The sequence below is a fragment of the Gallinula chloropus genome (assembly GCF_964237585.1).
Source record: "Gallinula chloropus genome assembly, chromosome: 29".
Lineage (NCBI taxonomy): Eukaryota > Metazoa > Chordata > Aves > Gruiformes > Rallidae > Gallinula > Gallinula chloropus.
The window spans coordinates 1,686,213-1,827,484 of record NC_140114.1 but is presented as its reverse complement, the minus strand read 5'-3'; the positions used below and the strand labels follow the sequence as shown (position 1 = coordinate 1,827,484).

At 46.9% G+C, this 141,272-nt stretch overlaps 18 protein-coding genes across 18 annotated transcripts; 10 read left to right on the top strand and 8 right to left on the bottom strand.

Annotated features, from left to right (window-relative positions):
- Positions 1–2,165: 2,165 nt before the first annotated feature.
- On the top strand, positions 2,166–3,443 carry LOC311202122 (uncharacterized protein; the record flags this gene model as incomplete). Its single annotated transcript, XM_084276667.1, has 1 exon — positions 2,166–3,443. The coding sequence occupies one exon, from the start codon at positions 2,166–2,168 to the stop codon at positions 3,441–3,443; it is 1,278 nt and encodes a 425-aa protein (XP_084132793.1).
- Positions 3,444–8,971: 5,528 nt separating this feature from the next.
- LOC311202211 (uncharacterized protein) lies at positions 8,972–9,937 on the top strand (the record flags this gene model as incomplete). Its single annotated transcript, XM_084276747.1, has 1 exon — positions 8,972–9,937. One exon carries the CDS (start codon positions 8,972–8,974, stop codon positions 9,935–9,937), a length of 966 nt encoding a protein of 321 aa, XP_084132873.1.
- Positions 9,938–24,363: 14,426 nt separating this feature from the next.
- LOC311202278 (uncharacterized protein) lies at positions 24,364–24,918 on the top strand (the record flags this gene model as incomplete). The annotated part of the gene is made up of 1 exon (XM_084276827.1): positions 24,364–24,918. The coding sequence occupies one exon, from the start codon at positions 24,364–24,366 to the stop codon at positions 24,916–24,918; it is 555 nt and encodes a 184-aa protein (XP_084132953.1).
- A 32,459-nt stretch (positions 24,919–57,377) lies between these two features.
- On the bottom strand, positions 57,378–57,731 carry LOC311202121 (feather keratin 4-like; the record flags this gene model as incomplete). The annotated part of the gene is made up of 1 exon (XM_084276666.1): positions 57,378–57,731. One exon carries the CDS (start codon positions 57,729–57,731, stop codon positions 57,378–57,380), a length of 354 nt encoding a protein of 117 aa, XP_084132792.1.
- Positions 57,732–74,418: 16,687 nt separating this feature from the next.
- Positions 74,419–74,775, top strand: LOC311202120 (feather keratin B-4-like; the record flags this gene model as incomplete). Its single annotated transcript, XM_084276665.1, has 1 exon — positions 74,419–74,775. One exon carries the CDS (start codon positions 74,419–74,421, stop codon positions 74,773–74,775), a length of 357 nt encoding a protein of 118 aa, XP_084132791.1.
- A 4,656-nt stretch (positions 74,776–79,431) lies between these two features.
- LOC311202361 (scale keratin-like) lies at positions 79,432–79,827 on the bottom strand (the record flags this gene model as incomplete). Its single annotated transcript, XM_084276954.1, has 1 exon — positions 79,432–79,827. One exon carries the CDS (start codon positions 79,825–79,827, stop codon positions 79,432–79,434), a length of 396 nt encoding a protein of 131 aa, XP_084133080.1.
- A 6,967-nt stretch (positions 79,828–86,794) lies between these two features.
- LOC311202351 (scale keratin-like) lies at positions 86,795–87,253 on the bottom strand (the record flags this gene model as incomplete). The annotated part of the gene is made up of 1 exon (XM_084276944.1): positions 86,795–87,253. One exon carries the CDS (start codon positions 87,251–87,253, stop codon positions 86,795–86,797), a length of 459 nt encoding a protein of 152 aa, XP_084133070.1.
- A 5,140-nt stretch (positions 87,254–92,393) lies between these two features.
- On the top strand, positions 92,394–92,852 carry LOC311202350 (scale keratin-like; the record flags this gene model as incomplete). Its single annotated transcript, XM_084276943.1, has 1 exon — positions 92,394–92,852. One exon carries the CDS (start codon positions 92,394–92,396, stop codon positions 92,850–92,852), a length of 459 nt encoding a protein of 152 aa, XP_084133069.1.
- A 1,935-nt stretch (positions 92,853–94,787) lies between these two features.
- On the bottom strand, positions 94,788–95,318 carry LOC311202347 (scale keratin-like; the record flags this gene model as incomplete). The annotated part of the gene is made up of 1 exon (XM_084276940.1): positions 94,788–95,318. The coding sequence occupies one exon, from the start codon at positions 95,316–95,318 to the stop codon at positions 94,788–94,790; it is 531 nt and encodes a 176-aa protein (XP_084133066.1).
- A 5,408-nt stretch (positions 95,319–100,726) lies between these two features.
- On the top strand, positions 100,727–101,257 carry LOC311202346 (scale keratin-like; the record flags this gene model as incomplete). Its single annotated transcript, XM_084276939.1, has 1 exon — positions 100,727–101,257. The coding sequence occupies one exon, from the start codon at positions 100,727–100,729 to the stop codon at positions 101,255–101,257; it is 531 nt and encodes a 176-aa protein (XP_084133065.1).
- Positions 101,258–104,566: 3,309 nt separating this feature from the next.
- LOC311202363 (feather keratin 4-like) lies at positions 104,567–104,959 on the bottom strand (the record flags this gene model as incomplete). The annotated part of the gene is made up of 1 exon (XM_084276956.1): positions 104,567–104,959. The coding sequence occupies one exon, from the start codon at positions 104,957–104,959 to the stop codon at positions 104,567–104,569; it is 393 nt and encodes a 130-aa protein (XP_084133082.1).
- Positions 104,960–106,500: 1,541 nt separating this feature from the next.
- On the top strand, positions 106,501–106,890 carry LOC311202365 (feather keratin 4-like; the record flags this gene model as incomplete). Its single annotated transcript, XM_084276958.1, has 1 exon — positions 106,501–106,890. The coding sequence occupies one exon, from the start codon at positions 106,501–106,503 to the stop codon at positions 106,888–106,890; it is 390 nt and encodes a 129-aa protein (XP_084133084.1).
- A 1,514-nt stretch (positions 106,891–108,404) lies between these two features.
- On the bottom strand, positions 108,405–108,794 carry LOC311202364 (feather keratin 4-like; the record flags this gene model as incomplete). The annotated part of the gene is made up of 1 exon (XM_084276957.1): positions 108,405–108,794. One exon carries the CDS (start codon positions 108,792–108,794, stop codon positions 108,405–108,407), a length of 390 nt encoding a protein of 129 aa, XP_084133083.1.
- Positions 108,795–110,336: 1,542 nt separating this feature from the next.
- On the top strand, positions 110,337–110,729 carry LOC311202051 (feather keratin 4-like; the record flags this gene model as incomplete). The annotated part of the gene is made up of 1 exon (XM_084276577.1): positions 110,337–110,729. The coding sequence occupies one exon, from the start codon at positions 110,337–110,339 to the stop codon at positions 110,727–110,729; it is 393 nt and encodes a 130-aa protein (XP_084132703.1).
- A 4,758-nt stretch (positions 110,730–115,487) lies between these two features.
- LOC311202362 (feather keratin 4-like) lies at positions 115,488–115,880 on the top strand (the record flags this gene model as incomplete). The annotated part of the gene is made up of 1 exon (XM_084276955.1): positions 115,488–115,880. The coding sequence occupies one exon, from the start codon at positions 115,488–115,490 to the stop codon at positions 115,878–115,880; it is 393 nt and encodes a 130-aa protein (XP_084133081.1).
- Positions 115,881–116,711: 831 nt separating this feature from the next.
- Positions 116,712–117,368, bottom strand: LOC311202345 (uncharacterized protein; the record flags this gene model as incomplete). Its single annotated transcript, XM_084276938.1, has 1 exon — positions 116,712–117,368. One exon carries the CDS (start codon positions 117,366–117,368, stop codon positions 116,712–116,714), a length of 657 nt encoding a protein of 218 aa, XP_084133064.1.
- A 4,507-nt stretch (positions 117,369–121,875) lies between these two features.
- LOC311202344 (uncharacterized protein) lies at positions 121,876–122,550 on the top strand (the record flags this gene model as incomplete). The annotated part of the gene is made up of 1 exon (XM_084276937.1): positions 121,876–122,550. One exon carries the CDS (start codon positions 121,876–121,878, stop codon positions 122,548–122,550), a length of 675 nt encoding a protein of 224 aa, XP_084133063.1.
- Positions 122,551–131,439: 8,889 nt separating this feature from the next.
- LOC311202366 (feather keratin 1-like) lies at positions 131,440–131,790 on the bottom strand (the record flags this gene model as incomplete). The annotated part of the gene is made up of 1 exon (XM_084276959.1): positions 131,440–131,790. The coding sequence occupies one exon, from the start codon at positions 131,788–131,790 to the stop codon at positions 131,440–131,442; it is 351 nt and encodes a 116-aa protein (XP_084133085.1).
- Positions 131,791–141,272: the final 9,482 nt, after the last annotated feature.

Below are 141,272 nucleotides of genomic sequence, written 5' to 3'. Positions count from 1 at the left end.
TTCAGTTTCCTTACAAAATGATGCATGAAACTTTTTCTTCACCTCAAAAGCCATTTCTCAAGCCCTTGAGGGACCACAGTTCATAGTAAACATGCCCAGGAACTCCTTTCATCTCATCCAGGGCTGGATGTTGGTGGGGGCAGAGCACTCCCCCACGCTGCTCTTCCCTCTCCTTGGAGTCAGCAAGGAGAAGTTGTCACTTTTGGGGGACATTTCATGTGGCAACGTCCACATGAAAGGATTCATTAGATGTTCAGTGACTTCAAAAAAGCCCCTCATCTCCTGGTTTTCTAACTGGTTTCTTTAATCTTGGGCGCAGGGTGAGATAAGGAGTTGACTCACTGGGAAAGTCACCTGTGGGACTGGAGGAAGTTTATCTGCTCCTGGTGCTTTTTGTGACCCTGGTCACAGCTTTGCCAGCTGACCTTGTGCAAGAGCTGCAATCAAAGGTGACTGTAGCTAATCTGAGAGTCACTGGATGGTGTATTCCCATTGCTCTGAGAACAGGTGATGCTGTGTTGGCATCACGGGAAGATCGGGTGCTCTGTGGAGCTATGTGAGCTGGAAGTGAAGCTCTCTATGGATGATGAGCTGTGCCCACCCAATCCTGGTATAGGATATAGGTTGTGTGTATGGGATCCTGGTTTTCCTTAGAGGGGCTGGTGGGCTGTGCCCAGCCTGTGTGCTGGGAGCTATAGGGCAGGGAAGAAGCGCTGCCACCTCTACCCAGGGACTAAAGGTAGAGGAGGACACAGAGGGCTCAGTGAAGCTCATGTGGCACAGAGCCAATGCCATCTGTGTGTGGAAAAAGGCCAGGCAATGGGATGTCCTCCCTTCTGGAGACCACCAGGACATTCTCAGGAACTGTGAGACCGCTGGATAAGCCACAACAGTCTGTGTTTGGGGGCATCTCTGCCTTCCAAAAACCCCTGAGGCGGGGGATGCCGCTGCTGCCCGCCTCCCCAAATACCATTCAGTCTTACCATGCCAGGGAAGATTATTACCAAGGGTAATTACACTTACTACGGGGAGCTGACATCCAACTACTCATCCTCAGGGATGAGTACATTGATGCTAGTCACTGCAAGTCTTGCACACAGGCCAGCTTTTGCATAGGAGCTAATAGGGTATGTCGTGGGTACCTCATCCCTTCGAGGCACGTTTAGTAGCTATATAAAAGCTCTCCTCCTATTAGGGCTCACTGGTCACATCACAAAGCTGTTCTCACCAGGGAGCTGGGTAAGTCTGGTTTGCGCTGAACCTCTGTAGCTGCTGAGATGAAAGTTTATTTCTGCTTTATAGAATATTTTTAAAAAGCCCAAAACTATGGGAAAGGGTTTTTTTTTTAAAGCTAGTCAGTTTGAACTGCTGTGTTGGAGTGGGAGCATTCCCTCTTCCAGGGTCTCTTCCAGCTGGGCATCTGCATCCAAGAGACACTCCTGAGAAACTCAAGGAAAGGTTGTTAGTGGTAATTGGGGTGCTGCTATTGTTGGCTGCTTTTGAGGGTGTCTGACATTAGGTGGAACATAAGGCTAGAAGGGCTGTAAGCAGATTTGTGTTCAGTTGTGGTATCGCTGCCCTTTAATTGGCTTTGGTTCCCTAATGAGCGTGAGCTTTGTGATGCTGGGACTGAGCTGTGAACCTCTGCCTGCCTGCGGTGCGATGGGATCACCGAGCAACGGTGCCTTGGATGCTCTTTGCCTCTCCTGCTGTGGCAGATGTGGCCAGAGGTTCAGAGCTTGCTTCTGGGGTGGGGTTTTTAGCTTCACTAAGAGGTCAGGGGCAGTTGCCAACCAGAAACAGGAGGGGGAAAGTGAATTCAATGAATGAAAGGCAGCTCTGAGATCAGCCTGCTGATGTTTGAGGTCAGTTCTCCCCTGTGGAGGTCCAGGTGATGGGTGGGAGTTGCACTACTGGGTGGTATTTAGTGCTCTGTGCCTCTGAATTTCCCTGCTGTCTGACTTAGTGCTGAGTTAAAGACGATGGGTTGGGTCTTTGCTGCTGATGTTGTGGTTGTGAGACGGAGGCACAGGTGGGATGTGTCTCTGGCAGCCTGTGAAGCCAGAGCATGGGCAGCAGCGGGACTGTGTGAAGCTCAGCCAGGTGCCCATCTAAAGTCTCTGCTGCCTCACGTTGTCTTTCCAGTCCTGCCAAACCTCACCCAGATGTCGTGCTACCTGCAGCAGTGCCACCCTCCAGTCTACCAGGACCACGTCCCCATCAAGTGCCCACCCATGTGTGCTTCCCGCCCCCTGCCAGTGCCCACCTGGCACTCGACGCTGTGCATCCCGCAGTATGTGACCCCCTGTGTCCCTCGGCAGCAGATCATGTCCTCCAGCTTCTCCCAGCAGCAGTGTGTGACCAGGTGCATGCCACAGCAGCACTGTGTGACCAAGTGTGTGCCACCACCACCGCAGCAGTGCGTGACCCAGCGCATCCTCCAGCAGCCACTCGCACCGCGGTGTGTGACAACCTGCGTGCCGGAGCAGCCGTGCGCCACCAAGGGCGTGTCACAGCAGCATTGTGTGACCAAGTGTGTGCCACAGCAGCCGTGTGCCACCAAGTACATCCCCCAGCAGCCGTGTGTGACCCAGTGCATCCCCCAGCAGCCGTGCGTGAGCAGGTGCGTGACCACGTGCGTGCCGCAGCAGCGGTACGTCACCAAGGGCATCCCGCAGCAGCAGTGTGCGACCAAGTGCATCCCTCAGCAGTGTGTGACCACCTACCACCCCCAGCAGCAGTGTGCAGCCAGGTGTGTCACCACCTGCGTCCCGCAGCAACGCGCGACCAAGTGTGTCTCGCACCAGCTCGTCACCTCTTGTGCCCCGCAGCCGTGCGCCACCACCTACGTCCCTCATCCCTGTGCAACCAGGTGTGTGACCAAGTGTATCCCACAGCAGTGTGGCACTCAGTGTGCTACTATTTGTGTCCCACAGCAGTGTGAGACAGCTTGTGTGCCGCCGCAGCAGTGTGTCACCAAGTGTGTCCCACAGCAGCAGTGTGTTACTAAGTGTGTCCCACAGCAGCAGTGTGCCACCAAGTGTGCCCCACAGCAGCAGTGTGCCACTAAGTGTGCCACCAAGTGTGCCCCACAGCAGCAGTGTGCCACCAAGTGTGTCCCACAGCAGCAGTGTGCCACTAAGTGTGCCACCAAGTGTGCCCCACAGCAGCAGTGTGCCACTAAGTGTGCCACCAAGTGTGTCCCCCAGCAGCAGTGTGCCACTAAGTGTGCCACAAAATGTGTCCCACCGCAGCAGTGTGCCACCAAGTGTGTCCCCCAGCAGCAGTGTGCCACTAAGTGTGCCACAAAATGTGTCCCACAGCAGCAGTGTGCCACCAAATGTGCCACCAAGTGTGTCCCCCAGCAGCAGTGTCAGTCAGGTGGAGTGAAAATCTCGAGCCACTCCAAGAAGTACTGCTCTGCATCCAAATGGCCCTGGTAAGGAGGAGTGGGGCACAGGAAGGTCTGTGGACAGAAGGCGAGGTGCAGCTATGGGGCAGCAGCAACTTCCCTGTGCCCCTGCCCATGAGTTCCTGCTCCTTGGGTCTGCTTTTTTTCCCTGCTTTCCAGTACTTCCCCTGCAGCTCAGCTCTATCCTGGGCCAGGGTGTGATATTCTATTTCCATGGCTGTGCTCCGGGTGCCTGTGGCTCGTGCTGTAACCTGCTACAAGGCATCGTTTAGTGGGATGCTATTAAGCTCTCAGCTGATTGAAATTAATCTCTTAAATTTAAAAAAAGGAAAAAAAAAAAAAGAAAGGAAAGAAATAGAAATGTCCAAGGAGTCCAGATTGCAACAGCATCAAGAAAAGTGGTGGTCCAGCTTTAGTCCTGGCCTGGTGAGACAGACAATGTCCAGCTTAACTTAAACCCCAGGAGGCTGTGATTTCTCCAAAACAGCTATTTTCACCCACAGATTTGGAAACCAAGATTTGCTAAGAAAACTCAATGCAAATCTTCTTCCCTATGCCCTTAGTTTGGGAAGGAGGACCAGAAATCACTGCCCCTGACTCTGCACCAGCGTCCCCAGCCAGGGCAGGATTTCTGGCTGGGAGAAGCTGGTCCTTGAGGTGGTTTTATACAGGAAAGTTTGTACCCACTTGGTTGCTTTAATTAACACTGAAAATGCCTTGAAATGAAAGAAACTATGTGAAACAACACTGCAAGCTGTAGCACGACTGTTTCAGAGGTGTCTGAACTAGAAAAGTGATTAACTGTATATTCTTTATGCTTCCTGAAGATGTGTGCTCTGCCACTGTACTGAAAACAAACCTTATATATATATGTATATACTTATATTATACATATATATATCCTTAAATAAATGTACTTGTCTACCTCAGACTAAATATCTTGTCTTTTTGCCCTCTGGTGGTTCTTTGTTGTTAAATATAGTGAAGTCCTGCCTGAAAAACACACATCCCCTCCCCCTGTAAAGTGCCCTCTCATTAGGAAAATGAGCAGTAGCTCACACTAAGAAGCTGGTGTGTTTTGGAGGGTAAAAACAAGTGTTGCAAGATGCTGAGGAGGGTGTGACTGGGGCTGGGACGCTGCCCTGCATCCTGCCCTGCTCCACCCTGGCTCGGTCACCCTCTGAAGACAAGGAGGTGTCTGAGCATCGAGTAATGTCAAGGTGACACCTGGTTGCTTCCCTGGGTGAGCAGGACATGCTCATACCTCCTCCTGAGTGCCCAGTGACGATCCTCCAGCCTGGAGATGCAGCGTGCACGAGCAGCAGCAACCACAGGCCTCCTTCCCCCTTGCAGAGCCACTGACGTTCTCATAACCCAACATTTTCTGTCCCCCTTTAGAGAGAAGGAATGAGCATCCATGTGGCTTTCTGAAGAGCTGTCACATCCTGTGGCTTCCCCACAGGAGCCAGAGCCCAGGGGATCATTAGCAAAGCCTTCCTGGGTGGTGCAGGACCTCAGGACCTCATCTCACAGGGGTGGAGAGGCTGCTGGAGCAAGGGGCTTGTTTGGGAGGTGGTTGAGATGGAGCCTGGTTCTGACCCTGGCTCTGACTCACCCTGTGCCGTCAAGTGACCGCAGTGCAACGTGCCTCAGTTTCCCCTGTGCTTAATGGGGAGTAATAACAGCCCCCACAACAATGTCCCATGCAGCACCGTGCTTCCCTCTGAGATGAAAGGACTTTACAGATGCTAATTAAGGACATTTGGATGACAGGGTGTGATGTTATCATCGGGTTAATATTTTGCTCCCCACACTGAACACACTAAACTGGGTATTAGCATTACTTGAAGGCTGCTTGACCTACAGCTTGGCCAGGACCTGGATTTATGGATCTTATAAAAGTTGTATTAACCTGCTTACCTGCTCTATGATGCTAACTTGGGTCCTAAAATCTTGGGTAGGATCGTTTAAGATTAAAAAAGGGTGTTGCAGTTGAACCACAATGCAAGTTAGAGAAATTCAGGTTAGATCCAGGGCTTTTTGTCTTCAGCTGCAGGGAAGAAGATAAGTCTAAAAAAAGCATCCTTCCCTTCAGTTTTTGTAGCTCTTGAGATGTTGGCATCAGCTGGGAAAATATGATACTGAGGGAGATAACAAACCTACCTTCAGGCTGCTGGATTTTCAGGTGAAAACAGAAATAGAAGATTCACTCAGCAGTTCTTAAGCCAGAGATCAATGTTCTGCTTCAAATCATAGGATCCTAGAATTATTCAGGTCAGAAAAGACCCTCAGAAGATCATAAGTCCAATATAACACTGCCAAGCCCACCACCAAACCAAGTGCCACATCCACAAGTCTTTTAAATACCCTCAGGGATGGCAACCCAGCAGCATCCTCAGTGCTTCATATCAGGGGTGGCGTTTTCCACCTACCCTGTAAGAAGTTAACCTATTTCACCTCTTTTTGTTTCAAAACATGGAACCCCACCTAAATTCCCAACGTGCTGGAACCTGATTCAGAGGTGCCAGGTTTACATTAAAGGAAATCACATCAATAAATGCCAGGGCCTTCCCTTAATGCAGGTATGACTATGTGAAAATGCATTCCCTGCCTGCACTTATGGTCACCCCACTGTTAATTTTCCCTTGGGTTTATCCCTGGTGTAAACAGGGAACAAAGGGAGGGATGACTGGTGTGGAGGATGCACAGCAGAGCAGGAAAGGTGATTTGTGTTTGCAGGACACACAACCCCCATTTGATGCAGCCGCCTTTCCCCAGGCTGCCCTGGTTCTCCTGCTCATCCCTCCCATTTTGGTGTCCTGGAAAAGCATCACCTCTTTCAACAGGTTATTCACTCCACTGCAAGTTCTTTTTGCCTTTAGCCCAAGGCTTTCTCAGCCCCAAATCATCCATCCCTCCCCTGGGTTCCCTGTGTAAGTGAAGGAAGCCTGCATGCCAGAGTAATTATGGTCTGTGAAGAGTTGCCACGAGTCCTTCCTGGATGGTGTTTTCAAAAGCACCGAAGGGACTCTTCCTCCCATGGAAATCAGGTGTCCCTGGAGCAGCCCCTTCGGTGGTCTCACCTGTAATTGTCTTTTTCTGGGTGGAAAGGTGTGTTTTACCTGGCCTGGATTTGCACCAGCTGGGCAGGGATGCTGCAGGGGGTCCATGGCCTGCCAGGGGCTTCACCAGTTCTATGATGGATCCAGAAGGTCCCCAGCTCAAAGATAAGCCAGACATGGTGGTGATGGCAGAGCAAGAAGGGCCATTCCCGCCGGCACGAAGCCACACGTGGCTCAGCCAGGGCTGGCAGGCAATTAGAGCATCACCCAGCCAAACCACCTCACCCCCCTAAGGGCACTTATTCACTGTATAAAAGCTCTGCCATCGCGGGGCTCTTCTAGGCACTTCTCTCCGGTTGTTCTCACTGATGAAGTGGGTAAGTCTGGCTTTTAATGGACCTCCTGACATGCTGTTTTATTCCTGGGTGGCCGGAGCGGGCAGAGGTCCTGCCTGTGTGCTCGTGGAGAAGCATCCTCTGAGGGATGCTGCCTGCAGCACCGGCGTGCGCGGCTCGGACAGCTGAAGCATCTCCTCCTCCCTGCTAAACTGAAGAATATTGGGGAAGCAATTCCAGCTGGACTGTGGAGTCAGGAGTAGGATTTGGGGGGCTTTTCTACGTTTTCTGTTAGTTCTAGTCCCAAGGAGACTATTGACTACATCAAGGGCTCCATGCTGGCAGGAGTCAGAGCCGAGCTTGCAGGTGAAAAGGTGATGCCTCCAGTGCTGCTGTCATATGGGATTTAAATGAAGAAACTTTCCAGACAATAGTAAGAAGCTAACCAACTTCAGTGCCAATGAGAGACTCTCTAGAGACTCACTCACCAGCCAAGTCTGAATATATTGAAAAAAAAGCCTTCTATCTAGGCTGAGAATGATAAAAACAATCTGAGACGCCAACAACCCCATGGAAGCAAATAATCCTCCCTAATTTAGAAGCTTCTTTTATCTTGATGAGGGTCACCAGATACTTCAGTGTTGTAAAAGCAGGAGTAGCAATTGCTCTCATTGTTTTTCAGTGGGTTGGTTTTATTAGTTGATGATTATTATAATTGGGGTGATAATAAGCTTTCTTCATGATAGCAACACGCAGCATTGTTCTTGCTAATAGTCACCCAGTGATAGGCTTTTGGATGATAAAATGCCTTGCTGTGATTATAGGCAGAAGTAGGGCTGTTCAGAAAATGCAGTTTCTTTGCAGTCATTTAATTATATGCCTTAATCTCCAAAGAATATTGAAATAACAAAGAAAACCTCATTTTTGATCGAAGTACCTTTCACGTTTGTGGTTCCAGTACCTGTCCTGTTAAAATAATCCTGTTAAAAACTCAGAGAACTCCCTGAAATGGGCGTTTTCTGCAGTGGGGAATGAAGTGGGTTGTTTTCTCCTATGGCTGAGGGAAAAGGAGAAGCTTCACAGTGGTTTCAGGAGGAAAGCTCAGACCTGGTGCCACCTGGTCCCTTCCCCAGGGATGTGGTCTTGACTCGAGTCCCCTTCCTGCTGCTTGCAGAGGGGCTGTTAGGATGAGGCTTCACCATCAGAGCTGCTGTGCCAGGCATTTTGACACCGTGTCTTTGGTTTCCTATAACAAAACCCAGATGCTACAGCTCAGTGTGACTGTGGTGCAGGACAGGAGGCTGCTTGAGATGGGTGCGAGTCTCTCAACTCCACGTGACCGGTTAACAGCAGCTGAGATTGGGCCTTGATAACTTCTCCTTTCCTGCTGTTGTTTCATCAGACACTTAGAAACAACCCTGTAGTGTTTCCTCTTTTCTCTTTTCTTGAAGATGCCTACCCAGCGCTGGGAGGCTGGGACTGCAAGGCTTGTGGAGCAGTGGAGCTGCTGCTGTGGTACCAAGCTCAGAGCCTGTAATTGCACACTGCCAGCCCAGAAGACCCCCCCCATGGGTCTGTGAATGGGCAGGCAGGTTGTACGTGCTAAGCTCTGTGCTGCTACAAACCTATCCTTACCCTCATCCAGCTAATTTAACCTCAGCTTGGGTTTGCCCACGTGAGCTGCAGCCACACCTGAGTGTTACAGCACGGACACACCTTTAATTTTGGCTTGCCTTTCATCACCCTTACCAGGGAGCTGCAGGACTTGAAAGGACATCCCGGTCAGGATACAGGAGGTTTCCAGGAAGGAAGGGTCATAATGTCAATTCTCCTTGGTGAAATGCTTTGCTGGACACCAAGCTGGTGTTTGAAGGGCAGCATGAGAACTCCCCAGTTTCCCTGGCTCTGATCCCTGATTGTTTCTGAGCTCTTAGGAGAGGGTGTGAGGGCACAAGCTGAGAGCAAACCCTCCTCTCCTGGGTAACCACAGCCTGGGCTTGAATCACTGAGAACCTCTGACCTTCAGGAGAGCCAGGGTGAGGGTTGGCACCTTGAGATGCCCGTGGGGAAACTCACATGCCAAAAAGCATCCGATGCTCATGTGAAATGTCTGTCTGTCTGTCTTTTCCCCCTGCTTTCAGGCATAAGCACCTCACGTTGCCATGCACTACTACGGGGAGCGGTATAAACACCTGTACCTGCCAGGATCAGCCTACGTCACCCAAAGCATCCAGCAGTGCTCACCACAGGCTGATATGTGCAGCACCACATGCCACCCGGTGAGCGTGATCAAGAGCCCGATGCCCAGATGGCAGAGCTACACACAGCCTTTCACTTATGTGTGCCCGCAGCCAAGCGTGCCCCAGGCCTCCCTGCTGGCCTGCCAGCCCTACGTACAGCAGTGTGTGGTGCTGTACCCCGAATCTTGTGAGACCACACGCCTTCTGCCCTGCAGGAAGCCCAGCCTGAAGCTGAGCACCATGCAGAGTTTCCAGACCTGTGAGACCAGCCGCCCTGAGAAGAAGCGCGTGGCCAAGAGCCTCCCACCGTGTGCACCCAGGTGCCCAGAGCCAGGAAGACTCAAGTTCCCACCGTGTGGGATCAAGTATTCCTCCTCATGCAAGGAGGAATGCAGGTCGCAGAAGATAGCCAAGTGCTCGTCGCAGCGGTACGGCGCAGAGCTCCGGTCCCTGCCAGGGATGACCAGTGGCTATTCCCCACCCCTGAGGGGGGTGACCGAGTGCCCCCCGCAGCAGTACACCACGCGGTCCTTCCTGAAGGAGTACGTGAGCGGGTTCCCCCAGCAGAAGTGCATGAAGGGCTACCCCACGCAGGAGTGCATCACCACCTACTCCTCCCAGCAGTGCGTAAACAAGTGCCCGCCGCCGCAGCCCCAGGTGCCCAAGTGTCCCCCCAGGCAGGGAATAAAGGAGTGCTCCTCACAACAACACATAGCCAAGTGCTCCCTGCCACGGGAGGGGACCAAGCACAAGAGCTCCTCCACACAACACCTAAGCAAGTCCAAGTGCCTCTACCCACGGACCACCCAGCACTCAACCCACCGTCACACCGGGAAACGTTCCAGCCATACCAAGAAGAGTCGCTGTGCTTCGAAGTGGCTGTGGTGAAGGAGATGAAGAAGCAGTTGTGAGAACAGCAAGCTATGTAGCCAAGCTCTGAGGTTATTATTCCCCCCTTGCTCCCAATTCCTCACCCCCCAAAGAAGCTGTGGCCACACTTTACCCCTCACTGTACCCATGTTAAATCCATTGCCTTTCTTTTTTTGGCCACACTTCAGTTATTCCTGCAACAGAAAAGGTGTTAGAAGTTAAGTAGCTCTGAGCACACGCTCAGGCTTTGAACTTCAAACAAATTCAGTGTTCACACCCTGAGAGGTTTTCACTGTTACTGGATCAATTGTACTCACCAGTCGTACCAGTCATATTAAATCCAGCTGGATCAGTGCTCTCTGTCTGGTTTATTTTCCACTTTAAAACCCAGTTTCTAATACCTACTACTGGACAAAGTTACTCCCTGTTGTTATACCATCCTTTGTGTAAAATAATGGCAGCAATGATGCTTTTAGGTCTGGATTCACCATCTGTAGGAGCAGATCTTGGTGTTGTAGAGTTACCCAGAGATATAATAAAACCAGCAGTGTGGGGTGGCACTTAGAAGGCTTGACTAAAGCCATGGAACTCACTGACAGCCCTGAAACAGGAGCTTACTGGCCATCCAGATGTGGGGCCTGCAATACAAGAAAGATGAATTATTGGAGAGGGTTCAGAGGGCTGAAGCAGCTCCTCTAAGGAGAGAGGCTGAGGTCAGCCTGGAGAAGAGAAGGCTGTGGGGGGACCTCATTGCAGCCCCCCAGTCCCTGAAGGGAGCAGAGGAACAGGAGGGGAATCAGCTTGTTAAAGGGTGGATAATGGCAGGACAAGGGGGATGGGGTGAAGCTGGAGGAGGGAAGGGGGAGAGGAGAGATTGGGGGGAAGTTCTGTGCAGAGAGAGTGGTGAGGGGCTGGAAGGGGCTGCCCAGAGAGGGGGTGGGTGCCCCGTCCCTGGGGGTGTTCAAGGCCAGGTTGGCTGGGGCCCTGGGCAACCTTGTGTAGCTCCAGGGCTGGAGGTTGGTGTCCCTGCCTGTGGCAGGGGGTTGGAACTCTGTGATCCTTGGGGTCCCTTCCAACCCAGACCAGCCTATGATTCTATAATCCAGGAATAGCAGGGGAGCAGGTCCCATGGGAAAGCTTTCAGTCCTGCACCCTGGGACTGGGGTGAGCTTCTTCCAGATGTCCCCCTGCTCTGCAACTTTGCCCCCTGACAACAGCAGATGAGCCCCGGGGTGTGTGGGATGGTCCCTGGCACCCCAGGGGGAAGAGGACACTGCAGGAGGTCTCTTGGGCTGCTGGGACCCTGACCTGGCCCCATCTGCATTGGATTGGGAGTAGTGTGATGTGACAAAACTGCAGCCAGAGGGAAAGGTAACTTCCAATTCCAGCTGTTCCTTGACAATAACATTTCTGTGGGTAGCAGGGAACAGTTACTGTGCTCCATCAATATCTTGATTTCCTAGTTTGTGTATACATATAAAAATATAATAGATGAATATATATATAAATAAATATATATAGTAAAAAATAATATATGTATGCAAGAAGACAAAGCCCAGAACACAGGTCCCTGCACCCCGGGCTCCCCGGGGCAGCAGCAGCTCTCTACCACCATCTAAAGGTGCCTCCTGGCTTCTTTGAGCTGCTCAGCCAACTCCAGAGCAAGGCTCAGCAGAAAACGTCTCCTCCTCCTGGCTCCCGGCTTCCTCTCAGCAGCCCGACCAGCCCAAGCAGGATTTCTACAGGCTCCGATTTCTAATAAAATGATAGATTTGCCCGCAAAAAGAGACCGGTGCTACCAGCAGAGATGCTGCTGGAGTCATCTTGCTCCCCGTGGGGAGAGAATTCACTTTAACTCCTGGTAAATCACTAAACCTGGGGATTTACATGAAAAAAAAAGAGACCTGAGCAAATAGGTCCCTCCTGCTTACCTCACACAGCAGCAATCCCTTCCTTGTAAAACCTGGCTGCTCACCCTGGGCACCAGGATGCTCCGGGCTGGAGTGGTCGTGGTGGGGGGCTGGAGGTCTCCAGTCTTTAGAGGGAGATGGAGGTTCATAACTAAGGCACCAGGGTGGCCCAGCCCAGCCCTGGGAGAAGCTCTGTCACCTGCAGTTACCCCATTTGCATGGTTTAAAAGGTTTTGCTGCTCTCAGTTGCTTTTCATCCCGAAAGGATCCTGATCCCCCTTCAAGTTCACCCGGGGAAGATGGAATGGGGCTTCCTTCTATGTCCTGGCAGTAGAACCTACTCTCCCTCATCAAATGGATTAGTAGCTGGGATCTGCTCCCTGGAGAGGTCATCCCTGCGAGGCAGTGCTGCATCCTTGTGGCAGGGAAAGCCAACAGCAGGCTGGGCTTCCCCAGCCAGGAGGACCAGGGCAGGAGAGCAGTGGTGATCCTCTCTGGCTGGCATTCAGGAGGCCACATCCACACCAACATCTCTGGCTCTGAGTGCTCAGCACAAGAGCTGTGGACAGAGAGGAGTGATTCTGATGATGGGTGCAAGAGGAGAGAGGCTGGGAGAGCTGGGAATGTTTGTCCTGGAGAAAAGGACACTGAGGGGACATTTTATTGCTGCCTTCACCCAGCAGTTGAGCATTTGGAGCAAAGACAGGCTCCACTCCAAGGTGCACAGTGACAGGGTGGGCATCATAGCTTCCAGAAATTAAATGGCAACTTTACTGTGACCCTTGGGGTCCCTTCCAACCCAGACCAGTCTGGGATTCTATGAAATATGATTCACATTGCCAGCAGTTTCCAGTATCAGAGCTCACTGGGGTTAACCTCTGTCATGAGCTATGAATTCAGGGGCTTGGCTTTTCAGTGACTTTTATGAAATCATGGGGAAAATAATCCCAATAGATAGAGACCTGTCAGGTTGCCACACAACTCAGAAGGTCAAAACATTTCCAAAACATTCATTACTGGTTTATGCATGCAAAGTGTTTTATCATTATGATATTAATCATGTGTTATCTGAGACAAACACCTCAGGGCCAAGAGCAACTTTAGAATATGCATTTTTTGATGGAATGTCTTAGTCCTTCTCACAAACAGGATGTTGTTTTCCAGCCCTGACAACTCAAGGCTTCTTGCATTTTCATTAAGCAGCACTTTTCCATTTGCATTGGTTATTAAGTGGGCTAAAAGGTGGCTTGGGCTCAGCCTGAGAGCTGAACATGTGTCTCAGCTTGGAGAAACCCACCTGAACCCCTGGGAAATCAGTGAGGCTCCACAAAATTCAGCAACTCCTGCACATCAGTACTCAAATGATTAAAAATTGTTCTTAAATTACATCAATTCCCTCAATGCACTTTTAGCCTGTGACATCTCCTGTCCCCATCAGGTGTAAATGGCATCTAAATTCTCCCACCTTTTATCTGCAGGAATTCTTACCTCATCTCCTTCTAGTCTTCTGTGAGTGAGCATCCTTAGGATGAGGGCATGTTTCTTAGCCTTCTGATCACACACAGCAGTTGCAACCAGACACTGGGCAGCTGATCAGTCAGTAGAGTGGGAACAGGGATCTCCATGCAGAACAATATCCCTCAGCTGAAAAAGTCAATCAAAGTGCAGGAAGCAAATAACCAAATTGGTTTAATTGTGAGCAAGCCTGGGGTACATGTAGCCTACAAAATCCTGTTCTCCACTCCCCCATCCATATAGAGGGATGAACCCCATGGTGCCTCCAACTAAATGCTTCAGTGGATTTCAGGGAATGAATTACAGTATCACAAGGTTGGAAAAAGACCTTTAAGCTCATGGAGTCCAACCATTCCCATCCTGTGCTGAACCAAATCCCTGAGCACCTCATCTCCCCTCTGTTAAACACCCCCAGGGAAGGGGACTCAGCCCCTCCCTGGGCAGCCTGTGCCACAGCCCCACAACTCTGCCAGGGAAGAACTTTCCCCTCCCATCTGCTCTGACCCTGCTCTGGGGCAGCTTGAGCCCATTGCCCCTTGTCCCATCTCCTGTCCCCTGGCTGCAGAGACCATCGCCCACCTCTCTGCACCCTCCTGGCAGGGCAGGGGAGGTGGGGAGAAGGGCTCCCCTCAGCCTCCTCTTCTCCAGGCTGAACACCCCCAGCTCCCTCAGCTGCTCCTCAAAGGATTTGCCCTCCAGCCCCTTCCCCAGCCTGGTTGCCCTTCTCTGCACTCGCTCCAGGACCTCAATGTCCTTCTGATGCTGAGGAGCCCAGAACTGGACCCAGCACTCAAGGAGCAGCCTCACCCCCACACCTAGCAGTAGATATAGCAAATATGCCTGGAGTTCATCAGTTGCTGTCTGCAAAGTTTAAGTCAAAACTGGACATCCCCATGCTGATGCAGACAGAAGTGGTAGAATCTCATCAGCAATTAATTTAGACCGTAAAGATTATAATATGCAGAGGACCCTGCAGCATGTAACAGTATGTACCATGGAAAATAGAATAATGCTGGTAAACAATGTTAAAATAATTATAGTAATTAGAAGTGTTACACATGTGGGAAACATTGTTTGGGAAGTAATTAAGACCTCATGCACAAAGGTTGTCTCATCTTCCTGGAAGTTCAAGAAAGGATATAAAACTCAAAGGGTTGAGGGCTCCTCTAGCCATTTCTCTGGACTTCTTCCTGGACAGCTGGTAAGTCCCCTTCACCTCAATGTAATTATATTGATTAAAACATTGCTTTAACAGGGGCTGAGGTTTAACTGCAAACAACCCTGCAGTTTCTGAAAGTATTAATGAGATTCTTCCTCAAAATAGTCTGCTAGAAAATATTTTGTTGTATATTGGGACCATGTTCAGCCTCAAAATATCTCTATGGGGCTGATATTCTTATTTTTAAAACATAGTAGTTTTATAATAACATATATATTTATAATATAATAAAATAGCAATTTTATTATTCTCAATTAACTGTGTACAGTTACATAAGAGACACTTTAAGCTCTGTTCAGGTAGAGTTTGGATAACATTACCATAGAATAGTTTGGGTTGGCCTCTAAAGTTCTTCCAGTCCAACTCTACAAGGACAATTGCTTTACATACTCAATGACTTCAGGGTTTTTCTGATGAGAGCATCTGATGCTGAGCACTGACAGACACAAACAGCTAGATGAGTAATGGGAACCCCCTTAACCTTTCCATCACAATCCATGGGCAGAAACAGGTTTTTCATATGACTATTACAGCACTTACCTCTGAAGAAGCTTGGCTGCACTCTGAAAGTGCCTGTTTTTTCTCCAGGGACAGAATAGTGGCTACTTTACAGGTAATCATCTACATCACACAGGGTTTAACTGTGGCAGATACATCCCACACTGTACTTTTGTAATTAATTCCAGCTGAATCACCTCAAAGTTGGATTCAATCTCTAGGCAAAGAAATAGGCACAATAAAAATCTCAGTGCAGGTCTTGGCTCTGCCACAAGCAGTCCCTCCAAGCCATCTCTAGGTACCTGGAGGGAAGATCTTCCTAGGAGCTCAGGGGCTGGCATGCAGAGTGGCACGGAATTGGGGTCCTTCCACCTCCCACACAGCTTGCAGAGCTGGGATAATGGGCTTTCCTCCCAGCTCTGCCCAGCATGGACTCAGTAGCCTCTGTGGACAGAGCCTCTTTGAAGCTTTGCACCAATCTAGTGCCCAGCTCAATCTCAGTGGAGGCACAGGAATCCTACTATGCATGATTGCTGAGCTGGGCGTGCTCTATCACAGAGACAAACAAGTAATCCCAGGCAAGGGTATTATTCAGTAGAGGGCTATAAAATACCCATTCCTGTACGACCAGTAACCTCACAGCACCAGCAGTTTTTATGCTGGAGCCCCTGATGAGAGCTGATGTCCTTGCTGGAGGCCCAGACAGGATCTGTAAGTGGCAGAGAGAGAAGACACACTGCACAGGGACAGAGGAAGACAGGCCCTGTGGGCAAGTAGATGGCATTAATGAAATGGGATGGGGGGTGCTGGTCAAACCTGGAGGCCTAAGGGTCCTTTTTGGGAGGGTGGAAGCAGCATGAGAAGGAGCGATGGGGATGGGGTGAGTGGAGCAAGGGGACAAGCACGGACTGACCTGGGAGCTTGGTTTCCTGAAGTCCCAGGCTCATGTTGTCTCTGCTACAGCACCTCTGTTACCTGCAACAGCCCCTGTAACTAAAATACTTGAGCTGAACTCTTTGCACCTTCTCCTCCACCCCACTTTCCCTGCAAGGAGGGCAGGGGAAGAGCCAGAGTCCTCTCAGAGGGTGAAGGGCAGAGCGTGGGTTGCGAATGCTTTGAGAACCCCTCTGTGGTCTCTGTTGTGTGCTGCAGGTTCACCACCAACCATTTCTCCCAGATGTCCTTCGATGGGGAGTGGGACACGGGACAGTGTTTCTACTCCTGCAACGTGCAGTGCCCACAGCCTCTTGCTACCAGCTGCAATGAGCCATGTGTTGTATCCTGCAGCACCTCCAGAGTCATCATATACCCCCCTCCCGTCGTGGTGACCTTCCCAGGGCCCATCCTCAGCACATGCCCACAGGAGACAGTAGTGGGAAGTTCTTCAGTCCTGGATGGAGGTGCACCAGCCCCACTGACATCTTTGAGGGCAGAAGTCCTACGCTCAGAGCCACCTGCAGAGAGATCTGTCCCAAAACACACCCCTCAGCGTGCACCACGCTGCTCCTACATCTTCTCTTCCCAGTGGGTGCATCCTTGCAGTAGACCCAGCTACAGCCACCCCCAAGCACCTGAGAGTGAGAAGGAAGAGCATGATCTGGAGAAAGAGAGGCCAGAAACTGAAAATACAGACACAGCAAACGAGGACAAAGAGAATTCAGAAGAATAACACAGCAGCTGCTTGAAGAAAACCACCAAGTGTGGTCAGCTGAGACAAAACGAGCCCTTTCACTGCTGAAGCTAATTGCACTGTTCTCAGCATTTAATTAATTAGTCACCAGGAAATTCACTCTTCCTTTTAAGATATATTTACACACACACACACAATCACACCTAATGTGTTTCTGGCTTTCAGTTTCACTGCAGAAAAGACACATGGGGGAAAAGAAAGTATTTGATTGAGTGTATCACATGGAGAAGTTACTGCAGTGTGTGAGTGATGGAATCTGCACCTTTAGGCTGTGATTTATCCTAGAAGTCTTGTTCTGCCCTTTCCCTTCCCATTAAAATGATCCTGCATTATCACAGTGGTTTTCTTGTTTTTCTTTCTCTTCTGCTCTTGATTTTTCAGGTACAAACATCCAATCTGCCACTCCTGTTCACCCATAAAGGGAGAAAATAAGTCATCTCCCTCCTGCACTCCTCAACCCTGTTCACATGCCTCTGCATAAGACTCTTTCATTTTCATTTTCACCTCTCAGCTTTCACTTTTTCTTCATCTTGTTAAGTACAGCTCCTGGTTTGGAGGGTCCATGGCTTGATGTGTGTGCTGAAAAGCAATAAACAGAATAAAAAGGGATTAACACCCTGAGAAACTTTCCTTATTATTTACTTTGATTCAGGAAAAAGCCTCTGCTATTCTTCTCCCTCCTCTCTCCCTCTCCTCCTTCCTTTTCCCCAACTTCTCCCAAGTTTTCCACACATTTCCAGGGCAAGCATTGTCCTTTTGGCCCCAAGATGAATATCACTGTGGTCATGATCAGGCACCTCTGCCAGTCTCTGCAAAATAAAAGCCCAATTTAACAAAAAATTAATAAATGTCATCATTAAACTTGTCCCTAAAATTGCAATAGGAAAGCTGGCTGAGCTCTAACTCCCCATTGATGGGCTGGGGAGTTTTGAGAGCTGCTATTTAACAATTTGCCCTCACCTCTGGTTGCAGATGCTCGTGAACTTGAGGGTGTGCACCTCACCCTGCAAGCTGCAGCCCATGCAACCCCAGCCAGATGCAGCTGTTTTCCCAGAGGCTTCTTCAAAGGGAAAAGGGATTGCAGAAAACTCTACAGCTATGAAGAAAACATGCTAAGCAGCCTGGATTCCTGCCAGTCTCCCTCTTTACCCTGCCCTGTCTCCCTGGGCAGCTGCCAGGCTCTGAGAAGTCAGTTTGCCCATTCATCAGCTGTAGCTTCTTGGCTTTCACCCTGAGATCTGCTGTCTGCCCAGCTCACCCAGACATCTTCCTGGGACAGTACACATACCCCATGTCCCCTGTAAATCTGCTCTAAAACAAACCCCTCAAGTATTTATTATTTTTATATTGATATCATTTGTTATATATTTAAATTTCCCCCCCCTTTACAGGATGGGGGTTTAAATCTGCTTGTTTCTCTTGCAGGCATTAGCATGTGCCCTACTTTATTGATCCCAGATGAAGATGTAATTACTCTATCTGGGCAGATTAGCTCGTGAACTGTGTCTCCATGTCACGCCCCAGATAAGCTGGGAGGCAGGGCAGAGAGATTTGTTGATTGCCTGGCTCACGCAAAAAAGGGGTGTGAAAAATGCAACAATTGGGTCATCAGCAGGGTGGAACTCCCAGGAACCTCCAGACCAAAAGACCCGCTCTTGACTCATTATCTCTACCCCATCCAATCCAGCAGGACCAGGAGTTGAACAATAAGCTAGTTGCACAAGGGGGTGCAGGAGGTGGTTTGCACCTGGTGAAGATGGTTTGGAAATTATTCCTTTTCTCTTTTCCCCTCTAAAAAACACCTGAAAATTGCCAACTTGGTTATTCTTGAGAACAAAGCATACAAAATATATATAAGCATACATATAAGCATGTATTATATATATACATATATTATATTGTATATATAATCCCTGCATCACAGTGTCCAGTATGGATATTATACACAAACCTCTCCAAAAGGGATCAAGTTTGAAGTTCCTGGGCTGAACATGTTTCATCAAGGCTTTGGGAGGCTGGGATATTTATATATATAAAAATGTATATATGTGTATATACATATAAGCATGTGTATATGTATATATATATATATGATACTTATATATACAGTAAATAAGTACTTATAAATATTGTGTATAACATACACAATATTTATATATAAGCTTTTATATTGTATATATATAACATACAATATATGTTGAATATATTATTATACACACAAGCTTATATTTATTATTATATATTATACACATACATACCTATATGTATATATACATGCTTATATGTATAAATATATATACTGTAATATATTGTGTATATAATATATATTATATTTATACAATATATTATATTTATTTTATATACATTTTTATATATACACTTATATATATGCTTATATGTATCTATACGTATACACATTTTTGTATACATACATATATATATATATAAAAATAGCCCATCCTCCCAAAGCCTTGATGAAACATCTTAGGGGCTGAACTAACCGTTCAGCCCAGGAACTTCAAACTTGATCCCCTTTGGAGAGGTTTGTCCCTGGCCTTGAACACCTCCAGGGACAGACGTTTCTCTTACTCTGCTTGTTTCCATGCTTTCCACCCATAGAGCTTCTCCTGCAAGAGCCCAACTGTTCCTCTACCTTCCTCAGCTGCTTCAGTTGTTATAAAGGATCCCACGTTTTATTGTCATTGTAACACCCCACATCACCTTCTCACTGCTTCTTGTAAACCTTCTTTCTCTTTGCATCCATATAGCACAGGCAATTATCATCTTATTATGGGATAACTGATGCCCAAAAGCTACCTAACCTGTCTAAGGAAACTCTATACGTAAGGGTGGATCTAAGAGTTAGACACACCTAATTATTATTAGCCTTAATACTTATAACCAGCAATTATCATTTCAATATTGCACACTAGACAAATTTACAATGGGGCCAGAGAGTCCAAGGCATGGGACACAGATGTAGGGGCAAAACCCATCCTTCATGGGATGCCCAGAAAAGTGCTGGTAGGGGGGGCGGTTCTTGTACTGTCTAAGTCCCTTTAAAGATATTTTCTCTGCATAGCAGAGCTCTGTTTTCCCTCTTCCTTCTGTGAAAGGGAGACTTCTCTGTCTCTAAGATCAACTACAAATTCATTTAACTGGTTTCTGTGCCACCAGACCAGCACCCTTAGTCTAATGGTCTTGAAGGAACTGAAAGGCAGCTGCCAGTTTTTCTTGCTGAGATTAACAGGTTTAATTAGGTAATGAACCAGAATGAAGATTTAATTAATAGCTTTAGAATTAATAGATTATTAAATTGGATGTTAGCACCACACCTCTGTGAGCCATGAGGTGATACAGGAATATGAACCCACTCTGGCAGCATCAGCACATACCATGAGCACTAACAAAGTATTAAAAATGGATTGTTTGCAGGGGTGGGACTTCCAAGGTACTCCTCTCTAAATAACCCAAAACTCAGGCTCATAAACACCACCCTGCTAAGAAACACACCTATACACATCTCCACCATGTGTATAGCAAAGGAAGGTCCAGCTAACCCCATCCCCTTCATCGCAGGACCAAAGTGCCATCCCTGGCTGTCTTTGAATGCACAATTGCCACCCCAATAAGCACACATCACTTACATCCTCCACAAGCCTTTTGGTTCCTACTGAGGTCCTTCACCTCTTTGCAGTAACTCAGACACAGAGAGAAAAACACAAAACACCTCACTTCTCCTCTTCAGAGCCTGGGTCTTGTGAGGTAGGGCAGGGCTGAGCTGATTGATGGAGCAAGACATCAGCCTTATCAATGCTGCTGCATCAGCATTTCCCACAGCTGGGCACTTCAGATGACCCAGTAGCCCTCAGAGTCATACAGCCCTGTTACTGGTCAGGCTCTGACCTGGAAAACATGCCTGAGTGATGGGTATGTTGTATGCAGCTTGAGAGGAATATATACCAGCCTGGACCTACCCAGGGCCCCATCCAACCTGGCCTTGAACACCCCCAGGGATGGGGCACCCACCCCCTCTCTGGGCAGCCCCTTCCAGCCCCTCACCACTCTCTCTGGACAGAACTTCCCCCCAATCTCTCCTCTCACCCTGCCCTCCTCCAGCTTCACCCCATCCCCCTTGTCCTGCCATTATCCACCCTTGAACAAGCTGATTCCCCTCCTGTTCCTCTGCTCCCTTCAGGGACTGGGGGGCTGCAATGAGGTCCCCCCACAGCCTTCTCTTCTCCAGGCTGACCCAGCCCAGCTCCCTCAGCCTCTCTCCATGGGGAGCTGCTCCAGCCCTCTGAGCATCCCCGGGGCTCCTCTGACCCCTCTCCAACAGCCCCACATCTTCCTTGTGTTGGGCCCCAGCCCTGGACACAAGACTCCAGCTGGAGCCTCCAGAGGGCAGAGCAGAGAGGGACAATCCCCTCCCTGTCCCTGCTGCCACCCCTCTGCTGATGGAGCCCAGGATCCCATCGCCCTTCCGAGCTGCAGGAGCCACTGCTGCTCATGTTGAGTTCCTCATCCACCCTGACACCCAGGTCCTTCTCAGCAGGGCTGCTCTCCAGGAGCTCCTCTCCCAGGTTGTATCTGTGTTTGTGATTCCTCTGGCCCAAGTGCAACACCTGACCCTTCACAGTGTTAATATCATTAGCTTCACACCATCTTTTTTGCTGTGTGCTGCTGTTATTCCCTTACAAACCCTCTCTGCCTGGAATTTCTATGATAAACCCTGCCAAAAATGAAGGTTAAGGATAATGTTTCAGTACAATCTGTGATAATAACATGGGCTATTTCCTTTCAGACCAATTTAGAAAATTACAGCCTGGGAGAGGTGAGAGCAATAGCAATTAAACCAGCTTCCTCTTCAAGATTTAATCTTCCTATGCAAAGTAGCTGCGTGAGGATCAGAGCATAGTATTGGCATTTCTGAAACCAGAAAGTCAATAATGCCAACAACAACAACAACAACGTGCTAGGAAAAAAAACACACAACCCAACAAAACAAGATGAGGAATCTTTTCTTTTCTCTTTATATGAGGTGAGTTGAAATCTAAACCTGTAAGCACCAAGTCTGGGAGTCCTCAACCTGGCCAAACTGCTGGTTTCTATAAGTGTGGTGCTCTCTCTATATAAAGCTGGTTTATATAAGTTTGATGCTCTGTACATGAAGCTGGTTTATAGAAGTTTGGTGCTCTGTATATGAAGCAACAACCTCTTCAGGGGAAAATACAAAATCCCTGTTATTTGAGGGGCTTTTATTTCACATTTTCAGATGTATTGAGCTTCCACCTGCTGAGGCAGGAGATCTATTTCTCTGTCTTTAAAGGAATTCTTTGATGTGAGGCAGACGAGGTTCAGGTGAAAAGAGATGTTGAGCTATTGCCAATTAGTCTTTTTTTTTGGCATTTTGTGGCTTATATTTCTAAAAAGATATCTATAGAGTAGGAGGGCTGACTGGAGTTGGTATTGAAAGGCTGTATCTGCTCTTAGGGCTTTATACTTTGTATTAAACCTGATTTCCCTTTGCTTAAGCTGCCAGGTAAAAGCATCAGTTACAGAAAGCAAACTGGCTGGTGAAGCCAGGGTGATTTTCTGCAGTATTAATAAGCTGTGTTTTGAACAAGTTTTCTATACTTTGAAAAAAACCTCAAAAACAATGAGGTCCTTATTAGCTTCTATAAAATATTCGGTTTGGTAACTGCTTTAATTGCTTCAAGCTGCCAATTGCTCTAATTATTAGTTGCTTCTCATTCCCACAAATTATGTGAGTCACATTATTCTGTGCAGCTTGCTGTCATATCTCTATTGGCTGCCTGCATTCCATGGTCAGGAAATGTAAATAAAATTAAGCTGTAGTTTTTATAGCTTCAGTTTTAATAATTTTCCAGAAGAACATAGCTAAGAGGGTGAGTTTTGTGAATGTGTATGTAAATATGTAAAAAGGAATGTAAATATGATTACATAAATCACAGCCTCAGCATTTGTCAGGGCTTGTGAATTTATTTTAGCTGTGGTTATGGGCCTCTACTTCAGGTAAGGTTTCCTCTGGATCCTCTAGTCCCATAGGTAATGTGTATTGCTCCTCTCCTCATACTGGCCTCCAACAAGCATGTTCAGAAAGGAAAATTAGACTTCTTCATAGTTATTTATATTTTTGTGCTTATTCTAAATAGCATCTTGAAAGGGGTTGACTCCTTGAGATGAGGAATGGATGACCAATTGTAAAAGCTTGGACAGGTGCCTCTCCTGGGCTGAATTTCTAATTGAATTATCATGCCTGATCCTGGTGCTCACAGGAGAGCCTGTGAACTGCTTTGGTACCCCTTACTTTCTACTTCTTTGGGACATGGTGTAGTCACATAGGAGAACATCTGTCCAAAGGACCGTCCCAAGTCCCTGGAGTGGGTGCACCATGGCCACTAATGGCTTTTAGCATCCATGGATTTGGGAAACTAGATTTCCTACCCTTAAAAAGGAAAATCCCATAAGGCATTGGAGGTGACATTTGAGATGTCATTGGCATTGAGATCACAATTAATAAACTGGAATCTTGGGCTTCCTAGCAGCATGTAGTTCTCCCTTCTCAGAGCTACCTTCACAAGTATTGCCAAGTGTTTAAGAGAAAAAAGAACCTCACCTTATTGTGAGATTTTCAGCAAAAAGACATGTGAAGCACGAGCATCAGGCTGTGTGGGATTGGAAGTTATCTAACAATCATAAGCTGTTATCAAAACAGTTGCAGCAAAGGAAGGCATCATCAGGGGAAAATGTTCTGTTTCACAAGATGTAGACAACGGGTTGCGTAAAGGTATCTCCCAATTTCTACTCTCTATGACAGCATATAAAAGTCCCTCGTAACTCAGATCTCCTTAGCTGCCTCTGATGACTTATTCTTGGTGACTGGGTAAGTCGGATTTAACTGAATCAGCTCATAATTATAGATGTGGATTTATAGGTAGCAGTAATATGAGGTTATGTATCCAACCCTATTTTAGGGTAGGATTTTACTCTCTAAAGATTTTGACTTGGAAACTGTTTGATTGCAAATAGGGTGGATATAGGTGTTGGCATGAATGGGGGAAAATGGGAGTTTCAAGAATGTGGAGGGTAGAAGTTCCTAGAAATTGAGCATCTATCCACAGAGACAGGGTCACTCCAAAAGCATGATCAGGATAGGACTGACTGACAGACAAAAAACCACTGCAAAAGCAACCATGTGAGAAAAGGACAAAGATCCTTTTTTCCAGAACTGATCTTGGGAATAGGCTTTAGGGCAATGGAGCAGTAGAGAGTAGACTTAGAAGCCTCTACCCAGCCATTCATCTTGCTTGCTTGCTTGGTGGGATGTGTCACACATAAATCTATTTTAGGGTAGAATTGATTGTGCATTAGAAATGGTGATTAATTTTTATTAATTTTCTTTTTAATCCTTAACTCTAAAGTTTAGTCTAGACAACCTGGACATCTGTTCAGGTGAATAGCAGTCAACTCACCTACTCAACCCACGCTGCTATAACAGTTCATTCTTTCACTCCTCTGGCTGTCAGGGCTCTAACTTTACCAGGTCAGTGCACTCTCTGCCTTTCAGGTTGACTTGCCTTCTGGAACGATGTCTACCTATGGACAGATGCTTAGCTCCCGCTGTTCTGCACCATGTGAAGTGACATGCTCACAACCCTATATCAACGCTTGGAGTGAACCATGTGTCAGCTCATGTGGCGATTCAAGAGCCATCGTGTACGCACCACCCGTCGTTGTGACTTTCCCAGGACCCATTATCAGCTCATGCCCTCAAGAATGTATTGTGGGAACTGCCATTCCTGAAATAGAGGGTCAGATGGGCTCTGGAGGTGGAGGAATGGGATCCGGAGGTGGAGGAATGGGATCTGGAGGTGGAGGAATGGGCTCTGGAGGTGGAGGAATGGGTTCTGGTGGTTCCTGTGGTGGAGGCAGCTCCTATGGAATGGGTTCCCATGGTTCAGGCAGTTCTTGTGGTGGTATGGGAGGGGGCTCATGGGGTGGGGAGAGCTCATGTGGTGGTGGATTCTCCCGCTTCGGAAGCATCTACCGAAACTCATATTTTTCAGGATTTGGTAGAAATTATTCCCCCTTTTATTCCAGAGGGTACTATAGGTATCGCTATGGGAACTGTGGGCCATTTTAAATCTTTGAGAGAGTCATGACTGGAGGAACAAGATGATACAAACTAGTAGTTGACCTATAGACCTGGAAATCAGACATGCCAAGCAGCCTCTGCTCCCCCTAATGTCAGGAGGAGCTGGGGTTGCTTGGGATCTCTTTGCGCTATGTTTTATCTAAGGCTTATGATCCCAATGTTCCCTCACTTTGTCATTTGCTCATGTTGTGTTTTGTTCTTTCTGAACCTGAAGAGGGTAAAACAAGTAATGGAACTTGACCCGTGAAAGTGTCCAGCTGAAAGGAGAACGTCCTGTGAGCCCTGTGCTCCTTTGAATGACCGACCGATTGATTGATTGCCCTTGTTGAAATGGAAATTACATTCTTTGTCTCTGCATTGCCTCATTCTGCAAGAATGTATTCCACATCTTGTTTGTATTAAAGCGCTGTTGCATCATAGCACCATCTTCAGCCTTTCATTTTGCTGCAGTTTCTTAGTTACAAACCAGTCAGAAAGAAGTTAACTTTGGGGAGCAATTCTTATGCATTTATTAAGGGCTATCAACAGAGAAGTAATTCCTCAATATTTCATTAGAGTATGTTTTCCCCTTTCTGATCTATACCATGACATACATACTAATTGGAACAGAATCATAGAGTCATTTCAGTGGGAACAACCTCTGGAGGTGGTCTGGTACAGCTCCCACTCCAAACCAAGGCCATTTGTAAGCTAGGTCAGTTACTCAAGGTCATTGCCAGTAATTCTAGGCTGAGATATTTGGCATTGTTTAGCTTGAGAAGAGAAGGCTCTGGGGTGACCTTATAAGCAGCCTTCCAATACCTGAAAGGTGCCTATAAGAAAGCTGGGGAAGAACCTTTCCCAAGGGCACAGAGCGATAGGACGAGGGGTGATGGTTTGAAACTAGAAATTGGACATTAGGAAAAACTTCTTCAATATGTGGCTGCTGAGACACTGACACAGGTTGTCCAGAGAGGTAGTGGAGGCCCCTTCCCTGGAAATATTCAAGGTGGGGCTTGATGGGGCTCTAAGCAGCTTCATCTGGTTCAAGGTGTCCCTGCTTACCACAGGGGGGTTGGACTAGATGGCCTTTAAAGGTCCCTTCCAACCTGATGCATCGTCTGATTCTATGGCTCCTCAGTGAAGGTTAAAATGACTGCACAGGTCCTGACTTAATCAGGAGGTAAAAACTTGTGCTCTAATTTAAGTAGAACAGTTTATCTGATGACAAACTGCAAAGGGAAATGGGTCAGCCTGGATCTGAGCATTGTAGGCAGGCCAAAAGAAAGGGGAAGAAGTTATCTGTAGGCAATTGAGACTCAGACTACAAGCCTTGCACCCTGTGATGTGCCTTAAAGTAAACTGAGCGACTCACCCCAGCAGCTGCATAGATGTTATTCTTTAGGAAGCCCTTTCTATTGTGCTGCCTCTCACAAGAGGGCTGGGGCGTAGGCCTAGCAGTGCTGCTTTGCCAAGCATAGCACTCATTTCCTTCCTTTGATTGTCTTAATCCTTGTGGTTTGTTAACTTAATTGAAGCATTTAAGCAGTAAATGATCTGAGCTTGTTAAGCATCACCATGGGATCCCTGAGGCAACAGCACTATGGGTGCACTTGTGCTCTCTCAGAATTAAGGATCACAAAGGCCTCATGCACAGTCATTGCCTGAGAAACCCATTGTTCCACCACAGCTTTGCATCTGGCTTAAAATTTGTGTTTTCATCGACCTCTTTTACCCAGGTCTTTAAGATAATATGTCTGCAAACCTTCTGATGAAACAGGAAATTCAATCAGAAGAAATTTAGGAAGAATACACAACGCTCACTCATGCTGTGGGCCTACATGCACAAGGTGCCTGGCCGTGACACTAACAGAACATCACCTGAATTATACCACCCAGCAGTAATGGCTTTACTTTACATGAAACCTATCCAGCAAAGCAAAGATGTTCTGCTGGTTGGATCATAATCTACAGGTTTAAGTAATAACATATATTCTGATTGTTAAAAAAGCAGGACTGCTTTCATTGGGGTATAAATCCTTTCTCCTTGTGCAGAATTGCATTTCTCAGCTGTCTAGAGATATGTGTGTGTACAGGCTGGGGTGTCAAAGTACCAAAGGAGTTACTTAGCTGTGGTGACGCCAGTTTTAATCGCAGCTGAGACACGCCTGACTTTGCTCCAGAGCACCTCAGATAGGCTTGTGGCAGCAGCACCCCAGCAATTTTCACTCTCCTTACTCAATGGTTCGTTCCTCAGCCTCTTGAGTAAGAACTGTGTGGGAGTGTAACTCTCTTTTGTAAACTGTGAGGCATCACCTTCGCTGAAGTCACGTGTTAAGGCAGTTTATATAGACATTCCTGGCTCAGCATCAAAATCACTGACTGATCCTCTTAGAACAGTGCGACTGCAACTCCGTGATGCTGGGTGTAGGTACAATTGCCACTCATCCTTTCAAGCCACATTATTTTAACCTAAATCGTTCTCAAATTGAAGTGAATGACTCCTTGCAGGCTCAGCTACTGAAATGTGTAGAAATACTTCTCTACACAGAAAGAACAATGAGATCAGTGCCTTTTTGCAGCCACCCATGAGACGATTAAATTCTACTTCCCACAGGGCTCCGCCTCCTATTTTTGAATCCCACAGTTCAATTTCACTAAAACCAGTGGGTAAAACAGAATGGGGGAAAAGGAAAACCAGAAACCAAGTCATATGGTTCAAAACTTTTAATATGACATGAAATAAGTGATACAGAATAGAATGGTGCAGGTCATTGATGGTCTACTCTGTAGTGTACAGGCAGCTGGACCATCTGAGTTGATGATAAAAGACACTGCACGTTACAAGGTAAAGCTGAGATCTTTGCAGCAAAAGTCCCACTCACAACTTCTGAAGCGTTTCCACTCCACCAGAAAGGACAGAGAACAAAACTAATAAGTGTTTAAGGAGAGAAGCCATCGTGTGCAACTGCTATTGATAGAAGATGAGGCGTAGTATGGAATAAAGAGGTGTGGGCCAGGTTTTCAGAGGGACCGAGCAAGGGTGGCTCCCGTTGATGCAATGGGCTTTCACCACCTCTGAAAACCAGCCCCAGCTGCAGGTCAGGATCTTGGCGTTTTCATCTCTGAAGCTGTTGCGTGGTCTGCAGGAATCTAGGCTGCCTTAAAATGAGCCACAGTTTCCAAGGCGGGAGGCACGGCTGCTGCTGCTGTAGGACCGCCTGCTGTAACAGCCCCCCACCCCGGAGGAGCCTCCATACCCAAAGGAGCCCCCAGAGCCATAGGAACCCCTCATCCCTGACATACCTCCATACCCAAAGGAGCTCCCAGAGCCAAAGGAACCCCCCATCCCTGACATACCCCCATACCCATTGGAGCCCCCAGAGCCAAAGGAACCCCCAATTCCAGAGGAGCTTCCATACCCAAAGGAGCCCACAGATCCAAAGGAAGCCCCTGTCCCTGACACACCCCCAGAACTGAAGGAACCCCCCATCCCATTGGAATCATCAGAGCTGTATGGGGTCATAACTCCATAGGCCTGGGGAAATGATGTTCCCACAATGCTCTCCTGAGAGCAGGTGCTGAGAGTTGGTCCTGGGAAGGTGAGGACAACCGGCGGGGCGTACACCACAGCTCTGGACTCCCCACACGATGTAACACAGGGCTCAAGGTTTCTGCTGTAGGCACATGGCGGAGTGCATGTTACCTCACAGGCAGGCAGGCACTCAGAGCTAGTGTTGTTCAGCATCATTCTTGGGGAGTGGAGTTGAAGCTGTGAAAGACAACATGCAGACAGGAAACCGTCACAGTCAGGTGTACTTTGTCCTTCTACAGCTGCTCATCTACTCCCAGATCAACCTTCCCTCACACTCTCCATTTCCCCTGCTATTTCCTTCTTGACTGTCCCCTTTTAAGAGTTCTCAGGTCGTCTTCCTTCATCTACCATCCACATATCTTCTTCTTCTGAATCTCTCAAAAAATATTGCTCTTTACTCTGTAACTAAGTTACCTGATTCCTTATCAATTACTTTTCAAAAAAAGTCCAAAGTCGACCTACAAGGTTGGATGCCTGTAACTTCAGAAAGTCTCCAAAGGAAAGTAACTAACTGCCTAACTCTGTTCTTTCATTTAGCCCAGCTTTCCTATGAATTCTTCCTAAGTGTCTTCTCTTTACCTCAGCTTTTCTAAAATTGCTGGTATTTTGCAAGATTAAAAGAAAAAAAAGAAGTAAGTTTTAAGTATTCTATAGATACAAAGACATGCAATGAAATTCAACTCACCCTGTTGTCTTGGAGGAATAAGTCAGTGGACAGTAGAGCTGGAAGGATAGAGGAGCTCTTAGTTCTGTACCCTTTTATACATTTTCTTAGACAATAGGAAGGATATGAGGTCATCCATTATTCACAAAATTCTTGTTGCTTACCAAAAAAAAAGATACTCTTCTAAGCTTTGTGATTGTTTTCATTTCAGCTCATAATTAGCCATCCATTTACAACCCTACTTTGAGTGACAGGCATCAAACACCCAGCAGTTGCCTTTTGTCTCAAACTTAATGGAAAAAATCTTGGTATCATTTTGGTTCCAACTGAAACAGGAGTTGATCTCTCTGTTTATGTGTCTGTAATGGCTTTAAGGAAGGTGGCTTACTGATGTGTCAGTCCCACCATTTATTTGTAAGCCTTAGATTTAGGTATAATACCTCCCAAATGGAATCATCCAACCCCACCTTGGATGAGGGGTCAACATTCTTTGCAGCTCCACCTGTATCTATTGATGGAATGGATGATACAGCACCATGACAGAATCAGGACTTACAAATTATTCTTGAGTGCTGGCCAGGACAAGGCCCTGCAAAATGACTTTCAAAACACAGATAAATGGGATCGAGGTGACACATGACATCTCCTCTAAGCTCAGAGCCCTCTGAGTAATTTTAAGCATGTGTCAAAATTTACTTTGGGATGTTAGGCTTAGAGGCGTGAGATGAGGATGCCAGTGGGGCCATTTGCAAGAGCATACCCAAAGATCCCCCAGTCTTTTTGCTCCGAGGTGAATCTCAAACTTAGAAGTGAGGTTGAACTTCAAAACTATCCCATCTTGCTCTGCACTGGGGTCAGGTCATTCTTCACAGGATCACAGAATCATAGGGCTTGGAAGGGACCTCCAGAGCCCATGGGGTCCAACCCCCTGCCAGAGCAGGGTCCCTAGGACAGGTCACACAGGTCGGTGTCCAGATGGGGCTGGAATCTCTCCAGAGAAGGAGACTCCACACCCCCTGGGCAGCCTGTCCCAGGGCTCCCTCAACCTCACTGGGGAAAAGTTCTTCCACAAGTTGTGCTCCAACTTGCAGCCATTGCCCCTTGTCCTGTCCCCACAGACACTGAAAAGGGGCTGCCCATTTCCCCCTGCATCCCATACTTAAGATATTTATAAACATTAATACGGTCCCCCCTTAGTCGTCTTCTCTCCAGGCTGAACAGTCCCAGCTCACTCAACCTTTCCTCACAGGGGAGATGCTCCAGGCCCTTCAGCATCTCTGTCCCTCCTCTGGACTCTCTCCAGGAGATCCCTGGCTGGTTGATCCCAGGGAGCCCAGCACTGGCCACAACACTCCAGTGGGGCCTGAGCAGGGCAGAGCAGAGGGGGAGGATCCCCTCCTGTCACCTGCTGCCCACACTCCTCCTGATGCCCCCCAGGATCCCCCTGGCTCTCTCAGCCCCCAGGGCACACTGCTGGCTCATGGGCACCCTGTCACCCACCAGGATGCCCAGGTCCTTCTCCACAGAGCTCCTCTCCAAAAGCAGACTTTCAAGAAATGGTAAATCATTAGCAAAAATGTAAACCGGAGTCAATCAGTTTCCAGTGTAAACCCAGTGCAGTCAGCAGAATGATATTGCATAGGGATTCAACTAGACAGTTTCAACATGATAGAAACCCCAAATTTATTATATGAGAGTCATATTGTGCAGGTCTGCAGATGATTTACTAATTAGAAAATATGAAAATAATTACAGGTGGTAGAGGAGTCACCCAGAAAAGAAAACCCTTAGTTTGGTAAGCACTAGAGATTTTATGAGATGTTTCACATCCCTAGAGTTGCCTGCAAAGAGGTATAAAAGCAGGAGCATCTCAGGAGTCTCCTAGAAATCTCTCCTGACTTACCTCTCTTGCTGCTGTAGGTAAGTTTGATTTAAGCTGATACTTTTATATCTTCCATGCTTCTGTGGTGATAATTTGAAACGAGGACTCTTTCCTGTGTCTGTAGTTTGTGATTTTAGCAATGAGATGTTGCAGTGAAACTTTACTTTTCATAGGAGGCTCACTACAGTAACTTGTAGACAGTGGTAAGAATCAATTTTACCTTTAAAGATAGAATTTTAAGAGGTGCTGTGTTATTTTCTTATGTCTTTTGGAACTTGAGATGCAAACACAAAGCTAAGCCCTCCTGAACAGACAAAGTCCTAGGTGTTCTCCACAGGGGTGACAAAGGAGGCAAAAAAAGGGTCACAGGACAGGAGGACTTGAGGGAGGAAATATAATCAAGGGTTTAACCTGCATACCTAACCCCACTGCTGTCACTTGTGTGATGGGCAACCATCAGCACCTGACTGTGGTGTCTTTCTGTCTTCATGTTGTCTTCAACAGCTTCACCTCCAACCCTGAGAACGATGTACAACAACATCAGCTCCCGCTGCCTGCCCCCCTGTAGGGTGACGTGCTCACAGCCATGGGTCTACAGCGACAGCCTGGGGCCCTGTGTGGTATCATGTGGGGATTCCAGGGCTGTGGTGTACGCCCCACCAGTTGTTGTCAACTTCCCAGGACCAATTCTCAGCAGCTGCCCTCAGGACAGCTATGTGGGAACATCATTTCCCCAGTCTGATGGAATTGTGACCGCATATGGCTCTGGGATGGGGGGTTCCTTTGGATCTGGGGGCTCCTATGGATCTGGGGACATAGGGGGTTCCTATGGGTATGGGGGTATGTCAGGCATGGGGGGTTCCTATGGCTCTGGGAGCTCCTTTGGGTATGGAGGTATGTCAGGCTTGGGGGGTTCCTATGGCTCTGGGGGCTCCTTTGGGTATGGAGGCTCCTCCGGGATGGGGGGCTGTTACAGCAGGCGGTCCTACAGCAGCAGCAGCCGTGCCTCCCGCATTGGAAACTGTGGCTGGTTTTAAGGCAGCCTGATTCCTGCAGACCACGCAACAGCTTCAGAGATGAAAAACCAAGATCCTGACCCGCAGCTGGGGCTGGTTTTCAGAGGTGGTGAAAGCCCATTGCATCAACGGGAGCCACCCTTGCTCGGTCCCTCTGAAAGCCTGGCCCACACCTCTTTATTGCATTTTTCACTTTGTCTGTTATTACCATCTTCTGTTAATCCTCTCACCACCCTACATCCCCATTTTCATTGTGCCAGCATCAGAAAAAATAATATTTCAAAGGCCTGACACAGAGATTTTCAAGAACACCGTGACAGGAGGACAGCCACTGGTGGAGAATGGACTCTTCATAAGCAGTGAATGCTGCGCCCTTCCCTGAAACTGAGGAATTGTCTGCTTTGTCTTGTGTGCCATCTCATTCTGATGTGTATCCCATTTCCTGTTTGTATTAAAATTCTCCTGCATCATCAAATTTTGTTCAGCTTCTCTTTTTCCTCAAGACTCGGTTGGTCCTACCCTTTCCACTAGACTCGTTAGGCTTCTGAGAGCTGGTTACATGGCCTGTGAGCAGCAATTATGTGTTTTTATGGTAATAGGATAGTAATTGCTGAAGTAATAAAGGTATTGTGAAAAGGATGGTTAAATGAAGTCGAAATTGAAGCACACAAAAAGGTTGAGCATTGCTTCTCCGTAGGGCACAGAGGTTTCTGGAGATGATGACTCAGTAGTTCTTGAGTATGAACAGGTAGCAAACACTGTCACTGCATGCAGACAATGCTCAGATAAACATTTTTCTCATCAGAGCAGCTGTTGCATGTCCTGTCAAATGAGGGATGAGATTTAAATTGCCACATCTTACAAGAGCTTTTCAGAAGTCAGGTTGCTCAAGATTACCTCTCCCTGGACAAGAGAATCACAGAATCACAAGGTTGGAAAAGACCTTTGAAATCATCAAGTCCAACCAATCCCATCCTAAGCTAAACCATATCCCTAAGTACCTCATCTACCTTTTTTTTAAACACAAAGAGGGAGGGGAAGAAAAGTGATGAGACGTGGTCAGCTGAAGACAGGAAATTTGTAAAGGTTTTTCATTTTACATTCTGTAGCCCAACTCTTCTCAAGGAGGCTCTTTGTTCCTTCACCCTGCCACTACATTCCATTTCAAATCACTTCATAGTTCATGGTTCCCTGGAGATATCTGAGGTTTAGTCAACTTAAGCACATTTCTAAGAGTGCAAGCCAATATAAACATACATTTCTCTGGGGGCTGTGGAAAGTAACCAATGGAAATCAACTTTGTAAGCCTGACTTGATCTCTGAGATTTGTCACTTTGAACTTTCAGACCTAAATTCCTGAAGACTTTTAGGGATTTCTTTTACTTTTTCACAGTAAGGGTGCTGGAGCCCTGGGACAGGCTGCCCAGGGGGTGTGGAGTCTCCTTCTCTGGAGAGATTCCAGCCCCATCTGGACACCGACCTATGTGCCCTGTCCTAGGGACCCTGCTCTGGCAGGGGCTTGGACCTGATGAGCTCTGGAGGTCCCTTCCCACCCCTGTGATCCTGTGATTCTGTGATTCTGTGATTCTGTGATTGTGTCCCCAGCAAAGGGCTGCGTTTGTATCACAGGGGTGAGCAAGAAGAACACTCCTAAGTGGAGTGACACGAGACCAGAAATAACACCTCATGTTGTTGCTTTCTGTAGCTATTGCTGGGACTAGAAATACAGAGACCAATATGGGGATCTTCAAGAGAAGATTATTGGATGCTAAAGAGATGTTTAAACCTGGGTCTACTCGCTTGATGTTACCTGGACAACACATGAGGGACATCAGGAATATTGTTTGTTAAATACTTTTAATTCATTTTATTAATTTAAATTATATTTAAGTATTTTAAAAGAGTTTTAAAATATATATACTTCATGTTGCAGGTTTTTTCTTCTACTTCGTGAATCATTCATATTTGGAAAGTCAAGAAGGATGAACTGAAACACAGGGACTATTAGCAGAGCCACAATGTAGAATGTCTGGGTCATAGATTCCTGGTCCCACTTTGGAAAATCTAACTTTTATCTCTTTGTTAAAACTAAGGTGAAAATGACAATAACAACAATTTTAATTGCCAGCTTTTCTGGACTTAAAGAAGAATTTAGGGGATACTCACATGATTAAGGCAATTGTTAAATTTGTGTTTTAGGAAGTTAAGGAATTTTAATCTGTGATTTAATAATCACAGGCAAGAAACTCACCTGCTCCAAGCCAAATGTTAATGACTGAAGAAACAGGTGCAATTTGAAAACAATTAGACAATTTGTTTGCAATTGTTTCTGTAGCTTCCACAGCTGGAAGGGAAGATAATGGGACATCATCAGGAAGCAGAATTCCAGTTCAGCAGCATGAATGCTGGAATGGGTCACAGGGTGCAATGTTTGCATTGCTCCAGAACCCTGCTGTCAGCTAAAGGGGCCTGCTGGTCTCTTGAAGGCTTACTGGCAGAAAGCTTTCTGCTGTCAGCTGGCTTCAAGGCTCTGTGTTTTGCAATCAAGGTGCTTTGTAGGATTCAAGGTGAAAAAGAAAACATGAGATGAAAATTCTGATGCAACATGGTTTTAATGACAGGGAAGGATGGGATACATGGGGTGAAGACAGGCACCCAGAGCACGAAGGATGTCTCCCAGGGCTCTGGGAAGCGATGCAGTTCCATGGGGGCCAGCAATGTTGGTCGCTTGGACATCACCGGGTTGCAGCTTCCCCCGTGAGGCTGGCACAGCCCAGGGATGCTGCAGCAGGAGACGTTGCCCCTTCAGAGATCACTGGAGCTGCAGCTGCCTCCAACAGTCCTCCCTTAGCCAGAGTAGCTCCTACCACACACAGAGCTGCCCCCACTAAAGGAACGGCCTCCAAAGGAGCCCCCACCATAGGCACTGATTCCTCTGCAGGAGCCCCCAAAGCCCCTGCCATAGCTGCTCCCTGAACCAAAGGACATGCCACCTCTGTATCCACTCCCACATATGCTGCCTCTTCTGTAGGAGCTCCTGGAGCCAAAGGAACTACCTCCACCATACAAGCCCCCCATTCCTAGGGAACTGCCCCCACCATAGGAGCCGCCCATCCCGTATGAACTGCTCCCACCATAGGAGCCACCCATCCCATATGAACTGCTCCCACCATAGGAACTACCCAACCCAAATGAACTGCTTCCCCCATATGAACCCCCATCACCATAGGAGCCCCCGGATTCAAGAGCACCGATTCCCCCTGAAAAACCCCCAATGGGCGATGGGAATGAGGTGCCCACGTAGCTCTCCTGAGGGCAGGAGCTGAGGATGGGGCCTGGGAAGGTGATGACCACAGGTGGTGCTTGGACCACGGCACGGGAATCTCCACAGGAGGTGACACAGGGCTGGCTGCAGGCATTCACCCATGGCTGTGGGCAGGTCACCTCGCAGGGTGAGTAGCATCTACTGCTGATGAGCTGTCCTGAAGACATCTTTTGGGATGTAGATAAAGCTGTGGCAGGAGACAAAACAGAAGTTCAATGCCCAGATGCCAGATGGAAAAACACTTGCAGATCTGAAGTCTTCCATGAGCATGAAAGTGTGTGGAGGAAGAGTAGTTATAAACACTCAAATTTATCTGTGTTACGTGAGGTTCTGTGAACGTTCATTCACTAACACCTTGTACTTCTGTACCTTCTGCTGCTCTAGAAATACTGGTAGTCATGAAGAGCAAAGACAAACCCCAGGTGTTTTTTGGAAGTAGCTCTTCTTCTAGATTTTCTTGGACTTTAATGCCCAGCTCTGGGCATTATTGAATTCATAGAATCATAGAATGGCATGGGTTGGAAGGCACCCCAAGGATTATAGAGTCCCAATCCCCCTGCCATAGGCAAGGCCACCAACCTCCAGGCCTGGAGCTACACAAGGTTGCCCAGGGCCCCATCCAACCTGGCCTTGAACACCCTCAGGGACGGGGCACCCACCCCCTCTCTGGGCAGCCTGTTCCAGCCCCTCACCACTCTCTCTGGACAGAACTTCCCCCCAATATCTCATCTCACCCTTCTATCCTCCAGCTTCACTCTATCCCCCTTGTCCTGCCATTGTCTACTCTTTAAAAAGTTGATTCCCCTCCTGTTCCTCTGCTCCCTTCATTGATCCAAGTGCCTATGAAAATCCAGTCTTATAATTCAGTAGCTCTCTCTGCAGTGGCATACATTTAAATGACTACAAAAGCTATTGAGAAAAGGCAAACAGCACTGTTTAGCATCACCCTTTCTACAGAAGACTAAGCCCTCTGTCCAACACAGAAAATATCTTCCTAATGGTTCATCTAGAGAATGAAGAAGATCCAACTCACCAGGTCTGGAGAAGTGTAGATGAAGAGTTGTCGTGTGTGAAGCTGAAGCATTGGGACTGCCCTTATATACCTCTTCAGACCACCGGCGGGATGTGAGCCATGCTTTGTGCAAGAGCTTCCTACGCGTTGCCAAACCATGTTTTGCTGGATGGCTGATTCCTTTAATTGTTCTAATTGTTCTCTTAAGTGATGTGATCACAACTTTACTCTTAATTCCAAGTCACGTTACAAGCATTGCACATCTTGGGATTTTATTTTATGCCCCGACCCTGAAAAAAGTCACCCAGCAGGTGATATTGTCCGTGGCCCTCACTGGAGTGGAATTGGGATGACTATAGGTGCTTGTAAGTGTTTCATACATTATATTTTGTTCTTCATTTTATTTCTTTCTTCATTCTGTTCTTCAGAATGTTTGGGTGGTTCATTGAAGCACCACCGATGATTCTTACATTTCATGGTGCTGAAATGTAAGAACCAGCCCCAGGTTCACCCTGTACATTGGGATTTCTCAACCCAACTGTAGGAACCCAGGCAGATTTGCATTGACTGAGGAGTTCATGAAGAATTGCTGAGTAGCAAAACTGTCAAATCAAGGGCTGCCCACTGATGCCTGACAGGACTCGTTCGCATTCTGATGCAAGATCTTAACCACATAAGCTCCCTGTGCTCTATTTTCTATTTGGGCTTGAAAACACCAGAAATCCAGTGATATAAATGATATGAACATTAAACTTCAACATTATAACCATATAAACATTAAACATAGGATGATAAGCAGTACAGGCTGAAATCCCCACCGGTTTAGAATCGCTTTCCTCCCACAGCTGTGACTGAGAGTCAAACTCTAGAATTACTTTAGTTTATTTTGATTTAGGGAAAAAAAACCCAGCATTTAACCTGGGTGTTGGATACAGCTGGCAGTAATCCTTGTGCTCTCTGTCTGTTATAACCACACAAATTTATTGATGCCATCTAATGTTCTCACTATGTGTCCGGTAAAGAAATTTTGCTTACAGGTATCATGTCCTTGTTTATACACTTGTATCTCTATCTCCTAATATATGGGGATTTTAAGTACTAGTCCAGGAATACTGCTTGAAAAAAGAAAAGATTTAATGATCCTTGCCATTATTAAGATGGCTTTATATTGGTTTTTTATTAAATCATCTTTATACTCTCCACATGCATCCATTCCATATCCAAAAAGACTTTATTTCTCCTCAAATGATGCCTCCTGGAAAAAAATCACTGTGTCTTGCTAGAATAGCACAGCTTGCCCGTTGAAGGAGAAAGATAATCATAAAATTACTCTGTGCTCTCAGACGGTGCTTCCCTGAAGTGATTTGGATGACAGTGGGCATTTGATTAAGTGCTTCTGTAAGCAGTTACCTGGGAGGGTGTTAAGCAGGCAGAAAAAAAGGACCCCTCCCATCTGAGGAACTCTAAAGATTAAATTTGCAGTTTTCCCAACTCTAAACTTAAAAGGAATGGAAAATATTTCCCCCTGAAAAACCAAACCTATGTTTTTATCTTGCTTAAGGGAAAGACTGATGCCTTTACCTCGCTAAGTGAGTGGAGCTCAATTAATTACCACTGTAATTCAAATGAGGTCAGGAGATGGCACTAGTCATAAAATGGATATAAAAACTATTTGAGGATTAAAGTAAGACAAAGGGTGTGTTGCACGTATTGTATGATGTGGAGCTGATTTACTAATCATTATCAGTTATCAAAACAATTATTACAATTAGAAATAGCTTATACAGCAAAATGTTTTGCTGGCTAACTATTATGCCCCATGTACAAAAGTGTGTTGCATATCCTGGTAGCAGTCTGAAAGGGTATATAAAAGCTCTGCATCTCCTCCAGGTTCACCAGCAACTTCTCTTCAGTCTCATTTTCCCACTGAGCCTGGTAAGTACACTTCATTCATGTTCCTTTATGTTAACTGGGATGTTTCTCTGAATGTTTAACTTGGGAAGGAATCCTGTGTTGGTAATCTGCAGTGATCAGCAGGATCGCTGTTGGTTTATTTCTTTGAGTAGATGCATTTCTTTGTAGCCCTTCAGCAGTAACCATTGGTAGATGCAGGTCTTAAAATGTGAGGCTTTGTTCTCCCAAACCACAAAGGGAAAGTGTCAATTAAATCATGTTTATTTCATAAGGAGGTTATAGAATGTCATAGAATCATCTTGGTTGAAAGGGACCCTTTACATCAGAATCCCTGTTGGTTTCTGTTTCTAACTACATGGTCTGTCATACTTGTTTCCAAAAGAAGTCAAAAGCTGAGATGAATAAATCACTGAAGAGTCCTTAGCAGAGCTAGAGGTGGAAGACAGTGAGATACACTCTCAGAATGAAGACAGGCTGAAGATACCTTAGAAAGGTTGAATCCTTGCTGGTGGCTAGCCTGGACTGCAAGATAAGTTGTCTTTGTGTCAGCATGATTTAGCTTTAAGCATGCTGAAGGACAATATTTCAGGCTGGAGTAAAGTTAGGTATCTCCACAAGAGTAGTTCTCATAGGAAAATAATTCCTCCTGTCAGGAAAGGTGCAGCTTGTATCATCACAGCTGACTGGGGAAAGGCACAGACCTGCCCATACATCTCACTTTAACTCCTTAACCTGTGCTGCAGCTTTATCTACATCCCAAAAGATGTCTTCAGGAGGACAGCTCATCAGCAGTAGATGCTCCTCACCCTGCGAGGTGACCTGCCCACAGCCGTGGGTGAACGCCTGCAGCCAGCCCTGTGTCACCTCCTGTGGAGATTCCCGTGCCGTGGTCTACCCACCACCCGTGGTCATCACCTTCCCAGGCCCCATCCTCAGCTCCTGCCCTCAGGAGAGCTACGTGGGCACCTCATTCCCATCGCCCATTGGGGGTTTTTCAGGGGGAATCGGCGCTCTTGAATCAGGGGGCTCCTATGGTGATGGGGGTTCATATGGGGGAAGCAGTTCATTTGGGTTGGGTAGTTCCTACGGTGGGAGCAGTTCATATGGGATGGGTGGCTCCTATGGTGGGAGCAGTTCATATGGGATGGGCGGCTCCTATGGTGGGGGCCGTTCCCTAGGAATGGGGGGCTTGTATGGTGGAGGTAGTTCCTTTGGCTCCAGGAGCTCCTACAGAAGAGGCAGCATATGTGGGAGCGGATACAGAGGTGGCATGTCCTTTGGTTCAGGGAGCAGCTATGGCAGGGGCTTTGGGGGCTCCTGCAGAGGAATCAGTGCCTATGGTGGGGGCTCCTCTGGAGGCCGTTCCTTTAGTGGGAGCAGCTCTGTGTGTGGTAGGAGCTACTCTGGCTAAGGGAGGACTGTCGGAGGCAGCTGCAGCTCCAGTGATCTCTGAAGGGGCAACATCTCCTGCTGCAGCATCCCTGGGCTGTGCCAGCCTCACAGGGGAAGCTGCAACCCGGTGATGTCCAAGCGACCAACATTGCTGGCCCTCATGGAACTGCATCGCTTCCCAGAGCCCTGGGAGACATCCTTCGTGCTCTGGGTGCCTGTCTTCACCCCATGTATCCCATCCTTCCCTGTCATTAAAACCATGTTGCATTCAAATTGGAGCCTCTATTGTATTTTTCCCTTGTAACTCATGTTTTCAAGTAACCTTTTGGGGAATTCAGTAACAGCCATGAGAAATCTGTGAGTGTATTGGAGGAGAACAGGTCCCTTTGTTACATCATGGCATTTTATTGGATGGGGGGGGAACATAAATCTCACACCACACATGTCCTTTGGCATTTGCTGGTAGCATCACCCAGTGTAGAATCAAATAGGTAAGTTAGCTAATGCCTTCCTAGAAATAGGTCCTAGAGACAGACATCCTCCTCTTGAAAACAGGAACATACTCTATCAGTTTTAATTAATTGTAACTTAATTGTTCTTTCACGTGAAGGACTGTGGCTATTAGAATTTTCATAAATTAACACTGAGTGTTTGGATCTGTGTGCACACATGCCCTTCAGTGCCCTCTTGTCACGGTGCTCCCTGCTCCTCTCAGCTGTTATGAAGATACTTTCCCGTAACAACGTGACTCATCCTCATGAATCTGGTTGGACTACTCTGCTGACTAACAGGGAGCACACAGATGTGTTCATGTAAGACCTAAATGGGAATAAAAGCAAATACAAGAGATACAGGAATAACAATGTCATTTGCTGCTGTCTCTTCCATGCCTCTGAAGGGCTGGAATAGAGAGAAAAGAAAGGACCTGTTGGGGCAAGTCCAGAGGAGGCAATGAAGATGATCAGAGGCTGGACCATGTCTCTCATGAAGATAGGTGGAGACAGCTGGCATTGTTCAGCCTAAAGAAGACTCTGGGGAGATCTTCTGGCACCTTCCAGTCCCTTGAGGGACTCCAGGAAAGCTGGAGAGGGACTGGTGACAAGGGCATGGTAAGACAGGACAAGGGGAATGGGTTTAAACTAAAAGAGGGGAGATTCAGGTAAGATACTAGGGATGAATTCTTCACTCTGTGGGCAATGCCCAGGGTGCCCAGAGAAGCTGGGCCTGCCCCTGCATCCCTGGCAGGGTTCAAGACCAGGTTGGATGGAGCTTGGGGCACCCTGGGCTGGTGGAGGGTGTCTCTGCCCATGGCAGGGATGGCACTGGGGGGATCTGAGGGCCCTTCCCACCCAGGCCATTCTAGCATTCCATGAAAAGTCTTCACAGATTTCACCTGCCTACCAAAAGCATCAGAAAGGTGAACCAGAGATCTCTTACCCAGATTTTAAGGTCATGGGAAGAAACTCCTTTGATGCCAAAAGTAGCTGCTGTAGCTAACGTGGAGCAAGCTCTACTGTGTTTATATGAATGGCAGATGCAATTTTAATGTTAATAGACATGACTGTACAGTGTATTACATAATTGTATGTAATCTATTTTTTAAAATCAGAAATCTATTTTTTTAAATCAGAAATCTTGCAATACCTCTTCCCCTGGTGATGGGACATGGGTTTTCTTTCTCTGCTATTTATTCAAGCAATTGGAATGAAAATGTGGAAGGGAGAGGTTTTGAGAACGGTGCCACATCATACCTTAAGTCAGAACAGATATTTTGTATTCTTATGCCTACATGAGACCTTTTGGTCAGTAGGAATCTTCTGGACAATATGAAGCAGAAAGTATTACCCCATCCTTTATTCCATAATTTCTCTTTAAACTCTCATACATCTTTTGATGGAACACCCCCTTTTGATTTAAAGTCAGCAAGGGATCACTCATCTCTGCCAAATTATTCCAACGGTTAATTATAGTTATAATTAAATCTTTGCTCATTCTTCCTTCTCTAATTACAGTTTAGCCTAATTAGAGAAATCTTACCCCTTTGCAGTTACTCGACTTTATTTAAAGTGCCTTCTTGGTCTTATTTCACAGAAACCAGGCAGCACACTGGGTTAGTTTATTTTAGAGAGATGGAGAAGGGAGGTGGAAGCACAAAGCATTACTTCAAGGAGAAAGGCAATAAAGCTGCCTCTACTCAGTGGAAAAACAGGTGATGAAGTCATCATCTCACATTGCAACAAAGAAGATTGAGCCCGGTTTTAGGGGCACACACCTTCCTATGGCAGGAGCAGCCAGGTGCTGGCAGATTTGTGAGTGTGGTGATGGAATCCCAGTACTGGAAGGCTTTTAAGAACAGCTTATATAAATCTTTCCCAGAATAATTCAGAGGAGACTTTAATATAGTTGGGAAATTTCACCAGTTCTCTTCTACAATAATTTCCTATAATTTGGGAGGTTTTCCAAATATTTTTTTTTTTGGCCTTTGACATTGCTCAGCACTGATTTTGAAGGATATTCCCCTTCTCAAGCAATTTACCTGGTCACAACAGCATCTCTTCCTTCACCGGTTGGAAGTCTGAAATCATTTACCAACAGCCATTGTACATTTACTTCCTTATCACTGATTTTATACATGTAAATAAATAAATATATGTAATAGAATCAATAAATGCATAATATGTGCATGTGAAAGTTGAGCTCACTCAAAAGCTCCCTCTACAGATGCTCTGGGTTAGTGAGCTCATGCCCGGAGGGTGAGAGCGGCTCTTCCCCTCCATGGAGCTCCATGGGAAGTGCCTCTGCTTCAGAAATATGGACACCTCAAGGTGGAAATCCTATTAGATAGACAAATACATGGGAAAAGCTACAGGAGGATGCTGCCATGGGAGCTGAGCGCTACCAAGAGCGCAGGAGGAGTCATGGCAAAAATTGCCTGGCAGGGTCAGCGCTGCTGAAAGGAGCTGGAGCTTGATGGCAGTCACTCCAGAGGGACCAGAGGTGGGTGTGTTGGGCTCTCCCTTTAAGAACAGCACCTGAGGGGTGCTACTCAAATCCTCTCAAAGGATGCACACCTCATCTCCCCAGCAGAATAGTGGGTAACAGTTTGGCATGTAGCTCTGTGTGGTTGTACAACGCACACACCGAGCAGTTTCTGGGCTCATTTGCCTTCCCTCATTTCCATCTGTATACAACATTTTTTTTTTTTGCTTATTATTATTGCAACTTCTGTGCTGTCAATTATCTCTTGGAAGCAGAGTGATCTTGGAGGATCCTCTAGGCAAGAACACTTATTGGAAATGTTCTGAGGAAATGCTTTCAGATGGTTTTGCCAACACCCACTAATGTTTTATACATGCAAAGTGTTGTGGTGTTCTGATGTTAATAACAGGCTGGCACTATGAAACTCCACAGTATTGAGTCATAGCGTCACTTTAAAATATATATGTCAGGGCCACCCCCACCCATGTGATTCTCTGAATCAGGCAATGATAAACAGCTTGGGAATTTGGATCCCTTTGTGCTTTTTGATTAAAAGCCAGCTCCACATTTGTTATCCTAATCATACTATTTAAAACAAGTTGGCCAAACGTTCACCTTTCCCGATCAGGGCATATTTACTGATTTAAATATGGTTATATCATCTGAGGGGGCTGGGTCTGTGCTTCACCTGAAATGCTACTTGGTCACAGCAGGTCAAGTTGGGCACAAATCAGTTCTTTGTATTGCCAAAGCCCTCCTGAGGAACCTCAAATAAATCAGTTGCTCCCCTCTTCCCTGTCCCATCTGTATGTTAAATGGGGAACAAGCTTTGCTTGCTTTGCCAGAGCATTGCTCACTCACCTTGTGTTTCCCACAGTGCTCTTCTCCACACATTTTTCTGATGGAGCTGTGACCATAACAACCAGGAAAAGGGACTGAGGGTAGGGTGATTTATTCCCAACCAGACCGAGCAATTCCCAGATCCTTCCCACCATCCCGCTTTAACCAAAATGAGCTTTCTCCCCTCATCTTTCCTCATGAGCTTGGACAGGAATCATATTGCAGAGGAGGAGACCTTTGGCACTGAACTGGGTCTATGGTTGCCACATCAGCCTCTTGCACTGTGTTATATAGTCTTGCCTTGGAAGAGGGTTGCACATCAAGGCCAGGTTGGATGGGGCCCTGGGCAACCTTGTGTAGCTCCAAGCCTGGAGGTTGGTGTCCCTGCCTGTGGCAGGGGGGTTGGAGCTCTGGGACCCTTGGGGTCCCTCCCAACCCTGGCAGGGGGGTTGGAGCTCTGCGACCCTTGGTGTCCCTCCCAACCCAGACCATTCTATGGTTCTATGATTCTATGATCAAATGAGGGCCAGGCCACCACAGGCAATGCTGTGCTCTGCTGGGAGCGTCTCTCCAAGGCAATCCTGCCACTCCAGTCATGCAGTGACTACAGTTTCTGTAAACACGTCCTAACAAGCTTTAAACTAGCAAGCACACTTACTCCTAATACCAGGTTTGGATCTCATGCATTCTTGGAGGTCATGATGTCAAGCAAGGAAAACAAACTCCTGTTTTCTAAGGAACTGCAAGGGTGAGTCCTGCTGAGCCTCTGCCCAGCTGCAGCACGGGCAGGGCACCCCGGCAAGCCTCAGGCCCCCTGGGATGCCCTCACACCATCCCCACTGCAAGAAGGGGTTTGATGCTTCAAACTGTGCAATGACAGGAATCCAGGGATGGGACTGTGCAGGTCACATGCTGGTGAGAATAGGGTAATCAAGGCAAACATTAAGCAAAACAATTACTGTAATTACATGTAAAATTTTGTTTGGGGAGTAATGGAGCCTAATGCACAAATATGACGTTATTTTCTTGCATCAGCCTGGTGGTCCAGGAAGGTATATAAAACCATTCATGATTCAGAAACCTTCCAGCAGGCTCTCTTGGCTTCTCCACGGTGAACTAAGTAAGTTGGATTCTGATATAACTTCTTCCTAAAAAAGAAAAGAAGTATCTTTTTTTTTTTTTTTTTAAGATCTTTGCCTTTTCTTCAGGGATGAATTCTGGACTCATAATCTGCAGTTTTGTACAATATTCAGGAGTTTGTTTTGGTGAAAGAGGCATTTACTAATATTCAGAGGCGCAGAGGGATTGAGATTTAAAAGTTACATTTGAAATGGAGATAATATTAAAAGCATCTACTTCTGTGATTTTATGGAAATTTAATGCATATAACCTTTGGGTAGCCTAAAAATATCTTACCCAGCAGCATACACCTGGCAGTCTTGTTCTGACCTTGTGGCTTGCATTTTTGAACTAATATTGGACAGAGGAATCATGTATAAGTATTGAGATAGGTTATATAAATACTGAGAAGGTGATGTAGCTGCAGTTGCTGTTCGGAGCAGAGCCAGCCATTAGGACAGAACATCTCTGTGGATGTGACCTTACAGGGTTCCTGGTCTGACTTTGGAAATGTCCCACCCAGGACCCTCTGGGTCTCTCATCACTGTCTGTCTGAACAGCCAGGGCTTTGCTAAATCATCTGGGAAGAAGCGTGAGCCCAGAAAATATCTACTTAAGGCATATATTCCTTGGGAAGTTGCTTTGGGTGGTTTTATTCTGTTCATGCAAAGCAGTGGTCGTATGCAAAACATTCAGCAGGCTGTGTAAGAATATATTATCCACTATATATATGTCGTATACTGTATGTTATGTGTTCAGGTCTGTTTTCCAGCTATCCCTTTTCTCTGTCTTGCTTTCTGCTGAGGGATTTGCAGGTCAAATTGAGAACATAGAATTAATAGGTGTAGTAGAATGAAAAAGGGTGGGAACCTGAAGATAGTGTCTGGATTAGGATTTAAGGTCAGGAGAAGTTTAGGTGAATAGTGACTATATTGGCATTGTGTCTAAAAACAACAAAAGAAAATGAAATCCAAGAAAAATGGCTTGAGTCAAACTGAGCCCCACCCAGGCTTTTCTAATATCAGCCAGAAAACAAGTAATCACTTTGAATGAAATGAAAATATTTCATTTAATCTGAAACAACAGATGAACGAGCTCCTTCAATCGGTGCTTTGATTTGGAGTTTGTGGGAGTTTGAGATGACACACTGAGTTGTGTGGATTCTGTGACAATTCCCAAGTTACCTCCCCAAGCTTCCACGTATTTCAAAAGAAAGGAAGAAGGTGTAGGATTCAGTCCAGGTTTGTGAACGTTTTTACTCCCTCTGAAATTTAAATTCAGGAGTCCTGAATTCAGGTTTTTGCTGGGCTCCAGCTTTTTCCCTGTCGTCTTGCAAAAGGTTATTGGTATTGTTATGGCATTGACTCCCTTATGCACACTGTAGGGATTATATACCCCTTTCTGGCTTGCCTGCTTAGAGAGAATATGCAAATCCTCTATGGTAAAACCTCTCATGTGTTTTCCATTTCTTCAATGCTCGGTGCTGTGTTGCCCTGATTTTACTGAACTCCACCTCTGGAGTCCAAATTACATAGAAGAAAGTGGATGTTATTTAAGCAGCAGCTCCAAAGAGGTTGTTTGGTGTCTGCAGGAAGGAATTGAGCTCTAAAAGGCCCCAGAGAAGAGCAAAGCCAAGTAGAACAGGATGGGTATCAACCTACCTGCCAACTTGTGTCTCTTCAGGGCTTATTTGAGCTTAGCTCAAGTATTATTGATCCTGTCCTACTGGCTCCTTTGGGTTTATATTTGCTCCTTCCCTTGCCTTGCAGGTCTACAGCACAGCTAAAAGATGTCCTGTGAGAAAACTGTGTGTCCTGAGCCCTGCTCTGTCCCCTGTGACACGAAATGCCCCGAGCCCCGTGCCGCCGCCTGCAACGAGCCCTGTGTCATCGCCTGCCCAGACTCACGTGTGATCATCTTCCCACCTCCCGTGGTGGTGACCTTCCCAGGACCCATCCTCACCACCTACCCTCAGGAAACCGTGGTGGGCTCCTCAGAGTCAGCCGAGCTGGCCGGCGCACTGGAGTCAGGCGTGGGGATTGCTTCAGGGCAGAAGGTTGCCGAGTGTGTGGAGCCCTGCATCGACCGCTGCGCCCCGCAGTTTGCCACCAAGTGTGAGCCCGTGTGTGTCCCTCAGTGTGCTCCTCAGTGTGCTCCACAGTGTGCCCCTCCTTGTGCTCCCCCCTGCCCTCCTCCGTGCCCTCCTCCCTGCGTGCCGGAGTGCTCCTACACCTATTCCACCCGCTGGAAGCATCCTTGCCAGAGGGGCTTCTGTAAGAAGATCTAATCAACTCAAACCAAGGAATAGTCATTGGAAAAGAGCAAGCAAAGAAATGAAAGGATATGGCATGTGATCTCCATCTCCCTACTGGAGAGGGAAGCGCCCCTGAAAACCAGTACCCTACATTTAATTCCTATATAGAGCTCTAGCTTAGGTGAATACTTTCTTTATTCCTGTGGCTTTGCATCTTATGTCTGTGCTTTTTAACTTTCTCTACCCAGTTTGACATTGACCATGGTTTTAAAACAAAGCACACGTAGGGATTGGAACATCAGGCTCAGCAAGAGTGAGGAAAGTGAAAACCTCCATGAAACGGGTCACACTGGAATGGGTAACTGGTTTTAGCTCTTCTTGTCTCTAGAAATATGCTTTTTCTAGTCTCCATTATTCTTTCTGCAAATGTTTACTCCACTTTGCATTTACATTAAAATGCTGCTGCATCAAACCGTTGGCCTTCTGAATCTCCTTTTTCCTCTGCTACTTATTTGCAATGCTCTCTTGGTCACACTCAGCCTTGCATTAGGGGAACAGAAGATAGCCTGGATGCTTTTCCTAGACCACTGAAAACTTGATACCCAGGTAACCTTAAGGATATGGCTCTGCTCTGTGGGCCTATGCGTGAAAACAGGGTGTCAGTTGTATAATCCAGGTGGCAGTCTGGAAATCAGTGAGCAGAAACAGTGCATTTTCTAGGCAAACACCTCTAGATTATGGCAAAATGTGGTGTTCTGAGTGCCCTGTCCTAGCTCATAACCTAGTTGGAAGCCTTCTTTTCTATAAACAAGCCGAACTGAGCCAGATTCAAGATATTCTTCATATTTCTGCATCAAAACATTTCTAGTCTGCTTTTGCAAAGAACTCTTCTTCCCCTGTGAGTGTCAACAGTCACGGGTGGACCTGGAGCACCAGTTTCTTACTTGCTCCTGGATGTCCTGGTCTAACCCCGAGGTAACTACGTCTGCCCGGCTGGTGCCACCAGCGGATCCCTCCAGGCAGACGCCGTTTAGGACACCAGGTATGTCCTCCTCATGCCAAGAAACTTCAAATGCTGTTTTTATACTAAAGATGATGTTAATTCCCTCCTTCCATAATGGCTGCCTACGTGTGTTTGCTTATTTAAGCCACGGTGTGTTTTGGTGCCTAGGAAATAGCATGTCATTCTTGCAATTATACCCACCCAGAAACATCCCAAGACTTCCCTAGAACAAAGGGAGTCAGGGTGCTTCACAAACACCTGATGTATTACACATGTAAAGTGGTATGTTAATATAATGTTAATAGTATATTACTTGGGTTATACTCCCCAAGACTGTAATAAGTGATTTGGAAAAAAGAATGGTCATGATTTCACACCTGTTTATCTCCATATATTCTCAGGATATATTTTTTTTTCTAGTAAACTGATGATTTTCACTATAAAGTTGCTTTTCTTTTGGTTTATGATGATGCCTTTCATGTTAATGTTTAAGACACAGGACTGTTTCCAATCAGCCCAAGTTTGAGAGAAGGGCTCACAAAATACTCAGCCTAGTAGTTCCAGAAGTCCATGTTCACTCTCCAGGTGACTGTGTTTTGAAATAATCTGCTTTTTTATCATTTTAAAGAAACCAAAGCAGTTGTTATCCCTCTATTGAGTAGAGTTTTGTAGTTCAAAGGTCTAAAAACCCAGCAGCCCAAGTGTTTTTATGAGGGAAACCACTCAGCAACTCTGTGAAGCCCCGAGCTATCAGGCTAGAAAAACTTGATGCTGTGCATTCACAACCAGCAGCATCGTCCCTCCAGCTACCCCCACTAGAAACCCAACTAATCCAAATCAGATCTTTGAGGAGAGAGGTAAACACAGGGAAACAGGCAACCATGAGAAATAAACCAGGTCTGGGAGAAACCACCAAAGCTACCATTGCAAAGATGCTTGGCAACAGCCAGGAACTCATTTCCCATGGCTGGGAAGGTCTGATGGGGCAATTAATAAATGTCTCCGTCAGAGGATTTGGAGGTTCCTTTTTATTCCTAGCACAATTCCCAGCCTGAGGGGGATGTGATTTGGGGCAGGCTGGTCTCACGTGCAGGGAAGAGGTGAGGTTGGTGGGGCTGCTGCCCTCCTGTGGCATCAAATCGGTCTGACTCAGACCCTGATGAGACGAGAACTCAGCAGGGAGTGCAAAACCTACCTGCCAGTCTAGGTGTGTGCTCCAGGCAAGCTTAGGTCATCACAAATCAGCCATGAAAGTGGTCTGGGTTGGTGTTCAGAGTCCTTGCTGCCAATCACATGCCCAGGAGAGTTGCCCATGTGCCACAACCCTGGTAAAGTCTTCATCGAGACCAGCCCAGTGATAAGCCAGCACCAGCCCCTCCTCTTAATCTCTTTTGCTGTTTACACCGTAAGTCAGCTCCAAGTCTGCTGCATCTCACTTTCCCAGCTGTTTCACTTCTCATCACTTTTTGCCATCATTAATGTTTTATGGAAAGTAGGTAGTTAATATGTCACTTTTTATAGGAAAGATAATTGCTGCCCTCAAGCTAAACGACTTGCTTCCATGGAGAAGCTTGGATTAGACTTGTCTGTTGATGTCTTTTGAAACATCTAACATAAATTACAGTATTTCCAAAACACCACAGCTGAGTTTTGAAGTTTGGATGCCCTGATACAGATGAAATAACAGACAGTTTTGAGCTGCCAGCAAGAAAAAACACTAGACAAGATGCCCCGTCTCTGGAAGTGGTAAAATGCAATACAAAGGCCAATACTGTGTGTGTATTAAAAGGACTGGCAAATATCAACAATTATTCCAACTTTTCAAAGTTAGGAGTGTTTCACCACACATTTGGGCAAGTGTAGTGCTCACAGTGCTGGATCCTTCATCAAGATGTAATCTCTGCCCATGATTCAGCCCTGCGAATCTTCAAGGCAGCTTCTCTTCAAAACTTGAGTCAGAGAGACATGCTAATGAACCAAAAGATAGTATTTTGCCAAGGTAATGTAGAAGAGGCAGAGCCTCCTGTGATGTAAGTTCTTATTCCCTCCTTGTAACAACCCTACACCAGCCTACAAGTCAGTTGCCAGGCTCTCAAGCAATGAGTGTGTACTGAATAAGAAAGCCAAAGAGATCTAACATGAAAATCCTCCTTCAAACATGCACATCTGGAACTGGACACCATCCAAAATCCTGTCTAATCACTATACATCACCTACATGCAGATCAAAGCCTATCTGTGGATAGAGAAAAAGGCATATTGCAAGTAATGTGGAGAAGCCAGGATGGTGAGGAGCTTGTGATGATGGTGGCTGTGCTTCATCAGAAGAGGCCAGGACAGAGCTCTGTGCCCTGTGGTTATTCACCACTCCTTGTCATAAAGAATATTTGTGTTTCTGCACTTAATCTGCTCATGTTTTTCTCCTTGTTGACCAGCTTGTTGCCAGTGTGTCAAAATGATCTCCAGATGATGGTGAGTCACTACGGAGATCCCTGGAGCAACAGCCTGGGAAAGTCTTGGGCTTGCTCAGAACAGGCGTTTCAGGAGATGTTAACTGTGATGGTTCTCTGAGAGCAGTGATGTGGGGAGTTATTACCATCCTGGTAATTGCTGGATTAAGATGCTCCACTGTTGACTAATCACTCTTCTCTAAAACACAACACTGGTGATGTTTCCCCAAGGAGGTTATGACTGAAAGCCTGATGGTTGTATTACTTAGCCTAAAACTTTTTGACCTTGTTTTGGGGCTTCTTTTCTGAAGAGCATGGGCCAAACCCTCACTGAGGCACACAGCTGAGAGGGTGGCTATGGCCAGGAGTCAGCACTGTTGTGGAAGAAGCTCCATTGCACATACCTGCTGCCTGGAGGATGCTCCAATGTTGTATGTTGCCCTTGTCTAGCACTTGATGAAAGTTGCAGCAGGGCTTTCACTGCTCTGACCCTGTGGTGTTCATGAAACTGGGCCAGGAAGCCCATTTAGCTTCCTGGGAATGGAATGAGGAATGGGAAGGAGCTGTGAAACAATCAGAGATGAAGGCTCCTCATAATGACACCTTGGGATCCATCCCAGTGGTGACACCATTTAGTTCTAATTGATGGGTGTTTGGAGGACAAAAAATGTGCTATTATACAGCTGATCAATTCTGGCTCTTGTGCTTCTTTAGAAGCTTTTGGTGCCACACATAATCTCAGTGTCTAACCTGAGCTATGGGTTGGTGCCAGGACACACCCAGGGTGGTCCTGAGCCAGGGGCTGCACACCAGGGTGCCCATCCCATCCTTTCCAAGGCATCTAGGGCATCAAGGATGGGGAGCTGGCTTGCTCTGATCCGAAAGGACAATGTAAATGCTCCCCATTATATAAACAAGCTCAGTTTTGCTGGGCTGCAGTCAGCAAACAGCCATCAAAGCTACAAGAACTTTGAATTCCCCCAGAAAACTCATCCCTAAAGATGTATTTTCATGCTTTAAATTATTTATTTGTTATTGCTGCTGACTCATAAGTGCTGGAGACCAAACCACTGACCAGAGGAAGCAGGACTGTTGAAGGCAAACATTAGAAAGGGAACTACTAATGCTGTTAAAGTCAGTTTTAAAAGGATTAACATGAGCTTTGTTTTTTTTAACAGCCACTGCTGTTCTTGCACCTCTTAATTGTTAAATAGAACTACCACTACTAGTTCTATAAATCTGCCTACTGCAATTTTGCATGCTATTGTTTCATGCTTGTATGGTAAACTCCTCATGAAAGGCAACATCTCATGATGTCAGTGCAGTACCTGTCCCTTTAGGGTGTCCAAAATAACTGGAGCATCTCACAATTACCGGAATTTGCAGGCTAAGTAACAAGATAACAAGTTCTTAAGTGTCAACCTGGAATTTTCTGCTGATTCCCCAGAAGGGTGTCAACCATGTCAAAGGGAACTGACTCATCCCTGTCCATCATTTCAAATTCTTTTTATCATTACAGCTTCTTGCTGCATGTTTCAGGCTTACAGTCAATTCTCCCTCCCCTAAAGAAACACGTCCATGTACAGTGAGACAAAATGCTTTAGGCACCTGATTTAGGGCTAAACCAGCCAGCTAGACTCCCTCTGTAGTCCACAGAAAAGGAGGGCTTGGTACCTCCAATCTCTGGCTGCTCTTCTGCATTTTTGGAAGGATATCCCACTGGCTGCCAGTTTGGAACAAACTTGGCAGGTTTTAGGTCAAAGTGGCACAGGCCCCTTGAAGCTTCTGCCCTTTCAAAGATCTCTGTACTTGCTGTGGTGGATGAGTTGGTTAATTCTCTTTTAATTTCTCAGGTGATCACCACTGGTATGAGCCCAGGGCAGCTTAGGTGCTTGTAATTGGTGATGCTAACCACTGCAGGTGGTATCTCACCAGCCTAGTCTGCTGTGGAACTGGCTGAAGGCAGCATCCCCTTGAGATAAGGATAAAGGGTCACAACAAACCCACAGTTGTCTTGGCTTTCAGAAATGACAGACGCTTACAGATGCCTTGGTGGTGATAACGATGGTTATGAAGGTCTTGGCAGAGACCTTTCATTCACCAGGCACAAACTCTCCTGTCTTTCTCTCCCAATCTTTCAAGAAGGCCCCTTGCCATGGTGGCTGTGACCTCATTGCTGACCCTGATGGGTGGGATAAAGAGTTTTCTGAGATGGAATTTTGCCATTTGGGTTGGCAGGATGAAACAGTAGGCTGGACAACAGAAACATGCCTTGCTGCAGTTCACTCCCCTCTTGTGCCTGTCTACCCCCTTAACAATTTAAGCCCTGTTCTTTATAGCCTAGGTTATGCTTATAGTATGTAGGATGGTTATAAGGAAGCTCTAGGCAGCACTTATCTGGGCTGTTCTAATTTTTTTCCACAGGAATAAAGGACTTCAAAGTGCCTCCATGTGATTAACACGTTGGAGATACAGAGTTCTACTGTAATAAAACTAATGACAGGTTGCTACAGTTTTAGGTCTTGATAATAAGTAATAGTTTCACTTTAAAACATGATCTTATCATCCTTCTAAGCAGAACTTTCATAGCTCTACAGGTCAAAGTTATTTTCTTGGTCATAGGAGACAATTTTTTTCTCTGCTATATTGAAATAAAAATCGTAAATTTATGAATTATTTGGGGTTTATGTGGTGTAAATTTGCCTATCAATCAAAAAGAGGATTACTCTACAGAAAATCTGGGCTTACATTGTTTAAAAAAGTTTGAAAACCAGCCCTGTAGTAGGCTAAATTAAGGTCTCCTAATTAAACATGTATAGTAAAATGACATAAGCCTTCCTTCTCCAGTGATATTATTTCACTGTGCAAAGCAGTTATAATTCTACATAGGAAAGGAGACTCCACAGATTTGTTTAGTCTCCAGCTCTGCATCCAGCTGGAGGACAGGATTTCTTTCAACACCTTGACCAAGGAATCCAAAGCTTTTAAGGATAAATTTTGCACACTTTCTCTGAAAAGAGAGACTTTGTCCTCTTAGCTACATCCAGTGAGGAGGAAGAAGCCAAGTCGGTTGTCAGATGGATATCGCACTGTTTGGGGCTCAGAACAACTAACCCCAAGAGGGATAATTACAGCAATTGAAGGAATGATTCAAGCGACAACATCTGATTTGCAAGTAAATGAGATAATCGCCAGCAAATAAGTCTTTTAGCCTCCAGGCAGTTGGAGGGATTGTATAAAAGCACTTGCAGCTCAAGACTGTTTACCTACCTCTCCTAACTTTCTCTCTTTAGTGGATCAGGTAAGTCTGATTTGCATTATTCTTTTGACTGCTGCCTCTTTGGTGTAAAGCTTTGTTACTCTTAGAATTATGTGATGAAAACAAGGGTCTGTAATGGGCTTGGACAGGTGTAGGTTTGGGGAGGTGATGTGGGACTTAAAGACCCATTTGGGCTTTAGATGCTTTCCATTGAGTACATGGGGGGGCTCTAAATTCTCTCCTCTGCTTTGTGCAGTCACATTGCAGAGATACTTTGAATATTGGAGGTTATTTTTTAGGATGCTTATGTAGCCAGATGCATCTAATAAAATGTTTGTTCCTTCATATACAACTACTGAATTTTAAACTTTTAACCTTATATCCTGCCTGAATCTTCTCTCTTCCAGTTTCTAGCCATTAACCACTCATCCTATCTCTCCATGGTCTAGTAAGAAGTCCTTCCCCATCTTTCCTATAGAACCCTTCTGGTACTGGAAGGTCACTAAAAGGTGTCCCTGGAGCCTTCTCTTCTCTAGGCTGAACATCCCCAACTCTCTTAGCCTGTCCTCACAGGGGAGATGCTCCATCCCTCTGATCTTCCTCATAGACCTCCTCTGGACCCACTCCAACAGCTCCACATCCTCTTTATGTTGGGGGCCCCAGAGCTGGATGCAGTTACTCCAGGTGGGGTCTGACTAGAGCAGAGGGGCAGAATCATCTCCTTCAACTAGCTGGCTTTGCTTCTCAATGCAACCCAGCTTCAGGCTCTGAAGTAGCCAGAATTTCTAACAGTATTTTAAACCAGAAAAAATCAGGTCTAGCTTGGAATTAGGATGAAACTTGCCTTATTTTTAAGTGTGACTATTTAGAGAGTAATCTAGCCACGTATCTTAGCAGAGCACCCAGCTGCCCTCCAAACTTCCCTGTCACTCATGTAGCAGGAACAGACTGGTGGGTGGCAGCCTTAGCAACAAGGAGCCACGCACCAGTTACAAGGCATTTGGTGTTATTCCCACCTCCCTGTGTTCCAGCCCTACCTGCTTTCCAGAACGATGTCTTACTGCGGAGACCTGTGCGTGCCATACAGCAGCCCATGCGAGGTGACCTGCCCTCAGCCCGTGGCCAACGCCTGCAACGAGCTGTGTGTGACATCCTGCGATGACTCCAGAGCCGTCATCTACCCACCACCCGTTGTCCTGACGTTCCCAGGACCAATTCTTAGCTCTTGCCCACAAGAAAGCGTCGTGGGGAGCTGTGGACCGGTTGGCGTTGGCCACTCGTTTGGTTCTGGAGGCTATCTTGGCTATAGGGCCTATGGAAATCCTGTTGGCTTAAGGGGCTCCATCCTTTTTGGGGGCTCAAATGGTTATGGGGGTACATGGAATTATGGCAGGTCTTACAATTCTGGATACTCATCACTGGGGAGGGGAAATTACAGCCCAAGTTCTTACCGCCGGTGCAGCTCCTACAGCCGAGCGAGCTGTGGGCCATGCTAAAAGCTTCATGGGGGTTCACTGCATGGAGCAATCAGGTTCTGGAAAACACAGCAGGAAATCACGGATAGGAAACTGAATCTGAACCTGAGCAGAGCTGAGAGGTTGCTGTTCTCACCACAGCAGGAGCCGTGAGCTCTCAGCAGTGCCCAGAAAAACAGGCTTATAGGTAGAGATGGAAAACTGTATAACTATACACACACACATCCAGATAGGGGGAAAAAGTGATAAAATTGGTCATGATCCAGCAAGGAAAAAGAATTTTTCAAGGAAGAAAAGAAAAAGCCACCTGGAAGACAACTCCTTTCAAAACCTCAAGTTTCAAGTTTTAAAGCAGAGAGTAAGAGAAACACATGCAGAATTTTTTAGCCATTTTTCCTGTTCAAAACTCTCCTTTTCTCCCTATTTAGATTACTACAGCAGAAAACATTCATTGTCCTAAAGCTCTGTGTTGGAGCAAATTTTCTGTTTATTAGAAAAGTATAATCAACTCAACCTATAAGCTTGGCTTCCATTTTATACTTTTGGCATCTTGTGCTGATGCCTTCCTGCCTGTAGATTTATTGCACTCGGTCCTGGGGGGGGGTGGGTTGGATGCTCAGTTACTGAACAAGATCTGTGCACTGCAATATTAGGGTGTCCTCAGTGCCCCTCAAGTTAAACAATAGTCAGTTTAATGTGTCACAGGAGTTTCCATGATGTTTTGTGGCTTCCCACAGCACTACAGTCCAAGTGTCATGGAAACCTCATTTGCCTTACTCTGCCTGCTTTAAAATGCATATATAGGGGGTAAAAATAGGACATGTAACTCAGATTATACAGCTGTAATAAGGAAAGCAGAAATTCTTGTACCAAGTGTGACTTAATAGCACAAGCTTTGTGTTATAAAGGGTCCTGAAGTGTCTGTCTCTAGTCCCTGTGTTACTGCAGCTGTTCTTGCTCTGCTTCTCATGCCTATTAAAAGTCATATTGCATAGCACTGGCCTGGTGTTTGTCCCATCCCAGCTCCCTCTGAGCTCCCTTGTTTCTCTTCCAGTTGATACAGTACACTTCCAGTGGTCACCAAAATGCAGCTTTCTTGCAGTCATAAGTACTCAGTTATTTTGGAAATAAGAGTTTTGGCCCTTCAGTTGGTGGAGAAAATGATGCTCCATCCACACTCATATCACTCCACTGCTGCTCTGTCTGGGGCCAGCAGAAGCTGAAGGCTTTCCCAGGATAAAAATGGAAATCTATTCCTAGCCCTGGCATTGGCAATGAGCAGAAGACTAAGAACAAAATACACTTTTAAAGTATAGCAAAGATATTGAGGGCAACTCCTTTCTCTTTGTGAGCTAGGGGGAAGATGAAGATGGCCTTTGATCCAATGTTGGACAGGGATCTGAGTAACCTGATGTAGTTGAAGATGTCCCTGCTCATTGCAGGAGGGTTGGACTAGATCTTTAAAGATCCCTTCCACTCCAAGCCATCCTATGATGATACAACTGTTTAATCCACCCCTTTCACCACTAATCCTTACAAAAGATTTTAGGGAGGTCCACATCTTGTGGATAAGTGCACAATGCACACAACACCCAGGACACCTTGTCCTTGGCTGTTGATTGACACCCAGGTCTCAAATGAGGAATTATTTTAGCATCATTGAGGGGGAAAAAGAACCAGAAGGCAAATGTAATGCAACATAAACTTTAATTGAAGCAGGACCAGGACTTCATAGCAGCAAAACATAACAATCCAGAGAGGACAGAATACATTGGCAGGGTTTGCTGAGGGTGGAACTGGTTGTCTTCTTTGGAGGCTGAGTTTGGAAGATGATCTTCTGTCTTCATTCTTGCAGGATTGAGAATTGAGTTTGGCTTTCACCCATTTGAAACAGGGCAGAACCAAGGTGGGGCTTTCAGGAGGTTTTGCACTATACCTCAAAAGTCATGAAACATTAAAGGCCAGAATATGCAGGATCTGATTTGCTTTGATGTTTGGTCTTCTATAAACAGCTTGAATTTAAACTAAGGCCTTTTCTATGTTCCTCAAGCAAACAACCTGTCAAACACAGAGTTGGGATCCTATTAGCAGATACCTAATCCAACAGGAACAGAAGTGGAGTGCCTGGGCTTGTTCCTCTCAGGATGGCTGAGTGTGCCCAGCTCCTGGGCACAACCACTGCAGCCTGGTATGCTGCCCCTCTGAAAGTCACGTCCCTCTGCTCACTCCCTGGCAGGGACTTTGCTCTGGTCCCTGCTGTGTCCTGCTGTCTGGAGAATCCCTATGGAACTTAGCAGGGTCCGCAGTTCCCACCACGGTAAGTCGTGTACCTGCGGGAGTAGCAGGGGTAGGAGTACCTACCACCCTGGGAGATGCTGGACCCAAAGGAGCTCTGGGCATCCGTGATGGCCCCATAGCCAAAGGAGCTGCCCAGCTCCTGGGGGACTGAGGTGCCCACGTAGCTCTCCTGAGGGCAGGAGCTGAGGATGGGCCCTGGGAAGGTGATAGCCACGGGTGGTGGGTAGACCACAGCACGGGAGTCCCCGCAGGAGGTGACGCAGGGCTGGCTCCAGGCATTGGCGTATGGCTGAGGGCAGGTCACCTCGCAGGGTGAGTAGCTGCAAGCCTGTTTGTTGAAAGACATCTTTCTGGCTGGAAGTAAGCCTGAAACACAGAGGGTAGGGAGAACACGGATCAGGTGTGCTTGCAAAGGGGAGCCCTCAAGTGTTCAACCTATATGATACTCAGAAAGTCGCTCTTCTACAGCTCAGAATACAGCACAATGGCAGTTCATATGCAGAGATAATGAAGATTTGATAACCTCCAGAAGTCAGCAAAGCCTCATTAAGGACAGCTGAAAATTAACCTAGCAATGTTTGCTTAACACTTTTCCCAAAATCTATTGTCTTCATTTGCAACACACTCCCAAGCACAGATAAAATCATTAAGCATTCTTCTCTGAACCATGCAAGCAGTCCTTGAAGCTACATGCTCTCCAGATATCACCCATAACCTCCCAAGACAGTGAGGCTGAGAGAAGCAACAGTCTTTTGAGAATGAAAATACCACTTTTCCAAGAATAGGCAAAGACATATTAAGTGCTCAGACAAAAGTACATTAAAACCCTTACAAAAGGGAGCTCTTAAACTCAGAGAATAGATGTAACTTAAGTCAGACTTACTCAGTTCAGCAGCAAGGAGAAGCCAAGAAGAGTGGTTTGAGGAGCTCTGTGCTCCACGGGCTTTTATACGGTTCCTCTGAGCAGCACCAGGGTCTGAGCCACACATTGGGCATGCAGTCCTTCCCAGTTACAAAACAAACTTTCCAGCATTTGTCATGTCAAGGGGTGGAGGAATCTCTGCACGTTGTTTGCTGTTAAGCAACGATTAGCTGAGTGGTATCACATCCCTGTTGCAGCCGACGGAAACCTTTCATCTCAAAATAGGGACAGGATTCACCCTTGGTTTCTTTTACTCATTGCAGAAGTTAACTTCCCTCTTCCACTTGCCCAAGCTTCACAGCACAGAGCTCAGAGGATTGCCAGTTTGCAAAAATAGACTTTTTTTTCCCCCTTGGAGCTGATGATTGACCTTGTCATGCTTGTTGTAAAGATCTTTCAAGCCTTTCAGTTGAAAAGGGTGATGAAACTTGGAGATCTTTATACCAACCATGGCAAGACACCATTCTGCTCCCTTTTAATCCTCTTTTTCCCCTAAATAAGTGAGAATAAATGTATAGACCTCAGCCACCTCAGTTATGGGGATCATTCTGTTCAGTGTTACAGACAAACTACTCTGTGATATAAGGATCATTCTGATGTTAAGAGTGAGGATCTACAGCCTATTTTGAAGGGCTTATAGTGGGAGGGGAAACGGGTCTTACATGCTACAGAACTCTTCTTAATCCCATTTCATTCCTGGTGAATACTATTAAATACTGCCCTAGTGAAAAACAAGACAAAGGCCAAGGGAACCCTTGCTTAGAAATGCTGGCAAGGAATTCGTCTCATGCACTCAAGTTACTCCAAAAAGCACTGCTTTTAACCATCCTTTGTTTTAAAATATCATGTTGGAGCCTTTCAGGCAGTGCATCCTGGCTTACCTACGTACAGGAGTTTGTAATGAATAAATTTACAACCAGGAAGTGGGACCCAACTCCTCACCTGGTGCAACAGACCACTCAAAGTGAGTGGTCAGACCTGGGGTCCTCCTGTACTTATGTTTAGGTTTGATGATCTTAAAGGATTTATATGTTAAAAATACTGTTCAAAGCATTTAGTAATTTGAGAGCTGAATTAAATTAGACGTGATTCTTCCCTCCCAACAGCAAAACTCACTTAAGGAACCACATCCTTGCTGTACTGGGAGCTGTAACCTGCACATCCAAGGGGAATGGAAATGCTTCTTTCTACTTAAAACAAACCAAGACATCATCCTGGTCTTGCTCCTGAACCTAGTAGGGTAACTACAATATAGAAATAGAAAATAATATCAAGCCCAGACCCAGGGCAAGGTAAAGATACCCCAGTTAAGGCACAGTGGTCTAGAGCAGCTGATTTCCAGCTCATCCCTTGCCAAGAATTTTGGGAGAGGTTTTTTAGACGCCCTGGCTGCCCTGCGTGCGTTGGGGCGAGGGCAACCCGCCCTCTGCACTCAGTGCAGGAGGCTCTTTCCAGTGGGGACAGTAATCCTTCCTTTCACCATACCTAAAACAAGTTGGTTTCGTTCCTTGGTTCCTGACAGGGGTGACTGTCTGAGCTCTCTATTTTCATGGTATCTGGGCGCCAACCTCATTTGCATAAGCTGAGAGATAATAGAATTATCATTATGAATAACACTAACAAGTACAAGACATGCCCGGGATCTCCTCCCAGAGGCTCACTTAATTGCCAGGAGATGTTTGGTAAATCGTTTGGCCTGTGTCTTAATAATCTCTTTTAGAAACCATCAGTTGTAACTTCCCACTTCACGTGGGTGTTACACAGGCTGACACAGAGCACTATTCTACCTGCTGTGGAAAATGCTTAATATAGAATGAAACAGGGAAGGCTGAGCTTGGAGGCAGGAGAAGTCAGGGAAGAATTTGCCTGTGGTGTCTACCCAAAGTATTCAGTGATCTATAAGATTCTTAAAATGAAATATAAATTTCATGGGCAAAAACCCCAAACCCTCAGGATCTGTCAGACCTGGAAGGCACGAGCAAGGAGTCCTCACTGGGCTCTCCAAGTCTTGCAACACTTTTGCCTTGGTGCTACCTTTGGAAATAAAGCCTTCTAAAGCCAGATGGATGATAGTTAATGCTGCTGATGCAATATTAATGGTCATCTGAGTTAGGGCGTACTCTTGAAGGGATGAATGAACAGCCAGGGATGGTGAGGGTTGTCTATAATCTGGATATCTGTGATTTTTTATCTATCTGTGCTTACAAGGTCGATGCTATCCTGTGGAAATGGCTGTGAAAAGTCACCATCTGCAAGCCTTTATGATGCACACTGTATAACACATACCCACGCTGCCATCACCCTTGGACTGAGGAGCATGCAGGGCCAGCTCATAGTTCCTGCTGCCAGAGCAAGCATGGTAGAGTGCTGACTTCTGAAAAGAAGGCTGCTGATGGCCAGGAATACAGATCACATCCCTCAGAACCATAAACAATGATCAACATCCCTCAGCAGTCCTTTCACAGCCCCAGTAACACTGGGGCTCAGGGATTTCCTAGCCAAGGGATCAGTCCTAACATCGCTCTATGTCACTTTCAAGCTCTACCAGTACCCATCTTCCAAAATGGTAAACTTACAGCAATAGCTCCCAAACCAAAGGTGCAAGGACTGAAAGATGTTCCTGGTCTGAAACCTCCCCAGGCAGCCCACGAGCAGCCCTGGTGACACTGGGGCTCAGGGGTTCCCTACCCAAGGGAATGGTCCTAACAGCACCATACATCTCTCTCCCTGTCTGCCAGACTCTAGCTTAAAAATTGAACACCTCCAGGCCTTTCAGAACCTCACTAACACCAGGGCTGTGTTGCCCTGTTCTGAAAAATATTGAATCTTGGACTGAAGACAAGCCCTGGAGGCAGCTAAACACAGTTACTGTTAGAGCATCTTAGGGAAACATTGCTAAAGTCATTAGAGAGAGCATAACAAGGGGAATAAACAGCAGCTCTCAGCAGAGCCTGAGTGAAACCTCTCTTCAAACCATAAACTGCCCTTTCCTCTGGCTGTTGGGATGGCAAGTTCTGTAGAAGAAACACATCCAGGTCTGGAGTGTAAATGAAAATCAGGAATATTGCTACTAAATGCTCATATTCTGCTTTATGAGGAATTGCACAGATTTGCTGGCTTGTCAGTGCCAGCACAACAGACCTTGACTGAGCAGCTCAAATGGGGACTTGAAGAAGGCAAAATAAGTAGACTTTCACCCTGGTTAATATTTACAGCTTGTCCCCCATCTCTGAGTGGATTTAAAATGTAAAAGATAGTGATAATACACTTTTCAAGGAGATGGTTTTATCTTAACTGAACTGTCTCTCCTTTCTGCAGAAGGGTGAAGTCCAGGGATTGATTTCAGAGAGGCTGAAATCTGATTAATCTGAACCTGATCAAAAAAGTTGAGAGAGGGGTGACGTAGTAAGGTGTAAAGGGAAGCTGGGACTTGCCTAATAACTGCAAGCAGTGAGCAAAAGGGTTGTATGCTGTGAGGTGGTATGTGTAATCACTCCTGTCTTGAATCTGATCAAACATCATGCACAAAGGATGTCTCAGATCCTCCAGGCTATTTGAGCAGCAGTATAAAAGCATGCTCTGCTCACATCTCCCTCAACAGCTTCTCCTGACTTCTCCTCTGAGACTTTGAGTAAGTTTTTAATTCTTTGTACCTTTTTCATATGCTTTTTTCAGTGATAACTCTTAACTGAATCCTACCTAAACTGTGGCACTAACAGGGCTAGCCTCTCTGCAGAGAGCTTGGGGCTGGCATTATCTAGCTTCTTGGTAGAACACCACAATCCTTGGTGCTTCAAGGATTTGCTACTTTCAGTTCCTAAAGGTAGCATAGAAATAAACCACAGCCTTATCTTGCATTTAGTAGAAGGTGAAGCTCAGGTTTGAAGCCCTGTGTCCTACAGGTTAACTGCTGAGAAGGGGGGGCTGGGTGAGGTGGCATGAAGTACAGAAATGTTTGTGTTCCTTTACAAGGGAACACAAGTGACCCAAACGCTGCTCATGATGGAGCCCTTTGGGGTAGGATCTGGCATATGAGGTGTAGATTGTTTGATGTACACAGGAAGGTTGGGAAGAGTTGAAAGTCTGGCAAAGCTAGAAGGTAAATGTTAACTCAAACAGTGTTACTAAAAGGTGGAAGAGGGAGACAAGAACTAGAAACACACACCATCTCTGTTCAGGAAGCTACTCAAGTGGGTGGCTTCCTCATCAAAAGCTTTTGAGTGCCTGAACATAAGTCTCTGACCTGTTATTGAATTGCTTTACAGAGTCTTCTGTGTTTCAGATCCACTTCCATTCGAGAACAATGTCCTCCTACAGACAGCTGTGCAGCTACCCATGCTCCACACCCTGTGAGGTGACCTGCCCACAGCCCATCGCCAACGCCTGGAACGAGCCCTGCGTCACATCGTGTGGTGACTCCAGGGCAGTGATCTACCCACCCCCTGTTGTCATCACTTTTCCTGGGCCAATCCTCAGCTCCTGCCCCCAGGAAAGCATAGTGGGATCCTCAGAAGCATCTGCTGTTGGGACCTCACTTGGTTATGGGGGATCTTCTGGCTACAGAGGCTCTTTTGCTTATGGGGGAGGACAGGAAAGCAAGTTCTCCTACCCTTACTGTTCTCAGAGGGTCAGTGGGTATCGCTTTAGAAAGTGTGGCCCCAGCCAAACCCAGCAGGAGTATACTTGCACCAAGAGCAGTCAGGATGCTGAATGCAAGATCCAAACTCAAGAGTAAGAGAGGGTTGTAAGATGCTGACACAAAGAGGCTGATTCTTGCTGACACTTTGCATTGTAATTGTGCTTGTAGCTGCTTATGTACCTCTCCTTTCTTAGCTATACACGTGCTCTTGTAGTCTTCTCATGGTCCAAGTTTTCAAATGTATCAATCCTCCTTCTACATTCAACCTAACAATGTTACAGAGGAATCCTAATGGAAAAACTTAGATACTGTGATTATTTCCCACCTGACACTGCCTGGTGTCAAGAGATGTGTTAATGGATGAAAACTGGACTGCATCATCAGACTTTGAGCTACAGAGGAATGCTGCACCTGAAATGAAGCTTCCTGAAACAAGAAACCTCATTGTAAAAGCCTCAAATTCCACATTTTCTGTATGTTCTGTGATTCTGTATTTTGCTTCTGTGAATTTTCCTCCTCTATCACCCATAAAAAAATATAAATAAATCATGCTGCATCATAATTTTAGCATCCTGGTTTTGCTTTCTGTCCCTCTATGAAACAACACAATTCAAGAACCCCTCCTGCACAGGGAGTTGGTGTTTCCATCCAGCTCAGCCCTGTGGTGAGAGGGGAATGAGAGGTTAACCAACCAGGACTACTCCATGAGCCCTCTGCTCAGCAAGGAGCTTCCCCATGCTGCATGCCTGTTTTAGACCTTGCCCTGCACCAGTTTGCACCACTAGAAAGTTACTGGAGGCAGAAAACAGGGAATGGAAGGGGGAATTGCCATTATTTTCATACCCAGACTCACACACATAGAGAGTAGAGCAAGAGAATGTAGGACACTTACTGGGTAGTAGCATCCAGCCAAGCACAGCTCCCACAGCATACAGCACAGGGTGCATCCAGCTGAGCCATATGAAGAACCAGTTGGCTCTATCATCATTGCACCTTCCACCCACTCCATTTAACTACACATAAAAAGCTGCAATAGTCCAGATCTGGAGCTCCAATGAGGTGCTGAGAACAGCAGCAAGATGTTAACCCAGAGCTCAGCTAAATAGGGTTAGCATTCCAGTGAGAAACAGCTGAGGAAACTGCCCTAATTGCTTTATTTACCTTCTCTACCTTTGCTTCCAGCTGGTCCCAGAGCATGGCTGGGTCACTGCTCCCTATTGACCAAGAGCTCTCTAGATCTATTTTCCTTTATTGAAGGCACCTTGTGGTCATCTAAGCTGCTCTTTGTGATGTGATGTGACTCTGCTGCCCTCCTTCAGGCTTCAATTCCTGCTTCTCTTTTGCTTGGGATTCTGCCAGGAGGCTCCTTTACTTTGCCCAGTAATAAGGAGTTAAGATAGCAAAAGATATGAGCTCTTGGGCATTCGTGATGCCAGCTGAGGCAGCTTTATGATCTTAGAAAGCTGGATATGAAAGTAAGGAGTAAAGCAGCAGATTCCACTTGCCTGTATCTCAGCCTGGGGTTTCATCATTAGCTAATTCTGTGTCTCCAACTGTCTTTGGGAAGTCCTCCTTTCTGCTGTGCACTAATATTCTCTCCTTATTTCTCTATGTTATACAGAATGATGCCATAATTTAATAGTCCTTTTTTATTTCTTTATGGTATGTGGAGTGACACGTTATACAGAATGATGCCATAATTTAATAGTCCTTTTTTATTTCTTTATGGTATGTGGAGTGACACTTTTTCCTCACAGAAAGGCAGGGGAAGTAGGGATGAGCTATTAAGATGCTTTTGGAGTGGGTATTTAGTTCTTCACAACATCATCCAAGGGTTGGGCAGTTGTCTAACATCTGATTCCATGTAAAGATTAAAACAGTCACACAGACAAGCTCTGCATGTTATAAACAGTTTCCTGATGGATGAATCCACAGGCATTATGTAAACCCTGTCAGAGCAGAACACTCATCTCCAGGTCTCTAAGGGATTTGTTCAATAGATTTGAAAAATCTGTGTTACCCCAAGGAGGAGAACAAAGCCAAGAGATGATGGTATTTGGATGCAATCATAGGTGTTTATTGGGAGCAGAAAGGTTACATTTTAAGCAAAGTATAGGAAAAACACAAGGTGGAAATCAATGCTTTAAGAAAGGGGTAACAATGATCTGCAGGTCTTGCTGTCAGGTCCCCTGCTGCTTCTCCTGCCATCCACATCTTCTGGCACGCTTAGCACGGCCCACAGCCCCCGTAGCGCTGGCTCCAGACCTGGCTAGAGGAGGAGGAGGAGGAGGATGGCAGCAGGGAGTCCCCGTAGATAAGGGAGCCCTGCAGCCCCCGGGGGCTGCCTGTCTCCAGTGGGAATGAGGTGCCCACGTAGCTCTCCTGAGGGCAGGAGCTGAGGATGGGCCCTGGGAAGGTGATGACCACGGGCGGTGGGCAGACCACGGCACGGGAGTCCCCGCAGGAGGTGACGCAGGGCTGGCTGCAGGCGTTCACCCACGGCTGTGGGCAGGTCACCTCGCAGGGTGGGTAGCAGCGGGAGCTGAGCTGTTTCCTGTAGAAGGACATCCTTTGGGCAGGGAGGTGAACCTGCAACACAACGAGAAGCCTGGATGAACCCCCTGCTCAGGAGCCGCCGTGCAGACAGCCCCGCTCTGCCTTGCCAGCGGCAGCGAGGGCTCAGGACGTGCTCTGAGAGGCTCAGGTGCTTTTCCTCTCCCTTATTCTTCCCCCTTCCCTGCCATCCTATCTCCCAACTCCTCTGTGCCCTCACAGCTGCCCACACCAGCTGAGTGCATCGTCCCCTTCACCCTGAGCTCAAGGGTAACAGCACCAGGACTGAGCCCCATCTTGTCCTAATCCCTCTCATCTCTTGTGGTGCTGCAGCACAGGCTGGACAGAGCTGCAGCTGCCCTGTTTGCCAGTGAGAATATCAAGGAAAAACATCTTTATGCAAACACCACAGCAGTTCAGACAGTTAAAAGCAACACAAACCCACCAGACTTACTGATAAAAGAAATAATAAAGGGATCAGACTTACTTGGATCAACAAAGAAGAGAAGCAAAGACCTGTGATGTGAGGACTTCTGAGCCAGAAGCCCTTATATACCATCTCCTGGATTGCTGGGGGGGGAGTTGAGACATCCTTTGTATTTCAGGTTTATTTGGTTACAAAACACATCTCTGCCCGTCATTGCCCAGGCTCCTCTGATTGTTTTATTCATCTTTGGACAATTATTGGTTTCTGCCAACACCCTCCTGCTTCTTCCTTAATCTTTTTGAAACAGTTTCACTTCCTGCAGCATTTTGCCTGTTTTACCAATGTCATAAAAATGTTGGAAAACTACCTTCCTTTCACAACTGCTCCACACAGCCAGGATTTTCCAAGCACTCCTGAGCATCACAAGCAGTGCAATCCACTATCAGCTGGTTTTCTTCTCTAAATCCCTGCTGACCTGAGCTGAAGCACTGCAAGGTTTAGACTTGGAACAGAGATGGGAGATGGACTCCATCTGCTTCCTTCCTCATCCCAGCTACAGGGTGCAGGTCTGGTGCAGGATACTAAAGCACAGAGGTGATTTGTTTTGTGAACTCTTGCAGGTCTGTGTTTTCTTTTGCCTCTGAACAGAAAAAACACAATATTCCTCCCCATGTCCCTCTGAAGCATTCATAGTATCATAGAATCATAGGGGTTGGAAAGGACCTTGAGAGATCATCGGGTCCAACCCCCCAAATTCACACCACAGCCCCGAGCTGGGCAGGCTAGCACATCCTTCTGGCTGTGGTGATGCTATGACTCTGTCTCTGAGGTGAGGAAAATCCTTCAATAACTGTTAAAATAGTGATTTATTTCTTTATTAAACATGGATGTAAATAGAATAGAGCAACACAATCATTTAAGGCTATGTAGGGGAGCAGGATGCCTTGCCCTGTGTTCCACAGACACCCACTCCTGAGGTCTAGTGCCCTGTGCTTCCTTGTGTCCCCAAGGAGAGACCCTTCTGCAAGAGCAGACCCCAAGGGATGTTGCTGCAAACAGAGGGAGATAAACATGAAACTCTTACGGGAAAGGGTGGCAATGCTGCACCTCGTTTGGGTGTGTGCAGCGTCCCCAAGGATTGAGCATCCTAAAACTGTCCTGCACCAGGACACGAAGGGGATTACAAGTCTTGCATATTTGTTGACATAGAATCATAGAATCTGGTCTGGGTTGGAAAGGACCCCAAGGGTCACAGAGCTCCAACCCCCTGCCACAGGCAGGGACACCAACCTCCAGGCCTGGAGCTACACAAGGTTGCCCAGGGCCCCATCCAACCTGGCCTTGAACACCCCCAGGGACGGGGCACCCACCCCCTCTCTGGGCAGCCCCTTCCAGCCCCTCACCACTCTCTCTGCACAGAACTTCCACCCAATCTCTCCTCTCACCCTTCCCTCCTCCAGCTTCACCCCATCCCCCTTGTCCTGCCATTATCCACCCTTGAACAAGCTGATTCCCCTCCTGTTCCTCTGCTCCCTTCAGGGACTGGGGGGCTGCAATGAGGTCCCCCCACAGCTGAACCAGCCCAGCTCCCTCAGCTTCTCTTCATAGGGATAGGAGTTCATATAGGAGAATACATTAGGAGTTAAAAGATTGCAATGAATACATGAAAACAGGTTTGGAAGCGGAAGCTTCAGTATCTGTAATAAAAAAAAAAAGAAGAAAATGATACACTGCAAAACTGGGGAGTCAGCTGGGTGATTCCTGAGAAGGAAGAACCTGGGAGATGCTGAGGAAAGCCTGGGCTGAGTAATACTTGCTAACAGTAAGGAAACTATTTGCATGAATGAGGAATTGAGGTGTGATGTGCAATCTGTGTCTTCAGGGGCTAATTAGGAACTTGTTTAGGAGGTGTCATAGACCAGCAGTCAGCCCAAGAAGGGGTATAAAAAGGGCTCACTGCAGGGACAGCCTCAGACGACTGCTCTTCGCTTCTCCTCTTTGGTGTCTTCAGTAAGTGTGACCCTACTTAATCTTTCTGCCTTAGAGCATTGGGCTTGAGTAGGTTTACCTGGGTCTTTCAGAAATGCTCTGCTTGTCTTGCTTTTCCTTGAAGGTGTGTTGGTAAATGTCTTGGGCTTTGCTGCAGGACAGGGTGATGGGTTTGCTGTAAATCACTTTAGGGGTGGGCAGCTTGGGCAGGGCTCAGCCTGTGGAGAGCCTGTGAGGGCACGGAGGAGCTGGGAGAGAGGAAATCAGGGAAGGGGGAAGAATAAGGGAGAGGAAAAGCACCTGAGCCTCTCAGAGCACGTCCTGAGCCCTCGCTGCCGCTGGCAAGGCAGAGCGGGGCTGTCTGCACGGCGGCTCCTGAGCAGGGGCTTCATCCAGGCTTCTCGTTGTGTTGCAGGTTCCCCTCCCTGCCCAAAGGATGTCCTTCTACAGGAAACAGCTCAGCTCCCGCTGCTACCCACCCTGCGAGGTGACCTGCCCACAGCCGTGGGTGAATGCCTGCAGCCAGCCCTGTGTCACCTCCTGCGGGGACTCCCGTGCCGTGGTCTGCCCACCGCCCGTGGTCATCACCTTCCCAGGGCCCATCCTCAGCTCCTGCCCTCAGGAGAGCTACGTGGGCACCTCATTCCCACTGGAGACAGGCAGCCCCCGGGGGCTGCAGGGCTCCCTTATCTACGGGGACTCCCTGCTGCCATCCTCCTCCTCCTCTAGCCAGGTCTGGAGCCAGCGCTACGGGGGCTGTGGGCCATGCTAAGCGTGCCAGAAGATGTGGATGGCAGGAGAAGCAGCAGGGGACCTGACAGCAAGACCTGCAGATCATTGTTCCCCCTTTCTTAAAGCATTGAGTTCCACCTTGTGTTTTTCCTGTACTTTGCTTAAAATGTAACCTTTCTGCTCCCAATAAACACCTATGATTGCATCCAAATACCATCATCTCTTGGCTTTGTTCTCCTTCTTGGGGTAAGACCTGGACATGCAACTGATCTATGTTGCTCTCCAAAGCCTTGGGCACTCAGGAATCCCAGCTAGTCCCATGGGAGCTATGGGTGCTGCTGTTGGGTGAGAAATTGGGTCATTTTGTGCTTTATCCTTTGAAGACACAAACACATTATGTGTTCAGCCCAGAAGATGAGACGAAGTTTCTATCAGGGAAGTTGCTTTGCCCTCACATGGGTTTGGCTTTTATGGTCAACAAAACCATTCTGCACACTGCAAAGAGCAACTTGATTGGTAAAACTGGGTTTGCTGCAGGGAGAAAGAGTGCCTTGTGTGAAACATTCCATTCTTGTGGGCAAATTGCTGGTAATCAGGTCTGAGAAACTGGAAACATGCCCTAAATGGTTTTTGGTTTGTTAGTAGTGTGAATGACATTTCTTGTTGCCTCCCCAGTACCCAGTCCAGGGGCACAATCCCCTCCCCAGACCTACTGGCCACACTATTTCTGATACAAAAGAATCAGCATCTCAGAGGGTTAATGGCATCATAAAAATGCCTTTGCACAGGGAAGCACCTGTGCATCAGGACTCAAAGAAAGCCTACACATGCAGAGTGGTGGTGGTAGGGTTAGAACATGTTTAGGGGTGATATATTCTTATAATAAAATAAACTTATCCACCTCACTTTTTTCCCTTCCTTTATACCCATGCTGCCACTGTGCACAAGGAGCTGTTTGACCTGGTACAAAGTTTTGAAGGAAAAAAACCCAAAATTGTGTCTTTTGGACACATGGGAATGTTGCACTGAAATATCAGACTGCACTAGGATGGCATCCTGTGCCTGATCCAGCTCTTTGGGTTGTAATCTGCTCATACCAGGCACAAGAGGCTGGTGCTACATATAGAATTATCCAACAGCTCTGATATTTAAGGAGGATTTTTTAAAAAAATCAAAGCCACCCAGGAAGGACCTGCTGGAACTGGAGAACCCCAAGGAAGCTGGGGAGAGTTTGGTGCTGTTTCAGAGAAAAGCAACCAGCCCCTCAGGAAAGATGCTTTCACCTTGGCAGCGATCCTGTCTCAGGCTAGCAGATCCCAGATCTGCATCAGTAATCCTGCTCGAGGGTTTGCCAACACTTCAGCTCCAGAGACACTGAATTCACACTGTCTAGAGGTTTCTGAGATAATTCGATTTACTCATCCAGGAGTCACACTCCCAGCTAAGCCACAAGAGTGCAGTGCTGAGCTCTGCATTATCCCCAGGAATATTTATTGTATGGTTAATGTTTAGAGTTCAATGTGTCCACATCAACAACAGCCATGCTTTTCAGCTTGAAGTACAGTCATACCAAGGCATAAATACTACTTTTTCTAAACTTATAAGCAGTGTTCCTCAAACAGAAAGTGCTCCTCAACCCCTCCTTCTTGGCAGTTACTCATTTTTCACTGCATCCTCCTCCTCTCAGGTGGCTCATCCACTGTTATTTGACTCCTCCTAGGATGTAGTAGACATGTCAGCACAACCTGGGTGTGCTGTGCTACCAGATGAGACGGATTCCACCCACACTGGATGAATTGGGTCTTGGGTGACTCCAAAACCATCCACTGCGGGCTTGGAAGAACTGCATAGAAATACCTGGGCATCCTGAGGATTTGGATTTCAATCCTGAACTGAAATAAAGGCTGTTCCTTTGCTGTTCTTGGTTGTGATGCTCATCCAAGCCAGCCAGGAAGAATTTTTAGTCATGTTTGTCAAGAAATAATCCAAAGTGACTTCATGGAAGGTTTTGCAGATACTTGTGAGTGTCTCTTTTCTGGTGTTACAGTAAAATTATCTACTTGATAGAGATAAAAATATTCTGTGCTAATTTAGTAAATAGGTTTGATGATTGTTCCCATAAAATGGATCTATAGGTACCACAGTGATGCTGTGATGTGTCATATGAGGAATCTGTGCAAAGACAGTCCCTATGAAGAGAGGCTGAGGGAGCTGGGCTGGGTCAGCCTGGAGAAGAGAAGGCTGTGGGGGGACCTCATTGCAGCCCCCCAGTCCCTGAAGGGAGCAGAGGAACAGGAGGGGAATCAGCTTGTTAAAGGGTGGATAATGGCAGGACAAGGGGGATGGGGTGAAGCTGGAGGAGGGAAGGGTGAGAGGAGAGATTGGGGGGAAGTTCTGTCCAGAGAGAGTGGTGAGGGGCTGGAAGGGGCTGTCCAGAGAGGGGGTGGGTGCCCCGTCCCTGGGGGTGTTCGAGGCCAGGTTGTCTGGGGCCCTGGGCAACCTTGTGTAGCTCCAGGCCTGGAGGTTGGTGTCCCTGCCTGTGACAGGGGGTTGGAGCTCTGTGACCCTTGGGGTCCCTTCCAACCCAGACCAGCCTATGATTCTATGTCACACTAACTTTGCTTTTCATTGAGCTGTTTCTCTCTGGATGTTTCACCCACTTCCTGGGTCTGTAAAACTAAGAAAGCAAAACATGTGTCTGTCTGTAACCCTGAACATCACGAGTCAGAAGCAGCAGTCTGAGGTGTCAGCAGTATTGGTGCCAGTATGTATCTCCCTTGGCTTTTTTGGGAGGGCAGGATGCTTAGAAGAGGGTTGCATCTCCAAGAATTATGTGATTCATCAGCAGGTATTTGTAGGTTTATCCCATTGCTTTCATCACCTGCTTCCAGACAAAGTGAAACCAGGTGTGGTTTGGGCAGGAGGAGCACATTGGGTGGGTTGTTTCCTCAGTACATCTTCTTCCCTTTGTTTCTATTCCTATTCCTTGTGAATCCTCTACCGTAAACTGTTAGTAGCTTCAACGAGTTCAGCCAAGGGTATTGCTAGGAAACAACACTGAGGGGAATCCCAAGGGAACCCTGGGAAAGAGACTTCCTCAGCCTTCTTGCATGGGTCACCTGCATCTCATTGCACTGCAGGATGGGTAACAGTCACCAAATACCAATGGACAAGGTGGGATAAAATTCCTTGGGTTGATTAAAACCAGGAATTCAACTTTAAATTCTGTAGAAGAGGCTGGATTTTAGAAGGGAAGAACCCACCTCCTTGAGGTTAAAAAAGTGTTTGTGAATGATGTCAACCTGGGCACACAAAATGGAGAGATGCCATGGGAAGCAGTTTTATCAGTAGATAATTGAAGAACAGAAGGCAGGGTACTGGATCTGAGGGAGAAATCTGCTGAAGGAAGCAGCCAGTCTTCTGCATCAACTGAAACTGCACTCAAAGTTTACAGCAGAAGGTTTTCCTGGGGTGATGCATGGCTTCACACCCTGACCTCTTTCACCCCAAACCATGAATCGATCATCACTCAGGAGCCCTGAGATCTTCAGCAATGATCCCATGGATCCTCTGACAAGGAAAGCTGGACAGGAAGTTCTCATTTTTTGAGGTTTCCTCATGCCAGGGCTGCCTAACAGCATCTCCTTGTTCATAGGTAACTCGACACAGACTTTAAGCCTGAAGTGGGATACGTGCTTCGTGTCTGGTTTGGCCAGGAGGATGGGAAGAGGAGCCACTTCCCATTTCCGATCCTCTAAGTCAGTAGGAAGGTGTCTATGGAGTCTGATGTGCCTCATCTCAGAGTCATAGGAATTAATGTGCGTGGGTATGATGGGATACATTGCACAATGCCCCCTTGCTGGAGCCTGACTTGAAAAGGGAGGTGGTATCTCAGCTATGTCAGCATGTGGTGTTTATGGATAAACTTCTGGGCAATCTTTGCTCCATGAGGCAATCAGAGGAAGAGGCAAAAACACTGAGAGGCAAAAATAAAAGTTGCTCTGCCAGAGTAAGGATGCAACAGTAATCACCATCACTGAGCAAAGGAATTGCATTATCTGGGGCAATCACAGGTGAATTAGTATTTGATAATGCATTAGGATGTCATACATGAAGAATGCTTCCCATCCTCCTGGTTGCCTAAGAAAAAGACATAAAAGGGCTCACAGTCCTGAGCTGCTCCAACTGTCTCTCCTGGCTTGCTCTCTGCTGTGAGGAGGTAAGTCTGAGCCTGATGCTGTTGCTGTGAAAAGGTGTAGGGGTTTTAACTGAAACAAAACTCTGGTTCTCAGAAATGTGGGAGATGCTTGAAGGGCTGTAAATAAGACAGGAGAAGACTTTTCAGAGCAGCTGAAAGTTTGGGGTAGGCAAACTTATTGTTAGTGAGGATTAGTGAATTACTATTCTCTCCAGGCTGAGTCTGTCATGGTGATTGCCAAGAAAAGTCAGCTCTGAGTCTCAGACTGAACTAGGAAGCCACCAGTAGCAGTGATGCTTTGTCCTGTCCTTTGCCACTATCTCTGATTTAATTTGGAGCCTGTTGTGGATTATATTATGTGCTTGTTGTGGTCAGGACTTTAGTCTTTATTCCCAGCCTTTGGTTTTGTGGGTTTTAGTGAGGTAGAACTGAGTTCAGGAAGAGCTGAAAATTGATTTTATGAGTGATCAAGTGATCTTATGGTTAAAATCATTCACAGTTCAGCCAGTCATCTCTATCTGGTTGGCTGGGAGCATGTTCCCAGCAGTCCTAGTTACACTGGGAACCTCATTGATACTGAATTCCCAAATGTGGGATATTCTGCCAGGCCAATTCTCTATATGAGCTCTTCAGGGATGTGGCTACTGTTCATTTTGTATTTGTACAGAACATAAAGTGAGTCCTGGTGCCAGCTGCAGCATCTCAAAGATCGGGGAGTAACACTGTCATTAACAGCCAGGATTGCCTGAATTTTAATTCCATCATTCCTGTTACCTCACCAAATAGCTCTGGGCAACACATTCACTTCTCAGCCTCAGTCACCTCTTCCTCAAAGCTGGAATGACAATAACTTGCCTCATACAGTTGTAATGATTACAGGTAGTGCAGAACCAGCACAGGGTGTTACTCTGTAAGCAGCTGTCAGTGTTTCTGTTCTTTTTTGCAGTTATTTATATAAGAAGTGATCAAGTGTCACAGTAAGAGTTAAAAAGGAATGGTGGAAAAGAGGAGGGGAATCAGCTTGTTAAAGGGTGGATAATGGCAGGACAAGGGGGATGGGGTGAAGCTGGAGGAGAGAAGGGTGAGAGGAGAGATTGGGGGGAAGTTCTGTCCAGAGAGAGTGGTGAGGGGCTGGAAGAGGCTGCCCAGAGAGGGGGTGGGTGCCCCATCCCTGGGGATGTTCAAGGCCAGGTTGGATGGGGCCCTGGGCAATCTTGTGTATCTCCAGGCCTGGAGGTTGGTGGCCCTGCCTGTGGCAGGGGGTTGGAGCTCTGTGACCCTTGGGGTCCCTTCCAACCTAGACCAGTCTGGGATTAGAGAGAGGGATAGCTCCAGTTCAGAGAGGCAGTTTCTTTGATTGTTAATGATGTTTTTATGTACCAAATCAGCTCCACAGTTGGAGGGAGGGGAGGGAGGGCATAAGAAGCTAAGAAAAGGGACATGGCTGCTGAGACAAAACTGAAATCCTCCTCCTGGTCTTCCTGTTGTTTCTGCTTTTTCTTTTCCAAGCACAGTCTCCATTATAGTGGTGTCTGAGCTTTCAGCCTCGAGCCGCTTGTCTCCATCCCAGAAGATGTCTTCCCACGCCCAGCAGATCAGCTCCCGCTGCCTCGCGCCCTGTGAAGTCACCTGCCCACAGCCCATTGCAAATGCCTGGAACCAACCCTGCGTTACATCCTGTGGTGATTCAAGAGCTGTGATCCACCCACCACCCGTGGTCATCACCTTCCCAGGGCCCATCCTCAGCTCCTGCCCTCAGGAGAGCTACGTGGGCAGCTCAGCACCTTCCAGCATTGGGAACTTGTTTGGATCCATGAGATCTCTGGGTGCCAGTGGCTCCTATGGCTCTAGGAGCTTGTACAATTTTGGGTTGTCCTATTCCTCCTATGGGTCCAGTGGTTATGGTTTTGGGAGCTGCAGACCATGTTAGATGTGCAAGGAATCAGGAGCAAGGGGCAATCACCCAATGTGGAGGAAGATGTGGCTCCACAAACCCTGCTCCTGGTATTGCTTCCCTGAGGTGTGAGTTGTCCATCTCTGAAAGTCACACTTGTAATTCTCATGCTAATCATTTAATTTTCTGACTGTTCTTTCCAGTGGCTCCTGATAAAAATGGCCTCAAATTAATCATATCAATGATCTTCTGTGGGTTGAAAGTGGGGTGGGATTGTATAAACCTTCCCATGCCATGAAAAATGAAAGAATAACGTGTGTGGAATGCATAGCCCTGGAGCAATTCTTTGCTTGCAGCCTCTAAGGAGATGCTGGCAATATTTTCCCTGCCTTTTTCATTCTCAAGAAGATCTTTTACTCTCTACTTTCTCATTAAATTATTTTGCATCAAAATTCCAAGCTTTCTTGTCTTCTTTCTTTTGGTTCTTTTTTGTTTATAAAGCATCCTGAGTGAACATCCAGCCCTGTAGTGAAACATGACAGTGTTTGCTTTCTTTCAACACCTCAACTTGGAAGGTGACCAGGCCTTTTAAAGCAGGAGCAAGCATAATGACTGTTCTTCTGCACTAAAGCCATTTCATTCTGGATAAACAAGTTTTGTAACTCTTACAGCTAAGTTTGAAATTTCACTCCAGGACAGGAGTGGTTACAGTGAGTCTTTGCTACATGCCAGCCAAGAAAGTTAAACACATAAATAACTTTGAAGATCCTCCTGGTGTCTCATTCTTTGCTGGAGGCTCTAATTTAATTGCAGCCCTATACTTTGGGTTTATGATATTTTTCATTGTTTAAAAATAGTGTGTAATGATCTGTGGGCAGAGCTTTCCTTTGACCAGCCAACAGGAACTGGTCGGTGCCCACCTCTGCCTTCAGCCTTTAGAGATGTCCCCTCCCTTGCTCATCCAGGCAGCTGGCAGATCCCCTGCACATGGTGCCCCTCTGTCTTGCCACTGGCAAGAGGCTGGCAGGGGACATGGAGGCAGCAACACCCATGGGTGCTGCTGGCACCTTTCTGGCAGGTGACTGGGTGAACCCTGTGCCCTGGTAGTACTTTTTGGGTACCTATAAGAAAGCTGGGGAAGAACTGCTCACAAGGGCACATAGCAGTAGGATGAGGAGTGATGGTTTTGAACTAGAAAAGAGCAGATTTAGGTTGGATATTAGGAAAAGTTTCTTTGATATGAGGGTGGAACAGCTTACCCAGAGAAGTGGTGCAGGTTCCATCCCTCGAGATATTCAGGGTCAGGCTTGGGGCTCTGAGCAACCTGATCTAGAAAAGATGTCCCTGCTCACTGCAGGGGGGGTGGACTAGATGACCTTTAAAGGTCCCTTCCAACCTAACATGTCCTATGATTCTATGCAAATCTTTGCTGGGATTCTGGGAGTTCTTTGAACTCTCCAACCAATGCCCCCTCAATTTTTGGCATCCCCCTGGTTAAAACAAAGGGAAGACTAATTATTAGGTCTGCAAAGCAGCACATATCATTCAGGCCAAAGAATATTTTCCATCTCAGGAAGTTCACACTTACATTTCAGGCTGCTCATGGATGAGTGTGGAGCATGTTCAGCACTTTGTCCAATGGCAACCTGGTTCCAGGCTGCTCACTGTGTCCTGTAGAGCTGTTTTTTCTAGTGATGCAATTTGCATGTAATTAGTACAGCTACAAAGAGGTATTCACCCCCCTTCCTACGCTTGCAATACCAACCAGAACTGATGCATCAGACATCAGATGCTGCTCAGCACTGCCCTTTGAGAAGCTGCTGTCCCTAGGAATACCAGCAATGCCCTGGCAAACTTCACAGTGCTTGAGCAGGTTAATTCTGGGCAAATCACAGTCTCAGAGCTGCAGATATTTGTTTGGACAGGATGAAGTATGTGGTAATAACTTCAAAGCCTTTGGAGGTATGACTTTGCTTGTAAAACTAGCTGAAAAGAGATGAGGCTACGAGGAGGTAGCCAGGCAACACCTCTTTCATGTTAGGATGTGTCTGAAGGCTTTGCCTGGTTTTCATGCCTCCTCTGCCTCCAATGCACTACATGATTATTCTTAGAGTCACTGGGGTGCTGTCAAAAAGCCAATCCTTGCTTGTGCAGGTATGTGGAGCACCAAACCAGCCAGATCAGGTTATTTTCAAGATGCATCACCATGGTCTTGATCATAACAGAAGTCCTGTTCTCAAGAGTTTTGTTTTCACCCCAAACATCAGCCCTCTTCCCAGTCTTGCTGCATCCCTGCACTGGACTTGTTTCTCATGCTGTGGGGAAAGGGTGCAGTCAGACATCCTTCAGTGGGGGTGTTGTCAGCATAACTGGGTGAAGCTGCTCTGGTTATGTACTTGTTATACTACAGCAAAGGTGCTCATAGGAGCCACAAGTTAGAGCCCAGACTATAAATAGATCACTGCATTAGTTGATGGATGGACACTGCTGAGTTTGAATGGTGCTTGAAAACAGTCACTTGGAAAGCAGCAACTGCAACATTTGCATTGCTGGTTCTCATCAGCCAGCCTGAATTTGCACCTTATGACATTGGCCAGAGCAAACACCAAAGGACCGTTCTCTGACCACCTCCCCTTGCTCCGTGCTGCTCCTGACCATCAGCAACCTGCTACTTCCCAAACACACAGCAGGCTGAGCCTGTTTTACACTTTCATGTGAGTGTAATCACAGGTGAACACAGTAGAAGACAAAGGAACTAACTTCACTGGCAGACCCAACGCACCTCAGGTCACACCACCTGCAGATATGAGGCAGGAAGAATACCTGCTGCTGTTCCTAGTGACAGAATGGAAGCAGCACTGGGATCTTGGCAGTTTGCTGGCCACCCCAATATGGGGATTGTATCTGACTGTGAGATCTCCCATGGTTCTTGGTCAGCCACAGGAATCTAAGAATCACACAATCGTAGGGGTTGGAAGGGACCTCCAGAGCCCATGGGGTCCAACCCCCTGCCAGACCAGGGTCCCTGGGACAGGTCACACAGGTCAGTGTCCAGATGGGGCTGGAATCTCTCCAGAGAAGGAGACTCCACACCCCCTGGGCAGCCTGTCCCAGGTCTCCCTCACCCTCACTGGGGAAAAGTTCTTCCCCAGATTGGTGGGGAACTCCCTGTGCTCCAGCTTGAGCCCATCACCCCTTGTCCTGTCCCCACAGACACTGAAAAGGGGCTGCCCATTCCCCTGCATCCCATACTGAAGATATTTATAAACATTAATAAGGCCCTTAGTCATCTTTTCTCCAGGCTGAACAGCCCCAGCTCCCTCAGCCTTTCCTCCCAGGGGAGATGCTCCAGGCCCTTCAGCATCTCTGTCCCTCCTCTGGACTCTCTCCAGGAGATCCCTGTCCCTTTGATCCCAGGGAGCCCAGAACTGGCCACAACACTCCAGTGGGGCCTGAGCAGGGCAGAGCAGAGGGGGAGGATCCCCTCCTGTGACCTGCTGCCCACACTCCTCTTGATGCCCCCCAGATTGGGCTGGGAAGCCAAATTTGTTGACAGCACCAGCAACTCAGACTCCTGCTCCTCCTGCCAGTGAGGCAACTAATTACCAAGAACAGGAAGCAGAAATGGAATCACACTGTCTCATCTTGAACTATAGAGGTCACTGCACCCTCTCTTGTCTGTGCTCACGTGTTTATAACCCGGTACAAGGTAACACTGTGGGACAATGAAATGCAATCAGAAGTTGATTCATAAAGATATAAAACACAGCCTGAAGTGTGTGTCCTCCCCACGCACTCAATTACAGCTCAAGACAGATATCTGTGGGAGTGAAGCCTTTCATGTTCGATTTAAAGAGGCGGATTCACTAAATATTTAGTCACTGCTGGAGCCTAATGGGTTTTGATGTGGTTCAGCCTCACAGCGCTGGTAAATAGCCTGCAGGCACAATGGCTCAACATAACAGAACCAGAAATATGCCCTGCAGAATGCCAGCTTCCTTCCAGGGTTTGATTCTGGAGAAGGCAGCAAAGCGACTCCCAAATATCAGTTTTGAAATTAGGGGATCTGTACCTGAACATAGATGTTGTTAATAAAATGCTCTATCACAGAAACTTGAAGGAGAGAACATTTTTTTAGCTCATTCTCCCCTTTTAGTCAGAAAACAAATTATAATAAGCCACATCTTTAATCCTTAGGTAACTGTTCTTTGGAAATATTCAAGCTCAGGCTGGATGGGGCTTTGATCAATCTGAACTAGTGAGCTGTATCACCCAGGGCAGGCTGTGGATGAAGGGAGAAAGGGAAAACAGAAGGCTGCTGTATGATGCAACAAAATTTTAATGAGCAACGTTTGCAAAGCAAAGTGTCACAGAACATGGAAAAAAAATCTGTTTCCAGAGAATGCTCAACACATTCTTGTGGTCCTCAGCTGGCTTTCTTCTGTCTGTTGTGCAAGATGTAGTGATGAAGATACTTGTCATGATGAGTGATGTCCATATGGAATGGGCTTCCCCACAGTAGGTAAAAATACCAGTGAGGAAACTGGATCAGGCAACAATAGTGACCAACAAACTAGGAACTGGAGGGTAAACAAGAAGTAGAAGAAAGATCAGGAAATGCTAAGTGGCAGTAGCTCCGTTGCAGGGCTGTCAGGATGCTGAACCCTCATCCTCACTGCTCTTCTGCTGCCGTTAGCAGGGCCCACAGCTGCTGCGGAGGAAGCGGTTGTACCGGCGGTAGGAGTACGGGCTGTAGCACCCGCTGCCGAGCGTGGAGAGAGCTGAACTCCCATATCCATACTGGGACCCGTATCCCAGAGAACCTCCATAACCAGAGAGGCTCCCAGAACCGTAGAGACCCCCCAGCCCCAGGGAGCCCCCAAAGGCGGGTGCTCCGGAGGAGCCCACCACGGCTTGCTGGGGGAAGGAGCTGAGGATGGGGCCGGGGAAGGTGACAACCACGGGGGGTGGCTGGATCAGGGCTGTTGAGTCGGGGCACTGCCGGACACAGGGCTCGTTGCAGCTGTTAGCGATGGGCTGGGGGCAGGCGACGCTGCTGGTGGTGGGGCACAGGTCATAGCAAGACATTTCTTTGCAGGGAAGCAGGTGATCCTGGAACACAGAGAATAGAACTGCATTAGAATTAAAGCCCAAGGTCTGCTGGAGCAACAGGTCAAGGTTTGGTGCTGGGTTGTCGGGAAACAGGCAAAATTATCACTAGATGCGTCAACTAAAGTGATAACGCTGTTCACAACCTTCCTGTCAATCAGCATCTCTCAGATCTTCCCCATCCAGTAATCCCTTCACTTGTCACATCCACCAAGACTCCTGAAATTGCAGCTTCTTGGTTTTTATGTTCCCTCCCAGAACAGTGTCAGTGACACATTTTTTCCTAAAGACTAGAATGGGATGGAGTCAAGAACCCAGCACTGCTTGAACCACACAATTCCTACTCCTTTAACCACACGCTTCCTCCTCCTTCCCTGTTCCCAGTTTCTTTCCAAGCTCACTGTGGTAAAGTACTGTCAGTTCTTCCCTTGCAGTTCCAAGTTCCCTCAATTTCTGTCATCCCTGTGGTAAAACTGCCAAAGCATTTGAGTCTGAGGATTGATTCATATGCTCGATAGCAAGTAAATACACCCTATACAATATTTCTATCCAAATATTTCTTGGTTTCATTTCATACAGTGTGGACCAGGTTGGTAAAGCTTAAGAAGTCATTTTCCTTCATGAGATAAAAATGCAGTTTGCAAACTACTGTTTCAGCTAAATGTGGGGTCACAAAAGCTTGTGGCTTAGCACTTCATCCAGTAAAATAGAGGAAATATTATCCTGTTCATAAAGTAGCCCAGAAATGCAGAGAATCAAATCACTGAACTCTGTGTATCCGAACAGCTAATCTGGAGCTGGATTTACAACCAGGCATAAGACAAATACGCTGGCTCAGAGCACCAGTCTACCCCTCTTATTATTGTCTCTGGTGAAAATAACTATGGTTTAAAGTAAGCATGATTTAGTTTTTACTGATTCTTAAAAGCTAAATACAAGCTAGGATTATTCTGTAATAAAATTCCCATGTAGATCCTGCTCTTTCTGTAGCTGGGGCATTAAACAGCTTAGGATAAGGCTGCATCTCTCTCATTCAGTCATTAACTAGAAATAGCACAAGAGATTCTTGCATTTTAAAGCTTCTGCCATCCTACATTTTCAATCTGCTAACAGGACAAGAATGGTAAAATGTGAATTAGTGTGAAATAAATGCCCTAAACCCTGGTCTTGACTCCTAAAGCTTATCCATATTGCAACCTGCCAACATACTTAGAAAAAAAAGGGGGAAAATAAAGAGAATAAAAACCAGTCCTAAGACCTCTAATGTAATAGCAGTGAACAGGATGCTACGCTCCAGCACAGTCTGGCATTCAGAAGGAAATGAAATGGCATCAGACTTACCTGATGTAGAGGAGAATACACAGGAGAAGCAGATGGAATAGGTCTGTGTACCTGCTCCTTTTATAGCACTTCAGATCGCCTGGGGGGGTCTGAGGCACACATGAAGTCATAATCACCAACCAGCCCAAAATTTGAAGCACATCTACCTTCCCAAAGTGATGAAACTGTTTTCGCCTGCCGTTTGCAAAATCACCCTAAATCTCTGAAGAGCATGATATGCACATTCCACCTCCCAGTTCTCTTTCATCTTGAAGCCTAATTGACCAGCTTCATTGCTGGTATCATTCCACCCTGCTCACTGGCACTGCAGGAGGAATTAAACTGGTTCTATTTATTTAACACTTCCTTCATTAACTTCCCGTAATGATTTTAATCAGAGCCAGAACCTGCTGTCATACACAGGTTTGTGTTTAAGTGCTTTAGATGGAGGCTGTAATCTAATCCACTCACAGGTTTTGCAATGAAATGTTCAATGAAGTGGAAGGCACCTTCTGATCCTTTTCCCACCCGCAGCCCCAAACATGAGAGAGGTCGTGGACCTCTGGTGATGATGGATGTTGTCTGATGGTCTTTGATGTAGATATTCTACATTTTCCTTGCTGCTTGGCAAGAATAGCAGAAAATGTAGTATTTTAGCACAGGAAATATTGTTTAAACTCAAGGCTGAAGTTGTCTCTGAAGGAATGTGGGTATTTTGTCCCTTATTTTGTACCTGAAATCTGCAAAGGTGCACGGAGATCATCTTGCAGGTTCAGCAATGTAAGAGTGGCTGCCACCAGAGAGTGGTAATTATGAGCTACTCTGTGCTGACATTGCACAGCTCAGAAGGAAAACACAGGACAGGGCAGTGGTGAAGCAGGTGCAAATGTCTCAGTTTCTTTGTGAAATGATGTGTTTCTGCATCCAGACTGTACCTTCTATTTCTCTTTGTTCACATGACCAATGTAGACACAACTCTCAGAACTACTTCACCTTACCAAGGAATTGAACCAAAGTTTCACTGGAGGATGTCACAGAAACAACTTTTGAGGGCTTCCTTCCCAGGCTTACTGGGTAAGAGGCAGGAAAAGCAATGGAATTATCCAAGAAATCAGTATTGCCACAATGATTTGGGTTGTTTCCTCTCTTTTCTTTCCTGACTAGCAGGACATCACCCGCAGAGTGCGTGGTTGCAGAACCCAAAGTTGACTGCCAAGATCTTAAGTGACTTGTCACTTGAAATTACTCAGCCTTCCCCAATACTTAGTGGGGAGGGACAAGAATTTCTGCAAGGCAATTCATCTGGTCTCAGGTGCTTCACCTTACCAGAATTGGTATCACTCACGAAACAGAACAATTTCGCTTGCGTTGACTGTAGAGTCAGACAACAAACACAACTGAAACACCCCTATTTTAACAGGGTGGGTTGGATGAGATGTGTTCCACCCATATTGCCATCCTCTGAAATCTGGTGTGATAAACAATACCCAGTTTGGCCTCAGAAATCCCCATTTGCCTACGGATCAGTTGTTTGTCAAATAACCACTGCAACATTTCCACCAGAAATTATACTCAAATTATGAGGTCCTTTTTTTCCCCCAGACTCTGGGGTGGCTCTAGGGGATCACCAGAGCAATAATACTCACAAAGGTTGTTTAAATATTTTTGGTGGGTGTTTTTAAGCACTGCCCAAAGCCTCCTTAGTAGTTTACACATGAGCTGGTGCGTCCCTATTGCAAAGTATGTGGTTACCCAGCATTTTGAAATGTATTTATTTAATTGCCCTGGTCAAGAGCACTCTTCCTGTTCCCTTTCCCAGCTCATTATTCCTGATGTTCTTTTAGAATTTAAGTTTTCATTGTTATTTCTTTGTGTGTAAGCTACTTCAGTCCTGGTGTTTTGTTAATTCATATCCCCTTCAGTGTCTGTAGCACAAAGATCTGCTTTAAAGCTTTGCCTAGGACTTTCTTAGGGGGGTTGGAGCTCTGTGATCCTTGGGGTCCCTCCCAACCCAGACCAGTCTATGATTCTATGAGTCTACTTTTCTTCTACATTTTAAACACATTCCCACATTCTATACTCCTAAAAACATCTATTTAACAAATTGCCTGTAATCTGGATGAGAAACTCTTCACCTTCTTTATTTTTTTGACTAGTGAATTTACATCTAAAATGAGAATAAACTATTGGGTACTCTGTGAGACAAGGAACTGGCCTGGATATTTTTAAAAAGTACTTTGCAATGTATCTTTTGATGTTTCCCCTGGAAAGCTCAGGATGGTCACATCCAAATTTTAATTCCAACTTCATCCAGATGTTGCTGATCTCACAAGAAAGCCAGTGTGTTTTGTGTCAATTATACTTTATCTAGTGCGTGTAAGGAAGGATGGAAAGAAAACCTGCATATGAAAGCAGATGGCAATTATGATTAGCATTTGAGCCACCATCATTATGTCAACCAATAAAAGAAGAGGTAAATAAATGAAGCCAGCATAATTCCTCCTGTCATTCTAATGTATTTCATGGAATGTTCCCAGGAATGAATCTTGCCAATTAAGTGCTAAGATGAAAGAAATATTTCTTTTGTAATTTGCATTTCGTGCAGTGTGAGGATTTGAATCAACAAATAAACATAAATATTGAGCAAAAGGGTTTCATCATTTTGAGGTGAACCATGTGTGGTAAATGTGGGCTGGTGTTCATGGCAGCCTCAGGTTCTTCAGGCAGTTGGAGGAAGCATGCATACGAAAAGTCCCTCCTAAAACTTCCCTGTGTTCACTTCTCTTGTTGCTTTCTCTCTTCTATTTTCTAGATCACAGCATCCCCAGGTTGGAAAAGCCCTTTAAGATCATCAAGTCAAACCATTCCCATCCTGTGCTGAACCAGCTCCCTGAGCACCTCATCTCCCCTCTGTTAAACACCCCCAGGGAAGGGGACTCAGCCCCTCCCTGGGCAGCCTGTGCCACAGCCCCACAACTCTGCCAGGGAAGGACTTTCCCCTCCCCTCTGAGCTGAGTCTGCCCTGGGGCAGCTTGAGCCCATTGCCCTTTGTCCCATCTCCTGTCCCCTGGCTGGAGAGACCATCACCCATCTCTCTGCACCCTCCCTTCAGGTAGTTGTAGGTGGTGAGAAGGTCTCCCCTCAGCCTCCTGATAGCCAAATGCAAATTTAAATTGTCTTCTTTTGTCACTTCTGAGGAGGCAATGTTACATGCAGGTTTTAAGCAATAAGCTGGTGTTTTGCCCAGTAGATTGTGTAGGACCTGTCAGCTTTCCACTACTTCAAATCTCAAGGTTATTTTCTGCTAAACAGATAACAAAACCCCAGACTCTGGTCCTACAAACTGCTCTGTGCTCCAGCACCACAAAGCCCTCAGTAGCAGACATGTTTAACTGAGGCTACATCCCCTTCAGAGTTAATGAGTTGGTCTTCCAGTTGCAGTTTGAAATGAGTTTGTCTGGAAGAAAGCCAAAGCTTGGAAGGGATGTGTAGCCCCAGGCCTGGAGGTTGGTGTCCCTGCCTGTGGCAGGGGATTGGAGCTCTGTGACCCTTGGGGTCCCTTCCAACCCACACCAGGCTGGGATTCTATGATCACTTAAAAATCATTCTTCTTGCCTTATACAAATCTGAGGAATTCTATCCACAGCAGCAAGAAGATCTGGGTGGAGTAGCTACAATTAAGTGTAATGGATCTAAAACCAAATTAATGTGACAGAGGATCCAGACCATGTCCACAAAATCCAAGCTCTTCCTGCTGTTCCAGGGGAATTTGTGCTGTGTTACACTTACACTTACTCATGTTTCCAATTGGCCAATTCACGTCCATCACCAGCACCTATAACTGCAAGAGGCTGACTGCCCTGACCTGAGGGCAGTGGCTTAGCCACCATCCATCATCATCACCTTGACAGCCTGGATGCTTAGTTCCTTCCTTCAGGACAACATAGCAGGATCTCTGTTACCACCCATACTTAAGGGCTCCTTTTGTCACAGGAACTTTTTTCATGGTAGTCTTTAGCACAAGAGATTTTTCTTACAGAGTTTCATGTCCTGGCAGCAAGTAGAACATCCCTTTTGGCTCTTGTTTTAGTACTAGATACCACATCTGGGTCTTGCTGGAAGAGCTATTCAATTTACCAGGGAGGACTAAATAAAAACAAATAAAGGGCAGATTTACAGCTGACTTTTTAGGTGATGGGTGCTGAGAAGTGTGCTGGGACAAAGTGGAGCTCAGCAGGCACAGCAGCTTGGGCCTCTCTTCATATTCTGCTTTCAGCTTCTGGTCAGATGTTCTCTGAACACCGTTATACTATGCTGAGCTACACTCCATACTGCAGGAAAAGATGTACCCTGAGATCTTTTGGCAGCTGAATCAGATAAAGGAAACTATCCTGCAAGATAAGCATCTGCTTGAATCTGCTTTACTGGTAACCTAAAAAGGTAACTCATGTATGGGGTAGTGTTTTTCTTCATTTTTAGGCTACTTATATAATAAGGTTCTTCAGGCACCTCTGTCCCTGGGGGTGTCCAAGGCCAGGTTGGGTGGGCCCCTGGGCAACCTTGTGTAGCTCCAGCCCTGGAGGTTGGTGTCCCTGCCTGTGGCAGGGGGGTTGGAGCTCTGGGACCCTTGGGGTCCCTCCCAACCCAGCCCAGTCTGGGATTCTATGATTTACACAAATTCTATGTCTGTTTAATCTACACATTACTTAGAACCAAAGAGGTCTCAAACCCAGGAACTCAAACAGATATATGATGAAACTCTGTAAATGGGCTTTACTGGGCTTTGGAAGAAGTGACATCTGCACACAGCCAGAATTCTGGAGAGTGAGACAATTTAATAGCATAGATCTAGGCTGGTTTGTGCTAGACAAACTCCAGCATCTAAAATTCATTTGCTATGGGTGGCCAGTCTTCCAGTAAGGGCTGTGGTGGTGAAATTATTTGGATGATGTTGAAAGTCTGCAGCGAGATAAGCGAGAGCTTAACTTTTCAGGCTGTGAACTGTCACTTTTAGTTCAAAGAATTATCTCATAAACTCATCAGTAGGGAGGCTAACAAAGCAATGTGTGGAGAAGGCTGCTGTTCATGTATGGCCAGCATGTTGTGACCGTGTTGTTGCAATTCAGTGGTGAAACAGGCCTAGCAAGGGCTCCTCATGGAGACTTTCCCTAGGTTAGGCAGGGTTTGCACAATATTATTGCAGCCATGTGTTCAACAGGCAGCTTGATCCAGAAACGTTGGCAAGTTGAGAATGGGTGAGAACACAAAACCACAAAAGACTTATTTTCAATGATGCAACAGGATTTTAATGAGAAAGAAAAGAACGAAAACACAATGCAATGTGAAGAATGTACTTCCATGATGTCAGAGTCGAATGCATTTGGAAAGACTCTGTGAAATGTCTCACTGCATTCAGTCAGAAGTAGAAGATAACAAGGAATTGCACCCATGAAGGTATCAGGAAAAAAATTCAGAGGAAAAAATGAGAGGTGTGGAGGGTGCAGATGGCACTGCACTGGGCAGGGTCTGTGAGGGCTTGCAGAAAGCTGTCACTCATCTGCCCACTGCTGTGGATCTGCATTTTCCTTTTCACTTGCACATCGTTCAGTGGGTTTTCTCGTTGTGCTTAGCAGGGCCCGCAGCTGCCACGGCCGTACCTGTTGCCCCAGAAGGAGTAAGGGTTGCAGTTGCTAGAACCATAGCCTCTGCCATAGCCATACAGACCCCCATAGCCCAGGGAGCCACAGCCCCCATAGCCATACAGACCCCCATAGCCATAACCTCCGTAGCCATACAGACCCCTATAGCCCCCATAGCCTCCCAGACCCCCGTAGCCCAGGGAGCCATAGCCCCCATAGCCCAGGGAGGAGGCCCCAAGGACAGGTGCTCCAGAGGATCCCACAACTGAATCCTGGGGGAAGTTGCTGAGGATGGGTCCGGGGAAGGTGACGACAACCGGGGGTGGCTGGATCACGGTGGTGGAGTCGGGGCACTGGCGGACACAGGGCTCATTGCAGCTGTCAGCGAGGGGCTGGGGGCGATAGACGCCGCAGGCGGAGGTGGAGCACAGGTCGTAGCAAGACATCTCGTGGGGATGGAGGTAAGCTGCAACACACACTGGTGAGGAAACAGAAGACACAAATACAATGGTCTCATTCCTAGTTCTTGGTTCCCTTTAAGTAGTAGTTCAGTGTTCTACCCTACTGCCAAACACCGCAAAAATACTACCCAGCACTTTGCCAATTATCCCCATTATGTTTTGCTGCCTCTTTTACAGTATCTATCTCTTAAAGATCATTTGATGTTTGTTTTATACTAACAAAAACAAAGCAGTGTAACCTGGCAACCAGCAAAGCTCATGTGGTAAATTAATGGGTAGCTGGAAGAACAACTCCAACATATTGACTTGCAACGTGCTTTCAGCAGCAATAGCTAAAATCATGCTGCTGGTATCCCAAACCAGCTATGAGCACGGATTAACTAAGGTATTCCCTGCACTGAAGTGCTTGCAATGCAGCCTGAGAGTCACAGGGTGGGTGAAAAGATTACTTGTATCACTTCCCATAAGGGAAACTGGTATAACTAGGGTTAGGTGTCTACTGCAGGTTGGTACTCTGGGATCTGAACTCTTCAGAAAGATCATCACTTAAAAGCTGATTCAATCTAAAAGAAAAGCCCATGGCAAGACTAGGAATCAGTATTACCTGTGCACATTGTTTTCCCCCTGGTTGGAACCAATAAAATATTACATGAAAAGAGACTTCTGGAAGTTATCTAGTCCAACACACAAGACAAAGCAAGGACAACTTAAAGGGTAGCTTATGGCTTCTGATTTTCATCTCTGTTTTCCAATACTTCTTTGGACAATACAGCTGTACTCATTCTGGTTAATCCTGTCCCTTCAACAGATGCATAGATATACATAGACACATAGCAAAAAGTTACATGCAAGATCCTTAAAAGTTTTCTACTGCTTGAACAAGCCTTCTGCTGATGTTTTGGAAGCTACTTTGAAGAGTAATTTTTGGAAAACTCAGGTTTTCCATTTTGATACATGGATGCCCAATACCAAAGAAGAAAAATGAATTCATGGTGAAACAATTCAAAATTATTAAGAATCTTGTAGCATCCATGCATGATTCCAACCTTAGTTAACACCAGCAGAAAAAAGATACTTGAGTTTTAGGAAAGAGACAAGATAGAATGCTACTTACCTTCTTCACGGAGGTGAATAAAGCAAGCAAGGTGGAATGAAGAGCCCAGAGCTGGGAGAGCTTTTATACCGTTCCCTAGATCATGAGGATCACCTAAGGTGCAATTTGTACCTGTGCATAATTGGGGCAAACCCAAAACTAATATGACACGTAGGTCCTCAAAGTTTTGCTGACTGTTTGTTTATCTGTTGGTTCGAAGTCTCATGAAAGAGACTCTCGTGAACGAAGCGTCTTTCATCTCGAATGGTTCCAGGTCTTATTCATTCCTGTTATCATTCCAGTCACATCCTTGGCGTTACAACATGAGTTACACCAATGCTCTTCCTTGGCTCCTCCATGATTAATGGCAAATCCCAGCTGCTCACCTGATGTGCACATGTTTTTCCATTAGACCCAGACTGGAAGAGTCCTGGAGGTAAAATGGAGTTCCTTAGACCAACTTTGGGGTCATCGTTTTTACCTTTATCATTTATACTCTCAGGTACTTAATGTGAGACCAATACTGCACCCAAAGGAAGATACAGAAAACATCTTGTGGTCCTTGAATGGTTTTCAATTTGGCTTTTGCTCTTGAACACATTCATCTACTGAACAAGGGACTTGAGGAAATACCTCTGTCTTTGTTGTTCATTCAGCCATGGGTTACTTTACCGGACATTTTCTGAAACACTAGCAAGTCCCTTGGACCATTTCAAGCAGAAGGCAGAGATAGAACACCCTTTTAAAGTGTTCAGATTTTTCTAACAGGTCTCTCTCACTGTATTTCATCCCAGGTTGGAGTCTAGAGGCAAACCCTGTCTGTTCTCAAGACTGCAAAGTGTTTCCCTTGTGAGGCATTTGTCACCCACATTTTCCAGTCTTCTGTCTCCTGATACAAAACCTTCAGGGATCCATCTATAGTTCCATCTTCAGATTAAGCAATATTGAAGACTATTGAGAAAGGAAATTAAATGAAACATGACTGGTGACAACTTGATAAAGCTGTCTGGAGATACACCATGACAGAGACATAGAAATCATTACAGGGATGGGGAAAATAAATCACATCCTATGTTTCTGATATGTAAATGCAAATGATAAAGCTGCACTGAACATAGAGGTTTATGAAATATTGCATTTTATTTAAAAATTTATATTTCTACACTGAAAAATCCCCAGCATTCAACCATGAACTGATTATACTAAGGACACAAATACCTTGACTTACATATTTCAATGTGATGTCATTCCATAATTGCCAGGCACCTAAATCAAGGTGCATGCCTTTAATCTAATTGTAAGAATGCATTCTCAAACCATTAGTGGATAGTTTGTGGCATTTGAAAAGACAAGCTCCCTGGGAGTTTGGAAATATTATTGTCCAAAAGAACTTCTAACCACCTCAAAGGCTGGAAACCCACCTCATAATTTAGAGATAATCTGTGCCATAGAGTCTGCAGCATGAAAATAACACATCTGTAAACAAGGGAAGAACCAGCCTTTGTTTTACGTGGTGCATTCCAGGTTCATAATTGTTCCCTGTTCCCAGAAAACGCCGGCTCAGCCCTGTTCTGGACTTACGACTTGCAGCAACAGTGGTGTATTACAGGAGATTGTGGATTCCTGGGAATCAGAGTCAATAATTTAAAGCACTTGTGGAACATTTCCAATTTTTTGGCTCCAGAGGATCCATTTGCACTGAAAAATTTAGGCTTTCTCAGTCTTATTAAATATTCTCAAGTACCATCTATGCACTGACAACATAGAACCAACAATACCTGGAAAAAGTCTCTCTGGAATCTCCAATCCCTTCATAGCTCTAAATTAACACCAGAAACTTATTCTTTCTTTATCTATTAAAAATAAAAGCATGCCCCAGGAAGAGAAAAGCTTATTCTCTGTCTCCTGTGTGAAATTCTGCAGGCTTAGCCCCAACTGATGGATGGAGAAACCAATCCAGCTCATATCTGCATGAAAAGAGTTCCCAGCACTTCACAGCAAAGGATTTCAGCATTTTTCTGCTGAAAAGGTGAAATTTCAATTTCCACATAATGTCTATTTAGAGACTGAAGAATACTTTGCTGGTCCCTGGAGATACTGCTGCTCTTCTGAGCTGAATTGTCCCCATCACAGAATCACTGAAATCATCAAGTCCAACCATTCCCATCCTAAGCTAAACCATATCCCTAAGTACCTCATCTACCCCTCATCACAGCCAGTGTCAAGTGTTACTAGAAAACATTGACTCACAAGGGTGCTGTGCCCCCTCAACTGTAGGTGAGGAAACCACTCCCAAGCTTCCTCCATGTCACATGAAGAGTCTATTAACGTCTGTCCTGGCAGGTTGCAACGTGAATTATATGTACTTAAACAAAAATTCTGGTCATGAGAGCAGTTTATAGTTCTGATAAACCCATGAGACACTCTTGAGGTGTTGTTAACACAAGAGGAGCTGGCTTAATTTCTGTTGTAATTTCATGGAAGTGACTGGAATAACACCGGGTATTAATTTTCCCCAAGTCATCACAAGATGAAAGAATTCTCTAGAATCTAAAGTAATGTTTAGGTCCTTATTACAAACAAATTGGAAAGGCCTCAATAACGCAGCAATTTCATCATCTTGATGGGTTGCACGTGTTTGAAATTGGGGCGGGCAACCTACGTTGATCTCATAACTCCAGCTGCTCTGATATAAAAGCTCTTCTCTCTCATAGCTCTTCCAAAGAGCTTCTTTGACTTCTTGGTGACTTAGGTAAGTCTGATTCTTCTCTATTGCTGTCAATGTACCTTTTTAGCCTGGTTTCATCTTATGTTGATGTCCACCATCCGTACTGTTGAGTGTATAGGGATTGACTTGGGACAGAGATTCTAATGCTGGCTCTGGGGTGGCAGATTTGATGTGTGAAGCCCTGTGGGGTTCTCAGTGTCAGAAACACTGAACCCCAGAGTGACTGGAGGAGGCTCTTAGTCATCTGGTTTAGTTTTAGGTAGCCCTGTGAGGAGAAGGGAGCTGGACTCCACCATCCTTATGCGTCCTTTGCAACTTGAGATACTCTGAGATTCTATGATTCTTACTTCAATGCATTTGAGGTTTAACTTCTGAGAAGGGCATCACCACTGTAGCTATTCTTGCAAACAGAGGTGAATGAGCAATGCATCTGAGACAATGGTGTGTGATGTCCTGGTACAGCAAATATGCCAGATTTAGTTTGCTTTCCAGCTTTCATATTCTTCCCTAGAACCCTGCTAAGGACTTGCAGGACATAGTAAGTGGGGAAGAGTAAAATCACCCTTGAAGAAAATAACTAAGATTAGGAGAAGGAATATAGGCTGAATTTTTGGGTTTGCCAAGGAGTCCTGGTTTGCTTGGGAATAATAATTAGAAATTAATTTTTTGAAAGATTTTATGTACTAAGATGCTATTTACATTGAAATTATCCAGGCTATATACATAGGGTGTCTTCATAGGTGGGAACTGGGATAATAATGCTACCATCTGTCCTTTATTGTCTTGTCAAATGGCTTTCTGAGCAATCTGGGCCATGACAATCCTATAATCTGTTGTTCCAACAACCTCAGTAAAATTGGTATGAGTGGGAAGAAGAAGCTACTGTAATTAAGTTATATATAAACTACATCTCATGTAAACCTGCTGAACCTAAATCCAAGTTTTCCTACTGACTCATCGAATGACCTTGGACAAAGTCACTCTGTGCTCTTTGTTTTTGCTTCTCAGTTTTCAGATGTGTAGCAAGATAGCTAATTTCTTTGCAGGGTGTTCAGGAGGGACATCCTTTTCAGAGTTAGACATAGCACTTCCCATATGCTTTAATATGGGTAGAGTTCTCTCAGAGAATTATTGCAAATCTGCTCTTGGAAAAAAAAGAGGATTATGATTGCAAAGTGGTAATCCAATTTATTTACTCAGAATCCTGGGCTTTATTCATTATTTTAAAACAAACTGTTGAATTTGGAAGTTTTTATCTTAGTCTAATCATTGTTTGTGTTGCAGCTTACCTCCATCCCCACGAGATGTCTTGCTACGACCTGTGCTCCACCTCCGCCTGCGGCGTCTATCGCCCCCAGCCCCTCGCTGACAGCTGCAATGAGCCCTGTGTCCGCCAGTGCCCTGACTCCACCACCGTGATCCAGCCGCCCCCGGTTGTCGTCACCTTCCCCGGACCCATCCTCAGCAACTTCCCCCAGGATTCAGTTGTGGGATCCTATGGAGCACCCGTCCTTGGGGCCTCCTCCCTGGGCTATGGGGGCTATGGTTCCCTGGGCTACGGGGGTCTGGGAGGCTATGGGGGCTATAGGGGTCTGTATGGCTACGGAGGTTATGGCTATGGGGGTCTGTATGGCTATGGGGGCTGTGGCTCCCTGGGCTATGGGGGTCTGTATGGCTATGGCAGAGGCTATGGCTCTAGCAACTGCAACCCTTACTCCTTCTGGGGCAACAGGTACGGCCGTGGCAGTTGTGGACCCTGCTAAATCCTACAGAAATAACCCCTGAGTAAGGAATAACTGGCAACTGAGATACAACCTTGATCCACAGCAGTGATCCCAAAGATGTTGTGAAGTCCTGGTCACTGCCACCCCACTGCAGTGGAGCTGGGAGCACACAGGACGTCCTTAATTTCTTCACCTTCTACTCATGGTCTTTTGGGCTTTTCTCCATCTATGTCTATAACAGGCAGGATAAAAGAAGTCATTTATCTTACAAAATGGCTCTTCACCATCCAGCCAAAGATCTATTACAGAAGAAACTGCCTGCACTTTGATCTGTATTCTTGATATTCTACAATGCTTTTCTGTGAATGTTTATTTCTCATTAAAGTGACTTTACTCTGCATCAAACAAACCAACGTTGAGTTTTAATTTCTTCTGCTATGGGTTTACAATTCTCTGCAGATGGGGAGAACTCACATCCTTACATGAGGGTCAGAGTTCACAAACACAGCTAAAATAGCACAAGTGAGTGAAACCAGTCACTCTTTACTGTACTAAGTACACATATTTGGGAGCAGGAATCCTCCCTCCCCAGCTGGCCTGGCTTACTTTATGTTTAAAAAGAAACCACACTAAACCTCCTTTCCCTAATGAGCCACTTGAACACCTTCCCTGACCATAGCCAGAGCAGGGCTTATGGCTCAGATGAGACTGGGTTCAAAGTAGATTCTGGGGAAAAGGGTGGCAGCTGAGACCCTCACTCAAGAGAGATGGTCCTGAGGGGAAAAGGGATTTAGGGAGATGGGTGAGTGTGGCAAAGGGTATTGACACGGAGCTGCTGAAGAGAGAGGGCTGGAGGATATGCAACAAAGATCTCTTCAGGGGACTATCTAATGCACCTTTTAGGTGAGGAGTTGCTGAAAGCTAGAGCTAGGAATTGGGAAACACAACAGTGTTGATGATACTTAGACAGGGTTGTGATGTTTTCTATGCTTTGAGCTTTCCAGGCACCATAACTCTGTGTGGGGAGCTGTGTGGAGTAGCTGTTCTTCCATGAAAAAACATCCAACACCTTAGACTTAAGGATTATATGGAAGTAACATAACCTACACTTCAGATTTAAAAGTTTCATTTTATGGCCCAGAAAATTTTATGTCTTTAAGGATTTCATAGAAAATTAATTCAACTTTCTGCAGAGACTATTACTAAGGACAGAGTTTAGGTATTTGGGTGAGAACCTAAATTTCAGTGAGATGAATCGAAGACTCACTTGGAAGAAATTCTTCCTGAAGCCTAATATTTTTAGGAAATAGCTTAAAATTAGTAATCCACCGTTTACTTTCTCTTATCACTACAAATCTGTAACCAGTGGATGTACAACCAAGAAGTCTAACTCTTAAAAGATGTCAAAAATCTTTATCTGAATAATGGGAAACATAGGAAAATAGTTCCTTCTGTTCCTTCACATTGCTTTTGTACAATTGAAATCCCTGACTTTTTTTTTGGCAGGACCTTCAGCTGCATAGTTTACACTGTTACTGACAGCTGTACAGGTTAGACTTCTCCCAAGACAAATAGCAAGGGTAAAAACCCGAGAAAAGAACACCAGGACATGGCAACTTTGATGCAATAAACTTTTAATGACAGTGAAGAAAGGATTACATTCTCAGAATCTCCGAGTAGTATGAAACTGTAGGGATGCAGTCACAAAGGAGTGATTTCTTTTTCTCCTTCCTGAGTCTTAGCTATTGATTTGAACAAGCAGGAACAGTTTTGAGCATCCTTGTTACGTACTGAACTCCGAAGGGAGAAGCATCAAGGCAGGAATTGAAAGTAGAAGTTAAGAGGAAAAGTTCAAAAGAGACCAAAGGGGTACAGCTCTGTGGCCACAGAGCAGTGAAGGTTCAAACTCTTTAGTTATGAAGCCATCAAATCTCTTTTATCTGGCACAGCTCACTTAGGATATTTCCGTAGGATTTAGCAGGGTCCACAGCTGCCACGGCGAGACCTGCTGTAGCGGTAGGAGTAAGGGCTGCAAGAGCCAGAACTATAGGATCTACCATAGCCATACAGACCCCTGTAACCCTGGGAGCCCCCATAGCCATACAGACCCCCACAGCTCAGGGAGGAGCCTCCATAGCCCCCCAGGCCGCCATAGCCCAGGGAGGAGCCACCATAACCTCCCAGACCCCCGTAGCCCAGGGAGGAGCCCCCATAACCTCCCAGACCCCCATAGCCCAGGGAGGAGCCACCATAACCTCCCAGACCCCCATAGCCCAGGGAGGAGGCCCCAAGGACAGGTGCTCCAGAGGATCCCACAACTGAATCCTGGGGGAAGTTGCTGAGGATGGGTCCGGGGAAGGTGACGACAACCGGGGGTGGCTGGATCACGGTGGTGGAGTCGGGGCACTGGCGGACACAGGGCTCATTGCAGCTGTTGGCAAGGGGCTGGGGGCGAATAACGCCGCAGGCGGAGGCGGAGGTGGAGCACAGGTCGTAGCAAGACATCTCGTGGGGATGGGAGTCAGTCTGTAAAACATGGTCATTTATATTAACATTAAACAAACATTGTGTTATGGTGAAGTAGTCCATCAGGGCATCAGTAATAAATCTGGAAGGTAATCATATTTTCTATTGCTATTCTTCCCAGTACGGGATTCTGGAGGTCAGTTTGGACTTTAGTTTGACAGCCAACTTATTTAAAACTCTATCTTTGCTATTTCCAGATGAGCCAATTTTGGCAGTATCACATTACTTGTAGTTGATGGTTTCTACTTAATAAGTTTGATCTTTCCTGCAATAAACTCATCTATTCTTTCTCTCCTAAAATAACCAAGGAATTCTTCGAAGCACTAAAATGTCACAGGTCTCGGATTCAAAACTGCTTGATATACCCCTTTCTGGAACCTCTCTTTGCAGGGCCTGATCATGAATCACAGAATCACAAGGTTGGAAAAGACCTTTGAGATCATCACGTCCAACCGTTCCCATCCTGTGCTAAACCAGATCCCTGAGCACCTCATCTCCCCTCTGTTAAACACCCCCAGGGAAGGGGACTCAGCCCCTCCCTAGGCAGCCTGTGCCACAGCCCCACAACTCTGCCTGGGAAGAACTTTTCCCTTCCATCTGAGCTGAGTCTGCCCTGGGGCAGCTTGAGCCCATTGCCCCTTGTCCCATCTCCTGTCCCCTGGCTAAAAAGACCATCACCCATCTCTCTACACCCTCCCTTCAGGTAGTTGTAGGTGGGGAGAAGGTCTCCCCTCAGCCTCCTCTTCTCCAACAAGAGACCAAACATTATTTCTAGCAGAAAGTAATGCAGAAAGTAATCTACAGATCACTGCCAGCCTGGCAGAAACTGAAGAGGACTTGGTCCTAAGTGAAAAGCAAGAGATCTCAACAGCAAGTTTAGCAAAGCTTGAGAGAAATCTGACTTACCCTGTTCACGAAGGCGAGTAAGGTGAGAGAAGTGGATAGAAAGGCTTCATGCAGAGAGTTTTTATACACCTTCGTTGAGCGCCTGGAGGATATTAGGCATCCCATGCATGAGCTCATAATTAGGTACCAACCCCAAATTATAGGACTCGTCGTTCCCCAAAGTGCTGAAATTGTTTTTGCTTATTGCTTGTGCGTTGCAGGCGCTTCAAACCCACACATAGCGTGACAGATTCACTCCACCACAGACCTCTATTATCTTCAGGCTGTGTGGAATTATTTGTTATTATTCCCTTGCTTTCTTCAGCATTAGGGGAGGAAGTAGTTTGACTTGATTTAGTTGAGCCCTGCATAATTTAGGAGGCCAGTCATTTCTTTTGTCCAGTTACGGGTCCTTTTAGGGTACTCAACAATATACCTGGAGAAAAAATATGGATTTTCTTTCAGGATCTCAGTGAAGGGAAGAGACAAATAACAAGTGTAAACCCATTCTTTCTGCAGGCTTAGCACTTCTACCACCAGCAACCCAATGCAAGGCAACTACAATGATCAGAAGCATCTTTTAATGGCTTTTGGACAGTTCTCTACTAGTTCACTTTCAGTCCTGGGAAGAGAGAAATGTTTTAGCTGGCAGTGGCAAGTCTATTTTAACTGATTTTTCTGAGCTGTTTCTTCAAGCTTTGCTTTATATTTTACTGTGTTTTCTCCTCCCGTTGTTACATGTTAGAGAGGCACACATCGCAATGTAAAAATAAGAGAAGCAAATAAATCAAGGAGTAAGATGTGACTGCTGAAGGGCTTCTAGCCCTGACAAAATGAAGACAGATCCCATTGTACCCTGAGGTTTGAGGGGGTTTTTTGGGGGGTGTGTTTTTTTGTTGGGTTTTGGGGTGTTTTTGGCTAATGGTTCAGTTAACTCACACAGATTTTTTTGTTTCTGGACCAATGTGTGTTTTAAAAGAAAAGAAAATAAAGTTTATTTTTAATGTCAAAGAAAGGAAGGTTCAACAAGTGTTATAAACCAAGAACTGATTACGGGAAAGACACAAATGACTTTAACCTACCTATTTTATTATGATAATCTCTCCTAATAGTGGGGTGTATGCATCCAGGCACACTTTTATACAATTATGACACAGTATGTGCAAACTATAATGGGTGTTCATGATGTATATGAAAATCCCTTGGAATGTTCTTGTAAAACTTTTGAGATTGTTTTTTTCCACTGTTGTAGCACAGGAAATTTCCATACGTGTCCTCAAGATTTGGAAAAGCTCATCATTTAGAAATAATATGTGGTCTGAAGATAACCATGTTGATGATTATGATGACCGTGATAATGATAGAGTATGACAATAGTGCTATAAGCAAAGAAAGAAACCTCAGCAGAAGTCAGTATTTGTGTTTCCTGGCAGATTACCATCTCATAATTGTGCTCTACTGAAAGATGCCATGAATGTGATGGGGTTACCTGTGTGATGGGGTTAGCTGGTGAGTTGTAGACCAAGATCAAGAACTCCTAAGGAGCAAGTTAGAAATGAAAGGAAACTTCAGTAAGATGTACCCCATCCCTGGAGGTGTTGCCCTGTCCCTGGGGGTGTTCAAGGCCAGGTTGGATGGGGCATTGAACAACCTTGAGTAGCTCCCTGCCTGGAGGTTGGTGGCCCTGCCTGTGGCAGAGGGGTTGGAGCTCTGTGACCCTTGGGGTCCCTTCCAACCCAGCCCAGTCAGGGATTCTATGATTCTACCCTCTCAAACTTGTGGCTCAAACTTTGCCTTTACCTGACAGCTTATGATTCCAGCTATTCACTGGGAATCTGCCTGCTTTTGATGTCACTTCAATGGCACTTTAGACACCTCTATCTATAAAGAATTGCTTTTACTCTTTGGATATGCAGTTGAAAGAAGATGGGCTGCAGAAATCTTTAATATTGTGAAAGGTCTTTTATTTAAGGAGGAGGTTTCAAGAATGTCAAAGAGCCAAAAGGACCTTGTTCAATGACCCTACAGAGATACATGCAGAAGGTGAACAAGTAGGATACCAGTAAGAACTGCACATTCTGGGATGGCTCCATTGAGTGTTTAATGCTATTAGAGTGTGGCTGAGCACTTCAGAGCTCTTCTTCCAGTCAAAAAAGAGAGGCTTTTCTTCTACTACGGTTAAAATTGGGGGTTCTCCTTCATATTTTCCAAAGAAGCACACAGCTATCTAAGTAAATCCCAAATTTAGATATGAATTCAATGTACATTTTGACTAGCTTGAGTTTTCTATCCTGAGCCTTAAAAATATAAATAACTCTCCTTTCAGAACTACATCCAGCTTTAAACTGTAATTTGAGGGTCAGATAAACCTGAAGGCTGTTTTGGACAGTCACTGTCTTCAGAAATTTTCACAATATAATTTGATTCAGTACTTGGAGTCCTCCATGGATTTCAATATGAATTGTATCACATCTCAAACCTAAGCACACAAAAAAATATTGTCGCCCTTACCAAGGATTTAAAGACAGACTTTCTTTGAGAGAAAACTTATACAAGGGACTTCAGAAGAAAGACAGCAGGAGATTTCTGAAGAATTTCTGCACATCATTGTCACATAAGACACCGAAAGAAGTACATGTGTGTATGAGCAGCTTACTACATGGTGCAACTCCAAAGAGAATAGAAAAATGATATTAATGTCATGAATCATGTTTTAGGATGAAAGATACACTAATTTCACCCATCACCCTTAGATGAAAGAACCTTGTGTGATGTAATGTGCGTGCTACGTTACATCATCGTTGAAATCAAGTCATAAACACAAACAGAAAGCGAAACAATTTCATCACTTTGTGGAGCTATCAATACAAAAAATGTGCTGGGTCAACTAATTAGCTCCACGTTCATAAAACCAGCCTCTCATCCCCCAGGCAGTCTGAACTGTATAAAAGCTCTCCTCACCCGGGGTTCCTCCATCCTCTTCACTTCTCTTGCTCTCCTCACCGAATCGGGTAAGTGTCAATCGGTTCTTCACAGCTCTTGGAATAGCTCTTTGCTCTGCAGTTGGATCTAGGATGGTGTCTTCCTTTTAAAACTAGTGAGTGAAATTTTAGGTGAAGGTAAAGAGAGGCTGAGGGAGCTGGGCTGGTTCAGCCTGGAGAAGAGAAGGCTGTGGGGGGACCTCACTGCAGCCTCCCAGTCCCTGAAAGGAGCAGAGGAACAGGAGGGGAATCAGCTTGTTAAAGGGTGGATAATGGCAGGACAAGGGGGATGGAGTGAAGCTGGAGGAGGGAAGGGGGAGAGGAGAGATTAGGGGGAAGTTCTGTCCAGAGAGAGTGGTGAGGGGCTGGAAGGGGCTGCCCAGAGAGGGGGTGGGTGCCCCGTCCCTGGGGGTGTCCAAGGCCAGGTTGGCTGGGGCCCTGGGCAACCTTGTGTAGCTCCAGGCCTGGAGGTTGGTGGCCCTGCCTGTGGCAGGGGGGTTGAAGCTCTGTGACCCTTGGGGTCCCTCCCAACCCAGCCCAGTCTATGACTCTATGATAAGACAAAACACTTACAAACATGATTTAAAGTGTCTTGGGCAGCTGTTCTCCGTGTCCAGGGTTGGGTTTTAAATTCAAAGCAAAGAAAGAGTCTCAGTATGTCAGAAAAATGAATTCTTAGTTCACTTTTAACAGCTGAAGAAATGATGTGCCTAGTTCAATATGCATTCCTCTTCTCTGTTTGTTTATCTGGGTACCTGGAAGTAGTTGAAAAAGTTTAAATCTTCATGGTTCACAAGGAAATACTGGGCTTAGAAGCCAACCTTTTATTACAGATCACTAAAAGTGCTTTCATATTAATTCAAGGTAAATGGGAATGAATGCTACCAGAGTTCAGGCACTGGCTTAGAGCAGGATACAGAGAGGAACTGAGAGCTGCTGAAAATGCTCTGCAATAAATTTATTTAATTAGACAAAGAGGGCTCATGGAAGGTATTTATGGAGCTGACAGGTGAAATGCTGTTTTTCATTTGAATAGGCAAAAGTTATTTGGGGTGAGCTTTTTTCAAGGGAGGTTGAAGCCCAGACAAAACACTGTGTTAAGCTAGACCTAAATACCTTGGTGCCCTGATGCAATGTTTGGAAACTGGGGACAAAGATCTTTGCCCTTGTAATGGTCTCAACAAACAAGTTACTGAGCAAATCTGAATAGACAGTGACTTATAATCCTTGTTCTCACAAGGCTCAGCACAAAGGAGATGAGTGGGAATGAAGAGTTAGAGTCATGAAATCATGCCTAACAATGCACTCCATCTTTGGAGTCCACTTTGCTGATCCACTGACTCACCAAAGCAGCTGAGCAATATAATTTTGCTGTTCTGCTTCAATATTCTAATAGACACTGTAAACTTCAAATGCCTCTCTGGGGAAAGGCAGTGAACTCACTAGTACTTTTATGTAGGCAAATAATGTCTTGTACTTTGTAAAAGTCATCTCTTGCAGATTGACCTCCATCCCTGCAAGATGTCTTGCTATGACCTGTGCTCCACCTCCGCCTCCGCCTGCGGCGTTATTCGCCCCCAGCCCCTTGCCAACAGCTGCAATGAGCCCTGTGTCCGCCAGTGCCCCGACTCCACCACCGTGATCCAGCCACCCCCGGTTGTCGTCACCTTCCCCGGACCCATCCTCAGCAGCTTCCCCCAGGATTCAGTTGTGGGATCCTCTGGAGCACCCATCCTTGGGGCCTCCTCCCTGGGCTATGGGGGTCTGGGAGGTTATGGTGGCTCCTCCCTGGGCTATGGGGGTCTGGGAGGTTATGGTGGCTCCTCCCTGGGCTATGGGGGTCTGGGAGGTTATGGTGGCTCCTCCCTGGGCTATGGGGGTCTGGGAGGTTATGGAGGCTCCTCCCTGAGCTGTGGGGGTCTGTATGGCTATGGGGGCTCCCAGGGCTACAGGGGTCTGTATGGCTATGGTAGATCCTATAGTTCTGGCTCTTGCAGCCCTTACTCCTACCGCTACAGCAGGTCTCGCCGTGGCAGCTGTGGACCCTGCTAAATCCTTGTCTGAGGAATGACTGGCAAATGCATGATACAGTCTTGACCCTCAGCTGAGCTCATCAAGGACTTCCACTTAATACAGTGGAGTCAGAATAGCTCTATAAATTGCACTTGTCATTTTCTCTGTCATATGTTTATCTTCTCCTCCTTGCTCCTGCTCGTGCCCAGATGCACGACTCCACCGTCGTCCCACGGGACACTTGCTTCTCCCTGCAGCAGCCACCTCCTGGGAGAAGCCTGAAGGAACAGCTCTCTTGAAACCCAAGGGACAACCTGCCTGCCTCTGCCATGTGTGTCTTCTTTCCTGTTGGGCCTTCAGGCCCTTGCAATAAAACAATCCTGCATCCAACACCTGCCTGTCTGGTTTTCCTTTTGAGACTCCTTGGATGCTGCAGGGCTTCCTGACCCTGCACAATCCCCCCCACTCCAAGCTGGGCCAGGGCAGTCTCTCAGCCAAAGCAAAGCCAGGCTGAGCTTCCCATGGGTCCACCCTGAGCCCTGCTGTTTAGAAATCCCTCTGCCCAGTCTTTCACTGGTACTGAGCTGAAAACCTCCCCTCCCCTACATTACTACTTATTCCAGCTTTCATACTTCCAGTGATTAGTCCAGTTTTGACTAGTTAATTCAGTGCTGGACTTCCTTTTAATTCCACACCTTCCTACATGATCTACTAGAAATTGCCAAGCTGCCTTCAATGGCAAGGTAGAAAAGTGTGGCCTGAAGTTCTGTCAAAGCACATTCTGAAGAGAATAGGAGGAAGGTAAACAATAGGAGACAATTGTTAAGGTAGTATCTGATGAGCAAAGAGCAAGCACTACCTCTTCTAATTTTTTTCTTAATTACTGCTGTGATAACAGTTGCCTCAGGGGAAGTTGTGGCTGAGTCTGTCAGCGGGCTGGAGTAAAAAGAGGATGAACTAATGCAGGGCAGAGTTTTTACCTACAGATTTCTGAGAATCTCAAAGCAAAGGTCACAGAATCACAGAGCTGTAGGGGCTGGAAGGGACCTCCAGAGCTCATGGGGTCCAACCCCCTGCTAAAGCAGGGTCCCTAGGACAGGTCAGCATCCAGACAGGTCTGGAATATCTCCAGAGAAGGAGACTCCACACCCCCCTGGCAGCCTGTCCCAGGGCTCCCTCACTCTCACTGTGACATGTGTGGTCCATGAGGGACTGTACAATTTCTTGATCTCAACCCTCTGCTATTGTCAAGAAATAGCAAGTCTGATTTCAAGAGGTAATGTCAATGCCCTCCTCTCTGTTGTGTTGTGTCCACGTCTGGCCCCCATTCCCCTGCTTCCCCCCAAATTTAGCAGCTGTGTGCTGTAACTAGAAAAGACCTGGAATGAAAATGGGTCTCTTGTGCTCAGGAATCTTGCTTCTGTTTGAGGAACAGACTGTTTTATTTTTACTTATTAACACATTCTTACAGAGAATATTTTGAGTGAAATGAGCCCTTCACTGAAAGCTGCTTCTCTCCTCCTCTCCCCTCTTCCTCCTCCCTTTGCCAACACTGCACTCCCTCATGGTTCTGGGCTTTTGGGGAAAGGGCAGGGAAGGGACTGGAGCTTGCAGGGACACTGCCAGTGAGAGCCTGGGGCACAAGGAAACTGTCCCTTCTGCTCTGTCCCTGCTGCTGCTCCCCATTCCCACATGGCTTGAGGCAAGAACACTGCTACCATGAATTCCCAGGAGCTCAGTAAGCAACCTCCTGGTTTGTGCCACACCTGCCCTGCGTCTTCTTGGCTCAGGTACCTCTTGTGCTGAACAAAGTCCTCTCTCCTCCCAGCTGATTCAACCCAGGGCAGTTCCTAGCACAGCATTACAAACCAAAGATGCCTGATTTCCTCTCTCTTCTCTCCTGCTTGATCCCAGGAACCTTATTCTCATGCAGAGCATTTAAGTGGTGGAAATCATACCTGATCACAGCTGAACACCTGAATTCTGCCTGCCAGCTTTGCCACTGATTCTCTCAATGAAGCAGAGTCAGCCAGGTACCAGCCAGCACCCAATTAAATGCATGTTGTGTCAGACAGTAAGCACCTTGCCCAAGATAACAAGATTATTAACATGGAGACTTATTAACACCCAGCTAACAGGATTACGTGGCTTCTATTTGATCTGGATGCCTGTTCAGGGTGAGCTCATGTCTGATTGTGAAATGGTACATGGAGATACCACTTCTGTCACTGTCTAATGCCTTGGGCAACCTTGTGTAGATCCAGGCCTGGAGTTTGGTGGCCCTGCCTGTGGCAGGGGGGTTGGAACTCTATGATCCTTGGGGTCCCTCCCAACCCAGACCAGTCTATGATCCTATGAACCCAGCCAATGTCCCTTGTACTGCCAATATGTTACCAATTCCCAAAAGAGAGTGAGTCCAAGGATTGTGGATGTCCCTGATCTTAAATGAATCACATCTTCCAAAGTAAGGGGTAAAACAACACTGTGGAGTGCCTCATCTTGAGTAAAAATAAGAGAAGATGATTTTTGTTTTCTTCAGACATTGAGGTAGTGACAAAATCCCCAGATGTGATATAGTAACAGAATTGTAGGAGTACCCAGTTTGGGATAGTAAGAAGGCAGCATCATGTGTTCTTCTGGAAGACCATAACCAATACCAAAGACCACACGTGTTAATATGTTAGTATTATGGCTTAAAGATATTTAAATATACACACACCTGCTCTAAAGGCATCTCTAGTCAAATCTCCTCATTCCAATTCATGCCACACAGCACATGTACAATCATTACCCTCAAAACTATGAAAAAAAAGATTTTCTGGACAGGACTGGAATAATAATTGCACATAGAGGAGAAACCAGAAACTTCTTGTCTCCTACATATCAAAAAAAGAGATTATAAGTCCAGCTGAAATATGGAAAGAACAAAGTTCTTGCCTCCCACAACTACCCAGCCCAGGATACTGCACCAAAAGAGAGAGGGAGACATGACTTGGATGCAGGAAAGCTTTATTGTGCCCAGAGGGGCAGGAGAGATTGTCAGAGAGATGGTGGGCAAGACCCAGAGAGGCTGGTTGCCAGCTGTTGGGGACAAAGAGTGATCTTCTCCACAGCATGGTTCCAAATGACCTTTAGGTATGGTATTCAAGGAGCCCAGGCCTTGTCCCTTCAGCCCAATAGAACCCTCAGCTGCCATCTCCTGCCCCATCCATGAGGAAGCCAGGTGCTGTCTGGGGCTGAGCGGCTCAGTGCTCCTCAGTGCCCCATGCCCACCAGCTCAGGCCTGCATGGGTGGTGGTAACAATGGTGCTTGGGCTGGAGGCAGCAGCTGGGGCTTTGGGTCTGGATCTAGCAGGAGCCACAGGTGTCCCAGAGCTTCTTGCTGTAGCGGGGAAAGACGTACGGGCTGCAGGCCGCAGAGGAGGAGGCCAGAGAAGAGTAGGCGGGAGAGAAGGGTCTGCCAAAGGTGCAGAGGCCCCCAGAGCCCTGGGTGGCCCCAGCGCCATAGAGGCCCCCCAGCCCCAGGGAGCCCCCAAAGGCGGGTGCTCCGGAGGAGCCCACCACAGATTGCTGGGGGAAGGAGCTGAGGATGGGGCCGGGGAAGGTGACGACCACGGGGGGTGGCTGGATCAGGGCCGACGAGTCGGGGCACTGCCGCGCGCACAGCTCGTTGCAGCTCTCAGCGATGGGCTGGGGGACGGCGACGCCGGTTTTTGGTGGGCACAGCTCGTAGCAAGACATCTTGGTGTGAGAGAGCTGAGCCTGAAACACAGAGTACCTGGGACTGGAGTCATGGGGCTGCAGGAGATCCCCCGGATGAGCAGTGCCCTGTTCCTGTCCCAGGCCTGGCCTGCAGCTAGACGGGCCAGAGCCACCACCTCGGTCCCACTGCCTACCGCTCGCCCTCTGCCCAGCCAGCCCTCACAGCACCCAGCTCTCCACACCCCTCGCCTTGCCCTCTCTGGGCACACAAGCCCTCCCCAAGAGCCTTCGCAGAGTCTGGTTCTGTGTGTCCAGAGCTCAGGTCCCCTGGGCCCTCCCAGCCTGCTGACAGCACGCCTGCTGCCCGCAGAGCTCTCCAGGCCACAGGAGCTCTCAGGCCCAGCCCTGTCAGAGGAGGCCGGGACCCTCAGCCACACACCTACCCTTTACCTGAGCAGAGCAGAGCAGAGCAGAGCAGAGGGAGGCAGGAGCTGCGGATGCCAGCACTCACCCAGGGCTCTGCTTTTATGCTGGGCTGGCCAGCGTGGGGAGGAGCTGGCCACGCTGGGGGCACATGGCCCATGGTGGCCAAAGCCCGGCCTCCTCCCGCCCTGGCATGGGGCTGTTTTGCTGATGCCGATTCCTCCCCAGCCCCAGCCCGCTCTATCAGCCCCTGCAATTACCCGGCTCGGACGCCTGCCAGCTGACACCAAATGGGCCAGTTGAGCCCCGCTGACTTTTCATTATCTGGCTGCGTAAGAGGTTGAGCAGCGTGACACAGGCTGACTGTAAGTGCCTTGTGTGCCGCAGCTCTTCCCCGAGGGCTGGGGCTCGGGGTGGCCCCATGCCTTCCTTGCAGACCAACAGGCACAACCAGGGTCCTGGCACAGGGTCCAAGAAAGCTGCCTAGCAAAAGCTTCCTGCATGCCAGCGCCAGCATGACTTATGCCGTGTGGCTATTATCTGCAGAGGTGTGAGGTGACGAAATGCCAAATCAAAGGCACTCCTCGCAGGCCCTGCCTGCTCAGCACCAGGAATCACTCTCCAACCCAGCACAACCAGCCTCCAGGCACCAGCAGGCATCGACCATTGATGTTCACAAGTCAGGGGGAGTAAGACCCCTCGTGATCTTCCCCCAGCTACAGGACAAAGGGAGCACCGAGCCCACCTGGGCTCCTTCCAGCCAGTACTCAGCCCCAGCAGGCACAGCTTGCTGCCATTGAGCCCACCAAGCAGAAAGGGGATGAAAGGCTGGCAAGTGGCACGTGCTGGTCTGGCCCAGGGATGCTGACGCAGGGAGGGGCAGGAGCAGGGCAGCCTTGTCATCAGAGTGGGCAGGTGGGAGTGCCGCCTCTGCACATTGGCCCAGCTGGTGCTGAGCAGTGGCAGGGCCACTATAAAAGCTCTGCCCACTTCAGGGTCTCCCTATCACTGCTCTGGCTGCCTTCTCCTCAGAGAACAGGGTAAGTCTGCGAGCTCTTCTCCTGCTGGACCTCTGCTGCGGCTCTGGTCCCTGCTCCTTGGGCTACTGTCCTACAATCTCTGTCCTCTTGCAGAGCACCAACCCATCCCGCACCAAGATGTCTTGCTACGACCTGTGCCCACCAAAAACCGGCGTCGCTGTCCCCCAGCCCATCGCTGAGAGCTGCAACGAGCTGTGCGCGCGGCAGTGCCCCGACTCGTCGGCCCTGATCCAGCCACCCCCCGTGGTCGTCACCTTCCCCGGCCCCATCCTCAGCTCCTTCCCCCAGCAATCTGTGGTGGGCTCCTCCGGAGCACCCGCCTTTGGGGGCTCCCTGGGGCTGGGGGGCCTCTACGGCGCTGGGGCCACCCAGGGCTCTGGGGGCCTCTGCACCTTTGGCAGACCCTTCTCTCCCGCCTATTCTTTGGCCTCCTCCTCTCCAGCCTGCAGCCCGTACGTCTTGCCCCGCTACAGCAAGAAGCTCTGGGACACCTGTGGGCCCTGCTAGACCCAGACCCAATGCCCCCAGCGCATCCAATGCCTGTCAACCTCACTCCTCCTCTCCTTTCCTCCGTCCTTCCCCTCTCATCACACCACCTCTCCTCCTTTTTGCTCCTTCCTGCACCCAGATGCACGACTGCACTATCGTCCCACGGGACACTTGCTTCTCCCTGCAGCAGCCACCTCCTGGGAGAAGCCTGAAGAAAGAGCTCTCTTGAAACCCAAGGGACAACCTGCCTGCCTCTGCCATGTGTCTCTTTTTTCCTGTTGGGCCTTTCAGGCCCTTGCAATAAAACAATCCTGCATCCAACATCTGCCTTTCTGGTTTTCCTTTGAGACTCCTTGGGAGACACAGGGGCTCCCTGACCCTGCACTTATACACCCACCCCAGCCCAACTGGACCTGGGCAGTGTCACAGCCAAAGCAAAGCCAGGCTGAACTGCCCATGGGAAGAGCCCCAGCCCTGGCAGCTCTGGCCACACAAGGTCCCAAATCTGGACTCCAGGTGCCCTGGAGTTTCAGTTTGTGCCCGTGGCTTCTTGTGCTGTTACTGGGCATCTCTGAGAAGAACCTGTCTCCATCTTCTTGATGCCTTCCTTTCAGAAATATGTGTGGAAATTGAAGTGACATCCTGAGCTTCCTTGGGGCCAGGAGGACCAGACCCAGCTCTCAGAGGGTCTTCTCAGAAAGGATACCTGTTCCTCCATGGTATGCCTGGCCCTTTGCAGGACTGTCTGCAGTAGCTGCACATCCCTCCTGTGCTGGGGAGCCCAGCACTGGACACAGCACCGCAGGGGTGGCAGCGCCAGGGCTGACCAGAGGCTGAGGATCCTCTCCCTCTACATGCAAAGCAGGTCAAGGCTTTCCCATTTGCAGCAAAGCCTGTTGCTACTTATGCTCACAGTGCTGTCCCCCAGCATGGGTGCAGCCCTTCCTGACTAGCTGCTCACCAGCAAGCAATGGCCATTTCCCAAGCATAAGCTTGAAACCTGTCTCTTGTCCTCCCTCCTCTGTACAGATGCCCCCAGATTCTGCCATGCTTTTGTGGAGCTGTGGGACTTTGTCCCACTCCTGGTCCAAGAAGGCCAGGCAAAGGAGCAGTGCAAGTGCCTGTCCTAGTCTTGACCCTTGGCCCGCTCATGCAAGGCCCACCAAAATGCTCCCTCTCCCCCTGGCTGCTGCCTGCACACTCCCTATCCGAAGGAGATCCCCATCACCTCCCCTGGGCATCTCAGGACCACATTTCCCCTCCCACACATCAGGGGGCATCTGCCCAAGTTGGGAAAAGGAGAGAGGGAGACATGACTTGGATGCAGGAAAGCTTTATTGTGCCCAGAGGAGCAGGAGAGATTGTCAGAGAGATGGTGGGCAAGACCCAGCAAGGCTGCTTGCCAGCCCTCCCAATGAAGCCAGATCTTCTCCAGAGCTGGGTTCCAGATGCCTCTTTGGGGCAGCATTTGGGATGAGCAGCTTCTTCAAAGATTCTCCGTTACTGAACAAGTGGAAACTCTGGGTCTGGGTCTAGCAGGGCCCACAGGTGTCCCAGAGCTTCTTGCTGTAGCGGGGCAAGACGTACGGGCTGCAGGCTGGAGAGGAGGAGGCCAAAGAATAGGCGGGAGAGAAGGGTCTGCCAAAGGTGCAGAGGCCCCCAGAGCCCTGGGTGGCCCCAGCGCCATAGAGGCCCCCCAGCCCCAGGGAGCCCCCAAAGGCGGGTGCTCCGGAGGAGCCCACCACAGATTGCTGTGGGAAGGAGCTGAGGATGGGGCCGGGGAAGGTGACGACCACGGGGGGTGGCTGGATCAGGGCCGACGAGTCGGGGCACTGCCGCGCGCACAGCTCGTTGCAGCTCTCAGCGATGGGCTGGGGGACGGCGACGCCGGTTTTCGGTGGGCACAGGTCGTAGCAAGACATCTTGGTGCGGGATGGGTTGGTGCTCTGCAAGAGGAAAGAGATTGTAGGACAGCAGCCCAAGGAGCAGGGACCAGAGCCGCAGCAGAGGTCCAGCAGGAGAAGCGCTCGCAGACTTACCCTGTTCTCTGAGGAGAAGGCAGCCAGAGCAGTGATAGGGAGACCCTGAAGTGGGCAGAGCTTTTATAGTGGCCCTGCCATTGCTCAGCACCAGCTGGGCCAATGTGCAGAGCCGGCACTCCCACCTGCCCACTCTGATGACAAGGCTGCCCTGCTCCTGCCCCTCCCTGCGTCAGCATCCCTGGGCCAGACCAGCACGTGCCACTTGCCAGCCTTTCATCCCCTTTCTGCTTGGTGGGCTCAATGGCAGCAAGCTGTGCCTGCTGGGGCTGTGTACTGGCTGGAAGGAGTCCAGGTGGGCTCAGTGCTCCCTTTGTCCTGTAGCTGGGGGAAGAGCACGAGGCGTCTTTCTCCCCCTGACTTGTGAACATCAATGGCCGATGCCTGCTGGTGCCTGGAGGCCGGTTGTGCTGGGCTGGAGAGTGATTCCTGGTGCTGAGCAGGCAGGGCCTGTGAGGAGTGCCTTTGATTTGGCATTTCGTCACCTCACACCTCTGCAGATAATAGCCACACGGCATAAGTCATGCTGGCGCTGGCATGCGGGAAGCTTTTGCTAGGCAGCTTTCTTGGACCCTGTGCCAGGACCCTGGTTGTGCCTGTTGGTCTGCAAGGAAGGCATGGGGCCACCCTGAGCCCCAGCCCTCAGGGAAGAGCCGCGGCACACAGGGCACTTACAGTCAGCCTGTGTCACGCTGCTCAACCTCTTACGCAGCCAGATAATGAAAAGTCAGTGGGGCTCAACTGGCCCATTTGGTGTCAGCTGGCAGGCGTCCGAGCCGGGTAATTGCAGGGGCTGATAGAGCGGGCTGGGGCTGGGGAGGAATCGGCGTCAGCAAAACAGCCCCATGCCAGGGTGGGAGGAGGCCGGGCTTTGGCCACCACGGGCCACGTGCCCCCAGTGTGGCCAGCTCCTCCCCACACTGGCCAGCCCAGCATAAAAGCAGAGCCCTGGGTGAGTGCTGGCATCCGCAGCTCCTGCCTCCCTCTGCTCTGCTCTGCTCTGCTCTGCTCAGGTAAAGGGTAGGTGTGTGGCTGAGGGTCCCGGCCTCCTCTGACAGGGCTGGGCCTGAGAGCTCCTGTGGCCTGGAGAGCTCTGCGGGCAGTGGGCGTGCTGGCAGCAGGCTGGGAGGGCCCAGGGGACCTGAGCTCCAGACACACAGAGCCAGACCCTGCGAAGGCTCTTGGGGAGGGCTTGTGTGCCCAGAGAGGGCAAGGCGAGGGGTGTGGAGAGCTGGGTGCTGTGGGGGCTGGCTGGGCAGAGGGTGAGCGGTAGGCAGTGGGACCAAGGTGGTGGCTCTGGCCCCTCCAGCTGCAGGCCAGGCCTGGGAAAAGGAACAGGGCACTGCCCAGCCGGGGGTTCTCCTACAGCCCCATGACTCCAGTCCCGGGTACTCTGTGTTTCAGGCTCAGCTCTCTCACACCAAGATGTCTTGCTACGACCTGTGCCCACCAAAAACCGGCGTCGCCGTCCCCCAGCCCATCGCTGAGAGCTGCAACGAGCTGTGCGCGCGGCAGTGCCCCGACTCGTCGGCCCTGATCCAGCCACCCCCCGTGGTCGTCACCTTCCCTGGCCCCATCCTCAGCTCCTTCCCCCAGCAATCTGTGGTGGGCTCCTCCGGAGCACCCGCCTTTGGGGGCTCCCTGGGGCTGGGGGGCCTCTATGGCACTGGGGCCACCCAGGGCTCTGGGGGCCTCTGCACCTTTGGCAGACCCTTCTCTCCCGCCTACTCCTCACTGGCCTCCTCCTCTTCGGCCTGCAGCCCATACGTCTTTCCCCGCTACAGCAAGAAGCTCTGGGACACCTGTGGCTCCTGCTAGACCCAGACCCAGAGTTTCCATTCGTTCAGTGATGGAGAATCTATGAAGAAGCTGCTCATCCCAAATGTCACTTCTCTCACTAATTTGTACAAAGAGCTTTGTGTTTCATCAATCTCTTCCTTAATGTTTTGCTTTGTATATCCTTTGTATCATACATCTCCAGGGCTCTTTCACTCTTCTACTTATCTTTATTTCAGTATAATTTTCTTGTTAGTATTTTATTTACTTAGGTTTTATTAAGTTGAATCTGGAGAATTTTAAGTGATTTAGTTTTTGCTTCATTTTCTCTTTTCCTTTTCACATGTATTCTTAAATTTTGTTTGTTGTGCTCTGCCGGATTCTTTCACCTTGTTTTTCCCAATAAATCATTTATGCATCAATTTTTTAGTTTTTTTAAATCTCTCTTTATTCTAAATATAGTTGGGCATTCACCTGACTACACCAGTTCCTCATACAGACAAAGTTCTGCTCTGCTACAATAGGCCATATTCTCAGTTTCCTTCCAAATCACAGAATCACAGGGGTTGGAGGGGACTTCCAGAGATCTTTGGGTCCAACCCCCAAATATGCGCTACATTCTCTCTTTATATTTTGTACTATTGGGGTTTTTTGAATTCTATTTTTCATTCCTGACCAATTCAGTATACATTTAGTGGGGAGAGCAACAAAGTTAAAGATTAAAATAGTTGATTTCATCCTGTCTATATTTTCTTTTTCTTTAAAAGTAATCTCCTGTGCCTTATTCCTCTAAGTTTTCTTTTTCTTTTAACTTCTCTGTAGGTGATATTCACTAGCACATGATTCTCAACATATTTTAAAATACATCATGAATTTTCCCAGGTTGATGCTTTTGCTATTATGGTAGAAAGCCTTCATTTTCTTTCCTTTCCATGAAAATACGTTCCAAATTCTCTCCTGCAATAAATTTTGTCACACTCCCTGTTTTAAGAGGTACTTTTAAGGCATTAATAGATCTCCACACCTGTGAAATACTATTGCCTCATTTAAAATGCAGGAATTATGTTTAGTTTTTAAAATATCACCTTCCATCTCTCTTAATCTCCTGACTTTAAGATCCAATTTCACCCTCTCTGGTTGCTTAAAGTTCCAGAGAGATGCTGGAAAGAACAGGAAGGTTTTATCACACTCCTTATGCTGAAAATATCTGTAGACAGTCTGTGAAAGGAGGATTAGCCTGGATGACACAGAAGGGAAAGTCAGGCAGGGACAGAGTTGGCCAACCCCAGCAGCTATGAACCACAATCTGATTAGGGGGGTGATATGACAGAGCCTCCTTGTTTAGTCTGATGTGATTAATCACCAGTGGAACAGGCAAACCACCTTATAACAACAAAACAGTGTGAATGAATCATTGGTCGGTGTTTCTGAAGCTCTTTGATATCCTTTGTTCCCGAATTGCTTGAGTAAAATCTCAATAAGCACCTTTTTTTTCCCACGGGAACCCCCTCCTCCCCCCCCCAAAAAAAGCCATTTTGTAATTCAGAGAGCATTTAAAATCACAATGGCGTTAAATACAAAGTATTGCTACCAAGTGGAGAGGGGAAATAGAGGGCTTTGATGTGGACTGGGTTTGTTGTCCTGAGGCAGAGCAAGGAGCTGCTCAACCTGCTCTGACATGCAGACTTGGTGGTAATATGGAAATCTAGGCAAGGAAGAAGGAAGTCACCCCCCACACACACACCCCCCCTAGCTGGGAGATTTCATTCACTTTCTATGCCTGGAGAGTGTTTTTAGTCTTCCCCTGCAGTAAATGCAGGGCAGATTTCATTGGGGAAACAGTCACTTTAGAGGGCTGTTCTTTCCACTCCCCAGCCACAGCTCCTCCCAAACCACAACAAGAAAAAAAACCCACCCCAAACACAGAAATCTAAAGGCAATTCTAATCCTTCATCACCTGAAAAGGAAAATATCAAAGTGAAGCTGTATCACAAACAGAAATATTCAGCTTTAGGCACTGCAGGAATTAAGAGCAGGTTTTTGAGCTTTGGGGGAGCTTCTCAGATGAGGTTGAACAGGGCCAAGTGCAGAGTGCTGCACGTGGGACACAACCACCCCAGGCAGCTCCAGGCTGGGGGAGACTGGCTGGAGAGCTGTCAGGAGAGAAGGACCTGGGGGTGTTGGATGGCTGCAGGATGAACAGGAGCCAGCAGTGTGCCCAGGGGCCAGGAAAGCCAAGGGCATCCTGGCTTGTGTCAGAAATAGGGTGGCCAGTAGGGCTGGGGAGGGGATTGTGCCCCTGGACTGGGCACTGGGGAGGCTGTACCTCGAGTGCTGAGTCCAGTTCTGGGGTCTTCAACATCAGAAGGACATTGAGGTCCTGGAGCGAGTGCAGAGAAGGGCAACCAGGCTGGGGAAGGGGCTGGAGGGCAAATCCTCTGAGGAGCAGCTGAGGGAGCTGAGGGTGTTGAGCCTGGAGAAGAGGAGGCTGAGGGGAGACCTTCTCCCCACCTCCCCTGCCCTGCCAGGAGGGTGCAGAGAGGTGGGCGATGGTCTCTCCAGCCAGGGGACAGGAGATGGGACAAGGGGCAATGGGCTCAAGCTGCCCCAGGGCAGGGTCAGAGCAGATGGGAGGGGAAAGTTCTTCCCTGGCAGAGTTGTGGGGCTGTGGCACAGGCTGCCCAGGGAGGGGCTGAGTCCCCTTCCCTGGGGGTGTTTAACAGAGGGGAGATGAGGTGCTCAGGGAGCTGGTTCAGCACAGGATGGGAACGGTTGGACTCGATGATCTTAAAGGGCTTTTCCAACCCAGTGATTCTGTGAAATAATGGTCTATTTACACCTGCTGTACAGCTGATGTGACATCTTATACTACAAGAGGATTTGATCAAGAAGGCTGAAAGGAAACTTTTTAATGAAAGAAGAGCCACATTAACACTGACCCATGACTTCCAATGGTACAAATCATGTTCTAATTAAAGGAATGGGGAGCACCACCTCGTTTCCTTGTGCATTAAAGCGAATGGGATTGTGTAACACTGAAGCGTCCAAATCACTCACAGGTTTTCGTGCATTAACACAACCCCAGACATCAGCTGGGTTGAATACCAACTAAGGAGTGTTTGTGAAATCATCACAAAGCACTTTTTTCTCAAGAAGCTTCAGGACATACTTGATAAGAGTTAATCCCCACAACACCTTAAAAAAAAACCCCTTTATCTGCTGCTTTGATTTGTCCTCAAAATTGTACCTGTTTTGGTGATTCATGGCAGGGGGAATACTTCATACATTCCTGGGTCATGATTTCTTTGATTTCCTAGCTCAAATCACTGTCAGCAGAACCATGGGCCCCTTTGAAGCTGAATTACAATTAACTCTTAAATGCCTAATTAAACAAAATGATTGATATGTAGGAATGAGTTGCTGCTCTTCTCAATGGAAATCTGTTGGGGAATTGTCATGTGGATGATATGATTTCAGCTGATATTCATGACCATTTGAAATCCATCTTTAGGTCCATGAGGTCTATTTAGGGATGGAAAAGACAAATTCCTGGGTAGCGCTAGGACAAGCTGCACTCTGCCTACATTTACTGTGCCAGATAAATTTAAAGGACTGTTAAGGAAAAATGTCCATGTCAGCCAAAGATGAGTCTTGCAAAATCTCTGAGCAGACAAGCTTCTGACAACGTTGTAAAGGGAGAAGTAACATGTGGAGTCAGCTTAATGCACGTGGTAATTCCAGTGAGGTCACTATAATGATACCAGGAATTACACTAGCCCATTAAGACCCAAGATTAAAGAAATCATGATGGTGTAACATGGACATCACAAGATGTAAGAATGTCAATTAAATTAGAACCATGATAAAGAAAGAACTTTAATCACTCAGTCTGTTAGGCAGCCAAATGAATCCCCCAAGACCAAGCAAAATTCAAATCCCATAGGAATGCAGAGAAACTCTATATAAGCTCCAGCCCTGGACATCCAGTGCCATCTAGACACTTCATTTGGTGTATTCACCTCACTGAGCTTTGTGAGTATGATGGTTTTTATTATTATTTCTTTCTATTTACTTCATCTGAACCCATTTCAGAGTAGCTGTAGGAGACTGCTATAGGTATGCTCAGATTTTTAGGCAGCATTAGATCCTTCCTGTCTGTAAATACTCTTAGTGGAAGCACTGTTGAATATGGGATTTGGGAGACTGGCTGTGAGTGTAGAAACTCATGAAAAAAGGATTTGAGTGTTATAAGCCAATTAAAAGCTTAAAAACCATAGAGGAAAATACTGTTACTAGGGGCAATTATTTTAATAAAATGTAAAATTTAAGATAAATGTATTATATAGGCACTGTCTCAGCTATGTTCAGTAGTGTCATAGGAGATATAAAAAACCCTTCCTATTTGAAGCAAAACCATAGTGAACTTGAGTCTGTTTCCTCACTGTGGGTAACTCAGAGGTAGAAGAGACTGAGGTTCTTGGTTAGTGTTCAGAGTGTGTGTTTGCAAGAAGTGTGAGACGTGTCCATGTGAAACCAGGTAAAAGATCCATCTGCAGAGGCTGGTAGTTCCTGAGGAGGCCTTTAAAGAGACAGGAACTTTGGATCTAGGCTCTCAGGTAGTTGTAATCAAGTTCATCAAGGCTGCACATAAACCATTCGCACAGGGTAGCATAACATAGTCATTTCACCCAGATCAGCATCATGAAATTCAAACCTTCTCTTCCTTTAAACCTCAAACCATCTACTTTTCTGCAGCATTTTCCATCTCCCTTCGTTGCAAAACAATCTCCACCCTGCAAGATGTCTTGCTACGACCTGTGCCCACCAAAAACCAGCGTCGCCGTCCCCCAGCCCATCGCTGAGAGCTGCAACGAGCTGTGCGCGCGGCAGTGCCCCGACTCGTCGGCCCTGATCCAGCCACCCCCCGTGGTCGTCACCTTCCCCGGCCCCATCCTCAGCTCCTTCCCACAGCAATCTGTGGTGGGCTCCTCCGGAGCACCCGCCTTTGGGGGCTCCCTGGGGCTGGGGGGCCTCTATGGCGCTGGGGCCACCCAGGGCTCTGGGGGCCTCTGCACCTTTGGCAGACCCTTCTCTCCCGCCTACTCTTCTCTGGCCTCCTCCTCTCCGGCCTGCAGCCCGTACGTCTTTCCCCGCTACAGCAAGAAGCTCTGGGACACCTGTGGGCCCTGCTAGACCCAGACCCAGAGCTTCCATTCGTTCAGTAACGGAGAATCTTTGAAGAAGCTGTTCATGCCAAATGCTGCACCAAAGAGGCATCTGGAACCCAGCTCTGGAGAAGATCTGGCTGCATTGCCAACATCTGGCAACCAGCCTTGCTGGGTCTTGCCCACCATCTCTCTGACAATCTCTAGGCACAATAAAGCTTTCCTGCATCCAAGTCAAGTTTCCCTCTCTCCTTTTCCCAATTTGGGCAGATGGCCCCTGAGGAGGGGAAATGTGGTCCTGAGATGCCCAGGGGATGTGACAGGGGGCTACTTGGGAGAGGGAGGATGAAGGCAGCAGCCAGGGGTTGAAAGGACTAAAACAAAATTAATTTACTCTCATGGAAACTGGACTGCTGTGGAACTCCAGGCTTTTCTACCCTATACAAGATCAACTATTACTCTTAAATAATGCTGAAGAATACATAAAGACCAGAGATGCTCTTGTGCAACACCACAGGGTTTTAATGGGAGAGAGAAGCATAGCACCCAGTTACAGAACATCAAGGGGATACAAGGGGAAGTGCATGGTGCAGGTATCGTGCTCTGGCACCAGGTGCCCTGCTCAGGACCCAGGGGACAGCCCAGGTGAGGGAGGGATGCAGGGGATACCAAGGCTCAACTGTGCAGCCAGAGCACACTGGGGTACAGGGTAGTGGGCTGCTGGGCACACGATCTCCTCCTCTCCCCATGCCAGGGCAGCTGATGGATGCTGCTGGTCCCCATGGCTCTTGCTCCATGTCCTCACACCGTGGTCCTTGCTTCAGGGCTGTTGCTGGTCCTGGGCACCATCCTGGGAGCTTTAGAAAGACCCACAGCTGCCCCGGCGGGACCGGCGCCACCTCTGGGCACCAGGCAGGTAGTACCCCGTGCCACAAGAGGAGAAGCCAGAGCTGTAGGACCTTCTGCAATTGCCAAACCCACTGGACCCATATTGGCCCCCATAGCCCAGGGAGCCCCCGTATCCCAGGCCACCTCCATAACCTAGGGAACAGCCATACCCAAGGGAGCCCCCATAGCCAGAGGAGCCCCCATAGCCCAGGGAGCCCCCATAGCCCCCCAAACCAAAGGAGCCCCCATAGCCAGAGGAGCCTCCGTAGCCCAGGGAGCCCCCATAGCCTCCCAAACCAAAGGAACCCCCATAGCCCCCCAGGCCAAAGGAGCCCCCATAGCCCTGGGATCCCCCATAGCCCTGGGAGCCCCCATAGCCTCCCAGGCCAAAGGAGCCCTGGGAGCTTCCTGAGGAACTCCCCAACCAGGCTGGGCCTGACGATCCCACAACGCTCTCCTGAGGAAAACTGCTGAGTATGGGCCCTGGGAGTGTCACCACAGCTGGTGGGGGCAGGATCACTGCTCTTGAGTCAGGGCATTGCTGCACGCACGGCTCGTTGCAGCTCTGGGCAATGGGCTGAGGGCAAATCACCCCACAGGGTCTGCAGGACTCATTGGAGAAAGACATCCTTCTGGAGATGGCTGCGAGTCTGAAAGGCACACCAGTGTGGAGCATTAAAGCAAACAAATAAATATCAGACCTGGGCTGGAAGGAGATGAACCAGGATTATTAAACAATGACTCTGTGTCTGAAATATCAGAAATATCTAACAGGGAAACAGATTAATTCCTACATTCCTACAAAGAAAACTCATTCTTGTATCAACACAGCCTTTATCCTTTCTTTCATCATGATCAGCTTAGGATATAATTTGATGTAAACCAAAAATTTGGTACAGATTTCTATGTAGCAACTTGGACTGGCAAGGATCATAGATGGTAAGGATGCCCTCACAAAGTGTAAGAACCAGTGGAAAAGAAGCCAAGAGGAACAGGAGAAGAGTCTCATGAGTTATCTGTATCAACTCAGGCTTTCTGATGTATTGAATGCAACCCCAAGTACTTCTACAGCTTGGAGATCTACTTCCTATTCTAATGCAGTGTCTCCCAACACTGCATCTGGAGAAAGACAGAGTTTCAGAAGGAAGAAATAGGTATAAGTCTCTAAAAACACATGCAGGAATCACTTCTGTCACCAAAAAATCATTAAAGTAAATGCTACTGGTAGTGGAAGGAATGAGTGAAGTCACACTTACCTTGTTCAGTGAGGAGACTGAGAGAAGTGGATAAAAGGACTGCGAGTGACACGAGCTTTTATACACTTCTTTAAGCCACCCTTTGTGCCTCTGGTCCTAATTTGGAGCAAAACAAATATGATAGTGGGAGCTTTAATTTTGCCACCTCAGCGCTGTCCCTCCCAAATATTAGCATGGGTGTGATACAACTGCTGATGACAATTGGTTATCTGTGATTGTCATTTTAGGGGATTTGGGGAACTTGCAACTGAAGGGTGGCATTGACTGAGAGCCAGAAGAAGACTCATCTATCACATGAGTCCCATTTTAGTGTTCAAAGGAGTATTTACATTCTTACATGTGGAGCCCTTCTCAGTGCCACGTGCCCGAAACAGGTGAAGGTCATCCAACGTGACCTAGCAGTTTGTCTCTGAGAGGATACAAGTTCTGGGCTCCTCAGCATCAGAAGGACATTGAGGTCCTGGAGCGAGTCCAGAGAAGGGCAACCAGGCTGGGGAAGGGGCTGGAAGGCAAATCCTCTGAGAAGCAGCTGAGGGAGCTGGGGGTGTTGAGTCTAGAGAAGAGGAGGCTGAGGGGAGCCCTTCTCCCCACCTCCCCTGCCCTGCCAGGAGGGTGCAGAGAGGTGGGCAATGGTCTCTGCAGCCAGGGGACAGGAGATGGGACAAGGGGCAATGGGCTCAAGCTGCCCCAGGGCAGGGTCAGAGCAGATGGGAGGGGAAAGTTCTTCCCTGGCAGAGCTGTGGGGCTGTGGCACAGGCTGCCTGGGGGGGGCTGAGTCCCCTTCCCTGGGGGGTGTTTAACAGAGGGGAGATGAGGTGCTCAGGGATCTGGTTCAGCACAGGATGGGAATGGTTGGACTTGAGGAGCTTAAAGGGCTTTTCCAACCTTGTCATTCTGCGAAGTTCTTCTTGGAGCTGGCTAGGGAACCATAAATGTTGTTATAGAGCAGAGCAAAGAGCTGACACGATGCAGGCTCACTCCTGAGGGGATGTCACTGTTGCTAGTAACAGTAGGAAAGCAGTAAGCCCTGGCAAAATTTTTAGCTTGTGCTCTGACCTTTTCATTAGACTTAAAATTAACCCAGGCAGGGAGATCTGTGCCTGATTTACTGCTCTTGTCAAATGATACAGGGGAATGATACAGTCCCATCATCACTAGAAGTATTAACTACAACCCAAGTGGAACTAGCATCATAGGTTCATTGAAACCTCTCCCAACATCCTTCTCTCAATTCTTCTTAGACCATTCAGATGACACCAGGTTAACAGAATAAAGTCTGGGCTAAGTGACACCTCCAAAGGGGCAGAAAAGACCTTATTGAGATACCAGAACTGCTGACAGGGTCTCTGAAGCCAATTCCAAACACTTCAAAATTTCATTTGAAATCTCTACTTCTAGAAGTTCAGTTAGATAAACCTTTAAAAACAATCCTAACTTCCTTTTCTCCAACCTCTTAAGTACTGGCCACTTAAGAAAAAGTGGGAAATTAATAAAGTAGTATTTAAAAGGCCATATTTTAATAGGGTGGCTCTGTGGCATCATACAGTTATTTGCAAATTGGTTGTTTTCTAATTTTACAATATTGCAAAAGATAGCCTCTAAATTACCTGTAAATTGTAAAATAGCTGTGCCTTTGAAGTGTCATCAGGATTTGCTGGTAATAATGAGAGGCACCAAGAAGATAATGACATTAAGCTGCTTCACAAATACTCATTAATACTTAGTGCTTGCAACTTCGGTTATTATCATATTAAATGAAGAAGGGAAGGATTTAGAAGCTCCCTTGTTATGAAAGAGCATCACTTAAAACTATGCCAACCAATGTGACTCCTTTTGATTCCCCAACCAGACTGTGATTTATGACTTTGAGGCTTGCAATAATCTGATTCTCATTCATGATTCCAAGTTCTTTGTTGTACCAAGTATGAATGTGTTTTGGGGAGGTTATGGCTTGCCTGTGCTACAGACTATAGTAGCTTCATCTCCCCTTATGAGCCTGTGTTTTGCTAATATACCTGAAATGTCTCTTGCCTTAAATTCTAAGGGTGGTGGAGAAAGAACACCCTTGAAAATCTCAATTTGAAAATTACCTGAACTTGAAAATCACCTGAATTTTCAGACTTAACCTGCTATCTGTCCATGGCCTGAAAAACAAGGGGATTCAAACTGATGTCCTAAAATCTCTCCTCTCAGACTCTCCAGATCACTTGTTCTCAACTCCAACTGACCCCCTCTCTTACTCATGAAGCTGGACCTAGCTAATGACACAGAGTGCTTCGTTCACACATTGTTAAATTGATGCTCTTACACAACATTTGCATGCTGACATTTGCATGTTTGTGTATAACAAAGGTACAACACATCAAATATGACTTTTTAGTGGGTGTTTGTAAAGCCTCTTATCATTCCTAGGAGGATCTGGAGCATCTCTGAGGTGTCTCTGCCTCAATGACAGCAGTAAAAATAACAATGGAATCCACCTTGTAATTCCTAAGTAATTAATGGTATTTGATCTGCAAATACAGATGTTAAAATGGTATTTGATCTGAAAATACAGATGTTAAACCCCACTACGTTCCTAAACCAGATGGACATACCAGAAAAATCTTTCTATTACCTCTCTCCCTCTTTTTATCCAGCTTGTATGTATTTTTCATAGCATCCACTGAAATGGCACTATTCATAAAAGACAGATCACTTTAATTGATCCTTACTCATCTACCATAAAAATCAAACTCATTATATTAAAGCTTGAAGTGGAATTAAGTGGCAGATGCCCCAGTGCTGGTGCTGGGTATGAGATGTCTGAGAGGTCTCGTCATTCACCAGCCTGATGCCCACGAGTTGGTACTGTCATTGTCACACCTGGGTTTGAAGGTGGGGAGTGGCAGAGGAAAGAAAACAAAATTAAATCCCTCCTCGTAAAGGTTGTTTTGTTACTATCCAGGGCCTGAGGCATGAAGGGTGTTTCATATCTGTAAGCAGTTTGAGAAGGGCATATAAAGCTGTCTGTACTCCCTGTCTCTCCATCCACATCTCCTGGCTTGTTCTCCTCAGTGAACAGGGTAAGTGTGATTTGGCTCAACCTCTCTCCTTAAGCTATTTCTCTGTTGATAGTAAATTCTATACAGTGAGCTGGATTGGCAGATTAGAGACCTGTGAGTGTCGGATGGTGCTATCCTTAGAACAAGTTTTACTATGCCACTTTGATCTAAATGCATTACAAAATTTAACAATACCAGGGTGATCATAGTAGCTACAACCTTGTGGTTGTAGATTGTAGGTTGAGATTCATCATTTTCCCCATAAGGGCAAATATTCCTATTCAAGGCCAGGTTGGATGGGGCTCTGGGCAACCTTGTGTAGCTCCAGGCCTGGAGGTTGGTGTCCCTGCCTGTGGCAGGGGGGTTGGAGCTCTGTGATCCTTGGGGACCCTTCCAACCCAGACCAGTCTGTGATTGTGTGAAAAGTTGAGTGGAACTGAGGAAGCAATATGAAGCTATAGAATTAGCTGGATATATCTGGTGCTTCTTTTCTTTAATTGCTGTGAACATAGTAGTAAACTTCAGTCTGTATCAGCTGTTCTTTGTAAATGAGATTCATGATGTTACAAGCAAGAGCAGTGATGTGAAGTGAGGATTCACTATGCATAACACTAGATGTATGCATTGCTGTAAGGGAATCAAAGCAGTAACCAAAGCTTAGGTGGTGATTTATGTGACCAGATGTACCCATAGTTTGCAAGGGAATGAACTCTGGGCTGACATAATTTCTACTGACTCTAAAGCAAACATGGGCACCTAGAGTCAGGGGAAAAATTTCTCCATCTGAAACCTCCACACTGGTGTGCATTTCAGACTGCCAGCCATCTCCAGAAGGATGTCTTTCTCCAACGAGTCCTGCAGACCCTGTGGGGTGATTTGCCCTCAGCCCATTGCCCAGAGCTGCAACGAGCCGTGCGTGCAGCAATGCCCTGACTCAAGAGCAGTGATCCTGCCCCCACCAGCTGTGGTGACACTCCCAGGGCCCATACTCAGCAGTTTTCCTCAGGAGAGCGTTGTGGGATCGTCAGGCCCAGCCTGGTTGGGGAGTTCCTCAGGAAGCTCCCAGGGCTCCTTTGGCCTGGGAGGCTATGGGGGCTCCCAGGGCTATGGGGGCTCCTTTGGCCTGGGGGGCTATGGGGGCTCCCTGGGCTACGGAGGCTCCTCTGGCTATGGGGGCTCCTTTGGTTTGGGGGGCTATGGGGGCTCCCTGGGCTACGGAGGCTCCTCTGGCTATGGGGGCTCCTTTGGTTTGGGGGGCTATGGGAGCTCCCTGGGCTATGGGGGCTCCTCTGGCTATGGGGGCTCCCTTGGGTATGGCTGCTCCCTAGGTTATGGAGGTGGCCTGGGCTACGGGGGCTCCCTGGGCTATGGGGGCCAATATGGGTCCAGCGGGTTTGGCAATTGCAGGAGGTCCTACAGCTCTGGCTTCTCCTCTTGTGGCACGGGGTACTACCTGCCTGGTGCCCAGAGGTGGCGCCGGTCCCGCCGGGGCAGCTGTGGGTCTTTCTAAAGCTCCCAGGATGGTGCCCAGGACCAGCAACAGCCCTGAAGCAAGGACCACGGTGTGAGGACATGGAGCAAGAGCCGTGGGGACCAGCAGCATCCATCAGCTGCCCTGGCATGGGGAGAGGAGGAGATCGTGTGCCCAGCAGCCCACTACCCTGTACCCCAGTGTGCTCTGGCTGCACAGTTGAGCCTTGGTATCCCCTGCATCCCTCCCTTACCTGGGCTGTCCCCTGGGTCCTGAGCAGGGCACCTGGTGCCAGAGCACGATACCTGCACCATGTACTTCCCCTTGTATCCCCTTGATGTTCTGTAACTGGGTGCTATGCTTCTCTCTCCCATTAAAACCCTGTGGTGTTGCACAAGAGCATCTCTGGTGTTTATTTGTTCTTCAGCACCCTCCAGTAGCAAAACTTGTCATATGCTGAGACAATTTATCATCAATCTTCCCCACTCAATCTCTCTTTAAAACATGGAATGAAAACTTAATTGGGATCCTTCAGGCATCCACAAACAGCATTGTGTTAATGAGTATTTCTTTAGCAATTTAGCAGTCATTATCTTCCCCAAGGTTCAGAACAGGGTAATTATTTTTGCTCTGAGGATTTCTGGTGACACCCCAATGGCCCCCAGATCAACACATAATTCAGCAACCAATTACAACATCATCGCAGCATCCCTAAACGTCAAAACCAACAAAGAGAGGATCACACAAATTTCTTTTAATTGTTTTCCTGTGTTTTTTTTTTAATTTTGAATTTTTCTTCCTAATATTTACTGTCATTTTTTGTTAACTGCAAAATTTTCTTTATAGTGTGAAAAATGAGTAGGAAAATACTACCAGAGCTTACTGGGATTTTATGAGGTCCAAGCAATTGGAATACCAAGGTATTGCCAGTACTACACCAGTGGCTTTTCCACTTCTTTCTCCTCATTGAATAAGTATTTCATGTTGTAGTTAAAGAAGTGTGACTGAGGGAAAGTGTAACCTATCAGAAGAGTTGTATTACTCATTGCTTACACTCATCTATGATTATCTCCTTACTAATTGGCATGGTGTGATTTAAATTAAGATCTGCCTGGTACTGACACAACTCATGCATAGGCAAATTCCCCCCAGAGAAGGCTCCAAAGATGAAGAGAGAGGAAGAACACCAAGACACACATTATGATGCACCATAAATTTAATGTACCGTGTAAGAAAGCAGTAGGGTGGAATATGGATAAAACAAATCATCCATTTGAAGGCAATGCTTTACAGCTGGACATGCAGCTCCTACATGCAACAAAAGTTACATCTTTCACCTCACAGAGAAGGGCATTACATGAGAAATGCCAAGCCCCTGCAGTCCCATTAGCTCAGGGAAAAGCTGAGGGTGGTCAGCAAGCGTATGACCATGGCCATCAAGTCAGTCCTGCATCCGGATCATGCTTTCAAGCTTCTGGTTGCTCCTTTGTGGGCTTTCCCCAAGGCATCATCATGGTCCACAGCGGTTGTAACGACGGTAGGACCTCCCATAAAGACCACCTAGACCTGAATATCCAAGGCTTCCAAGTCCCAAGGAGCTGCCAGAGGAGATGGGGACCCCTCCAGCACTGAGAGCATCCCCTACAGCTGCAGATGCTGAGGATCCCACTGTGGTGTTCTGGGGGAAGGAGCTGAGGATGGGTCCAGGCAGGGTCACCACCACAGGAGAGGGCTGGATCACATATGTCGAGTCCTGGCACTGCCTGACACAGGGCTCATTGCAGCTGTTGGCAAGAGGGGTTGGCCCACAGGAGGTGGGAGCACAGAGGTCGTAGCAGGACATGGCTGTGAGGTGCAACTAGGTCTGAAACACAGGGGAGGAAGTCAATACAAGCAAGCTGCAATTATAGGCACGTAATTAAAAGCTGCTGAGATGATGGAGAGGGCAAGAAATTAACTAGAGACCACGTAAAGAATGGAAGAATGTGTTTGGTTTAGGTTGAAAGGAGACTTGGGTGAAGCCAAACCTCCTCTCTGCTACAGAAGAGAGCTCAAGGGGTAGCTCTACCTCCTCCTGAAACACTCTTGGATAGCTCATTTCCCACAACACTCCTCCAGGGTGTGTGGAGTCCTGCAATAGGTAGGAAGCCAGGGACAAGGCTTATGATCTCCTGTATGAGACAGCTAGGAGAAGCTTCACCCCACAACAGAGGGAAGGAAAAAAATCCCTCAGCAGGGAGAAGCAAAGAGCATAATCTGATAACTCACCCATGAAAGGGAGCTGCTATCCTCCCCACAGATGGGCAAAAGAACAAATATTCAGCCCAATTCTTATTTAATCACACATACCACCACCACCCCCCCTTTTTTCCCCCCCTTTCTTATTTTCTCTTAGAGAAAACAACTTTCTGCCTGTTTCTAAAGTGGGTGGAAATCGGAGTTGAAAGTGTCCAAAATTGATAAGCAAACAGGACAGACAGAAGCTTTACTGTACAGCAGCTTTACTAGCAATAATTCAGTCTCAGGTTACAGAGGTGCTCCAAGGAAGATCTAGTGCCAAAGCATTCAGAGCATCTTAGAAGAGGATTGAAATATTTCTGATCCCCAAACTGCTCAAGAATTGAGAAGGGTCATTTTCATGGTATCCTGCTGCAAAGAGGGATATACTTTTAATATTGCTCAGCACACTGGAGAATATTCAAGCCCACTTATCTAAAGAAAAATAAATCTCTCTCTATAGATTCTCCACATCTACTTCTAGTTGTGGAGCAATTCACAAGCAGAGATTTCAACACCTTGGAATGATCCAGCAACACAAAGGGAAACTGAGTCTGAAGTCCTGTATCCAGAAATCACCACCCTTCAGAGAACAGCTACCCTCTTAAAGAGCCACTTGCACATCTCCCCCACACACTGACAAGGAGCTTAAACCCTGAACTGCTACAGAAAAGACAGTATAGAAATAAAGAAATGACAAAGGCATCAGCTCAGGACTCTGAAGGATAACAAGAGGTTCAGACTTACCCTGTTCACCAAGGAGAATAAAGCAGAAGTGGATGGCAGCAGCTGCCTCTCTGCTGGCTTTTATACTCTGCCCTAGATCACCTGAGGACCTGAGACATGTAGCTATTTACCAGCCAATTGCTAAAGACTTCTTGCATGCAAAATATCCCCATTTGATGATTTACTTTTCCCTCACTGTTTGTATTTGTTGCCTTGATGTCGTTTCCTCACCATAAGGTATGCATACCACTAGAGAGGTTGCTTTTATCTTAGAATCTTATGAGACCAGTCAGTTCCTGGTCAGATCAACTGATTCATCTGCATTACTAAGGGAATTATTTTCCATTCTAAGGGCAGTATATGCAACACACATCATTTGGCACAGATGAATACATATCTTATGTGAACTTCCCTGGGAAATGCCTCTCCCCTCTTCATGGACAGCATGAGTTTTTGACACATCACAATTCAACAAACCCTGAAATTACTATTTCTGGCTGGATGGGACTGCAGGTTTGTCAAATTCCTCTCAACCAGCCAGGTAAATTCAGAAGACAATGCTGTACAGAAAGCACTTTGTAGAGCTGAGTGCACTTCACCAGTCTCATAGGTACTTACTGGGAGTGGAGGGACCATAATGATTAAAGCTAAAGGAGGGAAGGTTTAAATTAGCTATTAGGGGGAAGTTTTTTTACAGAGTGGTGAGGGGCTGGAACAGGCTGCCCAGAGAGGCGGTGGATGCCCCATCCCTGGGGGTGTTCAAGGCCAGGTTGGATGGGGTCCTGGGCAAACTTGTGTAGCTCCAGGCCTGGAGGTTGGTGTCCCTGCCTGTGGCAGGGGGGTTGGAGCTCTGTGATCCCTGGGGTCCCTTCCAACCCAGACCAATCCATGATATTGGTTTACTTTCTTGACTCAGGAGACAGGATGAAAGAGTAGCAGCAGTCTGATCTACTCATTTAACACTTCCATGAAGGAATTTGAGAGACAGCTCTTCAATTTGGGAACTGAGCATCAAAGTCCTTAATCTAAGGAGTCTGCAGTTTCAGCTTTTTTCCTACATCAAACTCAGGGAAAGGAATTCAGACCAGATTGAGGATGCATGTGAATTTGAGGCTGGAGACACCAGCGCTCAAAGTCTTGTACAGGCTTACCTATGGGGTCATGAAAGTCACCAAAGAGTTTTACATTTGCCTGTAAATTATTATTTTACTGTGCCTTGCACTATTAAACAAAATTATACACCAAATTAATGGTGGCTACTTAGAGAAGTTGATCATATTCTTGTTCTTTTTCTCTCTTCAGAAAGCAAATAATGGTGCCTTCATTTTGCATGTTCATAAAGAGCATTGCAAAGTGCAGCAATTCAATTTCATTTTCAAAGACAATTTCTAGATTAAAAAGTAATTGCATGCAATACATAAGCAGACTTTAGGGCAGGGATCAGTATTCCAATCTTTCCTCTCCTAATGTTTAAATCACTTAGCTAGACATGCAAATTATCTCTGAACCGTGAGTATCTTCATGAAGATCTCCTGGGAAATAAATGCTGTTTGTGCACTTCTGAAGAAGAAAAGTCTTCCAGGTTCACAACACATCTTCATCAATGGCTCAGACATGCAAATAATACCTTCCCATTTTCTGATAATGCATGTGACCCTATTTGAACATGATTGGGGTTTAAAATTTGTGACCAGGATTGCTAACAAAGTTCACAAACTTCCTCACATTATATGATGTCATAAACTGGAGTCCTTCCACTCTTTACTTAAAATACAAGGAAGTATTTGTACAAAAATCACATGCTAAGAGTCCCCATTCCAGCCACCAGATGTCCTTAGCTATGTGATGTCCCCCATTAGTGACACTACTGACTGAAGCTCCCTGAAGGGAGCAGAGGAACAGGAGGGGAATCATCTTGTTAAAGGGTGGATAATGGCAGGACAAGGGGGATGGGGTGAAGCTGGAGGAGGGAAGGAGGAGAGGAGAGATTGGGGGGAAGTTCTGTCCAGAGAGAGTGGTGAGGGGCTGGAAGGGGCTGCCCAGAGAGGGGGTGGGTGCCCCATCCCTGGGGGTGTTCAAGGCCAGGTTGGATGGAGCTCTGTGACCCTTGGGGTCCCTTCCAACCCAGACCAGTCTATGATTCTATGATTTACCAGTCTTTCCCCAATGCACACACAGAGACACCCTGCTGCAGTATCAGAATGTTGAAAAACACAACTCTTTACATCAGTAACTACCCATTAACCCTAAGAGAAGCATGTGGTTTTGAAATCAAATTCACCAAAAGGCATAGAGTGATGATAAAAAGAATCCCAAGTCCTGCCCTGAAGGTGATTATATGTAAGGTTAGCTCAGCTGGCTCGACCTCCACATCCCAGGAACTGAAATAGTTGGGATATTCCTCATTGGAATATTACAAAGAGTAGCAAACCTAAATCTCAGAGTCACTTATCAGAGATTAAATTGCACGCTCAGGACTTAAATGAAAAGCTCTTGCTATGACAGCAGGTGGCACTCCCATAGGCCAATGTGACCAAAATGCTAAAGAGCAGACAAAATTCCTAACCAAATTGAGTTTTGACTCATCCACATTTTGGGAAGGTGGAGTTCAGTCTAATGGAGCCAGGCATATTTAATGGATGCAAAGCAAAGAGATGAAAGGGACACCAGAGATCATGGTTTTCATCCAACGCCAGGCAATAAACATCAACAGTAAACAAAACAATTCCACTGGTGGGAACCCTGCCATATGCAAAGAAAAAAAACCCCATAAGTTTAATGCAGGAACTAGTTAGTAAATGTGTAAGAATGTCTCAGATCCTCCAGGCAGCCTACAGAAGCTCTAAAAGCTCTGGCTCTCTTCAGAATCTTCCTTCCACTTCCCTTACCCCAGTAAGCACAGCAGATACAACAATTCTGGTTTCAGCTTCACCAAATCTGGTGGTAAAATATATTTTCACTGAGAGCCATGGCAAACAGGCTGCTCAGAGAGGGGGTGGGTGCCCCATCCCTGGGAGTGCTCAAAACCAGGTTGGATGGGGCCCTGGGCAACCTTGTGTAGCTCCAGGCATGGAGGTTGGTGTCCCTGCCTGTGGCAGGGGGTTGGAGCTCTGTGACCCTTGGGGTCCCTCCCAACCCAGACCAGTCTGGGATACTATGAAATACTTTGTATCCTGCAAAAATAGTTCACGTTATTCTCTTTTTTTTTTTTTCCTATGGGACCAACTTGTTCCAACTATTCAGTGATAAATATTAACAGATGTGAGTTTATAAATCAAGAAAGAAGATTCTTTTGTTCAGAGCATGTGTATTCTGCCATGCACTGGGGTTTATGCTGCTGCTTTATTTTCTAGTACCATGTTTTCTTGCACACAGGCTGTCTGAATATGTAGAACTCAGTTTAACATGGTGTAACATCAACAACACAACCACAGTAACAACTTGAGAGGCTCCTGAGCTTGTCTTCCCTAGAAAGTTTCCTCTGTAACATGATAATCTCTCTCATATTCTACAGTAGTGAAGGAAAAACACTCTGATTGACTACAAAACCAGAGAAACCTTTTATTTTGGGACTGGTTTTGTTGCTTTAATAAGTATCAACCCAAAGGCAACAGCCTGGTGAAAGTGACGCTTGTTGTTTGTTTCTCTTCTTGTTCTGAAGTGAGCTGCATACCAGACCTTCCAGCTTCAGAAAGGGGTTCACCTCTGTGGAGAGACGTTTGGTGCAGTTGATCAGAAGAAAGCTTAACAGAGAATTGAAGAAGTCTGCAAGAGTAGGACCATGTACTGTGTCATTAGAAATGTCATTACCTGTCCATCTGAATATGTAAAGACACCTTCACTACAGCACCTGAGCCATAACTCCTTCCAGCCATGCCAGTTCTGTAGAACTGGAACTCATCTGCTGTGTTAGATATGCAGGTTGACCTCCATAAAGGAGAGCTATTTTGCAACAACTACAAATTAACTATAACTCCTTTGGAATGCATCCCCTTTGATCAAGCAATAGCATCAGTTGAAATGACAAAAAAAAAAATACATTACACATTTAATTCAGACCAACATTCTGCTGTGTTGTAATATCAAACTGCCAACTTCCCATTCCCTCCTCTTGTCTATTGATGCCTTGAACAACTATTAATAAAAGCTACTCCATAAAACTCTTAATTCTTTCATGGAACTGATGTACCCCCTTTAATTTAGCTCCACTAATAATTGCAGTCAATATAACTTCATCAGAATCTTTGCATGACTTTAATTACAGTTCAGCATCAGTCTGTAGACACAGACCAAGACTCCAAGCAAGAAATTTCACATGTATCAGGCTGGGCTGCTGCAACACTGAATCATCCAGAACCTTCAGGGAGAACTTCTCAAACCATCTTCCTACAGGGTCCTCCCAGTCTCTAAAGTACTCTTATTGCAACACACACAATCAAGCTAGAATAAAGTGATGCCTGATAGGTTTGTATCTACTAGGAGGTAGGAGTCAGTTTATAAACACACAGAGAAAAGGTTACAACTTAAACCCTTTTGATTTTCTCCCAGAGCATCAAATTCTAAAAACCAATTCCACTGCAAAACCACCACAAACCCATCCCTTTCTCTGCTCTGAGACTTACCAAGGCTTGATCTCAGTTGCCAAGAGGTGCTACGCTCATCAGAAAGGACCAGGGTACACTCAAAGAGCTTCACCAGTTTGCCTTCTACCTCCCTCCCACTATTTATGCTCTGAGCAAGCTCAGCTGTGCTCAGGAAAAGTATCATCTCCCCCTTCTTTTAAAGGGGTCTTCCTAAGTATCACAGACCCAAACTGAGAACCAATGACTGGAGGTAGCCCTTCAGAAAAGAGTTTATCCTTGTCATTTCTAGCATTCCTCATGCCGCTGTAGATTTTCCTGCTGCATCTCACTGCCCTCTTATTACATCCACAGAAGGATAAGGAGCAGCAGTATTCCCCTCAAGGAGTATTTCCCTGAAATTCGGCTATTTCCATTCTCATTGAAGGGGAGATAACCCCCCCTGCTCTGCTCAGCTTACTGCCCCGTTGTCATCCCTCTTCTAAGACATCCAGCTCAAAACAAACATTTTCTCAGGAAAAAGAAATCTTAATGGGTCTTTTTCCATCTCCATGGTGCAGTGGGTAAAGGGTCTTTGAAGTGTAAATAATAGTAGATCTCTTCCTTTAAGGTTTCCTGGTTATGCAACAAGAGGAGAGACACCCATGGCAGGTGAACATCATCTCCTTCTAGCCTCCAATGTCTTGGGCTTGATTTATCATGTATAGACAAAATAAACACTCTTGACAAACAAAATTAGCCTTGTTCCCCTTGGGCAATTGGTATAAAGTTATTTCCAGAGCCTTTTCTGGAACTGTTGACGTGTAAAGGGACCTGTTTCACCATTGACGAGATAGAAAAGGGGCTGGGAGAAGAAAGAAGTGCAGGCAGACTCAGGGTATGATGCAGCACAAATTTAATGAGGCTGAGGAATGGAAGGAAGCAACGTAAAGTGTAAGGGATACATCTCCATGGTCCACTAAGGACAGTGCCCACTCATTCCTCTCACAATGACACACTTGGTAAAATGAGATCTTCCTTCTTAGTTGCTTAAGTGGACTGGACTAAGTCAGTTATGCAGAACAATTTCTAATGATTACACATTTTACCCAGTCATTGTCAAATACAAATACAAAAAACAAAAGCATTAGAGAACATTTGATCAGAAATATGAAGTAAAGCATAACAAAGGTAAGAGAAGCAGAGGCCAGGTTTCAGGAGATGCCAAGCTCCCCACAGCCCCATCAACTGCTGGCAGGGCTGTGGGTATCTAGCATCACGTCTGAAAACCATGGCCATGAGCTCAGTCCTTCACCGGGTCGTGCTTCAGCCTTCCTGGTCATGTCTTCCTGCTGCTCCTCACGCTTTAGCACGGCCCGTAGAAGCCGCTGCGGTAGGTGTTGTAGCGACGGTAGGGCCGGCTGTACCCGCTGCCCAGGCCTGGATAACCAAAGCTCCCAAATCCCAAGGAGCTGCCAGAGGAGATGGGGACCCCTCCAGCACTGAGAGCGCTCCCAACAGCTGCAGATGCTGAAGATCCCACAGCGGTGTTCTGGGGGAAGGAGCTGAGGATGGGTCCGGGCAGGGTCACCACCACGGGAGAGGGCTGGATCACCACCGTTGAGTCCTGGCACTGCCTGACACAGGGCTCGTTGCAGCTGTTGGCAAGAGGGGTTGGGCCGCAGGGGGTGGGAGGACACAGGTCATAGCAGGACATGGTTGTGGGATGGAGGTTAAACCTGAACCACACAAAAAAGAAGGAAGAAAAGCAACACAAGAATTTAAAGAGAAGTCTATTAGTGCAGCTGAAATTGTCCAGCAAGGGGAGTATATAAGGAGCTAACAAGACATTTCACAGGGACCACGATGACATTTGTCACCACATCCAGAGGATGCACTTTAAAAACAAGGTTGAGGTTGCATTTTCTTTAAGGAGGCTGCTAGGGAAGGAAGCAGTGGTGCATCTCAGTCAGGACCTCACCCTGGAGCCTCCACAGTTAGTCAGCTCACCCAGAATCCAGGATACATACTGGTGCTTGCACTGGGGAGTGCCCTCAGCTCATGGCCAAGGCACTACAGTGGCTTTGCCTCTTGGCTGTGCAGTCAATGATGACAAACATCCTACCTAATGCTAATACAGCAAAGAACCCTTCACATTTCATTCCCACTGCTTCCTCTTGTGCATATTCCACCTTGGAGGTGCCTTCTCCCAATTTTAGAAAGTGGAAAATAGAAGCTTCAGCCCTCCAGATTTGCTCAGTAAGACATGGAAAGAGGTGGCTGAACTCAGGAACACTTGTAGCTTTGCACATTCCTACTAATAGTGAAATCACCATCAGATCTTAGAGGCAGTAGTGCAAATCTGTCCAGAGTTGTTTAGAGGATGGAGAACCAACTGGTTAAAGTCACTCCTTCCCTGTGGAAGAACTACAAATTGAGTTTCCAAGGCAGGCACAGAGAGCTGGTGACCCAGGACTGCTGGTATCTTCCAGCATCCCCATGTTCTTCTGGCCTTAGCTGAATTTTCTACGGACCAGCACACTCATCTGAACAGACACAAGCATCCCTACAGATATTTTCTGTTAAATTCACTCCAGATATTTAATGTTCAGCTGCAGGACCTGAAAACTTTATTTCTGGTAGCCAAAAGCAGAAGAGAGAGAGACCCAACTGGCTAATTTGTGGCATTTTTATAATTGACTTCTTTCAAATGAAAGCCCCTTCTTCCCTCAGAGGGAAAAAAAGCTGAATATTCTACAACATCAGTGAGGAAAAGCTAGAAAATCTTCAAAGCAACAGTTTGATATACAAAGAGAGAATAAATTGGTTCAGACTTACCTTATTCACCAAGGCAAAGGAGGCAAGAGAAATGGATGGAAGAACCTTGAGCTGCTCAGGTTTTTATACTGAGCCCCAAGTTGCCCAACAGCTTGGGACATTCTTTGTGCATGAAGTTATTTATGAGCCACTACTGATTACATGGGGTTTTGCCTCAGTATTTGTGTTTATTACTGCTTCACTTCCTTATCTTGTGGCATGTATATCTGACCACAAGCTGCTTTCATCTTCAAATATTCTGGGCCAAGTTAATTTCTGGGAACACTAGAATGATTAATTCAGGGGAATTTATTCTGCCTTCAAAACCCTTTTTGGATCTGCCTGGTGTCATTAAAGGAGATTAAGCCTAATTTACATAATGCTTATGTACCATCCTCTGCAAGGTAAATATGGTTGGAAATCATAAAGAACTTCAGCTTTAGGAATTCAACCCATTAAGACTTGTAATTTGGGGATTCAAGCTGCTTTTAGGGAAGAAGAGAGGACAGATTGAGTTTTATTATTTTAAATACACACACACCCTCAATGTCCAGGAATACACACACCATTTCCACTCAACTCCAGCCCCAAAATGAGAGATGAAACCCAAATGCTGTTACAAAGTCAGGGACACCCATCCCCTCTCTGGGCAGCCCCTTCCAGCCCCTCACCACTCTCTCTGGACAGAACTTCCCCCCAATCTCTCCTCTCCCCCTTCCCTCCTCCAGCTTCACTCCATCCCCTTGTCCTGCCATTATCCACCCTTTAACAAGCTGATTGTCCTCCTGTTTCTCTGCTCTTTGCTTAAAGAACCCACAGCCCTACTTTTAGTCTTAGACCCCAGAACATCAGTAACAACTTCCACCTGCATAAAAACTCTCAGGTTGTTTGAGGACATTCATTCTCCAGGAAGAGTTCCTCAGCTCTGGAGGCAGAAATCACCACAGACAAGAAGAATTCTTCCTTTCCTACTGCAGAGTTCCTTCCCCAGCTGTCCCTGGTGTTTACAGACCTTATAGACCAACAGGAGCCAGTTGGAGAAGTGTCAGAAGGTATGAAGTGAATTTCTTCACTTGCCATCAATTTTTGTGCCACTTTACAGTGTTTTTTTTTATTTCATGATGAAATTGAGCCTCTTGTATGGGTGGGCTTGCAGGCTTAATAGTAAAGGGTAAAATACACAAGCAGCCCTAGACACAGGGATTTTGCTCTCCTAGCACTTCATCTACTGAGACATGTAAATCACCCCTGAGTTAGGAGCGTCTTTGGGAAGATCCCCTGGGAACAGAAACTTGTTTGGCTTGGTCAGAGGTTCCTGAGAACTTCAAAGTTTATCAGAAGCTTTTATTAAAGCACTCAGCATGCAAAGCATATTCCATGCCAGTTTAAGATGTGACCCACATTTGAATTCTCATATCACTTCTGTAATAATATAATATTAAAATTTGGAAGCACAGGGCAGTCATTGGGCTCTAAAATTTATGTCATTGTTCCTGGCTGCAGGAATTATGGCTGGTTTGTTTTTTAATTAAAAAAGAAACCAGCTCAAGGTTTGGTTTGTGCCATCTCATATTTCAAGGAGGTTCTTAAATAAATTGCCCCAGCCTTTTTTTAGCTTCACCAACCCCGTGGAATCCTCAGTACTTCTCCATATTCTAAGGGATTTGCAGGCTTTTCCAAAAATAATTTCCCCTGTAGTAGCTGGTATCTAGCACCTATTTGAGGAATTCAATTGTATAACAAAATCCATAGATTAATTATATATCTTTTTAAATTCTTCCTTCATTTAAGCTTGGAAAATACAAAATACTTTTAAAATCACATCATGAGTTTAAAACAAAAAGATGACAGGACATTTTCCAAGACATCTATACCCTTCCTTGGAAATAATTAGAACAATAATTAATGCTCTAACTCCAGCCACTTTACTGTGCAGTCAGAATAATTTAAAAGCCTCATCTTTGAGATGAATTAAAGTGAGTGAACAGAAGTTCACAGCAATATTTATATATATATATAATCAAGGGCAGACCTGTATATTCAGATAATTAAGATTTTTTTTTGCATAATGGGACAATATCTTGAGATACCTGTGAGTGACTAAATGTCTGGGGGGAAAATAAACCCCAAAAAAACAACTTCATCCAAACAGAACTGGAAGCTTACTCACAGTAATCCCCATGCAATAGCTCCAGAGACAGAACTGACCCTAAAATATGTGCATGAGGAAAGAAACACACAGAAAATAGAAGCTTCCCTGGTAAGAAGCATGCCATCTGCAATAAATTTTGAATTGCAATTAATTAGCTCATTATAAGGAAATGCCTCAGAGCCTTTGAGCAGTTCAACAAATTTGTAAAACCCCTTGCCACCCAGATCCCACCCCACCAACAGCTCTGCTAGTTCTTGCTTTTATCTCAGACCTTGTTCTTAACTAATTGTGCTCATGCAGGTGCTTATTAACAGCAGTTTATTACCAGTGTTAGCAGCAGCTTGTGTATCCTACACAGCCTCTTGCAGCTCACACTGTCACCTAGGGCACCCGGTTCCATCCCACTGAAGGTGAACACTGGGATGGCCCTCACACTACTGGCTTAAAATAGAGTCATAGAATCCCAGCCTGGTCTGGGTAGGAAGGGACCCCAAGGGTCACAGAGCTCCAGCCCTCTGATCATCTCCGTGGCTCCTGTGAACCGTCTCCAACAGTCCCACATCTTTCTTGTACTGGGGCCCCAGCTCTGGACACAGGACTCCAGGGCAGAGCAGAGAGGGACAATCCCCTCCCTGTCCCTGCTGCCACCCCTCTGCTGATGGAGCCCAGGATCCCATCGCCCTTCCCAGCTGCAGGAGCCACTGCTGGCTCAGAAGATGCTGCTGTAGCTTAAGGTCGCTCAGTTCAGTCAGGCTCGATGCCTCTGTGTGGTGTTGCTCTTTCAATTACACTCCACCACTCGTTATTCACTGTAATTTGCTGTTTGGCCCAAGCAGGTGAATAGTACATGCCATACAGGTCATCTGAGTTGTCTTTTGGAGGAGGAAGAGCTTGGGACTAGAGCTTCACCCCTTCAGCTGCTCAAATAGCTCCCCTGAAGGCAAAGGTGTTCAAATATAGACACACAGTCCTCAAAGCTCGTACCTTAACCTCATAACCTATTTTCATTGTTAATGTTATTCAAACACTGTTATGGAGCACTTTAAAATGACTAAAGTTTGAGGTTTGGTTTTGCATCTGCCTGTGGTCTAACGAGCTTTGTGTTCCAATTTCCCTTTCTGTCAGAAAGCAAATGTACCTGACTGCCACGTCCTGATCTGTGGCTGGGTGTAGTGTGGGCATTATGCTGGAATTCACTGGGGAACCAGTAGAAGAAAACAACAATAAAGCTTAATTTACACCGGAGGGAAGAAATTATCTACTCAGCAGAACCTCTGCAGAACACTGCACCCACAATGGGTGGGCTTTAGTTAGAGGGCTGGAGCAGCTCCCCTAGGGAGAGAGGCTGAGGGAGCTGGGCTGGGTCAGCCTGGAGAAGAGAAGGCTGTGGGGGGACCTCACTGCAGCCCCCAGTCCCTGAAGAGAGCAGAGGAACAGGAGGGGAATGATATTAGGGGGAGATTCTTTCCAGAGAGAGTGGTGAGGGGCTGGAAGGGGCTGTCCAGAGAGGGGGTGGGTGCCCCATCCCTGGGGGTGTCCAAGGCCAGGTTGGATGGGGCCCTGGGCAACCTTGTGTAGCTCCAGGCCTGGAGGTTGGTGTCCCTGCCTGTGGCAGGGGGGTTGGAGCTCTGTGACCCTTGGGGTCCCTCCCAACCCAGCCCAGTCTGGGATACTATGATTTTCAAATGCAGATTTTAACTATAAATCAAATTATAAGAGAACAATTTGTATTTCCCTCCCCATGGCTCTATGTATCAGGTCCATCTTCCTTGCAGAACGATGTCTTGGTACCACCAAGGCACTTGTAACCTTTCACCTCAGAGCAAGGGTCTGCCTATCATCATTGGGGTAAACCCTTTTCACAAGGCATCTTTTCCTTCTGCCAAGGGTTACATGAGATATCATTCACCTGGATTTTGCTGCAGTTCATGCCAGATCCCTGATTTAATATTTAATTCCATTAGTCATTTAAAAAGGAAAAGAATCTGCTTCTTTGGGACCTGCAGACCCAGGGCTGACACACATTTATATGAAGTCTTTCCACCCCAGTAAGAGAGGGCTTTTCATACTCAAAATATATATTGAAATTATTTGGCATGGGGTGAAACTCCAGCCCATCATTTAACTCCCCAGGTATCTGCAACCGCTGCCAAACCCAACGATTTCCCCACCAGCCCACAAAGCTCCACACAAGAGCAACACATCGAGTTACAAATCTACATTTAAGTGGCCTTAGATGTGTTGAGATTAATAGCAAAATTTTCTATATACTCAGCAGGGGAACCAGGTGTCCTCTAAGAGCATCCCCACCCCCAAACTCCCTTTGGTCTTTTCTCTTCAGGGGTCCCAGTCCGGGGCCATCAGAAACCATTTCTGATGAACAAAAGCAACTGGATGGTGAGCACTTTAAGGGTTTTAAGTCTCAGCCCCCACCCCATCCCCCAGGGAAAGGGAGAGTTGGAGAATGAAATGCAGCAAATCTGGAGTACTTGTAACCAAAGCACATACATTGTATCTGCTTCGCAACAATGTATCTACTTTGTAATTACAACTTTGAGTTGTTACAAAGTATCTCTACATTGTTTCCCAACAGTTTCCTGCCTGGAAAGTGATTTATTGGCACAGAGGTCATCAGCAACCCCCCTGGTTTTGGTCAACAAGGAAAAGTGGATTTCAATTCATAAGAGAGAGGAACCATAAGAAACTTTGCCCAAAGTGAGCTGCTGGAAGCTTTCTAAACAAAGAATAAGAGACTTGGGTTGTGATGCAGCATAAATTTAATGAGAGCAAAAAAAAAAGTGGAATAAAAAAGTACAAAGCATTAAGTATATATTTCTAGGATTCAGTAAGACAACAGCTCATATGTCTTTGCATCCTGGGTTTGTTTTCTCAGTGCTGCTGTGAACTGGGACAATAATGTCCCACCTACAGCAACGGGGGGAGGGGGGAAATAATTCATCAGAAGTATGAAACATTCAAAGAACAAGACAAGCAGAGGCCTGATTTTAGGAGACACCAAGCTCCCATGACTCCAACTTCAGGCAGGGCTGTGGGTATCTAACATCACATCTGAAAACCATGGCCATGAGCTCAGTCCTTCACCGGGTCGTGCTTCAGGTCATGTCTTCCTGCTGCTCCTCACGCTTTAGCACGGCTCGCTGAAGCCGCTGCGGTAGGTGTTGTAGCGACGGTAGGGCCGGCTGTACCCGCTGCCCAGGCCTGGATAACCAAAGCTCCCAAGACCTGAGGAGCTGCCAGAGGAGATGGGGACTCCCTCAGAGCTGAGGTTGCTCCCCACGGCTGCAGATGCTGAGGATCCCACGGCGGTGTTCTGGGGGAAGGAACTGAGGATGGGTCCGGGCAGGGTCACCACCACAGGAGGGGGTTGAATCACATAGGTTGACTCCTGGCACTGCCTGACACAGGGCTCGTTGCAGCTGTTGGCCAGTGGGGTTGGGCCGCAGGTGGTGGGAGCACAGGAGTCATAGGAGGACATGGCTGTAGCACAGGGGGAAGGCTGAAATACAGGGAAGAAAGTGAATTCCATAGAAAAGCTGTGCTATAGTTATCAAGTCATACAAAAGGGTAACATATGTGAAAGTGCCTAGAGATGGTGGTCAGAGAGGTAATCACTTATTAGGTCCAAATCCACAGTAGGCAGACTGAAAATAGCACAGAGGTTTCTCTTTATTTCTCTAATGCTGCTAGGGGGTGTCTCTGCTCTGCAGCTGGTCTCTGAGTTGCATGGTAAAGTCGTGGTAAAGTTTGGATTCATAGAATCACAGGGGTTGGGAGGAACCTCCAGAGCCAATCAGGTCCACCCCCCTGCCAGAGCAGGGTCCCTAGGACAGGGCACACAGGGAGACATCCAGATGGGGCTGGAATCTCTCCAGAGAAGGAGACTCCACACCCCCTGGGCAGCCTGTCCCACGGCTCCCTCACCCTCACTGGGGAAAAGTTCTTCCCCATGTTGGTGTGGAACTTACTATGCTCCAACTTGCAGCCATTGCCCCTTGTCCTGTCCCCACAGACACTGAAAAGGGGCTGCCCATTTCCCCCTGCATCCCATACTGAAGATATTGATAAACATAATTAAGGTCCCCCCTTGGTCTTCTTCTCTCCAGGCTGAACAGCCCCAGCTCCCTCAGCCTCTCCTCACAGCGGGGATGCTCCAGGCCCTTCAGCATCTCTGTCCCTCCTCTGGACTCTCTCCAGGAGATCCCTGGCTGTTTGATCCCAGGGAGCCCAGCACTGGCCACAACACTCCAGTGGGGCCTGACCAGGGCAGAGCAGAGGGGGAGGATCCCCTCCTGTCACCTGCTGCCCACACTCCTCCTGATGCCCCCAGGATCCCACTGGCTCTCTCAGCCCCGAGGACACACTGCTGGCTCATGGGCACCCTGTCACCCATCAGGACCCCCAGGTCCTTCTTGGCAGAGCTCCTCTCCAGCAGCTCACCCCCAGCCTGTCCTGATTCCAGCAGTTATTCCTTCCCAGGTGTCAGACTCTCCACTTGCTTTTATTGAACCTCATTTGGTTTCCTATTTTTTATTTATTTCTTGGTTGGTTTTTTTTTTTTTTTTTTTTTGCTAGTCCCAGTTTCTTAGGATGAGACCTTATTTCCAACCAGATTCGTTGGCTGGCTACTCCCTTAGCTTTGCTCCCTGAAATGGAACATGAATCTGCCTGTTTTGAGAAACAATATTACCAGCACCCTCTTAAGTCCCATCTCATTACACCTTCACCTTCACAAGTAAATAAAGCCTTTCTTTTTCATAAGAAGTAAGCCTTTCTATTTTTCCTTCCCAAAAGGACAAAGAGCTAGCAATATTTATACAGAACTAGGAGTAACAAAGAAAGAAAAATAAGCCATCAAAGGAAAACAATTTAGCATTTAAAAAGACACTGTCTAGGTTCAGACTTACCTGTTCACCTGGGCGAAAAAGGCAAGAGAAGTGGATAGGAAAGTCTTGTGTTCTATAGGCTTTTATACGATGTTCCAGACTGCCTGCAGACCAGAGACACATATTATGCATGAAATTATTTAATGATCTGTACTTTTACATGCAAAACCCACCAAACTGATCAACCCTATTTCCCCCCACCCCCACCCCCTTTCAAAATCTCTCCTAGTATTGCTCTGTTTATTCCCCTCCCCTTATTACACTCACATTCCAGCACAGACAAAGCTTTCATCTTCACCAATGTGCATCCACTTAATTGCTTGGAAGACTGTGGTGACTCTTTTGAATTAGAGCAGTAATTATGTCACCTCCTAAGGCCAGTGGTGTCTCATTTTAGTCATCAAGACGCTGCTTGAGGGGAGCGTATGTGATGTGTAGCCCTTATTCAGGACTTCACTCCTGTAGGTGAATAATAGTGTAACCCTGAGGTGGGGGACTGAACTCCATTCACAAAGACTCAGCTTTGCCACAAGACAAGATCCAGAATAGATATCCCCAAATTTTACACTCTCTCACACAGACATACAGCTGAGAAGAGCACCCAATTTCCATGACTATCCCAAAGGTTAAAGCAAATTAAGACCGGTGTGAATTGCTGACCAGAGACAATAAAACACATTCTAAAGCTACTTGGGCAAACCCACAGCTGATACACAAACATATAAGACTGTTCAGCCTGGAGAAAAGAAGACCAAGGGGGGATCTTATTAATGTTTGTAAATATCTTAAGGATGGGATGCAGGGGGAATGGGCAGCCCCTTTTCAGTGCCTGTGGGGACAGGACAAGGGGCAATGGCTGCAACTTGGAGCACAGGGAGTTCCCTACCAATCTGGGGAAGAACTTTTCCCCAGTGAGGGTGAGGGAGCCCTGGGACAGGCTGCGCAGGGGGTGTGGAGTCTCCTTCTCTGGAGAGATTCCAGCCCCATCTGGACACCGACCTGTGTGCCCTGTCCCAGGGACCCTGCTCTGGCAGGGGGTTGGACCCCATGGGCTCTGGAGGTCCCTTCCCACCCCTGTGATTCTGTGATTCTGTGTTTTCTTCACCAATCATTAATTTTAAATTCATTTTCCATGCCAAAGTCAAACACTCACACTTCTAACGAAGACCTAGATTACTTGATCTTATTACTTCATGATATTTATTAACTACCTCTAACTCTTGATATGACTCCTGTGCAGTCTCTCATCTGTGGATTCGCCCTTACTCCTACCTGAAATTCCAGAAGATCACTGGGATGTGCAGCAATTTTTGCAACAAATCAAGT